This window comes from Tiliqua scincoides, chromosome 5 (assembly GCF_035046505.1).
Source record: "Tiliqua scincoides isolate rTilSci1 chromosome 5, rTilSci1.hap2, whole genome shotgun sequence".
Lineage (NCBI taxonomy): Eukaryota > Metazoa > Chordata > Lepidosauria > Squamata > Scincidae > Tiliqua > Tiliqua scincoides.
Window position 1 is genome coordinate 79655932 of NC_089825.1, and position 118982 is coordinate 79774913.

Below are 118982 nucleotides of genomic sequence, written 5' to 3' on the forward strand. Positions count from 1 at the left end.
GTGACTGCCCCCCAGCTGCAGGATACAGCACATGCCCTGCTGGCACAGCTATGCCAGTGCCGGAAAGTTGGTTAGGAGTGCCCTATATCTCACTTTTTTTTTCTTTTCTTTTTTCTTTTTTTGAATTGCTGAAGACTTTAGAGAACTTCAATTTAACAAACAGGCAGTCCAATCCTAACCGGCCCTGAAGAAGGCAGGCCCGTAGACCTGCCTCATGTCCAGAGTAGGGTTGGGGTCAAAATTAGCTCAGCCCAGGGCAAGGGGAAGTGCTTTCCTTACCTTAGAACATAAGAACAAAAGAACAGCCCCACTGGATCAGGCCATAGGCCCATCTAGTCCAGCTTCCTGTATCTCACAGCGGCCCACCAAATGCCCCAGGGAGCAAACCAGATGACAAGAGACCTCATCCTGGTGCCCTCCCTTGCATCTGGCATTCTGACATAACCCATTTCTAAAATCAGGAGGTTGCGCATACACATCATGGCTTGTACCCCATAATGGATTTTTCCTCCAGAAACTTGTCCAATCCCCTTTTAAAGGCGTCCAGGCTAGACCTTGGGTAAAGCCACAACAATCTCAATGGTGCTACTTGGATCTGCACCACCTCAGGAGGTGGTGCAGATCCAAGCAGCATGGAGCTGCTCCGGGCTACACAGAACAGAGGATAGGATCCAGCTTAAGTGCCAGATCCTAGCCCTGTCCCCGCTCACCTTTCGCCCGTCCTCCTCAAGGCTCTAAAACACCTCCTCCCTGCCCTCCCCACACCCCCAGACCTCTGCACCTGACTTGGACGGCGTGGGCTTACCTTTTCCACCAGCCCAACAGGGCTTGGTGTCTGGAGGCCGGTGCACATTAATGCACCGGCCTCCTTCCTCTATGGGTGGCGCGAAAGTGCCTGATGGTACTTTCATAACACTCATAGGCCAACGCAAGGGACTTGCATCAGCAATAATATTTCAAATTATCTAGTCTACAGTTACGACCACCAGCAGCTCACTAGGAAAACATAGGGAAGGGTATGATGGTTACCACTAGATTCCAAGATGGCAGTCATATCTTCTGAACTGTATGGGGAAAGTGTGGGGGTGTTCTGAATGAACCAAGTAGGGAAGGGAGCAGAATTTTTCTGTGAGAATTCCTCTCATTTCAGAGAGTGGTCTGAAGCCAACTTTCCACTACCACCAACCCTGTACTTCAAGGTTCATAGAGGCTTGAGGGTAAAGCAAGATGGGGTTGGGTGGGAAGCGAGGCAGAATGAGATTTTAAGCATGGATGAACAGAAGTGTAGCTATCTGCTCACACTGTTTGCCAAGAAGCTGTTTCCCATGACATTTTAATCCCAACTGGGAGGGGAGCAGAGAGCACGAGGGCCTTCATCCCTTTTTTCACTGCCACACAGTTCAGAGATGAGATATTTGCCGGCGCCACTGTTCAACAAATCATTTGAGGCTGGGCAGGAAGGGCAAGTCATCCCTTGAGTTCATGTAGGAGAAAAAATATCATCTCCCCAAGCACTGGTGAAGACCTCTGTGTAGCGGTCAGCAACTAGAAGTCCCTGAGCCCTGAAAGCCAGTATCCTTTGCGCTCCCCCCCCCTTGCTGGTGTAGCCAGTTTTGTGACAAAACCGATTGGAGAGTGGTATCTGGTAACCGCATTTGCTGGTGAGTCACTTGAGGAGATGGTGGCTGACCCTGAAGCCTACTAGGCCTCGCACTGTTTCCAATAGGCTGCTCAGTTCTTTCCTCAAGTCCTTGCTGAGCGGGTGTCGTGTGCCACCTTTCCCTCTTTTGGCCTAAGCTGACATTAGATCGCATTAGATCTTGCTCTGACAATTTTATTTTCCCTTCTGTGTTTGAGGCCCAGGTGCGGCCTTATTCATAAAGGCATGTGTGTGCTCTTCTCCAATTTCAAGAGCTTCACAACTTCACAAACCTCTGGCTACTTTTGGTGTGATATCGCAGGTGCTGGGGCCTTTTTCCAAGGTGTTACCTAACAAAGCAGCCACATTCCATACCACTCTCCAAAGAACTTGGCGTGCACCGCTGTTCCTCCCACCCCTCACGCAGTCTACAGGTGTTAACTTTGGGGAGTTTCCCAGGATGCCTCTCTTGAAGTCTGAGGGTTCTTCTGGGTTTGAACAACCAAAATGTGTTGCCAAGCAACAACTCCCTTTTGATGCTTCAGCTGTGGTCCACTCCATATAAGAGAGCTCTCCATCATATGCTTTTGGGGTTTCCCCTTCTCTCACCTTCAGTGAGACCTTCAGTGAGAGAGAGAGATTCAAGGTTCGACCAGAAGTATCAGGGTTTTATGCCCTTTCTCAGTCTCCAGGGATTAAGGATTATTAGCTCTAACATTTAACCAGTTTGGCCGCCCCTGTTATTTGCCTTTTCACCAGGCTCCCCCATCTGACCTATGAGGCACTATCATTTTGCTCCCAGGCTCTAGCCCCTAATTCAGAGTCTCTGGGGACTTGATAACCCCTGTGATACAACTGGACTGCCCTAAGCCATTTTGGCAGCCATATTCTTGGGCCTGCAGAGTACACCTGACTCTTAATAATGCACACAGACACATAAGTTGCCCTTGCTACATTCCCATAACATTTTTCTCTGTCACCTTAGCATATACAAAACAGTTTTATAACTCCAAATGTGACATTTCACAAAGCATAGGCAAGGTTCCCTTTAACTTAACTATTTAAGAAAAAAAAATGTGAAAACATGAAATGACCGGCAATTTGCTGGCCTTGAATGGTGACAGGACCATTGCGTCCTAGACACACATTGCATCCTAGAAGGGTGTAAAAAAAGAATTAGTATCTTCATTTACTTAAAAGATTTCTTTGACTTTGGTGGATAATAACTAGGTGGTAAAGTGGATAACAACAAATCTAGTTTAAAATTGTAAATATGTATATTAAAATACAAATGAAATTAAAAAGTAACCTTGCTTCACATGTGCAAATTATTTATCCTACAAAACTAAAATATGTATTTCCAAAAGACTTTTGGAAATACATATTTCACACCCTCTCTAAAGGCAAGGCTAGAAGTGTAGCTGCAAACCTCAGAGTGGGTATTTCCTAGGGCTACCATTTCCTAGTAGATGTTCTAACTCCCAAGGGCAGTGGTTCCTGGAGCAGAAAAGGACTGCAATTTGTGAACCGGGTCATGTTTCAAGTCTTCAAAATGTTAAGAGCCAGGTTTCAAGAGTTCAAGGCTTTTTATATGCCTTTTCTCAGGAATCCTTACAACAACCCTGTAAGGTAGGCCAGTGTGATGTTCACAGCATTGCATGTTGTGAGGAGTATAAGGTTCTGACTGAGTCAAATAAAGTTCAAATTACATAACAACAAAATCCAAAGAAAGGCTAAAAGAGCATGTGTGTGCAGGTGGGATCAGAGTAGCAGTGGGGCAAAATCCTCAAGCTCCCCTAAGCCTCACCGTGGCTTTACCTCCCACCATGCAATTTACCCCTCCCCCCAAAAAACAGGTTGGTATTACAATTCCAGTTCGACTTTTAAAGTGTACATTATATGGGGTTGTGAAATTATGTGCAGTGTGAAGATAGTGGATAGCATTTTAAAATCTTTTTTATATAACATCAGAATTTGGGGTGATAGTATGATATTAACAGCCCAGTCCTAACCAAACTGCCCATGCTGCGATGAAGCAGGGCCGAAATGGCCAACACTGTACCCAGCATGGAAAACGAGGCTACTGGAGGTCTCCCTGAGCTCAGGGGACATTTGTCCCCTTGCTCCAGAGAAAGCTAGAGCAGGTGCTTCAGGGCTACTTGGGCCTGTGCCAGCAAAATTGCTGGCGCAGGCCCAAGCAGCCCCATGTTGATGGACTGGGCCTGGAAGTGGGGATAGGATCCAGTAAGAGCCTTTGACACCATCCCTGCCCTCCCTCTTGAGCCCAGTTTGCCCAGAGGTGTCACTAGGTTTTGCACTACTCAGTGTGAGAGCTCATTGTCTCACCCCTATGATGGACCTCCTCCTGTACCAGACCATATAGAATAAATTACAATATCATACACACAGCCTTAATGCAGTGGCATTACTAGGGTTGGTGTAACCCCCATGCACTTTATTGATTTATATTAATATATAACAATACCCAACAAATAATAAATATATAATATAATAACACCCAACAAATCAATAACCAACAAAAAACTAGTGGCCAACTTGTTGGGGCTCACACAACTGAAAAAGAGTTCTAGTATTAGCTCTGATACATGGAAATGAGAGCTGCTTTATACTAACCCTGCTGTGTCATACACCCCAGTGGCGCTTAGAACAATCAAGTCTCATTGGTCAGTGTTAGGAAAATCCACTTTTTGTTACATAAGGCAGTTATATTTTCCTTTTCTGATTATTTGTCCATAACTTTTGACAGAGTACAGACATTTAAACACAGTTTGTTTCATTGCACTCTGCATGAAATTATGTATCAAATGATGTAGAACATGATGGTATTATTTAAAAATACAGAGATTTCATAATTCTGACCAGTAGTTGTATCAAGCCCCACCCCCCAAGTTTGTCATCTGGTGCGGTCCGCACCCCCACATCCCCTAGCATTGCCTCTGGGTCCACCCCCACTGCCACCCTCCTCCTGGCCCCTTACACCCCTCCCCTCCCTCCCTGCCCCGTTTCACTTCCATGCCACTCAGCTTCACTTGCATCCTCAGTGCCTGGTGCTTCTCCCACTGGCACAAGGGGCCAATGTGCACTTTGCATAGGCCTTCACACAGACACCTCTTTACAGCTCAGCTGTCACAAAGTGCTTTCTGGCACACTCATGATGGCTGTCACCATGGCAGTGCATACTGGACCAGTGCAGTGACCCTGGAAGATTAGGCCATAGTTGGCATTATTTTCAGGACGAACAAATGAAAATAATTCAAACATAGTAGGTAATTAACTTATGGGGTTCACTGCTGCAAAATAAGGAGATGGCCTCTGATTGCAATCCTATGCAACTTTCCAGTACTGGTGCAGCCATGCCAAGGGGGAGTGTGCTTTATCTTGCGGTGGAGAGGAAGTCACAGAGGCCTCCTCAAGGTAAGGGAATATTTTTTCCCCTTACTTTGGAGCCGCATCGGCGCTAGAAAATTGGATAGAATTAGATGCCTTTTAAATAGGATGAGACAAGTTCACAGAGGATAGGACTTTTAGTGGTGATTAGCCACAATTGGCTCCAGATCTTAATGCTACCCAGGGATTAGTTTTCTATTTTCAGAGACAACCAGAATTGGTACTGGCTTTCCAGATGTTATGTATGCAAGTTATGCAGGATCGAAATCCTGCATAACCGATTGGCCCAGTCTTATGGTTGGCCAATCGGGTAGTGGACCGAAATCCTACCATCCGATTGGCCCTCTAGTTTAGTGTTTCAGCAGCACCAATCATGGGGAATCTGTGTTGAGCTAAGGGGTATAAAGCCAGGGGTGTTTGCCTTGTGTTTTCATTGCCAGGTTCTGTTCTGAAGATGGAATAAACACGTTGAGCTGTTATCTCTTGCCCTTCATTTCTGCACATGGACCTACTATTTAACACCAGATACAGGGCTTTTTCTGTGTGTACATTCTGCTATGTTCCACCCAGTTAGGAGAGATGAGATAATGGCCCAAGTTCCTGTCTTCCCCCACCACAATCATTTTTGTTCCCAAGCATGCATAGAAAGCATGCTTAAAAGTGCAGAATTGCAGACTTGAGTCAGCAAAGATCTCCTCTTTGTTCAAAGCAGCTCTTGCATTGTACCACACTGAAACAATAGTTGAAAAACAACTCTATATTAATCATTTCCTGAAATAGTTTTTCAACCCACCACTGTCCATTCTTCTTCCCAAACTTGACCATTTCTTCCTTAAAAAAAAAAAATTACCTTTTTAATTGCGTGATTACACTTCAGTGTTGTTGAGTAAACATTTTAATCTTGATACAACAATCAGCAGAAAAGTATTCTCGCACTCATTTTAAAAATCCATTTAGAAACAAGCACACTCTGAAAATGGCACTTGATGCCAATACAATGATGAAATACGATGGAGGGATACCTGAGTATGGGATTGAAGAAGGATGGTAATACTGCTCGATTGACCAAAATGTCACTGCAATTGCAAAAACCACACTTCTAACAAACCAGAACGTAAGCAGGAAGGCATCTACACCTAAAGAAATTGAGCTGTTGTTCTATCCTTTCCCAAAAAATAACAGCCCAATCCTATTGAACAGCAACACTGAATGTTCTGCCAGTGATGACTGCCTTATGCAGAGCCATCATGCATGCAGAGGCATAATGACTGCCTTATGCAGAGGTGTAACATTGTGATGTCACAATGTCATGATATCATGTGCATTGTGATGTCACTTCTGGGTTCTCCCTGGAAGAGACAGCGCTTGCTGCAGTGGCTTCACACCCCCGTTCCTTCTCCCATGGAGATTTTGGTGGCACAGTTCCAAGCAGTCCCCTTTGCACCATGGGGGCTTACCCCTGGGTAAGGGAACAAATATTCCTTTACCCAAAGAACACCTTTAGGACTACTCCCCCCCCCCAACATGATGCAGTGCAAGCTATTTTGGCATGTCTGTATCAGCGGGGGTGATGGGATGGTTAAAACAGGGAGGAGATGAGGAATGACAATTTCTTGACATAGATGCCCTGTAAAAAGTGAGCAGACATTGGCAATTCCAGAATGAATTCATTCCAGAATGAATGCATACTCTGGAATCAGCCCATAAGAGCAAAAATGAACTTTGGATTGCAGAGGCAGCATACGCTGAGAATTTGGTGCTGGGGGACAAACACTGAGGTAGGTGTTATATAGTGGGTCCATGCAAATAAAGGAATGCATAGTGATAACAGCCCAAAACGTTTATTCTATCTTCAGAACAGAACCTAGCAAAATACAAGGCAAACCCCAGGCTTTTTATAGCCTTTAACTCCACCCAGACTTCCAGTGATTGGTGCAATTGGAACCTTAACTAGAGGGCCAATCGGATGGTAGGATTTCGATCCATCACCTGATTGGCCAGAACTTACATTAACTAGAGGGCCAATCAGATGGTAGGATTTCGATCCATCACCCAATTGGCTAGAACTTACATTAACTAAAGGGTCAATTGGATGGTAGGATTTCGATCCATCACCCAATTGGCTAGAACTTACATTAACTAAAGGGTCAATTGGATGGTAGGATTTTGATCCATCACCCGATTGGCCAGCCATAAGTCTGGGTCAATCAGTTATGCAGGATTTTGATCCTGCATAACTTACATACGTGACAGTAGTGCTGTCACCTCAGGCCCTGCTTGTGATTTTCCCAAAGGCATCTGGTTGGCCACTGTTGGAAATCAGATGCTAAACCAATGGATCTTTAGCATCTGATCCAACAAGACTCTCCTTAAGTGCTTCTGTCTAATGTCACCTAATGAATCTGTGGTATTGGTGAGATTGGAACTGGAGACTTATCTCGTTCTTAGCAAATGCCATGATGGCAGCTTGAATGGCTAAAGTTCTATATTAAATCATGGCATTTACCATTCCCAGGAAACGGAGGGACATTCCAAGGAGGAACTGATGCCATCAGGCAGCAATTTACTGCCCTTTTGCCCAGACTAGCCCAGTAGGTTATATATGAAACCATTTTCAATCGTTTTTGGCATCCATTCAGCCTCAGTCCCTGACATGCCCTGCTCTGAGTACAGGAGTGAAACAAAATCCAAGGGGGGTCACCTGAAACCAGCAAGTTGCAAATAAAAAAGAAGTAGAAAACTTAACTTTCTCTCCCTCCTCCTCTACACCATGTCATTTCTAAGCCCAGAGGCATCCAACGGCACAGGCGCACAGGTGTGCTGTTTGCCTCCTCCAAGAGGGGATCAAGAAATTGCTGATGGGGAAGTTATGTGTGAGTGAGACACGCAAGTGACATTCTCTCTCTCTCGCTCATGCACATACTCACACTACAAACCCCAGAGCTGCCAGCCTTACTTCTCATGTTTCCTGCTGTTCCGAGTGTGGAGGAGGGTGGGTCAGGTTTAAACATGAGGAATCTTCTGTGACTATTAGCCCCAAGGGGTCCAAGTAGGATTCTTTCAGGACAGACAACAACATGTCCCAAGAAATAATAATGCCTTGTGGTGCTCAACTTTGAACTCTTAGGTGTAACTAAAACCCAAGGGTGTGTCTTTAGGAATGCGCAAGGATGTGATAGCAGAACCTCCTCATTATACAATCAGGCACATACCCAACTCAATTCTAGAGAATCTGGGCTTCATGACATCATTAAAGTCAACATAAAATAAAACAAAGGTAACAAGGCAACATCTGCCCAAAGCCCAAGGATGTTTAGCGGTGGCTAGTGCCAGATAGGGGCATAAGAATGACCTTTTCAGATCAGTCTAAGGCTCTGTCTAGAGTAGACCAATGATTCACCTCAAAGAGTGACCAGACAGAATGTTCTGAAGCAAGTACACAAAAAATATATTGTTCCAGAATTTTCCAAATTTCTACTGTCAGTTAAAACTGGAGGCACACCAGTGGTGTAGCTAAGGCATCAGGCACCTGGGGTCACAAAAATTTTTAACACCCTCATGCCCTATAACATTCCCCCCTCCAAAAATATTTAACATCCCCATTGTCTCCACCCCCTCTGCCTCCAAAATGCATTTCCGGAGGCCTTCAGGAGGTCTCAAGACCTGGGGGACACTGGGTGCTTTCTGAGACCCTGGGCACTACGCCTTGAGGGGGCCCCCTCCTCAGGGTCTCCTCAAGGCACTTCTAGTTTTTGGAGAAAACTGGAAGTACCTTTCAGAGGCCTCTAAGACACCCAGTCAAACCATGATACCCAGGGTAATGTACCCCCCTGCTCCCTAGCTGTGCCACTGAAGCACACTGCTCTTACACCTGAACATGTTTACTTTTATAATAGGACAATGGAAGAATCAACCATCAGACTGGTTGAAACCCAGAGCAGTGACCTCTAAAGGCAGCTTCTTCTGATACATCTGTTGTATCTCTGCACTGGGAGTGCTTGAATGATCACATCATACCCCATGCAGGGATGGGGCAGATAATTCACTATAGCAAAATCAGACTGACTGAAAAGAGGAAGGGCTGGAGTGTGAATCAGACAGAAACCCTCTTCTTTGGATGCCCAGGAACTGTCAGTAAGTTACAATATTTATAGTAACAGTCAGATAGCGAAAGTAAGGTAGTGGGAGCAATAGTTCCACATTGTGAAAGAAAAACCAAATGTACAAGAATAAAGATGGGGAGGGGAATTGTCTTGGAGGCAGCACTTTAAAAAAATTAGAGGTTCACAATAGTTAGCAAACCAAGAATGAAGTTGTCGTCAGTGATGCTGCACAAGCTGCTCATAATGCCATCCCTAGATTGGTACCAATCAGGACAAATGCCTCCAAGATTCACAAGCACCTCCCTTTGGATACTGATCTTCTCTGGAGTTTTCTGTAAGGAGGCAATGCACAGCATTTGGTGGTGGTAAAGCCTCTGGCAGAGTGGGTCTACCCTAGCATTTTTCAACCTGCATATCATCAGTGGTACCACCAGTGCCTGCATACCACCAGTGATACTGGAGATGTTCTCCAGTGGTGTGCATGACTCGAGGGGACACCCACTGCCAGGCAGCAAGACTGCAACACTACACACAGTGGTAGGAGGCACAGATGGGCAGGCAGAGCTCCAGCACATGGTTTTCACACATTTAAAAAAGTCCACTTGCTCACCCTGGGCTTCTGACCATTGTTTATAGTGTTAAATCTGGTCTCCCAACCCAGAAGTAGCAGGCAATGACATCACCACCAGTTACTTCTGGTGGTAATTAACATAATTACACCATGAGAAGTGGTACATTGGGGGACAAAGGTTGAAAAACACTGGTTTACCCTAATGTCACAGAGCTCAGGCAGATGACAGACTGATCCAATGTCGGGGCAGTGCCGGCAGCCCACACACATCCCTGGCAACAGCAGTTGCAAACATGCCATAAGGCACGTTGTTTCATCCAGGTGATGAGCAGTGCCAGTGGAGAGGCCAGCACCAGTCAACACTGAATCTCTGCACCTGTGCGACAAAGACAAGGAACGCTGGGTGATAAGTCACCTGCTGAGTGGAGGGAAGGCTTTTGGGGTGGGGGCAGGAGGAAGGCAGATAGGGGGGAAACGGAGTGGGGAGAGGGCAGGTGGGAGGCCTGGGGTAGGGATGGCAGCAGAGGCTGCCACCGAATCCTATCCCTCCTCACAAACCTCAAAGCACTACACAGGTCTCTTCAGTTCTGTGCCAGCTAAACAGCTGGCACAGCTCCAAGTACACCCATCAGTGCTGCTGGGGCTCTACACACGTTCCCTTTGGGGAACATTGGTTCCCTTACCCCAATGATATTTCCAGAGGCTTCTCTGGCCCTTCAGGATACAGAGGTGGCCATTGCTGTACCACGTGGTGCCAGCAGGGCATAGGACTGAGCTCTGAGTCTGACTGTCACTGTCTGAGATACTCTGATCCTAGAGAAGGGCAGGGCAGGCAAGCAGGAGCCTGAGGAAGGCAGTATGATAAGGGTGGCTGATGAACTCATGAGTAGTCCAGCGAGTAGGAGCAAGTGGACCAGAGGAATTCATGAAGAGGAAGAGAAAACGGGAGAGGCCAGCAGGGACAGGCCTGAGGAGGGAAAGAAAACTGGAGGAAAGATGGGGCAGAAAGGAGACATGCACAGTGCCAGAATCATCAGAGGTCAAGAAAGATAATGTTCACATATTTGTTTGACACAAGTAGACAAATCTTTGACTGCAGGCCTTTAGCTCCTTTCACGGATGCTTTTGATTGAGTTCTGATAGCCATGGAACACGCTTTTCTTCCTTATGCTTCACCCTTATGCCTCTCATAGGAGGAAAGAATGACCTACCTATGCAGTAGCCCAACCCCCTGTGTTTCTGAGCCTATCACGGTCATGCAGCAAGCTCAGAACAGTGCTGGTGCCTGTGCATTAGGAATGATTGAATCGTTCAGGTACGTTAGAATGACCCACTCCTAGCAAAGGCTGGCTGGGAAGGAGAAAGGCTGCAACAGTAAATCATACCGAGATGCAGCAGGAAATATTTGTGGCTGGGTACTAGGGCCTTCAGATATTTCATTAGTTTTCTCTCTTGCGGCACATGAGCAGTTAATGTGCCCCAGCACACAGCTTGGGAAAAATTGCTGTTTGGAGAACAGGAACCCTGTCTTGGAATATTAGAGTTAGACCAACTTCCATTAGAGACTGTGGAGTTTGCTTCTTTGGAGGTTTTCAAAAACAGGTTGGGGAAAGTCTTTGCTGGAAATGTATTAAGTACTATACCACTCAAAGAGGACCTTTCAGTTGACCAAAGGAGCATCTCAGTGTACATCTTGTTCCCAGAGGTGACCCACTCATCTCTGACTACAGGTCCTCCCTCAGCATCCACAGGGGTTCCATTCCCGGATCCCCCACTGATGCCAAAAAGCATGCATAATGAAATCCATGGGCCTACCTCATGTTCTGAGGCATGGGGAGGTTGCATGTGGATGCAACCAGAGGTCACCTCTAGGAAGTCCTCTGTGGGCTCTCCCAATGCGGGTTTGGAACCTTTGTTGGATCAAATCTTCAGGTTCCAAACCCATGGATGAGGGGCCCACTGTATCACCTCTCCTCAACTCCTCCTCTTACCCACCCAAAGCAGCTGCACTGGACAATCATTTTTGTTCTTCAGCGGCACTTTCTTTCTCTCTTCTCCTCCTCTTCCTCCCCCCACTGCCCTTTTGGTTGCTTGTCAGTTTGAATTACAGACCACTGTCATCCTTTCCACTCAGCTTAAAATACTTGTGGTTTCATAATGTGTCAGAAGACTTACATAAGGAGAGAGCTTTGCCCAGACGATAGAGGATGTCAGGGAAGGAATGCATCAGTAGGAATTCCTTGGGGCAGTTCTTTATTAGATTTCTAATGGCCTATCAGAGGGCCAACAAGAATTTCTAAAATCAGGAGTTAGCAACTGCTTTTCAGTAAGAGTAAGAAATATGCTGTGGTGCACAGACAATAAAAACTAGGGCATGTCAGTGGCTATTAGCTGTGATAGTGAAAAGGAACCTTTCTGTCCGGGGCAACATGGTTCTGAATACTGGATGTTGGGACAAAGAAGAAGAGATGCTGCCAACACCATCATTTCCTGTTGGTGGGCTTCTTTAAAGTATCCCGCTGATCAACGATGGAAACAGTATCCTTGGTCCTATCCAGGAATGCCTTTTGTAATGTTTATATTCATCCAGAACAAGCATTGAGACACAACCTTGCTGCCCCAGAACTATTTACACTTCAGGGTCATGAGCTGAATGTGGAAGCACGATACAGGAACAGACGGACTGTGCCAAATATGACAAATTAAGATGGCAACCAAATAGAGATCAACTAATCTGAGGTCTTCAATGGATGAGTTGGACCCAAAAGAGGGCCATGACTTGCTTGACCTCAGGTGGGTTGAGGTGCTGAGGTGCTGTTTGTGCACCGTCTTGTTTTGAAGCTCAGTTTCAGAACAGTAGCTAGGCCGAAGAGTCCCAGAAGTGGCAAATTCCTCAAATGTTGGCTTTGGAGGGGTTGCTTTGGCCAAGACCCCCAATCTTCCAGGGATATCATCCATCTGCAACTCATTTGCCTTTCAGTGCCCTGCTGTGTCACTCCCTTTGCTCTCTGGCCTGGCTTCACCTGGTTCTTTTCCTCCACCTTTCAAAACTGAGCACAATTTGGTTCCACACCACCCTGTGTCCCTCTTCTCCTAAGTTATAATTGGCCTGGAAGACAAGAAGGGGCTGTGCTGCCAAGTGAAAACCCTGATTGGATTCCTATCCTTTTATGATGGGATAAGAAGCAAGAATTCCTCTTGATGCAGCTTCTCCAATCACTTCTGTTTGGTGTCAACCAGCCCTACGATAGTGAGAGAAAAAGCGTTAGCAGAGGCATGCCAAATGTATATTGCAGAAATGAGCATATATAGAAGATCCCCTGCTAACTGGGTAAGGAGGCACTTTTGCAAGTGGCACTCCTCTTATTTCATCCCAGCATGGCATCTTTTCTATTGGCTGTTGCTGATGTCCCTTTTCCATCTCTTTTTAGATGGTGAGCCCTTTTGAGACAGGAGCCATTTAATTATTTGATTTTGTTGGTAAACCACTTTGTGAATTTTTTTTGTGGAAAAGCAGTATATAAATACTATAAGAAGACAACTGGAGGTGATGCATGAGTTCCATGTCCTGTATCAAGCAGCCTGATTTCAAGGCCAAAGCCTTGGGATATGTTCGCCATCATAAGAAATGGGAGCCTGCAGCTCGTACCCACTTGGGAGGCCCAGGCAGGGTGCAGGCTTAGAGGTTTGCACTTCTGCATGACCTCCCTTCTTCAGCGTGGCTGCCCCCTCCTCTTGGCTGCTATGTTGATGGTGGAAGAAGCCGGTGAGGTCAGGCGGTGGAATTTTAGCTGCAGGCGTCTCAGGCGAGATGCTGTTCAGCTCAGCGATCTAAGGTGTGGGGCTGCAGTTAAGCAGGAGAACAGCCACTTGGCAAGGCCAAGGCCTGGCCCATTCTGGAAGCGCTTCAGCATGTTTACTGGAACTGCTCCCCCCCCACTCCAATTCCTTTCTTCTAGTCTCTTGTTTAATCTTTAATGCGTCTCCAACCGCCCCAGGCTTGACCTCCTCTGTGAGGCAGAGTCGTGGTGGAGGCCATAATTACCTTCTCCACCCTCGTCTGTTATGTTGGGTAGTTGGAAATGTACATCTAATGGACGGCACTGACTGCCAACCAGCCAGGCACCCTACTTAGGCCAAAGGCACCAAGGGCTCATGAAATGAAGGGTGTTCTGTGATAAAGCCACAAAGGATCTGTGCATGAAGCATGCTGGCTCTTGTTGAGATTTCATTTCACCATCCTTGTACTCTCCAAGATGGCTTCTCCTAAGCATTTTGACAAGAAGCAGGGCTGGCCCATCCATGAGGCCAATTGAAGTAGACGGCAGGAGATACCCACTTCTGTCCACCCACTTCCCTTCTCTGATCCTCCTCCTCTCACTCTCTGAATAGGAAAAGCAAGAGGAGGAGAAAGCAGAAGTGTAGAAGAGAGGATAGCAATGGGCTGGAATGTTGGAGGAGCAGAAGCCAGCACATCACCAGGTAAGGGGGGGGGGGCAACATTTGGCATGCGTCTCAGGTGCCAGGAGCTCATAGGCCGGCCCTGACAAGGAGACATTATAGAAAGCTATATCCAATCGGCTTAGTATTTGTAACAGACTCCCACCTGCAGTCATTTCTGACTCACATTTACAACTTTTCTTTTCCTGGCAGTACTGTTTTTCCTCCCACTCTTTTCAAAGAAGACCACCAACCTTTCTGGGGCTCTATATATATGCTTTTAACAATGATAGTAAATGGGGCTTACTCTTGAGTAAGTGTAGGTAGGATAGCAGCCTAGGATTGTTAAAAATGTCCCTGCCTGATGATGTCACTTCTGGTCATGACATCACATCCAGTGGGACCTGACAGATTCTCACTCTATAAAGTGGGTCCCGGTACTAAAAGTTTGAGAACCACTGTTCTATAAGGTTTGGCTTTGTATAGTCGAAAAAAGAGCTCCCTTAGGTAGACTATGGCTCACTTCACACATCACATCAAACCATGATTTGCACTGACCAGTTTAAGGCCTAAACCATGGTACAAGCTTCTGCTAAGTAAACCATGGCTACCTTTGTTTTCTGTCAGCACTTTGCCTCTTAAATTCATTAATTCTTATATGGTGCAATAGCCTTGGCAGTGATGGCTGTAACTAAGGTTTGTCAATTCAGACTTCATGTCAGACTGTAGTCAGCACAAACCATCACTGCAAATTCATTTCAAACCATGGTTTCTCCTTCCGATTGCTGTCTGGTCGCAAATTGTGGTTTGTCAATCCAACACTACACCAAAGCATAATTCAGCCTTTTAATCGTGGACTTAGCAATTATTATTATTATTATTATTATTATTATTAACAGTATTTAATATATTGTCTGTGCACACATTCTCTGATCCCTTTGGTACAGTACTTCTGAAATTTCCCTTTGCTGCATGGGGATACTTGCATTTATATGACACTTTAGAATGTTCAAAAGTGCTTCACATTCATCAGTCCTGCTGCAATCCTTATAATAATCTGGAAAAGCAGGGCTTTGAACCAGGGTGTGTGTGTGCCTGTGTGTATGTGATGGTGGCTATTTTTAAATGTATCTCCTGGTGCAGCCAAGTATGAAATAAATGCCAAAAGGAAACCAAAATGATAAATGGATAAATCTTGGTCAATGAATAACGTTTTTCATGCATCAATGCGAAATTCACAATTCATTGGCTAAAGCGGCACCAGCTGGCCAAGCGAGCATGTGTGTGTCACTGGAAGGGCTGGAGTTGGGATTATCCAGTTAGTAAAATGCCCAGGAAAATCAGTGTTAGGGCAGGGGGACAGAGATTTGATGGAAAACTGAACACAGCAGGGCTCATTGGAATTGGAACTGATCTAGAGACCGAGATGGTTGATTTAGGGGCTGAACCATTTGGACTGCAGGTGGGGGGGTTATTTTTGAATAAGAAAAGCCTTCTGTATGCTGAAAACCAGCAGACCAGAGAGAAAGGTTTAGCGTAGTCACCTTTGTCCTGTTGTCCATTGTTTAGTGCATGCATGAACCATATTTCAAGTGGGCAAATGTTGCAAAGGTGATCCTGCTTTCACTGCAATCTGCAGTAGCCCAGTCCAGAATTCTACCAGCTCGCACTGGCATCGCTAGGGAGGTGCGGGCTGCACCAGGTGATGCACGGGGGGGGGGTAACGCGCCCTGGGGAGGATGCGCTAACATCGCAGGGTTAGGAACTACCGCATCATGAAATACACCATTGGATATGGAATGGCTGGTGGAGTGCAGTTCAAAAAACAGAATTGAAATAGCTCTTTTCTTTCAAAAGTTACGGCCAAAAAACTGGAAGGAAAAAATGCATGGAGCCCTATGGAAAGTGAGCTGTATTGCACGTTTACTCATGAGTAGGCGTACTTGCTACAGTCCATTGGAAAGGGCAGGCTGAGAGGAATCCAATGACACCAGAATGGCCCCGATCCAATGAATGCAGCTCCCAAAAACACCGGAGAAGGAGGTTCCTCCCTCCCAGGTGCCTACCTCACAGTCTATGGAGCCCTATGGAAAGCAAAGCAGCTTCACAGTCGCGTTTACTCGCAAGTAGGCAGGCATGCCTTGGCTGGTGGTCAGGCCAGGCAAAGGGGAATGTGAGGACACCAGAAGGGTCCTGATCCAATGGAGCTGCTCCAGAAGGCAGCCTCCCCCCCCCCCCCAAAAAAAGAGGCTTGAATGGTAAGGGGAAAGTTTTCTATTTTGCACTTGTGAAGCCAGGTGGGTCTTTATTCTGATGTGCCTGAAATAGAAGAACTTTAAACTGGGCACTGGGAGGGCTGAAGAGCTCACCGATTCTTTTTGGGGGGTGTTATTGCAGGCAGACTACAGAGTAAGCACCATTGACCACTATGGGACTTACCTCAGAGTAGACATGCATAGGCTTGGGCTCACAGGCTGCAATCCTACCCACATTTTCCTGAGAGTAAGCCCCATTGACCACAATAGGACTTACTTCAGAGTAGATTCACTTGGTGGAACAGGACTGGCTCCCCCTTATTTAATTATTTTATTTTAATTTAATTATTTATAATTTTTTATTTTAATTTGCTTGATAATGTCACTTCTGGCCATGACATCATTTCCAATGGGTCCTGGACAAATTGTCATTTGAAAAAGTGGGTCCCAGTGCTAAAAGTTTGAGAACTGCTGCAATAAGGTGTTAGTAAGTTGACACAGGGTGTGTGTGTGTGTGTGTGTGTGTGTGTGAGAGAGAGAGAGAGAGAGAGAGAGAGAGAGAGAGACTCTACAAGTTTTCAAAATCACTAAAATCAGAATTTGGAGGAATAAGACCATCATGTTATATATCAATCAATGCATACTTTCATGCAGAATGCAATGAAACAAACCACATTGAAATATCTGTGTTATGACAAAAGGTACAGCCAAAAAACCAGTGGGGGCGGGGCAATGGTACATCACAACACCCACCTGGGGCATTGCCCCGCCCACTACATGGGGTGACGCACAGGCCTCCCACACCAGGTGATGCAAACCTCAAACGTCCAGCTCAGGACATCCCAAAGCAGCCCTACTTGACGTGTACAGCAGAATGGTACAGTATTCAAGTGTTAGATGCATCACTGTTTTGAATGTTCCCGTTTAAAAAAAAAGTTAAACTCCCTCTGAGTGGAAAACTAGCATAACAGAAAGACAGTTGGGCTGCCAGCACTTTTCCCTCTTTCATGCTGTTTTTTATATTTGCAAGGAGTTTTGTTTTTAAAATGGGGAAGCATTCAGAGTGTTAACTTCAACCTGTAGTGGTTCCGTTGATTCTTCTACATTAGTCCGTTGCATGTGCTGAATGTGGATCTCATTTTGCAGTAACATTTGAAAGGATGCATGGTCCACACCTTGGATGATCAAGATATCTTTTTCCTCCCTTGCTGTCCAAGGATGTTTTTCAATATGCTTTTTTCTACTACCACCACATTTTTTTTTTTTTGCTGCTAGGCACAAAAAAAAATTGCCTTGCTGGTCCTCCAGCCAGCCTCTCTTCAAACTCCCTGGTGAAACATGACAAATTTGACAAGTTGGTCTCCTGAAGTGTATAGGGGTTCCCTCCCCCCCCCCATTTCTTCACCTCCCTGAAGCAGGATACTTCTTACAAAAAAAGGTGGGGCGAAGACCTGTAAAGACTTTGCCCTATTCTACCTTTGACACTGAAATGAGCAGCTGAATCTAATGGGTGGCCCAGCGATTAGAAAGGTCTTGGTATGGTCAGCTTCAGCCATTAGCGCAAGGTCAAAGGTCTCTACAAACATTTAGCATCCATTAAAATCTAAAAACTTCTGTGTGTGTGTGCGTGCGCATGTTGTGAGTTTGCAATAGCTTCAGGCTACTCACTGACACTAAGACACTTGTTCTGGATGAGCGTATTGCACCATCAGATAGACAGGACTCTGTCTGGCTTTTAGGGGGTCATCAGTAATATACTCAAATCAACAAAACCACCCAGGCCACAGAACAGCAGGAAAACAAATCACTGAGGCAATTGCCCCCCTGGTGCCTGGAACAGCCTTCCAGAAACACCTACATCATACTGCCTCTTTCTGTTCCTTCAAACTCCAACTCAGAACTTACCTTACCTGCAAGGCCTTTCTTTGGGTTCATTCTTTAGCCCGCACCCCAAAGTTATGGGAATTGCTAACAGACCAGAAAAACAAAGCTAAACAGACGAGCCTTGCTTTCTTTAACAGAGCTTCTTCCATATTAGAACCCTTCAGTGCTATGGGGGCACAGTTTTTGTAATTAGCTAGAAGTGGAAATTAAAGCAGAAGTTCCTCACAACACTTAATGTACTGCTGTATAAATCTTCAGTGCCCTCCTTGCTGGCCAATGTTTGTGCACAAGTAAGTTCCATCCAGCAAAGAGTCTTTCAATGGATAATTAAAAGTTTCCTGTGTACAGGTCCTGCCCATTTTTATCCCAGTGTTTCTCAAACTGTGGGTCAGGACCCACTAGGTGGGTTGTGAGCCAATTTCAGGTCCCCATTCATTTCAGTATTTTATTTTTAATATATCAGACTTGATGCTGCAGTGGTATGTGACTGCATATGGGGAAAAGTTACAGATCTATACTTGTAACAGGCACTTATAGATATGCTTTTAATAATGATTGTCAGTGGAACTTACTCCTGGGTAAGTGTGGGTAGGATTGCAGCCTATGATAGTTAAAAAATTTTCCTGCTTGATGATGTCACTTCTGGTCATGACATCACTTCCAGTGGGTCCCGACAGATTCTCATTCTAAAAGGTGGGTCCCGGTGCTAAATGTGTGAGACCCACTGCTCTATCCTATTGATAATTATACCTTGAATACCCTCTCATAATTGCTCCATTTTTAATTTTTGTTTCTGCAGGGGGACGGTGATGCAGCCTTAATTGCTGGTTTCCTTGCATTTATTTTCTTTTCATGTTTGTAGCAAATAAAAACTGTCTACTATTAAAAATACAGAGGAGATAAGTAAATTTTCCTATCCCAGAAATGAAAATGTTAGTGGGACAATTAAGAGACACCGTTTGATACGAATCCACCAATTGTGGTCAATAGGAGACAATATAATGGGCAGGCCTTAAAAACAGAAAACTTTTAAGTGAAGGCACAGGCGCCCTGAAAAGCCTTAGTAGTGTTTTGCCTGTTTCCACAGGACAGTCTGCAACTGAAATTGTTTTATTGCAAGAACCTTGCCATCAGTTTGTAAAAAAACCCAGGATGAAAACATAGCAGACTTTGGACTGCAACAATTTGACAATGCTGATTCTCAGTAAAAAGTGAGTGTCCTCCATGAATTTGACTGATCCCCTTAAAGCTCGGGCCATCACATTTTGTGGCAACAGATCCCACAGATAATTACATATATATTATATTCATATAGTATATTCTTCATATTATATATGAAGAGGTACCTCCTTTTGTCTGTGCTAAATTTGCCCCTGAGTTTCATGGGACGATCCCTGGTTCTAGTATAGAGAGAAATGGAGAAAAACTGATAACAAAGGTTCTCATGACAGGGTCCAGCTGGAAAGTTAGCAAGCCTAGATCCAATTGAAATGAAATCCATGTAACTGTACCCATTTGCAGCTGTACCTTCTTATCATTTCTTATCCTTCTGTTATTCACTATGCCAAATGCCATGTACACTGACAGGACACTAATAAGCTGCAATCATTACAGTGAAGTGCAACTGACAAGGGCAGGTGGCCAGTGTGGTCCAGTGGAGACTTTTGATCCTAGAGGTGGAGTTTTCATCCCTATTTGTTTGTTTTTCACATTTTTATACTGCTCTTCCTCCAAGGAGCTCAGGGCAGTGTGCATGTTTCCCTCTTTTTGTCCTCACAACAACCCTGTGAGGTTGGTGAACCTGAGAGAGACTGGTGACCCAAGGTCTCCCTGGAAGCTTCATGGCTGAGTGAGGATTTGAACCTTGCTCTTCCAAGTCAAAGTCCAACTCAAAATCACTGCACCTTCCTGGCTCTCTTAGAATTTATACATTCAATTGTATACATTGTATATGAATTTATACATTTATACATTCTGATAGGTTGCCTTGGGGATCTAGCCCAAATACAAGAAAAAAAGGAGCAAGCTATCTCAAACCAGCCTATGACTTCTAGCTTTTAAACTTTTTTGAAGAATGCATGCGCTTGTCATTTTATGACTTCATTATTGCATTATTGCAGGGATCTGAAGGCCTTAGGAGTGGACCTCAACAAGTGGGAAACCCTGGCCTCTGAGCGGCCCGCTTGGAGGCAGGCTGTGCAGCATGGCCTTTCCCAGTTTGAAGAGACATTTGGCCAACAGTCTGAGGCTAAGAGGCAAAGAAGTAAGGCCCATAGCCAGGGAGACAGACCAGGGTCAGACTGCACTTGCTCCCAGTGTGGAAGGGATTGTCATTCCCAAATTGGCCTTTTCAGCCACACTAGACAATGTTCCAAAACCACCTTTCAGAGCGCGATACCATAGTCTCTCAAGACGGAATGTTGCCAACAACTATTGCAGTAAGGTTGTCGATAAGGTTTTCAACTTTTTTTTAAGATATGCTGCTCCTGTGCCTTTAAAAACAGGCTGATGGTAGACCTCCATCTTTTGTGTCAATCCATAATTCTTGCTTCACACTTTTTTATTTAAACAAACGCTGAGGCTCCACTTTAAGAGGGAGATCATCTTAGGAAGAGAGGGACTTCTGAAGGTGCATGAATAAAAGCAACATGGGAAGGAGCACTTTTGGTAGGAAAACAACACAGGGGAAAAAGTAAAAAAAGCCTCTCCACCCCTATCCCCAGGCTACCATTTCCACTGGTAGCCTGGTGGATGCAATTTGTAAAACAAAACAAAAAAAAGACTGCCAAAAATAATCTTGAAATGACACTTAATGTGTAGTTCCGCCCTGACATGCAGAAATTAAGTTGGCAAAGCATTTCCCATCATTTTCTCATCTCAAGGCCAGGAAAAGCTTTGCTTGCTCAATTTCTCTGTGTTGGGCGACAGTTACAGCCACTGGAGCAGGGTCAGGGGGGAAAAAGTGACAATCCCAAATATCAGTGAAGAGCTCTCAGAAGTCTCAGCTGGCCCAGAAAATGTCAGCCTGCCTCCTTGTTGGGCTGGGCAACACAGATTGGACAATCCTTTTAGTGGATCTGCTCCTATGTGTGGTAGGGAGCAAGAGTGTGCTTGTCTCATCTGACACCACCAAACATCCACATGTGTGAGTAACCTTCAAATAAGGCAAACACACATAAAATTCAATGCACTGAGGCCCTGAGCATGTTGCAACCATCCCAGATACTGACCAAGCAAGCTCTGCGGATGTAAACTTTTGAGACCATTATGCCATGCATGGGTATGTGGTGGCATCAGATATGGGGCAAGCATACCGATAAGCAGGGAGGGAAGTCACTCTTCCCGCATCCCGCCACCCTATGTAAAGATTGGAGCTAGGTAAGGGAACTGTTTGATCCAGCTCATACTGACTCTTCTTGCTCTAGCTCAACAGTAACCAAACCATCCCAGAATGAAGTCTAATTATACAGGACTCCGAGACACCTGAGAATTTCCTTTGTCTATCTAATTTTATGCTTGTCATTAAACTAGTCATTAGATGGCTGAGCACAAAGGAGGGGAGAAATTTGGGACTTTCTGCCAAGTCTTGTTTAACTTGATCCTTCCACAGTTCCTTCTCATTCTTCGCAGGCTGAGGCCGGGATACGGAGGTGTGAAGGGGTACCTTCTCTTGCATCCTGGCAGAGCTACAGAAAGTTGTTGCACTCTCAAATATGGGAGCCAGGTGCACTGTATTGATATTTTTCCTAAACTGCACGAAGCAGACCATATTTCCAGGGCAGTCAATACTTTTTTTCCCCTTTGAATGTATTTTAAAGCCAGGCAAGTATTCATTCATTACTTTAAAAGTTCAGAGGCTACCTTTCTACTAGAATACTCTTCAAGGCAGCTTACAATCTCAGTAAAACCAGTAATCAAACACATTATTTTATTTCATTTATCTAAAAGATTTCTGTCGCACTGTTCTGCTCAATAATACTTCAATGTGGTTTATATGCAATCCTTTAGAATTTGAAAAAGTACAAAATAGGGCAAATAAAATGATCAGAAGGTTGGTGAATACTTTCAGTTGTTTTTGAGTTTAGACAAAAACAGGGACATAGAGATTGATAAACAGAGAGTGATTGCCACCAAGAATGCCTCTCTTCCATGCCCGTGGCCCTTTAATCTGGCAAATGGAAGATCCCACCCAGAGTCATCTCTTAGCTCACCCTATTTCAAGTCATGTGAGGATTCATAAAGCTAGCTGCACGACTTAGGGTGCAATCCTAACCCACTATCCGGTACCGACAGAAGGGCAATGCAGCTCCAAGATAAGGGAACAAGTATTCCCTAACTTTGAGGAGGCCTCTGTGAGTGCCACCCAACTGCAGGATGCAGCACATGTTCCACTAGCACAGCTATGCCAGTGCTAGAAAGTGGGTTAGGATTTGGGCCTTAGAACCCCAAATCCAGTCCACTGGCCACTTGCGGTTAAGGTTGCCAACTCTGCTGTTCCTGATGATCCCCCCCCCAACATGAGGTTATGTCATTAAGACAGGAGGACCCTGTTAAAATCTCAAGGATTACTTTTAATAGTCACATGGAGATAGGCCAATGCCAGTTCCTGAAGACTACAGGCCAAACCTGCAGGGGTGGCAACCCTATGGATGGCCTGTCAGCTGTTCAGCATCAAACAGCTGACAGGCCTCCCCACCCCATTTTCCAAGGGTTGGCTGTCTTGTGACAACAAGCCCTGCCTTGTGACACAACCAGGTCAGAAATCACAGGTTTGGGGGTGCATCCAACCTGGTAGCCTAGTCAACCAATCGACAATTCCAGTTGGGAGTACCAGTAACTCCCAATTACAGTGCCTTCAACAACAATAATATAAGTGACCCAGAACATACAAAAGCGGAGCAAACGCTACCTAGCAAGGTTCTCCCTTTCCCCATTCATTCAACACAGCTGTATCTGAGTGCAGTTTTAAGTGAAGGAGTTCAGTTTTAAGTCTTTCCAGGGGTACCTCATGTGGCAGACAAAAGCTAAGATAGGTAAGGTGAGAAAACTGTGTGGCACTAGATGGGTTTTTAGTTCCTTTCAACACAGTTTGATCTTCTGAAGAATGGAGGCTGGATTGTACCATCAAAAATCCAAAAGCCTTGAGTGGATCTGGAATCTCACAAGCAGCCTGTCACTTGAAGAATTTTGTTGGAGGGCCTCTAAGACTTGTCTTGTTTTCCTCCCCGCTTCTTCTCCCCCCACCCCACCCCACAGGGCTGCAAGGCATTTTCTGAGCTCTGGCTTGTGTAAGAGTGAATCCGTCAACATCGTTCGGACAGGTAGGCCCCATCGTGGCCCGAAGGGGCACCGACCGAGTGAAGAGCATCGATCCTGCGCTTAACTGAAATTCCTCACTCCTTCACTGTGCCCTCAGGCCCAGCATGCCTTCCCTTTCAAAAACACTATAAAATTATTGGCATTAAGGCATGCTTTTTTCCTAGACATCTTAGGAATAGTTAGCAAGCAGGTATATTTGTGAGTGTCTGAATCACATTCCAGAAGAACAACTATGGACTATAGTTCACTACAATGTGAAGTATGCGCTTCACATTGTACAAACGTCCTACAGGGAACTGAGGTTTCTCTAAGTAATGTTGTTGTATTAAAAGAAGTTGGAGAAACATGTTTTAGTCATAACAGCTAGATGAAACTTCTGCGTTCAGTGCAGTATATCTCTGATTACCGAGGTGTTGGGAGCAAACAAAAGGGAATAGCTGACACCTTGATGCCTTGCTTGTGAACACCTCAGTGACATCTGATGGCCATTTCTAGGGATGCAGTTGTGGATCAGATAGGTCTAGTAAGGCAGTTATTATGAGGTTAACATCTGAGCTTCTCACTCTGTAGAGCAATCTGCATTATTTGGAGAGAACGTCCAGAGGAAAATTATACACACTTCCTCAAAAGCCTGTTGCTCATCATTCAGCTCCCAGAGGCTCTGCTTCATGTGCCCCCATCCAAATGAAATGTAGGAAGTGGATATGAGATAGAGAGCTTCCATGCCGCCAGCAACTTTCATTATGGAATTTGCAGCCCAACCTATCACAACTCCCTGTGCAGGGATGCAGCAGCAACAACACAGTACCTGCTGCATCCCTAGGGGTGTTTCAGCTCCTGAAGGCCTCTTTTTCAGGGTAAGAGAACATTTGTTCCCTTGCCCCAAGATAAGCTCAAGCCCACCCCTGGGTCTATTGACCTGTGCCAATGATATTGTTGGTGCAAGTCTGTGTGGACCCGGGTCAGGGGGTTGCAGCTGGGAAGGGAGTTAGGTTTCATTATGCATTGCTGGCACCAAAACAGCCCCCTTCCAAGTCCCAATCCACCTTCCTCCCCATCGAAAGCACTGCCTCTTTCAACCCACTCTACACCCCAGTTCGCCCACCCCCTGGGTCCCTCCCACTGCCTGTGCCACCTTACTGGTGCTGGCGGGCATCCATTGTCCACTGGTGAGTGAAGCTGGCCATAGTGGCCAGGCCGTGTGCTCCGGCCTGTTGCCTTTTGCGACAGTTGGAAAGTGCCTTACACTGCAGGAACGCTTGTTCTAGCATTGTTGGGCACCAATAGGATTGGGCCTTCACTTCCCAGAACAGCCCACTGAGCAAGCACTCTTCCTCTGTTTAGGAAGCTGGTTAAGACTGTATAACTGAGGAAGGAAGTGAGGGATTTATTTTTTTTTAAGTCTTACTGCAGTTTGTTTAGATTTGCTATATTTTAAAGACTTTTAAAGACAAAGCTATATTTAAAGCTTTGCCTAATATTTTTATTTTTTATATTTTGGAAAGCCACCGAAAGGAAGAAAAATAAAATCTTATTTTCTATATCAGCTTTCTTTCTTTCAGATAGGCATGCTCAGGGTTGTTGTTGTTATTATTATTATTATTAACACTATTTATATACCACTTTTCAATGGAAAGTTCACAAAGCGGTTTACAGAGAAAATCAAACAAACAACTAATGGCTCCCTGTCCCAAAAGGGCTCACAATCTAAAAGGATGCAAAAGAACACCAGCAGACAGCCACTAGAAAAGACAGTGCTGGGTGAGGAGGGCCAGTTACTCTCCCCCTGCTAAATAAATGAAGAGCACCCACTTAAAAAGTGCCTCTTACCCAATTAGCAGGGGTTTGAGAAAGACCTGGCTCATGCAACAGGGAAAGGCACTTTGCTCAGCTTGCGGCCATGTTTGATATCAGGAGTTGAGAACCCTACTGTTGGCCTCATAATAATTGCCTTACTAGACCTTTCTAATCCACAACAATGTCCCTAGAAATGGCCATCAGATGTCACTGGGGTGTTCACAAGCTGTTTAAGTGTGCATACACATATGCACATAGAAGACCTTACCTTTTGGGCAGAGGGAAGGAGGACTGGATTGCATAACTTTTCGGTTCCTCTAGAATTTTTTGATCCGACGTGGCAATTTCTTGTGTTCTCAAATAAATCATACTTTGTTTGATTAAAGGTGATGTGTCAACTGGCAAATGTTTTCCAACCAGCAAAGAACACAGAAAAGGAAACCATGTTTTAGGCATCTTGGGTTGATGAATTTGTGAGAGGGTGATGTGAGAGATTTATGGCAAGATTGGATGGTAGGGTGGCTCACCCTTGCAAAGGACCAGCAGAGAGCCCACCCTCAGCACTGCTGAATGCACAGGTATATCTGCAAATCACTCAGACCAAAGAAATTGTAACCTTTGCCCTCAAAGTTAACAAGAGACCTGCTAATGTGCAATGCTTTTTTCCAGGCAGATGCTGCTGGCAAGGATCCCACACAGGTATGACCGGGGGAAACATCAGACAAGCCTTAAGTGGCTGTCTCCATCTCTTTCTATCCTGTTTACAATACAACAGCTTTTCCTCAAAACAAATCTTCCTTCTTTTTTTTAACCCCCTCCATGCTTCTAGCTGTTGTCAGGACTGGTGATCTGAGCCCATTTTGCCAGTATTATTCTGTCTCCCCAGCATCCCAGCATTTTGTGGGGAGGAGTATCACGGTGTTGTACCTAGGGAGGGGAAGCAAACTTGTTCAGGTTTCAAAAATTAGTTGGCCTCCATCATCAGAACAGGACCTACTCTGAATATTTGGAAAATATGACTGAAGGAATCACAGCTGAGCTGGGTCACTTGATCATCATGCTGTCCAGACTCTTTGCTTTGCCAGCGCTATGCCATGCTGAAGGCTTTTGTGTTTGGAAAGAACATTCATAAAGATTCACAGTCTTGATTTCCATACTCCTGACTGCAACTCTGTAAAGGCAGGTCAGTATAATTATATCCTTAAATGTGGGGGGACGGCATTTGCAGTGAAGAGACAGCAGTTTGCCTAGGGCCACTGGCAGGGCAAGCCTATGCACATCAACCCAGAAGTAAGTCCCACTGAGTTCAATGGGACTTACACCCAGGTAAGTCTGTATAGGATTGTACTGTTAATTTTCTAAAGGCACAACAGAAAAGACCCTCTGCCTGACCTCAGAAGATGGAGTACTTACAGAAGGGCCTCTAACTTTTATCTTAATTGGCAGGCAGGTTCATGTGGGAGAAGGCAGTCCTTGAGATCCTCCAGCCCCAGGCCATTTAAAGCTTTAAAGGTCAAAACCAGAACTTTGAATTGTGTCTGAAAACAAACTGGAGACCAGGAAAGATCTTCTTGTGCTGCAGTAATATGTTCACAGCAGCCAATATCAGTTAACAATCTGGCCACCATGTTCTGCACCAGCTGAAATTGCTGAATACTTTTCAAAGGCAACCTGTGCCGCAACCCGTACAACCCATAACAAGCAGTGATGTCACGAGGGTTTGTGTCACCTGGTGCGGGAGGCCAATGCTTCATCCCCATGAGGGACTTCCTTGCAGTGGGCAGGGCAATGCCCCAGGTGGTAATGTACCATTGCCCTACCCCCACTGCTTTTTGGCTATAACTTTTGATGTAATAGAGATGTTTCAATGCAGTTTATTTCATTGCATTCTGAATGAAATTATGCATCAAATGATATTATTAACAGCATTTATATACCGCTTTTCAACTAAAAGTTCACAAAGCGGTTTACAGAGAAAAATCAGATAACTAAAAGGCTCCCTGTCCCAAAAGGGCTCACAATCTAAAAAGATGCAAATGAATACCAGCAGACAGCCACTAGAACAGACAGTGCTGGGGTGAGATGGGCCAGTTACTCTTCTCCCCCTGCTAAAAAAAGGAGCACCCACTTGAAAAAGTGCCTCTTACCCAATTAGCAGGGGTTATGATATATAACATGATGGTATTATTTGAAAATACCAAGATTTTAAAAATTTTGGCCGGTAGTGGTGTCACCCCTCTGCGGCCTGCACCCCCTAGCAACACCACTGATGATGAAGAATCAAGCCTAGATGTTACTAGAACATGGATAATTGTAGTCAGATATCACCTCTCTCCAAGATGGAACATGACAGGCACACCAACCAAATTTTGTGGATAACATTATGAGTTATCAGTAGAAGTGTTCGTTTCTGGCAAGTAAGATAGGATTACAGCCTAAGTCTTACTGAACACAATGGACTTACTTCTGAATAAATTAAGTTACACCATTTCAAACAATCTAGTTATCAGAGATGTGAGATCTCAAAGCACCCCCTAACAGAAAACCCAAGGGAGTGCAACCCCATCCAGAACAGGTTGAATACTGTTTCCATGGTTGATAAGCCATTATCCAACAGCACCTCCATCCTGCCTTTGCTGAGCTTTAATTTACTAGCCTTCAGCCAGGTCACTGCTGACTTCAAGCACCTGTCTAGGACATCCAAGAATGCACCTGGATTAGACGACAAGGAGAGGGAGGAAGGGAGAGAGAGATCTGGGCACCTGCTTGCAAGATAAAAATGTTTTAGATTGACACCCAGCTCCAAAACGCCAGACAATCACTTCCAGGTCATTCTCTAATAGGGCCGACTCATTTGTGAGGACAACTGAAGCAGTCACATCAGGAAGCAGATTAGTGGGGGACACCCATCTCCATCCACCTGCCTGCCTGCACTGCCCCTCCTTGTTCCACGCCCTGGACAGAGGAGGAAGAGGAAAGGAAGAGAAATGAAGACAGAGAAGAAGAGGAAATGTTGAGGGAAGGAGAGTGCTGAGCTTGAACATTGGAGAGGGGGGGAGAACAGAGGCAGGAACACATTTGCAATGCTGCATCAGGTGCCAGGAGGTCTTTGGCCTGCCTTGTTCTCTGCCCTCTTTCTCTTCCTGCCAAAGGTTGGTGGTAAGGAAAAACAGAACAAACAGAAAAAATACAGACTAGATTCCCATGAGTGGTGTCATCTATTCTGCTATGCATCGTGCCTGACCTTCATCAAGAACAATGAAACGTGAAAAAGTCCTGTTTGAGTTTTGAACATGGCAGGACCTGGGGTTTATACGAATGCAAACACCTTGCAGCCCACCAATATCTTATTTCACAGCACCCACAATTCAGACATTGGGCCAGGACTGCAGGTAAGGCATTGTTGGCTGAGCTGCAAGCCAACCAGCATAGAGGAATGCTATTGCAAGATCAAGAGCAACAATTCTGAGTTCCTTGGGCTGGAGGCAGGATGGGGAGGCAGGGTGGGGAATGGACAAGGAATGCAGAGTTCATTCTATTAGTGGAAAGGTAATTTCCTGTAAATTTGCATGGTTCTCTGTTTGACCTGTGGCTGAATAATTAGCAGACATTTCTCCTTAATCTATTAGCAGCTGAAGTCCTGCCATGTATTTCCTGAAAGACCTTCAGATTACCCAATAAGAAGCTCCCCCCGCCCCACCAATTGCCTATTTGTGAGAAGCTATTTTTGGTTCTCAAAAGGCATCATACACATAATGATGATCATGGTTTTGCATAAAATGGGCATAAAATGATCAAGGTTTTGCATCCAGGCAAATGAAGTCATTGCAAGTGGATGTACCACTTGTACACAGGACCCAAGTGCCTATGAGTAGTCAACCTGAGGCCCCAAGGCCCAGTTACTCTCTTCCCTTTCCCATCTAATATTTCTATTTCTCGTTCCTTTTGCTTGCTTCCTATTTCTTTGGCACAGTCAAAGGGCTTCAACCCTATAAAGTTTCTTAGAATACACTCCCTGTTAGTCTGTCCTCCTGGCACTTTTCTGGAAAGAGAACTCCCTCCCCCTCCAAAAAAAAACCCCTACCTCCGCAATTACATCTGCATATCATGACAATATAAATCCAGCAGTTCTTTGCCTCTTGTGATCTGGGCCAGCCTAAGACATCCTGATGCCTTAGCCAAACACTGCTCCCACCCAAAGACGTGTCAGCGCATAGGTGGATAGAGATAGGCACCCCTAACCAATCTGCTGCCTGAAGTGATCACTTCAGTTGGCCTCATTGGATGGGCCTGCCCTGTCTGTGATTAATGTAGCACTGGGAACTAGGAACCAACTTCAGCACAGCTCTACTGCTGTCCCTGATTTGCTTCAAGTTTCGAAACTGCACTATGCCACGGTGTTCTCTCTATTTCCTTCCATCTCAATCCTTGGCATGCTAGGGGAGATGGAGGAGAAAGTTAAATGCTCCTGGCAAAAAAAGGGACATGCTACACCAGTTTCCCAGACTTCTGATCGCTGAGCGGGCCTGTAGTTAAAATTCTAGAAGTGGGTGGGCAACTATTTTTTCAGGGTGGGCAATTATGTTGGGTATCTATACTGGTATGCAGAATTAAAGAATAAGTATGGAGAAACATCAACAACCTGTAACTTAGCCAAATTTCATGAAGAGAAAATATGGGGGGGGGCGGAGTTTTGAAACACACATACATCATCTGTAAAGCAAGATAATAATTTGCAAAGAATAAATCGGGTGGATCAAATGTTTGGGGAAGGCATGAGCACTACTTTAACTCCAGAGCCCAAGTCAACCAGGGGGGTAGACCTGTGCTCCCAGTTGAACTTTGGCCTCCATGGCTAAGGTTTGCTGGGCAGGTTGACCTGGACTCCCACCCCCACCCCCACCACACCAACCTCCATGCCTAGGTTTGCTGGGTGAGTAGACCTGGGCTCCCACCTGCTGGTGGAGCTGCCTCTTCCATGTTGGTAGACCTGGGCTCCTAGCCATGCTCGGGCTATTTCTCATCCTGGCAGGCGCCCTTCCCCACTGGTATGACAGTTGGGGGGGCATGCACCCCTGGAATAAATGCATTTCAGTATGCAATGTAAAATTTACTGTCTACATAGAAATAACATGACACTTATCCTTTCATTTTGCACATCAGTGTAATACACAGACTAGCATCCCTGCAAAACTTAAATATATCACTGTGATGCAGGTAGTATTTACTTTTATTGAAAGCCTTTCATTTGCCTGTGACACATCCCTCCCCAGTCCTCAGAACTCCTTTTCCCTGCCAATTTTTTTTTTAAATGTGAGGATGGGCCACCCTGTATGCCCATCTTGACCCCCCTCTAGCTATGGCCCTGTAGCTGAAGTGCATTTTTTTTCTGCATTACAGCTGGAGGCATGTTTCACTCTTACTGCAGAACATTTTTACTTTTAGACTGTGCTTCAGTAAGAATTATTTGTCCTCAGTGAAGCTCTCCCTGTTTTGGCATGAATCATTCCCTTGGGCGTGCCTCCTGAGTAGAAGGAGGAAGCCTAGAAATGATTAATGGGACATGATGGGCAACCTTATCTGAGGATGGGTAATTCTACTGCATTTCTGCACTGGGACAGAATGATGGAATCATGCTCAGTACAGAGACCCAATAGAGCAGGGGTGTCCAAACTTTTTGGCAGGAGGGCCACATCATCTCTCTCTATTGGGGGCCAGGAAAAAAAAAAAGAATTAATTTACATTTCAAATTTGAGTAAATTTACACAAATGAATATATCAGAGATGGAACTTATGAATGAGTGATGGTCTTGCAATAGCTCAAGACCTATAAAAGGCCTTGCACAAAGCAAAGCCAGTCTTTCCTTTGCTGCTGCTGCTGCTGCTGCATCACAGATGTGAAACAGCAAGCAGTGGAGGGAACCCTTGTCCCACAGCTCATGTGAGAGGTCGAACAGTTGGCTGTCACGCTGAGAGCAGTTGCATCAGGCCAGTGCAGGCTCCAACAAGTCTCCAGAGTCTACAAGGGCCAGAGGCTCATTGTAGACTCGGGCCTCCTTGAGGGCTGGATTGGGAGTCCTCAAGGGTTGCCCCAGGGTTTGGGCACCCCTGCAATAGAGAGTAGAAGTATCCATCTACCACCACCACCACCCCAGCAGATACTTATTAGAAGTTAGCAGATCATGCGCTAATGACATGGAGCAGCTGCCTCTGTGGACAGGTACTTTGGGCTCACAAGTCGTTTGCTATTAAATGGTATTTTTAATTTAATAATTTTTCACTGCAAACTAGCAAATCTGTCAGGCATAGCAGTGTATCCCAGGCCACAGTTTGGAGATTACTGTTAATGCAATCCTATGCCCATTTACTTGGGAGCAAGCTCCATTGAATGCAGTGGGGCTTACTTCTGAGTAAACCTGCATAGGATTGCACTGTGAAAGATAAGCAAATGCCATTTGGTTCTTTGTGAGAACATAAGTACCTTCACTTTGCTCTCAGGAAGTTTTTGCCTGGATTTCTGGTCTGTTCCTATGACCATTTGGGAGAGCGTGATGTCATCAGCATCACAGTTTATCTATAACATGCCCAACATGCGCTAAGAGTTGTGCAGATAAAAACTGAGTCCTTACACACAGGCTTGCAATTTAAAAATCATGAGACAGAAAGGGACAGGAGGTAGAAGGAGAAGGCAACTTTGCACAAACTGGGAGAGTGTAAAAGATGCAAAGAGCCAAAGAGTAAGAATTAACTAAGGAAACAAAGAAGTCAATAGCACATCAAGAGAATAAAGAGAGAGAGAGAGAGAGAGAGAGAGAGAGTTTAATCATTTCTTAGAGTGGGAAGAGGTCAACCAAATGTTTAAAAGGAAAGAGTTCCTTACCTAAGGAACCATGAGAGAGAAAGCAGAGAAAACAATTAGTATACGAGAGTGTTTGTTGTGTTGCATCTGGCCTCCTAATCCAGAAGTAACTGGCAATGACATCATCCCACTTACTTTCGGTGGTACTTCCAGCAGGTGGACCACACAAAGTGGTATGGTGGGGGACAAACATTGAAAAACTGATCCAGAGGAGGGAGCGAACTTGTGCAGGGATTTCCAATTCAAGGAATAAATCTGCAACGAACACTTAAAATAATGATGACTATGATAATTAATAATAATAATAGGTCCTGCTATCTCACATCCACCTATATCAGTGCTTCTCAACATTTGTCCTCCACCATACCACTTCACTTGGTCCACCTGTTTAAAGTACCACTGGAAGTAATTGGTGATGACATCATTACCAGTTTTTTCTGGGTTGGGAGGCCAGATGTGACTCAACAAACAGTAAGAGACTCAGGGTGGATGGGAGGGCTTTCTTGAGCACGGAAAAGCATGTTTTGGAGCCTCCTACCACTGTTTGTTGTGTTGTGTTCCTGGTCTAGCTGGCAGGTGTCCTGCAAGTACCTCCAGACACCACCTTAAGAACCTCTGGTGATAACCATACCACTGGTTGAGAAACATGAAATCTAAATCTTTGGAACCCACGATACTGCAGATTCCACTCCTGAAGCCCAATCCTGGGCATGTCTACTTAGAAGTAAGTTCTGTTGAACTCAGTGGGGCTTACTCTCAGGAAAGCATGCACAGGATTGCAGCCTCAGTCTAATTAAAGAAGACTAGGGAGGAATGCTAGGGTTACCAAATAAAAAAGAGGACAGAGTGGTTATACCCTTAAGCATTGTATAGAAGAGGGAATTTGGGCAGGTGCAGCTTTTAAAACCTTCCATAAGAGTCCGGGTGGATCAAGCCAAAGGCCTATCTAGTCCAGCTTCCTGTATCACAGTGGCCCACCAGGTGCCTCAGGGAGCTCACAGGACAAGCAGAGACCTGCATCCTGATGCCACTCTTTTGCACCTGGCCTTCTGAGGTAGGCTACTTCTAAAGCCAGGAGCTTGCACATACCCACCAGGGCTTGTAACCTGTGATTGACTTTTCCTCCAGTGTCCCCTTTTAAAGGCACCCAGGCCAGGTGCCGGTGCCACATCCTGTGGCAGTGAGTTCCACAGACTAACCACACCCACTAATTTCATGCTGAGCTGCACCTGCCCCATTTACAGTGGTTGGAGACAGAGGCACTCTGTCCCCCTCATCCTGGGAATGCCTATTGATGATCCAGGCTTGGGGAAGAAATGACTTTTAAAAGAGTCATCACCTTCATATGTCTGTTTTTTTTTGGGGGGGGGGGTGAGGGATGCAGTACCCTGCCCAGAAAGCAGCTGATAAAGAACCAATGAGCCCTAATGGCTGCTGCTGCTGCACTCAGACAGCACAGCCCACCATCAGACCCCCTTTTGGGAACCTTCATGCTCAGGCATTGGAATAGACAGCCCCGGCTGAGGAAGGGTGACGTCACAAGGGGGCCTTCGGCAAGCAGGGAACCGGAAGCGCACTGGCCGGAGAGGGTGACGTGTTAGAGAGCGAGCGCTCCGGGAGTCCAGTCCGGGCCGGCGCCATGGAGGCGCTCTACCACCAGACCAACAAGTGGGTGTGTGGGGAGGCAGGAGAGTGTGGGCGTGGGGGTGCGGTGTTGGGACGGGGCTGGGCACCTGGGCACCACCTCCCCCCCCCCAGGTTGGGGAGCTTGGATGGGCAGGGGATGGAGGGAGCCCGGGGGGGGGAGGCAGAGGGGTTGCCATGGTAACGGAGAAGAGGGTGGCCATGGCAACGGGGGAGCCCCGAGGGTGGCAATGGCAACGGGGAAGAGGATGGGACCAGCCACACAGAGCCTTCATTGTCAGTACTGGAGCATCTGCACACAGTGGTGCTTTACATACAGCTGGGAGCTGGGAGAGTGGAGTGGCTGAGGCAGGGAATTCCCTATTTAGGCTCTCCTGTGACCCCACTGGGGGTGATTCCAGACACCATTCTTTGCTCTGTTTTGTTTCCAGCCCCCCCCGCCTCTCAAACCCCCCCCCATCTAACATATGGGGGAAATAAGAATACTCACCATAGACATAAGGATCACAAGATAATTCATGGGCAGGGTAACCAGGTGTCCTAACTGCAAAAGAGGACAAAGCACCCAAAGTGCAGGACATGAAAGAAAAAGGTAGGGCTTGACAATGTGAAAGCATTCAAAATACAAGCACTCAAGTATTGATTTCAAGTGCTTAACTTAAACTCCATTATCATTTATGAAGTTTAAAACTGTATTACATATAATCCAGCAATCTGTCATATATTTATTCAGGTGAGAAGACCACGGTGGTGTCAAAGAATTAGAATCCATGTCATTAAAAAAGTCCACTGTTTCATTCTGATTTCTCAGAACATCAGGGAAAATGTTGGGCTTTTTTTTTTTTTTAACAAAATGGATTCTGATTCTGTGAAACAACTATGGTCTTCTCACCTGACTAAATATATGTCGAATTATTGCTGGCCATGAAAACCCAAGAACATACATGTATTACATATAATTTATTATTTACAAGAAGGCTCTATGCTGCCTGCTCGCAGGGAAAAGGAGGACATTTAAGTTCTTTTCCAGGACACAAGGCTTAAAAAAGAGGACATGTCCTGTAAAAAGGACATCTGCTAACCCTGTTCACATGAAGCACCTCAAGCACTCGAAAGCCCTCTACAGATGCTGCATGTTTGTTATGTGAAAGCAAAAACTGGAGAATCAGAGGTTTCTATGGGTGTCCCATAGAAATAACACTTGTAAAATCCCATTTGGAAAATTGGGGTTTATGGTCAGCTTGGGTAAATCACCTTGAGTCTATGAGAAAGGCAGTATATAAATACTGTAATAAAATAATCTTGTCATTATCACAGCATCCCTGCCAAGTAGGTTAGTACCATCAACCATGTAGTTCAGATAGGGGGGTGAGGCTGACTGAGCGGGAGAGCTTCTTATTGAAGACCACTTAGTGAGTTTGTGGTAGAAGTGAGATTGAGTTGGAATAAAATGTTCCCTGTTTTCTTTCCATGCTTTACTGAAAGTCTTTAATTTGTCCAAGTGTTTGTTTAAAGCAGTGATTTTCAACCAGTGTGCCATGGCACATTGATGTGCTGCAGAAGGGTGTGCTGTAGAAGTTTGGGGCAGAATCACTTATTAGTAGGAACATTGGGGGATGTTAGCTCATCACCAGCAATGTAGAGTGCATTGTTAGTTGTCAAAAACCTGATTGTGTGCCTTGACAATTTATATATTTAATTTACAAATTTATACCCCACTTTCTCTCCCTGCCTGGTACTCAAAGCAGCTTATTTTAGCACCTTGTCAGTGTACCATGAAGTGACAAAGGATGAAAATTGCTGGTTTAAAAGAAAACTTTTGTTTTTGGTTAGTCCAGTCCTGAGCTGCCTGGTGACTAGGCCACGGCAGTGCTGAAAATGGCTGCTGCTGCATCCTGTACGCTTAGTGGGCAACGCTGGCAGCTCCTCAGGAGAAGGGGACTTTTACCCCCTTCCCCTGGGTAAGGCAAGTAGCCCCACAATGGTACTACTCAATTCTACAGCGACCCAAGGGTTGGCATAGAGTTAAGGACCTCTGTGTCAGGCTGTCAGCCCGACACAGAGGCTCAGGATACTGTGGACAAATGTCCACTCCTCCCTCGCTCCTTCCCCAGGCGTGCCTCCTCCCTGCCCACCCACCTCCCCCTGCCCTGCAATGCCTCCTCTCCCCACACCCCTACCTACCTCTCCACTGCTGTGGTCCATGTTGAGCGGCAGAGCACTGATGCTCCACCGGCATCAACCCACTGGCACTGAGGGATGTAAATGTACCTTACGGTAGGTTTACAACAGTGTGCATCAGAGCCAAACCACACTGCAGAGGATTGGGTCCTGAATCTTCCACTCTTTTAGAATTTCTGAAGGGGTAATTTTGTTCTAATTGGTAACAGTAGAAACAACAAAGAGTTAACAAATCATTTGATATAAATATTTCAGAATGAACTTTTATGGACTATCCACTGTAGTCCACCAAAAATTTAGTCTTTAAGGTGCCATGTGACTTTTTAAAAGTTGTTTAACAGTGTGAATGAAAGTCCCTGCATTGGAGAAGTTGCTGTTGGCATTGGCATTGTATACTGAATTCTGACCAAGTACTGGCTCATAAGCCTCAGCTACTTGTGGTCAGGAATTTTGGGAAGTAGTACTTTTTCAGGCAATCAGAAAGCTTTACCCCAGGGGTGCTCAAACTTTCCACTTTAGGGATGCTGGACCTTTAACAAGTGTATAGAAGAGAGAATTTCAGCAGGTGCAGCTTGTCATCTGTGGGATGACAAGTTGCACCTGCTGAAATTCTCTCTTCTATACACTTGTTAAAGGTCCAACATCCCTAAAGTGGAAAGTTTGAGCACCCCTGCTTTACCCCTTGCAAGCCTGTAGAAATCATAGCTCTAGTTGCAACAACTAAAAACTATAGCTCACGATGCTACTGAGCATGCTCAAGGATGATGAAGGCAGTGTAGGAACAGCAATTGAATCCATGTGTCCTTTCCTCCTTCTTGAGCCCTTGCTGATTCAGAGCCCAATCCTATCCAACTTTCCAGCATTGGTGCAGCCACAATGCAACCTGGAGGTAAGGAAACAAAGGTTCCCTTACCTTGAGGAGGCCTCTGTGACTGCCTCCCCACCAGAGGATGCAGCGCTTGCTCCATTGGCATGGCTGCACCAGCCCTGGAAAATTGGATAGGATTGGGCCTTCAGTCTTTTAGCCATTACACTACACTAGCAAAGAAGGATTTTGTTATTTTTTGGTTCCTACTCTGACAGGAGGAAGAGGTTCTGTAGAATCCTCAGGGTGTTAGTTTACATTTTAGCTTAAAGCATTAGATAGAAATAGATAATCATCCTGTAAGTTAATGAGATGTGAAATGATACCGTTTATGAGGACCAAACAGGTATTACATAGTAGTGTGCAAACTTTTAGATTCATCAAAACTGTTTTTCAAGTTAAATGTTAAACAAAAGTAGGGGGGAGAGAAAAAAGTTTATATTGCTCGGGACAACGGAAATCCGAGTTAGTAGCAGCTATAGAATGGAATGAGGGTGTGCAGTGCAATCCCATGCATGTTTTCTTGGTAAGTAAGTTCCACTGGGTTCAAAGGGCTTTATCCCACAATACTCAGATTGCAGCCTTAATGCAGGTGAGCTGTGTCTAGTGCAGAAAGTCTTAAGTTATAGCAAAACATGCTGGGACAAAAAAGCAAAAACTGCTCTCTTCTTTCATTCTTCCCCCCCCCCCCAATAATTGTTCACTGTTATGTGTTTTTATTATTTGTTTGCCTTGTTTATAATATTTGTACACTATGTTTCAGTTCTAACTCCTCTAAAAAGGAGTTAGAACTGCACCCCAGCACTGAGTTAGAACTCACCCCAGCACTGTCTGTTCTAGTGGCTGTCTGCTGGTATTCCTTGGCATCTTTTTAGATTGTGAGCCCTTTTGGGACAGGGAGCCATTTAGTTATTTGATTTTTCTCTGTAAACCGCTTTGTGAACGTTCAGTTGAAAAGCGGTATATAAATACTGTTAATTAATTAATTAAAAACTTCACAAATTAAAAAAAATTAAAATCCAAATCTTAAAACAGTACAAGAAAAAATCAAGTAATAAATAAAATGGCCTCAGGTATGACCACTTTCTGAGCAGATGAGTGAGAAGCATGTGAGAGCAAGGAGGACAAGTGTGAGCTAAGAAAAATGTCTGGTGTGCCACTGAAACAAGCTAAATAATCAAAGGTTTCTGTTCATTCAGAGCATCTTCAGGAATGTAGATCAGTCTGCCATGTGCCTGCATTGGTGGTTTGAATCTTTCATTTAGTCACACCCAATGGAGCAGCCTTATTGGTCCTCAGGCTCATTCTGATTCCTCTTCTTGTGTAGCTGCCTTGGTCTGGTTTCCTTCCAGTCAGGAAGGAATGGGGCTGACAGAAGCACAGGGGCTGGATTGGCCTATCTGGGAAAGGATTGAAGCCACCCTCACCTCTGTATGCCATTGTGGTACTTGCCACTCCTGAAACTGTGCAAGAGGCTGTGTCTGTCACCAATAGCTTGTTCATCCTTGTAACTGCTCTGACTTGGTCTGTATCAGCAAGCCCTAAGGGCAAGCTGCATTTTGGTCTTCCAAATCTGTATCTTAAATCTGACTCCAGACTTTGCTCTCTTATCTCCTGGGAAATGATGACTCTCTGTAAACCTGTATATGAATAAACCTGTATATGAGATGTGTCATCTGTGGGTTACAGTCATGGCTGTTTTCTGGAATTGATGACAATGCAATGAAAATAAATTGCTTTGTCGACTTTAGAAACTGAGCATTGAAAGTCAGTCTAAAAACTGCATCATGCTGCTCTTCCATTTTGCTTCTTATCTTTGATTCACTTTTTGGCCTTGCGTGTTCAGGCCTAATTGTGCAGTAACCAAAACTAGAAACTTGTATTGAGGGCCAAGTGCAGCCTACTTTTGTCTTATGCTGCTTAACTTTTAAAGGTTAAAACCACACTACCTGCTAATTTGGTGAAATGGCAGGTTTGTGCCCTTGTGGTGTATTTTTGATGTCCTAAGCATGTCAGTTTTCTGATTGTTTCATCACATCTCTAAATCTCAGTTCATCATGGCCTTGCTTAACCAACTTTCAGAAGCCTTGAAAGGACATGTTAGCTCCAGATTTGGAGACATGTCAAAACAGTTGGTGTGCTTGTTTTCCCACAAGGTCAGCTTGAGTTGATTTCACCACACTGAAAGTGAGCTAGGTATGGTTGTGTGAATCAGAGATGAATTTAGGGCCATCTGATTCAACTCTCTTTCCTGAGGCAGGACCAGCAAATCTCCACACGTTCTGCTTGATTTTACTCTAGGGTGGCAAAGACTGACTACTCAAGTGTTGCAGAAAAGTACCTATAGAACAGGTTGCAGCAGAACAAGGGTATCTTGTTGCCTTGTGTGTTTTCTGAGGCATCTAATGGGCTGCTGTGGAATAGAGGAAGCTGGACTAGACAGGCATTTGTCCTGATCCAGAGGGGCTCTTCTATTCTTGACAAATGACTTCCATCACTACTGAGTTGGTGCCATAAATGTCATGGTGTGTTTATGCATCTTCTAGTTCAAACTATAACAAAACTCAGATTCTTTTCCCTTCAGTTTCTTTGTCTCATGCTTTTTGCATTTTGGCAACTACTTTTTATTGCCCTTTGCTTTTAGTTACGTTCTCAGTACGTACAAGTTGGTTCTGCCCCATGCATCCGTTTCCAGGAGGTGCCGTGGGGCAGAGCATTCTTTCCCAGTCTGAGCACCCACGTCCTGTTACCTTTTCTGTGCCCCTGGCCCAATATCCTTGGTTTGTTTCCAAAACAGGTTTTTGAGCTGGCAGGGCTGAACCATTTTCACTGTTTGTTTTGGAGGGGATCCCTAGGAGAAGTGCCAGATAATTACTTTGGGATATCTTGCTTGCTTTTACTCCCAATCAACTAGAAAAGGCACAGGTGCAGCTGTGAATTGGAATATGACTGTGCATTCATCATAATTGGTAGTGTACTATTTGTTTACTAGACCCCCTGTCTTGTCATACCTCTGTCAGCTGTTTCTGACATTGGAAAGAATAAAAAAAGCAAATCTTTTTTTACTCGCCACAGGTGACCTGGCAGATAACTGTATGCAGTTTTGCCTTAACCATGTCCCGTCCCCCCCAACATTATTGTAAGTTATACTTTTGAAGATAATATCCGAAGGTCGCCAGTTCGAGGCCACCAGCACTGTGCGACCTTGAAGCAGCTGACAAGCTGAGCCGAGCTATTCCATCTGCTCTGAGCGTGGGAGGATGGAGGCCAGAATGTGCGACCAGATCAAGAAAGAAACATCTGAATGTTGTGGTTTCTTGAAAGATAGAAACCTTCTTTCAAATTGTAAAAATCCCTACGGGGATTTATATTGCCTGCCTATGTAAACTGCCTTGAATAAAGTCTAAGGAGAAATCTGAGGACCAAGAAAGGCGGTATTATTTTTGTCATCTGAGTTTATTCTAATTTCCCCTCCTCACCTCTATTGAATACTCCCCTTTCCCACACAGTATATGCAATGCCTCCTCATGTTACCTGCCCCCAACCTTGACCTTCCTTTACTCTTCTTTTATCTGTTCCTCTGCTACTGTCTGTAAAGCACCAGAAGTTTCTGGTGCTTTCAGAATTGGGTCTAGGTGTCTTGCTTCCATGGCAGAAGGAGGAGTTGCTGGCTAGTTGTTTCTGGGCATGATTCAAGGTGCTGGTGATTATCTTTAAAGCCCCCAATAGCCTGGGATTAAGATACTTGAAGGACTGCCTTCTCCCACATGAGTCTGTGTGCCTTGTAAGATCCTTTAGAGGAGGCTTCATGTGGGTTCCACCATCTTCAGAGGGTCAGCTGGTCAGCCTCCCCAGTGTGGAACTTCCTCCCAGGTGAAGTACAGTTGGCATCTTTATTAATTTTGGGAGGAAGATCTGGTTTTGACAGGCTTTTATCAGCCTGTTTTAGTCTCATTCCATGCACTAGATCTCTCTCTCTCTCTCTCTCTCTCTCTCTCTGTCTGTCTCTGTGCATTGTTCGTTGCTTGGTTTATTGTACTTTGATTTTTGTTCATTATTGTGATTGGTAGCAACCCTGAGTCAACTGAGATGTGGAATATACATTTTTAAAATAAATTATACTAGTCTCTACTGAATTGTTTGTAAGAACTACATTATTTACTGCTACCTGTATTATTCCTGCCTTCAATTCAAAACACTTCCTGTGGTGTTCTGACTACAGATTCTCTTTTGCTCTGCTAGTCTGCAATTCAAAACAGTCGCTTGTGTGTCTTATTGAAAAGTCCTCTTTTCCTGTTGGAGTGGCTGCTGATTGACTGGCATTCTCCTATTTCCTGCTTTTCTTCTTTTCAACAGGCAAGTCCATGAGGTCCAATCATACATGGGCCGCCTGGAGACTTCAGACAAGCAGTCCGTCCACTGTGAGTAACTGACGCAAAAGGATAACCTAACTGCTAGCTTGGTCTAGTGTCACGGGTTGGGTTTCCTATAAGCAGTTTGCCTTCTGACGTGTGCTTTAGGTTTTGTTTGCTGTACTGAGTGAGATTGTCTTGGCATTTGAAATGCTGGGAATCAGGGGAATTTATTAAATTTGGAGGCATTATATTTTTTGTGTCCCATTGTGCACTACCAGCAAGTGAAAGAGGCCATTTTCGAGGATGCTTCCCCAGCATGTGAGAACAGGGCAAGGAAAGGGAAGTGGCATTCATGCTGACTGGCAAAGACACCAGCAGTGACATCAGACTAGAGATGCTACTACCCATAGACTGACTCTTGGGTCCTGCAAATACAACCATACTCCACCTTGCAGAAAGGCTGCTTGAACCGCTCTGTTCAGTTAGTGTAGGTGTGGCCCTAGTTGTTAACATGCCGAGCCCCAGGTACTTTCTCCACTAAGCCCTTCTGCAGCTTCCACCCTGTCATATGACATGAGCATAGCATGTTTGCCAAAGTGGGCTGAGGGTTGGGAAAACAGTGCGATGTCTGTCAAAATGTCAAGTGACTTTCTACCCTGATGCTACCTGCCCTTGTTTCTTCCCCTCCTGCAGTGGTGGAAAATGAAATTCAGGCGCGGATAGACAGGATCTTCAGCAACCTGGAACGGCTTGAAATCTTTTGCAACAAGGAACCTCCCAGCAAGCGGCAGAACGCTAAACTGTGAGTTCTCCTCCTCCTTGCCCTCTCAAAAGTTACTGCTTTCAGATTTAAGTATAATGCACTGGACGGCTCCCAAGAGGGATATTGAGTAAACAGGGCTTAATTACAACTTTTCATTTATATATTGTTCGTATATATCTGCATGGCGTCTGTCCCACTAACTTCCAACAAACTTGTGGAAGCTTCCAATAAAACACTAAGGAAACTAACGGATTAACAATAAATATAAGCAAGTCTAAGGAAGTTAGAATGCTAAACTAAATGGCTGTCTTTCAACCCTTGTGGAATTACTGCAGGCCAGGGCTGATGTGGATCTGTATGTTTGGTTTAATAAGGTTGAGGCCTTGCTTTGTCCCGCATGTCAAGAGACAGGGAAACACAAACCGAAGTCTTGAAGGAACCTATTTAGGAAAAAAAGTATCACTGAATTGAACTTTTCTTGCAAGCTCAATGTTTAGAAGCAGCAGGTTATCATGGAGAGAAGCCAAAGCTCACTGGTAGAAAATGTTATGCCTTCAGAAAGCCTGAGGTTTTCCCCCTGGCATTGCCCATCAGAAAGCTTCTGGTATGTAGAAAAGATTGGGAAGGACACTGCCTGAGATCTTGGAGAGCTGCTGTCAGTCAGAGCAGACAGTAAGGGACTGACAATGTACTGATTCTCTGACTTGCTATAAGGCAACTTCTAATGTACATATGTGCCTAAGTGCGGTTGTGAAGCCACCAGCACCATCTTTTGGAGCTCACCTCAACCTAGCTCTGCTTATAGTCAGGTCTAATGCTTCATTGGACAGTATTTCTTTTCTATTACAATATTTTATTCTGATAACCTGACTGGCTTCTCTACCTGCATTGCATTATGAGCTTATCAGCCTTTCTGTGGTTTCTAATTTCAGCCGTGTTGACCAGCTGAAATACGACATCCAGCACCTGCAGACGGCTCTGAGGAACTTCCAGCATAGACGCTATGCACGGGATCAGCAAGAGAGACAGCGGGAGGAGCTTCTGGCCCGAACATTCACCACTAATGTAAGTCTTGTCCCAAAGTCAGCAGATTCTTGCTGAAAATGTGTCTGCTTGCCACATTTGCCCATCATTATTGGTTTTCCCCATGGTGAACTTCCAAGTGCCATAACACGCAGTTTCACACACACAAAATCTTGAGTGTCAAGATTTAAAAGCACTTAGTGGAATCCTGGTGTTCAACTTGAAGACATTCAACTTGCCAGAAGACTGTTTATTTGCCATTACCAATGTTCTCCTTTAATATACAAGTGTAGGGGAGTCTTCTGGGTGCACATGGGTGCACTTCTCTCAGTGCACATGGAGTGACAGCTAGGCCTCTACAGGCTCACTGGCACATGTGATATGAACATTGTTCCTGGCATGCATGGGGGTTCTCTAGCAGGCAGAGTGAGGTAAAAAAGGCTTTGTGAGGACAGGAAGTTGGAACATCAGTGCTGTCATGTTGATTTATATGGGCTCATGCTGACACCCTTGTCCTTTCTGGGCTCAGAGTTATCAAGGCAAGGTAACCAAGATGCTTCCATTCCCTTCCTCATCCCCTTTGCAGGACTCTGACACAACCATCCCGATTGATGAAACATTACAGTATAACGAATCCCTTCAAAACGCGCACCGTGGCATGGATGATCTTATTGGCAGCGGAACCAGCATCCTACAGGGCCTGAGGGATCAGAGAGTGACATTAAAGGTGGGCATAGGACCAGGGCTTTAGCTCTATTTTTCTTTAATGTAAATGACTAGGTATTCCCCAACATCTGAAACCTGACACATTTCTCAAATTCAAAACCATAGCATTCCAATGAAGGCTGTCTTCTGCTCTTCCACTGTACTGTAGTCCCAAATTTATCTCCACCCTTCCTTAGATGGCAAAACTGAAGATTTATCCCTTGGAACCTGCTGCCACTGCACTCAAGTTTAGCAGGGGAATCTGAATTTCAGAGCTTAATTCAGTCTTTTGGGGTTTGGCGGTTTTGATGTACACATCTGCAGATTTTAATTTTAGTTTTACATATAAGCTCTGGAAAGGGAGCCCTCCTGCTTTTGGAGTGTCATTAAGGTTGCAGCACTGACAAAGAATCTAAAGGTTGCTGTCCTGTCCTACCCCAAACATGTCCTGAAACAGGATCCTCCATGCCAGTGGTTTTCAAAGCATGAGATTGACATCATTTGCATGTGTGAGGTGTTCTTCAGCCCCACTTTTTCATTTGTTTGCCAGTCCTTCAACTCTGCTATCCTTTACCCTCATTCCTTCAGCCCATTACCTCCCTTAACTACCCTTCCCTTGGACCCTTCTTTTTTTTTTGATGCTGTTTCTGGTCTTCTTCCTTCAGTCACCTTTTGTTTCTTACTCCCTGTGTTAGGGTCCTCTTCCCAACCGCTCAGCCTTCGTATCTCCCCTGTCGTTGTGCACCCCTCTTCCAATATTCTCCCAAAAACACTCTGCCTCTCATGTTCCAAGGCCATGTGAGGTGTTGTTTTCCCTCCCTCCCAGCCAACCTCCCTTTCACTTGTCCCACAGCAGCCATTCTGATTTTCAACATTTAGTAACTGATCCTTCTGCAGTTAGAAAACTGATGTACATTTTTTGGCATCACTGCTGGTGGGCTATGGTCACAGCTAGTTGTATGGCGGCTGCAAAGGAAGCAAGTTGGGCTTTGATCTTTCTGATTTGTTGTGTGGGTGTCACCACTTATGGTGCTTATCAAATCTGAAAATGTATTATTTGATTTCAGATGTTTCCCCCTCCATTTATGGAAGAGTACCTGTGGGGGAAATTGTTGTCCTTGTGAAAATGTCATAATGGAATGCAAAATCCACTTGATTTCATGGCATGGAGCAGGGATCTCCAAACTTTTCACTATGAGGGCCACATCATGTATTTTACACTTTTTTGTGGGCCAAAAAAATCAGTTTTTAGAAATGAATGATTGAAATTTAAAAGAATGGATAAGTTTTACTTGGATCTTTTTTGTAATCAGCATGATATGATTCAAGACAAAAGAAAATTTGTGACAATTACAAAGAAGCAATGCCGTGTTTAAACAGAATGATATGTAATGAGCATAAATGCTAAACATTAGCAAATGCTCTGACAAAAAAACAGGTTGCTGTGAGATGGATAAAATCTTGTGGACAGCTGGATGCGGCCTCTGAGCTGTAGTTTGGAGACTATGTCATGGAGGATCTGTCTGAAACGTACAATAATAGTTTCCAACCCTTTTCCCTACATGATGGTTTTTCCAGTTCCCATCTGGGTATTTGCATTCCAAGATGTAGTTTCACATCCATTTTGCTGCAGAGGTCTTCTGTGAAGGCAGTTTTTGTTTCCTTTCTGCAGAGCTTGGATCTCTCGGCTGACTTTAATCCTTGCTTTGCAGAGGTTAAAAACTATGAGCAATCAGTAGCCACTGACATAAATACCACTTCTGAACCCAAGGCCTGTTTTTGTTCCAACCTCACCCCTTTTCTCTGGTGGTGTTGACAGACAGGGAAGTGGGTTGGGTTGGCCGGTTGGGTGTGGGTCCTGAGAATGGGGCAATCTCTGCTATTCTGCAGAGCTGGAGAAAATTGCCTCCCTGCTCCCTCTTGGCCCCGTTCAAAATGCAGCTGTTTTCTTAGGTCAAAATGCCAGTTGCAGCAGCCTCTGTTGCTTAAAGCACTGCAGTCAGAACAGGATGTGCCCTTGCAGAGCTGGCTTTTACATTGTGGGTGGGATTGTCCTCCTGGAAACGAATTAGAGGCTTCTAGCATCTACCACTGTAGTGCTAGCCAGAAAGGGAAAAATAAAACAAACCATCAATGGCTAAGCAAATGTTGTTAGAGTATTTGTAGAAGAAAGAAGCAGAAGTTTGCTTTCAGTATTTCAGTGCAACAGTTCTTGCATGTTTGTGTACCTGTACTTCAGTAAACAGCCTGTAGTCCTTCTCAGACCAGTCAGGCCTCTCCAACTGACCTGTGTACCTTTGTCCTTTTGATCACTGTTGCCCCCACAACTTCTCTAGGCTGCTTCTTCTGGTGGCCACAAGCACCGGAGTCCTTGCTGCCAGTACTTCATGGGACACCGTTTCAGGTCCAGGCAGACCCATTAGGAAAAGGAAGTGTCCAAGGTTACGTGACTTTGCAGCATACTTCTGGCTTCCTAAGGAAGGACCTCAGTGGAATGAAAATGCTCCCCCAAAACCTCACAATGAAAAGTGTCAATATATAGGGAATTTGGACCCCATCAATTAAAAAAAAGTACAGTCACCCCTCATCTTAGGCACAGTTGACTTACGTGAATTCAACTTCATGTGGTTGGCAGACAAAAACAAACAAAAAAAACAGAAAAATGGCAGTTTAAATCGTACATGTGATTCTACCCACCATTCCACTTACTAAATACATGCCTGAAAATGAGCATGAGATCAAAGAAGTTGGTGTTCCCTCATTCCTCAGTGCCTGTTGTAATTTGTAAAGAGGTAGTACATATTTTTCCAAATGTCAGATTTTCAAGGCAATTTTGAATATATGCAATTTTAGCTTCTTTGTTACTTACTGAAGCTGATTTGGATTGGTAGAGGGCTCATTCTGCCTATTGGGACGTAAAAAATCTTAATGTGAGAATGGATGTATGGTGGTCGTGAGGTAGCTTGTCCTTTCTTGACAAATGCTGTGCCTCCATAGCATTAGTCTTCAACAGGTGGACCATGGTCCACACTTATGTTACCAGCTGACCTGAATGGCTTGTGAGACCACCGGTAAAGTTATCAATGTAAATGCATTTTTAGGAAAGCTATCTACAGTATCATATGTGTATGGATAATTTGGGCATCCCCAAAGACAGCAATTTTCCACTTTTCTCATCTCATCATGGCACACTGAGAGGGCCCTAAAATTGTCAAGGCACACCATCAGTTTTTTGACAATTGATAAGGCATAGAGATAGAAAGAAAAGGAAGAAGATGGATAGAGGATTGTTAGACACAAGGAATCTCTGCGTGAGAGGGAGAAAATTGGGAATGTGCAAGGTAAAATGAACCCTGTATTTCAGGTGATGTTTAAAAGTGAGTCTTGGCCCTGGAAAGTTTAAAGACTACTGCTGTGTGGGAAACATAAAATCAAGATTGATTACTTTCAGTTCAGTTTCATTATGGTTACCAACCAGCATAAAAATAATACATTTATAGTATACAACTGAACATACATACGACCCATCACAGCATCCAGACATAGGCTCTTGACAACATAAAATACTAACAATTAATAGATCTAAGTCTAGATAAGACTAAGTTTGGTCTAGTTATTGTGGATTGAATGGAGTACTGTAACTGAGGAAGGTGCTTCTGAAAGTCTTCTAGTCCGTATTGAATTAAAAACTTATTCAGAATATAAATACTCCTCTATGAGCAAGCTGGAAGGCCACAATCCACTCTCTTCCTCCTGATGCTAACTGCAGCGGCTAAAAATTTGGCCACCCTCCGCGTTACCTCTGGATTTGCATCTGATAGAAGAGAATGACTATAATCTTGACCTGGGCATTTGGTGAGCTCTTCTAACAGTAGGGAGATAAGGAATAACCGTATATCCTTATAAAAAAACACAATCCAGCAAAACATGACTGGTGGTTTCTGGTTGGTCTGCTCCTCTGCTATTATGTTGTCTTGATTTAACCAATCCTTGGACTTCTGCAAATGCTTCGCATACAATTTGCTGATAATATTGAGTAAACTTATAGGCCTAAAATTGGAGGGGTCATTTTTCTTCCCCTTTTTGAAAATAAGGACAATAATTACCATCCCCCAGTCTGTTGGTATGTGACTGGTTTTATCATTATAAGAAAATAGCGAAGCCAGTACTGGTGCCCACCAATCTAGATTGTTTTTAATTAACTCTGGGGGAATAAGGTATACTCCGGGAGCCTTTCCATCCTTCAACTGAGCAACCAAACTATGTATCTCTGATAGGGCAACTGGAGGCCAAGGAGCAGTCTCCTCCAGATCACTTGGAGTCTCACTAGGGACAAAGTCTGGGTCATTATATAATTCATGGAAGTGCTTCTCCCAGATATAGACTGTATATAGCAATTGGATAAAGTTGGCCCATAATTAGGTGCGTTCTTTATCAATCTCCAAAACTGACCCGAATCCTTGGCTCTGGCGGCCTGTATCAATTGTGCCCACTCATTTTTCACAGCCACTTTCTTCCTATTATATAGGAAGTTATATTCCTCCTTCTGTAGATGACATAAATTTGTAAACTTCTCAATTGTTGGCTAGGGAATTTTAGGGTCAAAGCCACTGGGAAATGGTCACTATCAAACTTAGGTATTACCTCCAGCTCATCTAAAACAGGAAACAAGTTAGAAGAGATAATGAAATAATCAATTTGACTCATTTTAGGCCCTACAAAATAGGTATAGTCAGCTGGATGGTCTTTTCCAAAGGCCCCGTTCAAGATATGCAAATTGAGTCTTAAAGTAAGTTATTTCAGAAGGAGACCCGCATTATTTCACTTTTGATTCTTGGAACAGCGTTTGTATAGTGGACAAGGTCCTTCAGGCGAGGGATTGAGTACTTTCCTTTTAGACACTGGGCATTCCAGCTGCTCTTCCATTAACATTGTTGCTTGTTTCTGTCGCCCTCAGGGCACCCACAAGAAGATCTTGGATGTTGCCAATATGCTGGGCTTGTCCAACACCGTCATGCGTCTCATTGAGAAACGTGCCTTCCAGGATAAATACTTCATGATTGGAGGCATGCTTGTGACATGTGTGCTGATGTTTCTCGTGGTACAGTATCTGACGTGAGTGTCCGGAGAACTTTGTAGTGGACCATGGCAAACTGACTTTCTCCATAGACTTCCGACTGAACTGTGAACCTCTTGCCTTCTGGATTGGTCATATTCTGTGTGTGGCTGATTTAATGCTCCAGTGTGGAGGCAAATGTGAGCTGCAACACATGGTGCTGAAGAGTGCATATTAAGCCATGTGACACTTGGATTTAATATATTTCAATCACGTCTTGATTATGATGCCCATGTGACACTTAGGTTTAGTGGACCACTTGGGACCTGTTGACTGTGTGATGTTCACATAGTTGCACACATCCATGTGGCCTTGTAACCCATGTGTAATCATTGGAAATGTGGATCTCATAAAAGACTGTGGGTGTTTTTAAGAGCCAAGTTACATATATGAATGCCAGGGTGAAGTGGGAGAAAGAAACGGCTGTGTTTACAGTTCTGTTGGCTTTACTGTACAATAGGGGTGGGAAGGGCAAGGAAATTGTATGGCTGAGGCAGACAACTGTTCAAAGTAAATAGATGTCCCCATATCCGATGTGCTGAAGAGAGATTCATTCGTAGTAGGTGGATTCTGTGCCTCCTTTTTTTGTATGATAAGGAGATCATCAAGGCTGGATTAACTAAAGTGGAGTAGCACATTTTCAAACAGGTAATAGTGAAGCATTTAATCAGACATCGATGTGACAGATGTTAATAGTCACAACCCAGATCACAGAAACTAATTCTGAACATTTTATCAAGTGGCAGAAGGCTTAGGAGAGAAGTTGATGCAGGTGCTGTGTGTGCGAGAGAGGTGGGTAGCCTGTCTTGAGAGGTACTGCATTTGCAAAAATCCTTGTGAAATGCCTTTATAGAAAGCGTTCATTTCAGTCAGGGGAATTGGTGTATCTAGTGGTTATCACAAATTTTGACATTGAACACAGTAGTGAGATACCTGAGAATTCCAACTTCCATGTGTCAGAAATCGGTTTCTAGTTCTCATGGATACAAAGTGATGCATAAAATGGCAGAGACTGGATTTAATTACACTAGAATGTGCTGTCTGGGTGTGAGTAGCTTCTGGCTTCACAACTATGGCTGCAGTCCTGTGCACACTTTACTTGGAAGTAAATTCTACCGAATTAAATTCTACCAAAAAAGTGGGATCCTTCTGAGTAAACTTCCAATTCTGTTGTAATTTCTGCTTCTGAATGGATCCTTTCTTGCCTATATCTCATGCATCTTCTTTGTCCTTCTTTCCTCTTGCACAGCCTGGTAACAATGCTTTACCTTTAGGTACCTACAAGCAGACAGATACACCTCCACACTGTAAGTATTTGCCATAAATTCTGCAGAAACCTTGAAGAGCTTATGCAGATTTCCTCAGGTTTCTGGAAATCCCCATGAATAGCTGGCAAATTCTGTTCTATTTGCAGATTTAAGGGTTTCCTGGTTGTGAAATGGGCTGCAGAATCTAGCTTAATTGTTATTGTATTATCAAGACCGCAGTATGGAGCCTTTTCCACCTCTTTTGCGTGCATTTGCACGAAGCGGCAGCTTTCTGTCTTGTGCTGAAATACACACCACAGCGCCACGTACATGTTGCTATCTGGGCCTGTTCTTTTATAATTCCTTATTTGTTTGATTCTTGCTCCATTCGGACTGATATGAGTGGTGTTTCGGTTGGTTTAAGCAGATTAAAAACACTTCCAAAATAGCAAAGGTAAACATTTGGCTTAGTACTTGTGGTTTCACTCTGCTGTGCGTTCTTGCTTGGTTTTTCCTCTAGTATTTTTCAGCAAATTCTAGTCTCCCCTGAGACCAGCTGCCTTTTCTTATAAACAAATTATTTATTGCATCTCACACACACACAAATAGAAAACAGGAAAATAGATTTGACAGCTCACTGAAAACATGGCCCATTCAGGTATTTAAATTTCCATCACTGGTTGGAAAAAAGAACCATAATAACCCCAGCAGTGAAACAAACACAGCAATGTAGAGTGAGTGTGCCTGCCTCCCTGGATCTCGCACACCTGATTCAGAATGTGCTCCCCCATTATCAAATTGACCACCAAGCATATGCTCATTTTAGGTTGTTGAAATCAGTATTTTGACCCAGCAGATGTTCCTGATAGGCCAGAAATCAATGGAGATAAACTCCCCTCTTTTACAATCATCTTCTAGCAAATTCTTAAGCGTAGTATGCAGGGGATTTTCAAGCACAGACCATTGCTAACCAGAATTATAAACACAGGCTATGCAGTATTAAGATTATTGCTTTTGTTTGCTTTATGCTCGTATGTCTTTACTTTTGGAATTAGGATGTGTCTCTGACTTGGGATCTGTCCCAAGAGCTTTGAGTCAGGAGTTTTAGGAGTTGATGTGTTCAGTATGTCCATGCAGCTGTGTAACAGAACCCTCCTGTGCAAAGCAGTTTTTCGGGGAGTCTTGTGGAAGTTTCAGCCCCCCCACCCCAATTTTTACTGAATCCACATTGACTTGTACTTGCTTTTGCTACATCTTTCACTGTGACTTCCAACTGCTTCTTTTTTTTGTCTCATCTGCCATAAATCTCAACCTTAATCCAGCTGTGTAAAATCTGCAGCATTTGAGGATTTGTGTTCTGTTTTCTCCACATCCACCTATGCAGAGCTTGAGCATTTTCCTTTTCTCTTTTCAGCAGTTTCATTGTTTCATTAAAAATATTGTCCTCATGACCAGGAGCAAGTTGGTAGCATCTCATCAGTTCTTGATTTGCCTGCTTCACTCCATTCAATAATCATGAATTCTGCTTCTGACTCACTCTGAAGTCAAAGTAATTCCTACTGTCTCTCTCATCTCTAATCTAGAAAGACATTTTTGGCAGGAGTCAAATTTGAATCTTCTTCACTTGGCTTTCTTGGTTGACTATTAACCCATTTTTGCCTGGTGTACACATTTGGTCCCTGTTGTGTATATGCAACATTGGGCAGAAATGGCTTAAACCCATTTCTGATCAGCCCACAGGTGTACACATTTGATCCCTGTTGTGCATATGCAACGTTGGGCAGATGGCTTAACAATGCTGGATCTTTGACCATGCACTGTTGTCATGCTCTCCAAACCTGAATTTTTTTTCTTCCTTTTTTATTTATTTATAATTATATCCACCTTTCCTCATGCAGACAGCTAACATAAAATACAATAATACAGCTTTCCATGAAATAGACAGTCAAGGAGCAGCAGGCTATATATATATATAAGTGATTTGCTAGATGCGCCTATATGTCTATTTTTGTGTGGCAGCACTGGTTAACATAGAATTCCAAGAATGTGAGTTCTTAGAACATGTTGTTAAATGTTTAGTTATTTAGGTTACAAAGGAGTAAACACTATGAGGACAGATGGGTAGTGTATATCAGAAGGTCAGTGAATTTGGGAGTCTGAACTCAGATGTTCAGTTTGGCTTAACAGTATTTTGCCAAATCATAAACAGTATTTTGCCAGGCTGTGACTAAACACTTGAAGCACAACGTTCCACGCAAATCTTTCCTACCTGCCCCTATTTCATATACAAGGTTAAAAGTGGCTTCCGGGATGCCATGGAATATTCCTGAGCATATAAGCTTGAGGGTGCAAGGACAAAATTGGAGCCACTTGGCAATCATTTTCATTATCAAAATCCTGCCATGTTTCTAGCCATTGAGGTTGCAACAAGAGAAACTGGACTTCTGATTCTTACCTAAAACGATGCATATGGTGTTGAAAAGGGGTCCAGAAATCACCTGAGTTCAACACCATAACCCACCCCACTTAACCTATCAAATTATTATTGTTATTGTTATTATTATTATTATTAAACTTTATTTATATGCCGCCCTTCTCCCCAAAGGGACCCAGGGCGGCTCACAACATATTAAAAACAGAATAAAAACATAATATAACCACAAATAAAAACATATTAAAAACACATTAACATATACCCATAAAAACCATAGTCAGATAAAAAGTCAGATAAAAAGAGCAAAACGTAGCAAATCAGAGGAATCAGGCCTGTAAAAATACTAAAAAGATACAGAAAAGATGTTTAAAAAGGCCATGCACTCAGAAGGCTTCTTTAAACAAAAATGTCTTCAGGCCTCGCCAAAAAGTCTCAAGAGAGGGAGCCATTCTCAAGTCAAGGGGAAGGGAATTCCATAATGTTGGTGCCACTACTGAGAAGGCCCTATTTCTTGCCACGGCCCTACGTACCTCCTTAGGCGGCGGCACTTGTAAAAAGGCCTTCTCTGATGACCTAAGAGGACGAGCCGGATTGTACGGAAGTAGGCGATCTCTGAGATACCCTGGCCCAGAGCAGTATAGGGCTTTAAAGGTCAAAATCAGCACCTTGAATTGGGCCCGGAAACGAATGGGCAGCCAATGCAGCCCCTGGAGAAGCGGGCTGACAAACCGCCTAGCTCCAGTGACCACACGGGCCGCCGCATTCTGCACTAATTGCAGTTTCCGAACCGTCTTCAGGGGCAGCCCCACATAAAGCACGTTACAATAATCTAACCTCGATGTCACCATGGCATGGATCACCGTGGCCAGGTCTGCCCGATCCAAGTATGGCCGCAGCTGGCGCACCAGCCGAAGCTGAGCGAAGGCCCCCCTAGCCACAGCTGCCACCTGGGAATCCAGGAGCAGCTGCGAATCCAGGTGGACCCCCAAGCTGCGGACCTGCTCCTTCAGAGGGAGTGCAACCCCATTCAGAGCAAGCCGATAGTCCAGTACCTGCATCGAGGATTTCCGAACCAGGAGAGCCTCTGTCTTATCCGGATTTAATTTCAGCTTATTAGCCCCCAAATTGAGAATATGGTAAGCAGCAGGCCAAGTGCAGGGATGCCACAGAAAATGTGCTTGCAAAACAAATTGCTGCAGGTGACTCAAGTAAGTGAGCCACCTGCAGGCAATTGCTACAATCCACCAATGCCCAGTTAGCCTGTGTGTGTCCTGGAGGGTAGTTCATGGCTAGCCATAAAAATGGTTGCCAGCCACTTAGCTGCCACAAGGGACATTTTAGTGGAATGGAACCACAAGCCTCTGAACATACTGTCTGTGGCAGCAACTAAGGATGCCCAAGAGGAAAGGGGATGATGACATGATCTCTCACTCCACTGGACGGTAACAGAGGCACCAGTTTGGAAAAGATCTTAATACATGTATCCAGTAGTGACTTGAACCCATTAAATTTAATTCCATTAAAATAGAGAGGCAGCTCAGGAATTTCTGGAGCCCATAATGCTTTCTGCAGCCAACAAAATCAATGAGTAATGAGGGAATGCCAAATAGTTAATTATTTCCCTGTTTGGCTCCTTGCTGCTGACGCCATGGAACCACAATTTATCAGATGTAGTTTTAGGTTCGGTAGATGTGAAGCACAGAAGAAGGATACCCCTCTATTTAATGCTATTTAAACACTTGTGTTGAAGATAACCTGGAGAAGTTTTTATCTTGCTTCCTCTTCCAGTGGTTTATTCCTTGCTCCTGCAAGAGGGTGTTGAGCTTTCTGAAGTCATTTGTATAGGCAAGGGCTTCCCTCTAGTGGTTGGTTGATGCATCTTCCATTTCAAATGTCCTGTAGTTCTGCCATCCTGACTTCCAAAGGAATGGATGTACATTATATGCTAGAGTTCCTACTCTTTGTCGCAGACTAACTTACACTTTGTCTCAGACTAACTTACACTTGCCTCAGGCACCTTGAGTGCAGTAGGTAAGTTGCTAGAGGGACTAGTAATTTATACCAGAGGCTTTCCCTGGTGACCAGCAGGGAAAATAGCAGCAGTGATCATATTACCACTGTAAGATATATGAGAGAGATGTCTTTTAAAAAGCTGCTGGCAACATAGGGAGGTAGAGAGACTGTCTAAGTTGGCTCCATGTCATTTCTTTGTCATGGGATGGAGGGAAGCATTTGCACACATGTTCATGTGCACATAGCCATCTGCTTTCCTGTAGAGCTGCTTTGCCAGTAGGCAGGTACAAAAGGGGTTTCCTTTGCCGCCACCCCCCCCCCCCCGAAGTAGGATGTGGAACAACATACGGTTTGCTGGCTACTAGATGCGGGGGTTTGTACTTGAACCCAGTCAAAGCCTGTAGATTCCCATGTGTGTTAATCTAAAATTGCCTGTCTTGACCACACTGCCGATATAGATCATAAGACTAGAAATGTTCTGAAGAGTGATGTTGGTAATGGAAGAATTCTCCTTTGACATGGTAGAAGAGGCCAGAGGCCTTTTTAGGCTGGGGTTGATGAACAATAATTTCCAAGCAAATTCATGGGTGAAGCTGAGGCTTGAGCCAGCCACTTCAGACTTGTGGCCCATGCTGACAAATCACAGTGCTACAGCTGCCCTTAGTCTGTGCAGTCTTCTGGAAGTGCATAGAGGTCTCCAGCATGGGAGGGGGGTTTGGATAGATGACCCCAAGAGACTCTGTCTTTTATGACTTGGGAAGGTTTGGGGGATGGGGGGGAGAATTGGCAGGAGATCACTAACTCTAAAGTAGCTGCACCTGTGAGTGTAATTAATCCACCCAGCCTTCTCCATATGGGGTGGTTATCTCAGAACTGGAACACCCTGGGCCTGATAACATCAAAGATATCCTCCCCACCCCCGCAGCAGATTAAAGGAAGTCATCCCAGATTTTCACCTGAGAAGAATTTGCCTTGAGACAGGTGGGTTAAATAATTCCAAGCCAGGTGTGTGTCTCACACTTCGGATATGTAAGGGGGGGGGCAATCTTGTCACCATGTGGAAAAGATGGGGTTGTACGCACAGAGCCTTTTTCATAAAAGGAATGGAACAGGTTCTGAGGACGTGTGAGAATGGGTGCTTCTGCTTGCCTCAGACAGAGGTGCTGGGGCTCCTGCTTGAAAGACACACCCTATTATCCTGATGTCCTGTTTACTGATTATAGATTTGCCAGGGTTAGCTGTAGTTGCTCAGAGGTGCCAAAAGGCACTTTAGGCCTGCTTGGAAGCATCTTTTATTGGCTTGCATGCTCCAGAATTCAGCCAAATTCATGAATTTGTCAGGGTGGACTGCTGGCATTTCCCAATATTTAGTGTTGGCCCTATGAATAATAGATGTCAGTGGGTGAATACTGTACAGTGACCTGTACAGGGTGTCCTGTACAGTGACCAGCTGCTTAAACTATGTAGGATTGTATCCAAAGACAATCATGAATACGTCCCAATGAAATTAAAGGGGCTTAAGTCCCTGGTGACTAATGCTCTTTGCCTGTAGCACTCATGGTTAACCTTTGCTGACCACAGGCAAGCTGCTACAGTTAAGCCCTCTGACAAGAACATAGGAAGCTGCCATAGACCATTGGTCCATCTAGGTCAGTATTGTGGACATTGATTGGCAACACCAGGGTTTCAGACAACAATTTTCCTCTGCTCTCCCAGGAGATGCCAGGGATTGAACCTGGGACCTTCTGCATGCAAAGCAGGTATTTGTCCACTGAGTTGTGGCCGTTCTTCACCACCACTGATACAGGTTTTTTGGGAAATGATGAATCAGAAAATTCCCTAATTGGTGATCTGATTTGATTTATATACTTGGCAAACAAAATTGAAAATACCTTATATTAACTTTATGTGCTGTAAAAATTTCTCAGAAGTTTTCCTACTAGCTCCCCATATTAAAAAAAAAAATGAATAAAGCAGGATTTAACTGTTAAATTCAACGTTCGTTGGGCATTATTTTCATTGAATCACTTGTAAAAGCTTTTAAAGACTTTTACTGTCATCAGTTCCTCTTTTTTAACAGTTTTCACTCCCTCCCACTGCCGGCACTGGGGCATCCCCACTGCTGTCTGTAGAAACCATGATTTGTTTAGTTCCAGTCCAGACTGATGCCACTTTCGTTCAGAACTGCCTTGACCCTGTTCTCTTTTGTTCAAGTAGTCCATGGGTAAGCGTTACTTATTGTACCTCATCCTCTTCACTGGTGCTTGAGATGGATTCTCCAGCAGCAAGAGGCTTTGATAAATAGGACCATATTTAGTGCGAGTTTGTTGGTTAGTCTATTCCTCTTTTTTATGTCTTGATGGAGCTGAAACTTGCTCACACACACAGTACACACTTCTGTGTAATTCATAGGGATAGTCACCTGAAAATTGCCATTTTGAAAATTACCCATTTTGCCTGATACTGTAGTGGCATCCAGATATAATGTGATTTTGTTTCATCAAATTAGTATTGTTTAAAATGGAAATTTTTCTGTGTGTGGGGAAAAATACAGCAGTGAAAATTTTTTTTAGAAGTTTTCTGCCCCACAGAGCACTGCTTACTTAGACCATCCCTATGGCATCAGCCAACTTGCTAAATCATTTCTTCTTGCCCCTGTGCGTCAAGCCCAGAAATAATCTGGCATATGATTAGGTTATAGTTGCAGGTGGACTTGTCTGGAATTCCCAGTTGAAATGGCAAGGGGGGCTCAACTCTTCTGGAAGTGTGTGATTACCTGTGTAAAAATTAAATCCCCCAAGCAGCCTCACAGAACTTCTACATGGTACATGCAGATTTATATCTCTTTATTTGTCAATAAAATAACTGGAAGTGCAGCCATTAGGAATGGGTGAGGCTCCTGCTGCCACTCTTGCTGAGAAATGTGACTGTGCCATCTATTCGGATTTAGACTGATGCACATTTTTGTTTGCGGTATTTTGTGCTTGGGTATCTGTGCCCAACACTTCAGATGTGAAGCAGTCTTGAGAGATGTGATTTCACAAAAAGATGACTTGATCAAGGCTTTGATAAAAAGCATTGCTCCTTTCACTTTTCAAAACAGGTAATGAGCATGTAGTTGCCTAACTGAATAGAACCCAGTGTTCTACCAGACCAGCATTCATTCTCCTTGACTGAATGGATTCCCCCCAGAAGTTCACAAGTGGATCCGTTTAGCTATTTACTTCTTGTTTTGTCCTCGCAATCTGATTGGAGGTATATTGCCACTGAACATGGAAGTTCAATTTACTGTAGCTGTCATGGCTTTATCCACTGATAGGCCTCCTCTCTCATTCATTTGATAAACTGCATTCTGGGACTGGGCTAGCTTGATTTTTCTTGTTGTCCTAAAGAGCCCAAAAGAGGGCAGTAATGAACTAGTCAGAGAGGAGCAGGCTGCACAGCAGTGTTTGCTGTAGGCATTATATCATTAGTGCAGCTAATAGCTCTCCTGTGGCTTTGTCTGGCTCCTTGAGGAAGCCTCCATACAGGGATCCCTTGCTGTTGTCTCTTGGAGTTTGACCATAGCCCAGCGGGAATAGATACCTTGAGAATGGAGAAGAGCCTGGGGGAGTGAACGAGCACATACACTGCCACAGAGCTATGCATCTTCTGTCCATGTCAAGAGATTTGCTACAGAGCACTGAATGTAGCAATGAAGGTGAATTCCTCTAGTTTACAAAGCTCTCCTATTGCCTCTGCACTCTCCAGTGGCCACATGAGATAGATATGTGGGTAAAAGGGCCACTTTTATTAACAGTAATGTATAGAGAGGGAAAGCTTGAGACCAGCAGCAGTTAAGCTAGGACAGAGGAAAGTGCAGGGGCTGCTTGCTGATGGGCCATCAGACAGTAGTCTGACCCCAGGCGGCTGTTCTCACTCTGATTACCAGCTGCACCCTCTTGCCAGGGAAAGGCAAACTTATCACATTCAACTCCATAAGGGGCATCGGCAGCCGAACCATGTAAACCTGCCCAAAGCCAGTGAACATTTGAGATGGGCCAGGGACTACTCCGCCACCCCCTTGCACCAGGGACCAACTGAGGAGTGGGAAATGGGTTATAGCTTTTGCTAACATCAGGGTGCACACCAAGAGTCAACTTCAAGCCTTTGTGTCCACACTAACCTGCAAAACGAAGTGATCAGGTAAGTAAAGTGAAAAAACCAGCTCTACTACTGTCTGAGGTAGGTGAAAACTGCCCTCCAATGACCAATGAGGTGGACAGAAGAATTCCTGCCCAGACTGCAGCAATGGAAGGGTAGGTGGGGATCAGCAAGCAGCATGCAGCTCAGTCACCTGTAGAATGGCCATAAGCCCAGGTCCCGCTTCCGCCTCCCATGGCCACCAATGAAATCACAGGTTTGCAACCCTCATGTTACAGAGAGGCCAGCCAAAATCAAACCTCACTTGAGAGGAGCAAGGTTTGGGATTCTCTTTCTGAGCCATTCAGCTGAACTCGGAACATTAGCCACGTGCAGTCATACAATGGAGTTGCATCCAACACAAGGATTAGATTCTAAAAGTGTGTAAGGTGAAAACCTTGTGTAGACACTAGCGAAGTGACTCTCAGTTTGATGGGCTGCTTCAGGGAGGCTGAACTGCAGTGGTGGGGGAAGGCTTAGATCTCATAACACAGTCTATTGCCCCAGCTTGGGATCTCTGAAACACTTTAGCTGCTTTTGATGGCGTTGGCTTGACTGGTAGCAGCGGCACCCCTTAAAGATCCTTCCCAGTCCATGCCTTTTTTCTTATTTATGTTTCACATTTTTATACCCCCTTCCTCCAAGGAGCTCAATGTGCTGTACGTGGTCCCTTCCCTCCTTTTGTCCTCTCAATAACCCTGTGAGATAGGTGAGGCTGAGAGAGACTGACCCAAGGTAACTCAGGGAGCTTCGTGACTAAGCGGGGATTTGAACCTGGATCTTCCAGGTCTAGGTCCAATTCCCAAATCCCTACACCATCCTGGCTGTCTAAGATCTTGGCGGCAGCAGTGGCCAATAAACAGGGCAAGCCTGGGCTGCTTCCTGTCAACTCTCTTACACCTTATAGTGCTACTATTAAGCCTAGTTCTGTTGATGACCTTGAGTTAGGTAGGGTGAGGCAGTCAACAGACTCACTGCTTCCTCTAAGTACAGTATTTCTTTCTGGTTTCCATGGTTGATTTGCTTGATTGTGGTGCGAATGAGCTTTCTGTACAAGTGCAGAGAACCACAATGGAAATGAAGTGTGACCCCTTCAGACAAACCAGTGTGTTTATATGCAACCAAAGGTTTGCCTACCATTGTCAGTTGTGTATGTGCAAAGCGGAAATTGGCAACTAGATTTTCTGGAGATCCAATTTTGGATAAAATGCAAGGAAGAAGTCCTAGCTCATTGGGAGAGTGCCTGCTTTGTACGTAGTAAGTCAGAATTTCTACCTCCTAGCATGCAAGGTGCAAGACCTATGAAGGGCCTTGATTTGACCCCTTTGGAGACTGCCAGTTTGAGTACTAGGTGTAGTGGATGCTAATGCCTTGACTTGGTATAAGGCTGCTGCTTATATTTTCTGCCCCACCCCCAGCTTAGGAGCTGTGAGGAAGATGGTTGGCAAAAAAGCTTCATTGGAAGGGCGCCAAGTGACTAATGGCCAAGAAGTGATCAGTTGAATTTTACTGGCAGACCAGCAGTTGCCTAAACACTAATGTAAAGAATTTGAACGAGAAAGAAATGGCCAATAAAACAATGCTTTGCTTATTATTACTCTGAATGGGTGGATGGTCGCTAACAAACCCTTTTGTCTTGCAAAGACGCCAAGGCAGCTGCTAGTTGGCTCGGATGCAAGTCCCAGACTGAAGGAAGAGCCTGCATCTGACTCAGTCTGCATCAGTTTGAGTCAAACTGTAATTAGCAACGACCAAGGTGGGCTTGAAGCAGTGCCCTCCTCCCACTCACCACCGCCACACTCTTCTAGAACAGAGTGGGTTGAAATATTGGTGAGAGTGAGATGGAAGGTGTCTCATTTCAGCACCTGGACAGCTCCCAGTTTCTTTCTGAGTCCAACAGCTTGGCCACTTAATGAAACATTTGGTTGAAACGTTTGAGATGAAACGTTTTGGTTGATTGGAAATCTCTCCTTTTATGGAACTAGCTGGAATTTTGTCCTATCTTAATGGGAAAAGCTCTTCAGGAATGGATCAAAATTATCTTTCAGTTTTCTGCACCTTCTAAATCGTTTCTGATGTGTTGCATCTGACTTAGACCAGTGTGACTTTCAGACACTATTCTGGGGTTCTGCAGAAACTTATCATGGTTTTCTCACTGAGAATGACGGTAATGATGGACGTGTTTCCGAAGAGGCAACTTACTCAGCATTACTGAATATGAATCTTTCTCTGTATTGCATAACTTCAGGGGGAGAACTGGGCATCTTCAGGAGTACACCCTCGGTTCCCACAGTGTTGCCATAAGGAGACTGCAGAGGCCCAGGGTTCCATATGAACTGGATCTGTGCCTTAGATTACCCTTCCCAGAATCCTCTGCAACACATAAGGACAAGTATGACACTTAAATGTTTGAAATCCTTAGGATCAACTAGTTAAAAAACCTGCAGAAAGCACATAACCATTTATAGATTTATTCTACAGTTTACTTTTACCCTCCCTTCCCTGTTTTCTGTCCTGTTGACAGCATACAACCTTTCTTGTACTTTCTCCATGAAGTCCCCCTTCCCAGCCAAACCCATCCATTTCTCTTGCAGCAAGAATGATGATGCTGTGTCTGACCCTTCTCAGGATTAAGAATATTTGAAGGTTGTGTGACATCACAGCAGCTCAGAAAGTTGTTAAATGGCATTCGTACAGGAAACCTCTGGGTCCCTAGGCTGTAAGTTTAAAAAGGTAATGGCTGAAGCCCAGAGATATGGGGGATGAGCTTAAAAAATTCAGGATTTGGATTGCTAAGGCTGTTCTTCAGCTTCCCTCCCTTCTTCCCAACTTGTACAGGGCACATACATGTAGATATTTTGCCTGGTTTTATGGAAAGCTAACTTGAGTGATAGATTGCAGATTTTTTTTTTAGCAGGAGAATTGCAATCCGCCCCTTCCTAAAGCCCAATCAATGTCAGCACAGTGTCTCAGAGACGGGGATGTCTCATTAGGTGGCTTTTACAGGCCCAGGGTGCCCCACCCCGATGGTAAAGTACGTGTGCAGGTTTTGCTAATTATGCTTGCTGCACCCAGAGCTCTTTGGAGGCTGATGCGTTGGAGGCTGACCTAACTCTTAAACAATATATTCACAGACGGGTGAGCAGAGCTGCCTGCCTTTTGATTAGTACTGTGTGGCAAGAAAGAGGTTTGAAAGGTGATGTGGAAATGCACAAATCCTAGGCAAGCACGCAGCTTCTTCCTTGTTAGGAAGGAAAGACTTAGAGGCTATATAGTTCATTTATTTATTAAGTTTAGAAACCCACTTCCATTCCAGAAATGGAGCTATAGTACTTAGTTTGTGAAACGAGATGTGGGATGTAAGCTGAAGTTTTGCCCAGTGACTCAGGAGGACTTTTTCCTAACCCCGGAGAGAGGGATGCTAGTTGTGACTCCTCTTGGGGAAGGGAAATGCACTTTGCTCTCATTCAAGGCACAGTGTTCTTTTTTTAACTGATATACTCCAGGGAAGAGTATTTAATGCTGAGAACAACCTGGAGAGAAAAAACCCCAGCTGCTCCTATTAAAAGTTAGCAGCAATATATGAAGAAACCGAAACCAACAGAATGGTTAAAATATAATACTTACTAAACAAATTAAAATTATGTATCTAACTGCAGCCATTAAAAGCAGCCTAATCTAGAAGTCTTTTCAGCAATGTGAAATCTGCAAGGGCTCCAAGTTTTCTAAAGGCTGACAGATAGAGCTTTAGTGGCCTGCCCAGTTATTTGCCCTTTTCCTTGCCCAGGAACATGTGAATAAACTGTTCAAACAGGAGAAAGTAGGCAAACTTTGCCTTTTAAAGGCATCCAGGCCAGATGCCTTCACCACATCCTGTGGCAAGGAATGGCACCACCATTCCTGTGGTGAAGGCATCTGCCCTGGATGCCTTTAAAGGGATTGGACAAGTTTCTGGAGGAAAAATCCATTATGGGTTACAAGCCATGATGTGTATGTGCAACCTCCTGATTGTAGAAATGGTCTATGTCAGAATGCCAGATGCAAGGGAGGGCACCAGGATGCAGGTCTCTTGTTATCTGGTGTGCTCCCTGGGGCATTTGGTGGGCTGCTGTGAGATACAGGAAGCTGGACTAGATGGGCCTATGGCCTGATCCAGTGGGGCTGTTCTTATGTTTTTGTTAGCTACTTGTATCTGCTTAGTGTGGAATGTTGTAATAGATAACGGTACCAGGCTACTCCATCGGAGTAAGCACTGAGATGGTATGGAATGTGCTTCTTTGGCTTATGTTATGACTTCTCTGCTGTATAATGATATACTGCTCTATAATGATAACATGTGTAATCCACCTGAATGCTGAAACTTTGTAACTTTCCATGCCTTGAGGGCAAGACCACACCTATGCAGCAAATTGTAACCAATCAAATGGACATTGCTCAAAGCAATATGCCCTTAAGGTATAAAAGAGCACATCCAGAGTGCTCGGGCACCCATTTGCTTTGAGACATGGGTCCTGTGGGTGCCCATCGCATGCGATTGAATAAACAAGCCTGCAAACTTCACTCCTGATTTCAAGTGTTATTGAGTTGCACCCTTTCACCTTGCAACAGAAGGAGTACAGATCACCATGTTGAAGGAGATCCCACTTAGAATCCTAAGGAAAAGATTGTGGCTTTTTGGTGGATCCACTAAAGCAGAAAAAAAAGGGGGTGGTTATGTATGTTAAAGATAATTTAAAACCGAAATTAGTGTTTTCAGATTTAAAAGGTAGGTGGTTGGCTGTGGAAGTTACAATATCGAGAGTAAAAACTCTACTTTTGGGTCTGTATGCTCCAAATCAAGAGAGAGGGGGCTTTCTTTAGGCAATTACTGGATGTACTTTTAAATTACTCATATGCAAGTTACTGTTTGATGGGAGACTAGAATGCAGTGATGTCTCCACAAAGGGATAAAAAATCTGAAAAAGAGATAAAAAATACTCAAGGGAAATAGTTAAAAACATCATTTGATTTGGTAGAGACTTTAGGGTTGGTGGACATTTGGCAACAGATGAATGGCAATGCAAAGGAATTCTCTTAATATTTAGAGACGGATCGTTTTCAAGAATTGATACATTTTGGGTGACAAAGGATCAAGCAGTTAAAACCCCTAAAAGAAATTTTTACAGCAAAAAACGGCAAAAACTTTTTCAGATCAACTATGGCGATTAAGGAGAAAGCTACAACATACAGATGGAGATTGAATGAGTTATTGTTGCTAAAGGAGGCTACAATAAAAGAAACTAAGCAGAAATTTCTTTTGCTTTTTACCTTTATTGGCATATGAGACATACAAACAAACAAACAAACAAAGTAGCAATAAATAGTACAAAAGGTTACATGAGCATTACACCCATTTTAAAAGGTCGAAGAATAAAATTTTTATAGTTGACATGGCATCATCATGAGTTAGTATTATCTATGTTAATAGCTCTTACAACACTGGACTTGCATTAGTTTATACCGATTAAATGGAGGGAGAGCTCTGTGGCACTGTATTACCAGTTTTATAAAGGATGCTAATTGGGTAATAAGTGATTAATCAACTCCATTCAGCAAATGTAGAATGAATTCATCAGGATGTCCTGGAAATTTTGAGAGAATCGGGTCTAAGTGGAGTAAACAAATATCCTTATATAGATTGCAATACAATAATGTGTGGGTCAGGCACTCTACTGTCTTGCTGTTACATGGGTAAAGTCAAGCTTCGTACGGGACTACACTGAATCTTCCAATTAAGACATTAGAGGGGAGCGTGTTACACCTCGCTAGGGTGAGGGCACATCGCTCCTGTGGATTCTTAAGGAAAGAAAGATAGCTAGCCATTCTCAGCACAGTTGGTAGTATACCAATGTGTAAAGAACAGGTTTGTCGTGCTTCATCGTGTAATATTTGTTGCTCAATATCTACCAGTCTTCCTTTGAGGAGCTTAAATGCCTGGGATGGTTGAAGAGCTCCCAAGGAGTCTAGAGCAGTGGTTCTCACACATTTAGCACTGGGACACACTTTTTAGAATGAGAATCTGTCAGGACTCACTGGAAGTGACATCATCAAACCGGATAATTTTTAACAATCCTAGGCTGTAATCCTACCCACACTTACCCAGGAGTAAGTCACATTGACTATTATTGTTAAAAGAATATAAGTAGTAGCTTGTTAAAAGTACAGGTCTGTAACATTTCCACAAATGTAGTCAAATACCGTGGTAACATCAAGTCTAATATATTAAAAATAAAATATTGAAATGAATTTTTACCATTAAAAATCCAAGAAAAATGTTTCCACCTTTTGCTGACTACTACTAGTTTAGATTTATCATAATTAGTAGACAGCTTATTGCAGGAGCAGTAATTGATGCAGGCTTTTATTAGACATTTCAGTCCTACTTTGGTATGGGAGAGTAATACCATATCATCAGCAAAAAGTAAAATCGGTATGGAAAGGGTACCTAGTCGAGTGCTATGACTGTCTATATTTTTCAGGAATGGGGCAAGATCATTTATGAACAAATTAAATAAGATTGGAGCAAGGGTGCATCCCTGCTTCACACCTTTATTTGTAATAATTTGTCCCGATAGTTTGCCATGCTGGGTTAATCTAATCCTGCAAGAGGTGTTGAGGTAGAGACGTCATATCAGAAAAAGCAGTCTATTGTCAAGGCTGGCGTTTGCTAGTTTTGCCCATAGTAGATCTCTGTCAATAGTATCAAATGCAGCTTTCAAATCTAGGAAAGCAGCATAAAGGCGGGATTTAGCTTGTTTTACCTGCTTGGTTGTTAAGTGACATAGTAACTGACAATGGTTCAAAGTAGATTTACCAGCTATAAAACCTGCCTGTTCTGGGCCAAGAATATTTTGGCCCTTTATCCAGAGAAGTAGACGATGGAGTAGGTGGTTAGTGTAAATTTTACCCACCACTAATAAAGTAATTGGTCTAGCTGCCAGGGAACGTTTTATCTCCTTTTTTTTGTAAATAGGGACAATTATGGATTGGGTCCAGGAGGTTGGCAATATACCAGTATTATTAATTATTGTAAATAAATGAACCAAGAGTGGTGCCCAGCAATCCATGTTCATTTTAAATGGATCAGGTGGAAGTTTCTCAGGGCCAGCAGCCTTACCAGCTTTCAATTTACGAAGGAGTTGCTTTACATCCTGGGTTGTGACTGGCAGCCACTCAGGGGTATTTACAGGTTGCTCTAAGGTGCTAGCTGAAGGGGGCTTGCTATCATAATAGAAAATGGCACAAAAATACTGTTCCCAGTTTAAAGAGGGAATTGGAGGAATAAAAAAGGTCTGTTGTTAAAAGGAGCCCTGAGATAATTTTCCAAAAACCAGCAGTGTTATTGGTTTTAATGGTATTATCTAACAATTCCCAGCGAGCCTTAATGAGCTGTTCCTGATCCTGTCCAGACAATTTATGTTTCAAAGTATAATATACTGATGGCAATTTTGGACTTTTAGATTCTCTAAAATTACTATAAGTTCTGCAAAGCTCTTGTTTTAGCTCAGTACAAGTTCTGCTGGGCCCCTTCTCACTAGTTGTGCCTTGTCTGTAAAGAGTAGAGGTTTTAGGTCTCTCAAGTATTGACAAAATATTTGTAATTATTGATTCATAGCTATCAATCACCCAGATGGGATCCTTAGGTGAGTTTTCTGTATATGAATTGATAAGATGACCTTCTCTGAGAGCATTAGTGAAAAGATTATTAGATAAAGGGTCCCATCTGATCTTTGTGGCTGTCTCCGTTGAAACAACAGATGAGATATTGTGAGAGGGATGAAAGGTGGTCTGCGGCAGATACTTTTGTTGCAATGCTAGTATGCAATGAAGAGCTAAGTGGTCACTCATGAGTGTTGTTCCCACCCAAAAGTGAGTTATCCATGGTATGTAGAGAGCTGAAAACAAAAGATAGTCAATTACACTAGACCCCCTTAAAGAGATAAAAGTAAATTCCCCTCCATTATCAAAATCATTCAGCCCATTAAGCCAAGTTAGACCCCTGCTGACACAAAGTCTGGCTAGCAATAGACTATCTTTGAAGTTTTTTGGCCACAAAAAATAGCCTGGCAAGGAAGCTTCCTCGCAGAGGTCCCGTGCTTGTCTATAGACCTCTAGCCTAGACCCCACTCTTGCATTTAGATCTCCCACTATAAGGTGTTAGCTAGAGGGAATTTGGAGTTCACATATCTAAGGTCTGTATGAGATATTTCCATTGGGATTCTGTCATCTCTTGATTTTGTGATGGTGGTATATAGACATTTGTTATTAGTAAATCTCCTTTCTCTGTCTTTACTCTCATAACTTGTAGTTTATAGTGGTTGTCTGCCATAAATATTAAATCAAACGGAAGGCAGATAAAACCAAATCAAATGTCACCAGAGTGACAAGCCCTCCTGATGGACGACCAATAGCTTTTGATCTCATAGCTGGTAAAAATAATGGTATTGAACCCATCTATATCAATACTGGATGAAGACCAAGTTTCTTGTAACAGTATGACATTGTGTTCACTAATAAGGTTTATAAATTCTGGATCACAAATTTTCTTGGCCAACCCTGCAATGTTCCATGATAGTACTTTAAGAGAGTATGCTGGACCTAAGGGGGCTGGGCTTATTAAATGTCAGGCTGACTGAGAAGTGGAGCCCACATCTAGAGCAGTTTGATTTTGTGGGTCTGACTGATGGTTAGCAGTTGTTGCCTGATCTGCTGATGCCGACTGAGGCTTTTCTGGACACGGTGTTACTAGATCAGGTGAACTAGGTTTATGGATTTCTGCTATCAGTGTAATTACATCGGATACTAGTGGGGAAGTGTTGGCAATATCAAATTGAGTATTTTTTTTTTTGTGTTATCTGTTGCCAATGAAATTTATCATTATCCAAGGTGTTCACAGTGTTTTTTTATTTGTTCTCCTATAGAAGGAGATTTGATAGCTTCTTTTACATCCTGGATAAACAACCCATCTAGTGTATCTGGTTGTGATAAAGGGTCATACTCTGTTAGGTTAATTGAATGCAATTTAATTGATGCCAAGGTCTCCGGAGTGTTTTTATTATTGACTAGGGCAGTGGTTCTCAATTTGAGTGGTTCTCAAACTGGTGGGTCTCAAACTGGGACCCACCAGTTCGTGTAAAGGTTCCCCCGTCACTTTAAGGGGCTGGGGAAGGGGACAGGCAGGGAAGCGATCCCCAGGATTGCATCTGTTTGGGGAGGCAAGGGGGCTGCTTGTGACTTACTTGTGTTTGTGCTACTGAAGGCAGGGCTGCAGCAGGCTGCAGGAGGTGCGGGGAGCCCTGCACAGCCCTGCACAGCCCTGCACAGCGCTCCCTGAGGCTTGGAACTTTCACTGAAAGCGGGCGCTAAGCACTTCTGTTTTGTAGAATTAGGATGAAATAGTTAAAGATGCAATGGTGCACAGGGCAAAAATTTTTGGATATAATATATCGATGGACAACTGGAAACAAATTTGGAATATAAATATTAAGATAACTAAAGCACTGTCTTTTAAAGAGAATTTATATAAAATGTATTCTGAGTCATCAGATAAGTGTTGGAAATGTTAAAGGAACCTTTTATCATATGTGGTGGACATGTGAAAAAGCAAAGAAATACTGGAAAATGATACATAAACTGTTGCAGGAGATATTGCATTGTGTATTACCATTCAAACCAGAAATATTCCTCCTAAATGTGACATCAGAAATTAAAGACCAATATAGAAAATACCTTATTGTACATACATTCTTACAGCAAAATATTCAGCGAAATACAGCGAAATACATTCTTACAGAGAAATATTCCTCCTAAATATGACATCAGAAATTAGAGACCAATATAGAAAATACCTTATTGTACATACATTCTTACAGCGGCAAGAATACTGTTTGTGCAAAATTGGAAATCTACGAACGTGCCAACTAGAGAAAATTTAATAGACAAAATTTATGAAATAGCAAAAATGGAAGTTTTAACAGAAGGAATGAAAGAGAGATTTAGGTAGAGTAAGAAAATATTGGAAGCCTTTTTATGATTGGATAGATAGTTTTAGTTAAACAATATTGAGTGTTTAGATAAATTTAAATTTTTATAATGGCAAATATAGCTTTTGTACTGAAGATTATTGTGTTTTTTTCAGTCGTTTGATTGCTTTTCTTTTCTTTTTTAAAATAATGCTTGTTGTAATCTAGGGCCATATCCTCATGTGTAACCTGTGTAGTACCTGCCCAAAGTTAACCCATAAATTTAAATAAATAAATAAAATAATTTTTTAAAAAAATATTGGTTACGAATTCATGCACATATACAGTTGATCTTAAAAACAAATGTACAGTTGAAGCCAGAAGTATTTTTATTTGGTATGACAGATGAATATCTGGAAAGAAAAAGTGAAGTTTTATTTTTATACATGATAAGCGCTGCCAGAATACTCAATGCTCAATATTGGAAGACTATAAATATACCCTCGATGGAAGAATGGTGGACAAAACTTATGAACTTTGCAGAGATGGACAAACTCACAACTTTACTTAAAGAGAACTCAGCAAAAAACTTCTTGAAAAATTGGAAACCAATTATTGACTTTTTGAAACAGAGAGAAAATAATAATTTAATGTATTATGGATTTGAAGACTAGTTTTAAAGTATTAGATAATAATATAGACTAACATTTGTTAATGTTTAGACTTTATATATACACAGGGCGTTTTTCTAATGGAATGCCGGAACGGTGTTCCGGCACCTCTTTTTATGCAGTCTCCCACAGGTAGACTGCTGCTGCCCAAGGAGGCTCCATTCTGGCCTTGGTAGCCAGGTGCTTCCCCTCAGCAGGACGCGGTGCGCCCGCCCTGGTCTGAGGCAGCCCACGAGCCGCCACCCTTCTCACCATCGCGCCGCGGCTCCTTTACGGCCCTGAGGCGAGACCCAGGCATGGAGGCCACCATGGTCCTCTCCGGGAGCGTTTAGCAACCGACACGCGCTGCCAATTGGCTCCCTGGTTGCCATGGGCGGGGCTCCCAGCCTGGTCCCGGCTGCCCGACCACAGAGGTAGGAAGGGGGCTAAACTCACCCCTCTGCTCTGGTCATGGCCTGATCAAGAGCTTTCATGGTGACATTCGGGCTAGGTCGAGACTGGTCCTGGCTGGCAGGTGGCAAAAGCCTGGAGAAGGTTGTTGTCCTTGGCACTGCTCCTGCTCGTCCCCGTGGCTGCTGGCTCATTTATTGATACACACACACACACATATGTATGTATGTCATATATATGTATACGCACATACATACACACACATATACACACATACATATGTAATATACATATTTACATATATGTAAATATATGTAAATTTTTGCATATGTAAATATTTATGTATGTAATTATGTATTTACATATGTCAATATAAAAGACAATGATATAGAATGATAGGCACGACTTACCCTTATAGAAGACATGCTGATTCTCCCTCAGCAAGGCGTTTGTCTATGTGTTTTGAGATTCTATCTTTGATGAGGCATTGCACCATCTTACCTGGAATAGACATTAGGCTGACCTAATGCCTAATAGTTTCCAAGGTCCCCTCTCCTTCCCTTTTTAAATATTGGTGTGACATTTGCTATCCTTCAATCCTCTGGCACAGTGGCCGTTTAAGGGACAAGATGCATATTTTAGTCAAGAGATCAGCAACTTCATTCTTCAATTCCTTAATAACCCTTGGGTTGATGCCATCTGGGCCTGGTGACTTATTGATCATTAATTTGTCAGTTAGGTCTGAAAGTTTCCTCTCGTGTTGTGAGCGAAGAGTCCATGACTTGCTGCAGTACAGAAGTGTACTCAGAATGCAAGCTCTGTAGACCTGGATCTTGGTATGTTCTGTCAGCTTCTTGTTGGACCAGACTCTCCTTGTGAGTCTGGAAAACGTGGTAGCTGCTTTACCGATGCGTTTGTTTAGCTCAGTATCGAGAGAAAGAGTGTCGGAGATCGTTGAGCCGAAACTGAACGCTTTCCACATGCACTGCCTCCGGTGTATTCTCGGCATCACCTGGCAGGACAAAGTTCCTAACAACACAGTCCTGGAACGTGCTGGAATCCCTAGCATGTGTGCACTGCTGAAACAGAGACGCCTGCGTTGGCTCAGTCATGTCGTGAGAATGGATGATGGCTGGATCCCAAAGGATCTCCTCTATGGAGAACTCGTGCAAGGAAAGCGCCCTACAGGTAGACCACAGCTGCGATACAAGGACATCTGCAAGAGGGATCTGAAGGCCTTAGGGATGGACCTCAACAAGTCGGAAACTCTGGCCTCTGAGCGGCCTGCTTGGAGGCAGGCTGTGCAGCATTGCCTTTCCCAGTTTGAAGAGACACTTTGCCAACAGTCTGAGGCAAAGAGGCAAAGAAGGAAGGCCCATAGCCAGGGAGACAGACCAGGGACAGACTGCACTTGCTCCCGGTGTGGAAGGGATTGTCACTCCCGAATCAGCCTTTTTAGCCACACTAGACGCTGTGCCAGAACCACCTTTCAGAGCGCGATACCATAGTCTTTCGAGACTGAAGGTTGCCAATACAGGTCTGAAACCTCTTTTAATCTCTATCCGAATTAATTCCTTGGTCAGGAAGTGCCATTCAAGCATGGTAATTTAACCCACAGAGATTCTATGGTGGAGTCAGACCTGCCTTCAATCTCTACTTTGCTGGATTCCACCCCTTCTTTAACATAAAAAGCCACCCCACCTCCAACATGCCCCTCCCTGTCTCTCCTGTAGAGTTAATAGCCGGGGATTGCAGTATCCCGGAGATATCTCCGGACTAAATCAGATGGAAAGTTCTTCAACCTCTCCAAACTGAGAGCAAAGTCCAAAGTCCAGCTGAAATGTCTGCGTGACTGCCTCTTTGCCAACGATGCAGCTGTCACTACCCACTCTGCCAAAGATCTCCAGCAGCTCATGGATCGTTTTAGCAAGGCCTGCCAAGATTTTGGACTGACAATCAGCCTGAAGAAAACACAGGTCATGGTTCAGGATGTGGACTCACCTCCCTGCATTACAATCTCTGTGCATGAACTGGAGGTTGTCCATGACTTTGTGTACCTTGGCTCAACGATCTCAGACACTCTTTCTCTCGATACCGAGCTAAACAAACACATCGGTAAAGCAGCTACCACGTTTTCCAGACTCACAAAGAGAGTCTGGTCCAACAAGAAGCTGACAGAACATACCAAGATCCAGGTCTACAGAGCTTGTGTCCTGAGTACACTTCTGTACTGCAGCGAGTCATGGACTCTTCGCTCACAACAGGAGAGGAAACTGAACGCTTTCCACATGCGCTGCCTCCGACGCATTCTCGGCATCACCTGGCAGGACAAAGTTCCAAACAACACAGTCCTGGAACGAGCTGGAATCCCTAGTGTGTATGCACTGCTAAAACAGACGCCTGCATTGGCTCGGTCATGTCGTGAGAATGGATGATGGCTGGATCCCAAAGGATCTCCTCTATGGAGAACTCGTGCAACTAAAGTGCCCTACAGGTAGACCACAGCTGCGATACAAGGACATCTGCAAGAGGGATCTGAAGGCCTTAGGAGTGGACCTCAACAAGTGGGAAACCCTGACCTCTGAGCGGCCCGCTTGGAGGCAGGCTGTGCAGCATGGCCTTTCCCAGTTTGAAGAGACCCTTGGCCAACAGTCTGAGGCAACGAAGGAAGGCCCATAGCCAGGGAGACAGACCAGGGACAGACTGCACTTGCTCCCGTGCGGAAGGGATTGTCACTCCCGAATTGGCCTTTTCAGCCACACTAGACGCGGTTCCAGAACCACTATTCAGAGCGCGATACCATAGTCTTTCGAGACTGAAGGCTGCCAACAGCAGTATCCCACTTGATTTTCCACTTTCCATCAGGTTTCCATTACACCCACTGTATTGAAATTTTCTGTAGTCACAAAACATTCCAGTTCTCCCATCTTCCCTCAGAGACTTTGGGTATTTGCATAAAAGCATTTGTACATGGAATCCCCCAGGATGGGCTGCTTATGAGCTCCTTTATCCCTGCAACCTCTCATAGTGCCGAACTGTCTATCGCATCCCCTCATGCTTCCATTCCCAATTTCTCCTACTCTGTCTTTACTTTTTTGTTCTCTAACCTCCCCATCCTCATTCCATAGGGATGAGGAGTCCCTAACTAGATGGCCCTTGGCTCCTGTTGGTTTTCTCCCAGGGATCAGTTTAAAAGCTGCTCTGCCACCTTCTTAATGTTATGTGCCAGCAGTCTGGCTCCATTCTGGTTCAAGTGAAGCCCATCCTTCTTGTACAGGCCCCGCTTGCCCCAAAACGTTCCCCAGTGCCTAAATCCTTCCTCCCTACACCACTGTCTCATCCATGTATTGAGACCCCTGATCTCCGCCTGCCTAGCTGGCCCTGCGCATGGAATAGGTAGCACTTCCAAGAACACTACCTTTGGGGTCCTGGCTTTCAGCTTCCTACCTAATAGCCTGAATTTGGCCTCCAGAACCTCCAGGCTACACTTCCCCATGTCATTGGTGCCAGCATGCACCACAACCACTACCTCTACCACCACACTATCTACCAGCCTGTCCAGACAAGAAGTGATGCCTGCAACTTTTGCACCAGGCAGTCAAGTCACCATGCCTGGCCTCTGCTGTGGCCTCCCCAAACTCCTCCTATTTGAATGGGTGCCCCACAGTCCTCACAGCTCGGGTTCGGGGAGTCTGGGGAGGCCACAGCTGAGGCCAGGTATGGTGACTTGACTGCCTGGTGCGAAGGTTGCAGACATCACTTCTGCAGAACTCTCACAAGAGTGGGAAAGCTCTACAGGGCCTGCCTTTATTTCGCTGCTGCAGCTGCAAGACCCGTCATGTTGGGTCAGTAAGGGATCCGGCAGGTCCCCAGCAGGCCTAGTGCCCGTTGTAGACAGGGGGCTCCCTAAGGGCTGGACTGGGGGTACCCATGGGCCGCAAATGGCCTGTGGGTCGGGGTTTGGGGAGCCATGCTGTATATGATAAGTTCAGCTAGAATACTTAAAGCACAATATTAGAAAACCATGGATATACCATCAATAGAAGAATGGTGGACAAAAGTGATAGACTTTTAGAAATGGATAAACTTACAACTTAAAGAGAAATCAACAAAGACCTTTATGAGTAGTTGGAAACCAATAATTGACTTTTGCAAGAAAGAAAGAGTTATGATTTAATGAGTTCTGGGCTTGAAGATAAGTCATAAGATTTTAGAGATATAGCTTTTATAAGGGTGGAAATTTAGATCATTAATATAATTCTGGTGGTGTGTGGATTAACTTGCCACCAGCGTTTGCCCTGCCCCCACAGGAGGCACAGCAGGGGCTATCCCCCAGCCAGTTGGCTGGGGGCTAATTGGGAGCAGGGCCACATCGGCATTGCACACTGAGCCCACTCAGTTGGAAACAAGCAGCATCTGAGATGGAGCTCTTAATTGCTGCTTCCCTAATGAGGCCACATGCTGTGGCCTGGCGAGGCTGGCCAACACACAGCTGGAGTTTCCCAGCCTAACCTTGCATTGGGTGGCTGCAGGAAAGGCAGCAAGCAGCCGTGCTTTCACTTGAAGCGCCTGGAGGCGCATAAGCAGGCGTGATGAGGGACAGCAGCGCCTCATGAGGCAGACCTGTCAGCCAGCACAGCACAGGGTGCTCACTGCCATTGCTCCTAGCCTTCAGGGCCCTGGATAAATCTCCGCCCCTCAAACCCCCCTCCCCATCTCTTCCTGGCGGCTTCTGAGGAGGGACAGAGGGAGGGAACCCTGGAGAGGGTGGTGGCTGGTGGTAACGTGTGCAGCAAAGTGGTTTGGCTTTGCATTTCCACAGCTACTTATGGAATAAAGGGCCCCCACCTCCCCCACCTGTGGTTGGTTGCCAGATAAGCCTAATCCCCCCCTCTACCCACACAGTCTTTTCCCCCCTTTTTTCCTTGGTGGTAGATATAAAGGGGGGGGGGAATGTACAGAAGGGAGCATTGTCAGCATTTGGAGGTCACTCAGTGAGACTGGCATTGTTGGTCCAAAGGATTTTTCCCTCCCTCAGGCTTCTGATTGGAGAGCCAGGATGGTTTGGTGGTCCAGGCTCAGGCCCGGAGGGTCAGGTTCAGACCCCTGCTCATCCATGGGGTTTTGTGGTGGCCTCGGACCAGACACACACACTCTCTCTCTCTCTCTTTCTCTCTCACTGCATCACCTGCCTCACAGAGTTGTATGCGACTGTCAAGGTCTGTGCTGCATCCGGCACAAAAGGAATTTTTTCAGCCTGGATAATGATAAAGCACTGAGGTTATTTGGTAAACCTACATGGGAGGAAATTGTAAACACTGCCTGTATCATGTGACTAAGACAAGAAGAAAAGTGCTGAGTCACCATGAATGTGCACCTGTGGAGTCAGCTGAAGCAATACTGTGGAATATTAGTTACAAGACAGTGAGGTCACCTGCTCTGTGATTGGCAGGCTCCAATATATAAACAGACACTGGAAGCTATGTGGCGTGGGTTGTTCGTGGTTGGTGGCTGGGAGAGGTGCTGTTGAAGTCATTGCTGGTGTGTGCTATCGTGCTGTTTCTACTCTGCTGCGTATTATTATTATTATTATTTTTGCTGTGTTATTATTATTATTTTTGCTGTGTTCCTGATAAGCCTTTTGTTTTGCTGAAACTGTCTTCAGTACAAGTCTACTTGCTGAAAGGAACATGCAGCTGTGTGTTTCTTCTTGGGACTGCTTGCTTCAAACGCACTCCTACACTGCTTTGCTAGTGGTGAGAGGGCAAACCGGCATATCCCTAGCATTCCTGACAGCGACTGAGGGGAGGAGCTATGGATGCTGCCTTGACTTTGTAGGAAGGGTGGTATTTCCCTTGTTAACAATGCCTAAGAAAAGTTGAATCTGGTGGCAGTGGTGTACCTAGGCCATCTGTCACCCAGGCCATCTGTCCCAACAGTTTCTCATTCAAAAAAAGTGGGTCCCGGTGCTAAAAGTGTGAGAACCTCCCCCCATTCAGGAATAATATAGGGTTCTAAACCAGTTTTTAGGAAGTGGTCACAACTTTTGGCTTTTACTCATATAACTGTGTGCTTCCTTCCTCTTTCCCAAATGTTCTGCACGTTCCTACAACTTGCTCTTTGTGCCCTTAAAAATGCAGTCAAGTTGCAAGTTTCGATGGGACCCAACCCTACAATTACTGACTATGGCAGATGGAGATTGAACACAGACCTCAGTCTCCCAGTTTTGACACCATACTAGGTAAATAGCAGAATAAATTGCCACACTCACTAGCTCTTTTAAATTATAAGGGAGCAGAAAAGAGGCTTTTGTCAACCAGAGATGCGCTTTTTAAAAATATAAACCATATCCATATGCAATCAGAAAAGTGCCCATTGCAACCTTAAATAAGCATGCCCAATGAAGGTAATATTTTTATTCTCAAATTAGCTAAACTTTTAAAAACAACAACAGCACAACTAATGGGGGACACAATCACCATGGAAATGAGTGCCAGGTAAAACAAGTAGTAAATTGTGCCCCTGGGTTTCACCTCTTCTGCCTTAGGTGCCATGATAGCACATTATCTTTTACTCAGAGTAGATGCAAAATGGCTGTCTCAACACACAGGATTTACCAGTTTGCCTTCTGTATTGAATCTGAAACAAGGAAAAAAAACAACAACACAGCAACCCTTCAAACAGACACAGCACGGTCTTGCTGTGAGAACTACCCAAGTGGGAACAACCCACAAAATTAGTTGCAAAGCAGAACTGCAGTTTCCATTCAGCAAATTTAGAACTTGTCTGGCCAGGTGATTCCTAGAACGAGATCTCCAAAACCTCTGAATCAAGGCCATCAGTCCTTCCAGCAACATCACAGCTGGGATGGTGGAGATGGAAGATGGCTGTCATCCCTTTGTGAAGCATTTCAATCTGTTCTTAAAGTAATGTAAAGCCAGTTTAAACCTGATCAGTTCCTGTGAATTGAGCCGGAATGAACCATATGTTTTCTCAACAGCAGCTAGGTGAAGGTCAGTTGCAGAGTCTGTTGGCTGGTGTCCTATAGAAACATCACTGCAGGAGCCAACTCGTAAGACCCCCAGTGCATCGATAAAAAATTCTGAAGAGAACATTGGGCAAAGGGAGGTGAAGGAGAAATAAGTCGGTTATGCAACATTCAATGTTGAACTCTTTTGCCACAGGATCCATCAATTCCCACAGCTTCCCTTCCCCCGTTCCTCCCCCCCAGCTCTGCCCCTGCCACTGACTTACCTGTTCGGAACAGGTAATGGTCTCTTGCAGTAGCGCTCGCAAAATGGTCACTGAATGAATGCAAAATGGCTGCCGCTCACTGTCGGCAGCCATTCTGCAACAGCAGAAGTGTGTGAATGCTGAGCATTTTTTATTCCTGCAGCCCAGTTAGGATTGTGCTGCCCAGGAAAAAAAATTAAAAAACTAAAAAATTAAAAAACTAACCTTAGAATCAATGCTGCAAATCAAGAGGACATTTGCCCATTTCTCCCCCTCCTTCACCCAACACTTTTTTGTTCTGGCTACCTTGGCATCTCTCACAATGATGCTGCTGCCGTTTTGGTATGAGGCTCAGGCCTTAAACGCTACTTCATCTCTGTTCTTGTAAGCAGCTTGATCCTCAGGACATTGCATCTTGAACATTGCAAGACACTGCAAGACAAGATGAACATTGCATCTTGTCTTTTGCCTGAGAAGTGTTGCTTGGAGAGTTCTCACATCAGGATTCAGGTTCATGAAATCACAAACTTGAGGAATTTCAAGGAGGCTTATGCAACCATGAGTCCTAGCAATAAAGCTTCAGAAACTGAAAGCTGTGGTGCTTGGGATTTATCAAGAACACTGTAGACCATACATACACAGAGGGGCTCATATGAGTTACCTCTGGGGCAGCATTGGCCACTGCAGATTCCCCTCGTCTGTGCTGGTGGGAGGAGCCACTGCCTGCTGTTGTCACCAGTAAGTGGGGTTTGCTGGGCAAATGTAGGGCTTTGATTCAGGATTTCCAGCAACTTAGTGTTGGTGTTGCTACCATACTTACAACACACACAAAAACTCCTAGAGGTAGGCACATAGATATGAGACATTACCTGAATGAGCCACTCTGTGCAACTTAGGGTCAAAACCAACACGCCTGCTCTCCTCTGTGCGAGCGAGGAAGAAGTTAACCACAACACTGGTAACCACGCAGTTTGGAAAGCCTTCCAAGCGGTGATAGGAGCCAGATCTCAGGTGTAGGCAACCACTGTCTTCTCCTTCTTCATAGTGCATCTTAAAATGGAAGGTATTCCCATTCACACTGCCTCCAACCTATAAACCAACATACGGGCTCTCAGTCATGCTGCACCAGCCATGGGGAGGCTGTGGGCCAGCTCTGTGGTAGCTGAAGGCATCAAATAGGCATTCAGGACACCAGGAATGGTTGTAGTCAATATTTTTTATGTTGTATTCTGAGAAGTCTGTTGCAATCAGTGAGTAGGAACATGTCACTAAGGGGAAGCAGCATTTGGCACACTCCCCAGCCACGGGGGAGGCCTCAGGCCAGCTCTGTGGTAGCCAAAGACAGCGTTGGCACCAAGTTAGTGAGGGTTCTGGAGCAAAGCCCCATGGTGCTCTCACCTGCCCCTTGATGGTGCATTGGGCACTATCTGTGAAACTGAGGAGTCAGACAAGCTAGCCAATGCCCCACCTGGCTGACCTCCAACTCTACTCATGGTGTGAGGCAAGCTTCCCCTACAACATGCAATTCCTTCCATCTCCACCAACCACATGGAAGGACAAGATAGGAAGTACAAAGGGCCCCATGTTCATCATCCCAAGAGCCAGGAAGTGGTTTGGGAGTTGGACTTCAACCTTGAAGGGCCAGATTCAAATCCCTATTAAACCAAGAAGCTTCCTGGGTGACCTTGGGCCAGGTATGATCTCACAGCCTCACCTACTTCAGAGAGTTGTTGTGAGGACAAAAGGGAATAACTATGTACACCACCCTGAGCTCCTTGGAGAAAGGGTGAAAAATAATAAAAAGTGAAGAATAAAATAAAAAATAGAAAACTAGGACATTCTCATTCCCAAGAATTTCACCACTGCTGACATATTTTGAACCTTTTTTTCCACCAAAAGCTATTAAAAGAAGGAATGGGAGAAGATGCTGAAATTCTTAGGCTGCTGAATTCTACATCCAGTAACAAATTTCATTCTTGCACAACACTGTTACATTCCTGAGAGTAATACCCAGGCCATGACAATGGAATAGTGTACTGTTACCCTCCTCCTGGGAAACAGTCCCACAATTGAGGTAGTTTTGATCATGTTAAGCAGGCATTAAAGAGACAGGCTCTCAGCCAGAAGCGCTGTCTCTTTATTCTGTATTGACTCACGAAACCAATCACTGTCAGACATCAGTCTCCTTGTAGATGAGCATTCAGACCCATGAAAGTTAAAGGGCGATTTCTTCCAGGGATACAATATAAGTTAAGACATGAGTCAAAATAAGACAGTAGCACAGGACATAGCGAAAATCGGGGGACAAGGAAGATAATTGCCTACCAAATCCAAGTCGCTGTTCTCCAAAACATCCACCAGTTTCTCAATTTTGGTGTTTTGAGTGAACAGAAAGTCGTCATCCACCCAGAGGTAGTATTTGGTCGTGACCTGAGAGATGGCCAGATTTCTTCCAGCAAACCAGCCCTGCAAAACAAGCCAGGATAGGACAGAAGGAGACACAGAAGATGTTCTCAGTTATGAACGTGCAGTAAGGATTCCTTTCCGTAAAAGTGACCTCACTTCCCATGGAAATCAGAAAGCCATTCCACCTCACAACCAGACACTGCACTGGAGCCCAGGCAAGTGTGTGTAAACTTTGGCAAAACATTCCAAAGCGAGGCTTCAGAAGGAGAAGAGATGGAGCTGGCTTGGACATGGCCTGGTAGCCCCAACATCACAATTAATGGGCCTGCTTGTTTTCTGACTTTTGTAACATCATCAGTAAGTAGCAGCTCCCTAGCTAAATTGAGTCATCCAAAAGAAATACCATACACATGCCTCAAGCAATGCTTCTTGCATTGCTCTGGTGGTGCAAGAGTCCCTGCTGTGCTGCTCCTTCTTGTTTTCCATAGGGGTTATCGCAAGAAGCTCCGTAGTACATGGGGAAAGTTCATGCTTGGTTCCTCCCCAAGGCTCCATTCTTACATCACTCTGTCAGTGTGGCAACACTGGTACTACTTCCAGTGGCATACCCAGGGGCTGTGGTGTCTTGGGCAGAAACATGATTTCATGCAACATCAGGAGATCACTTCCAAGTTCTCACAGCCTCTTCCTGAGTCATGGGCAGCTGGAACGCGAGTGCACTCACAGCAGCAGTTGCCACTGTGAGTGCCCATGAGACATTTGCTTCCTGACTCGGGAAACAACTGGAGTGTGAATGCACTCTCAGCAGTGGCTGATGCCCCCCCCCCTTCAAGTGGCACCCAGGACATGTGCTCTATTCTCGATATGCTATCAATTGCTCCTTTCTTTAGCACTTCAGTCTTCAGATCAGAGGTCTTCAACAGGTAGGTCGGGACACAGAAATGGATAACAACACAAACAAGTGGATTGTAGCAATGCTGCTGCCACCATTTTGTTTTGAGGCTCTCTTTGAACAGTGACCAGAGCTGGGGAGTACTACATGAGTTCAATCCCTCAAGAAACATTGAATTTGGTAGGGCTGCTTTGGCCAAGCTCTCCAGTCTTCAGTGGACCTCCTTCATCTCCCATTCACAGGACTGCGCTCACTTGCCGTGACATGCTGGCCACCTTGTCCTTTTGCCTCCTCTCCTCCTTCAACCTTTCAAAACTCAGTGCATGCTGTTGTCATGCCACTATCTGCCCTCCTTTCCTCCTTCCATTGGCTTGGTAGGAAAGAAGAGGCAGGATGACACAGCAACAGGGCTGCCATAGATATAGAAAACTGGATATATACCCACTCACTTGTCCACCCCCTCACCCGCTGGGCTCTTGCAGATAGGCACCACGTTGCAGGCTGTGCTGCAGTTTGGAGTTTTAGGTGGATCCTAGCTCTAGGCTACTGCCGTAGATAATGCAGAAGGTATTAATGATCCTACAACAGGATCAACCGAGGTTAGTTGGCTTCCATGCTATCAGAGTCATACGAACAACCAGATGAATTGCTGCAAAATCTCTCTACTCCTTGTCTTCTCTCCCATGACCATGAAACCTTTCCCTCCAGACCATCAGAGGAAGAGATGAAGACAACTCCTGGAACAGAGAGGCATTTTCCCACCTATCATTCTCCTTTAATATGCCTCTCTCCCTTCCAAGATCTCGGGCTATTTCAGGTGGTACATCAGAAACACTGAACTACCCAAGAAGAGGAACGTGGAAGAAATGAGCAGGAAGGAGGGTTGTGAAATATGCTGGAAGAAAAAAAAGGAGTGCCAGAACCCTTGGGTCCCTGTGATTCAGAGACCAGTGTACCCATATGGGCAGTAAGTGGTTCCCAAACTTTATCGACCCGCGGCTCCTTTGACTTACTGGCTGTTGCCTGCTGCTTCCCATTACATGTATGATACTTTGGGAGGGAGGTGGGCTAAGCCTGGTATCCCTTCTTTTTTCTTTCTGAAAATACCTTAGATACTCACCTATAGGGCAAAGAATTTGTTCCAACAGATCGCTGGTGAATCAACCCTTCGCCTTATCTGCGAAGTCACTCAGGGTCCGGGCTGTTTCACGTGACGCGCCACCTGCCCCCCCCCCCACTGCACGCTTGGCAAGCACGAGACTCCACAGCTCAAGCCAGGAGCCTGACAGAGCTGTTCAACTCACCTGCCACTTCCTCCTCCTTGCTGCCCCCAGGCATTGCAGTCCCGCCCCCTCAGGCTCCTGGAGCCTGGTCTCCTCAGCTCTGACTTCCTCCCCCCCCCCACTAGACTTTGCAAGAACATGAAAGGGGAGCAAGGGAGCAGGAACCTAGAGCGCAGGCCCGCGTGTGTCTGCTCGGAAGTAAGTCCCATTATCGTCAATGGGGCTTACTATCAGAAAAGTGTGGATAGGATGGCAGCCTTTGAGCCCAAACCTGTGCATGTCTACTCAGAAGTAAGTCCCATTCTTGTCAATGGAGCTTACTCCCAGGAAAGGATTGTAGCTTGAAGATGGGGGGGGGGAGAGACGGGAGGGCTGCTTCTTCATGCAGAGTCTGCAGCTCTGCATCTGCTTCTTCAGAGGGAGAGGGAGGAGGAGAGCCCCCCACACAGCCTCCTTCCCTCCCGCCCACCCCCACTCCTGCACTGCCTGCTTCTCCCTGCCCTTCAGCCCCAGCTTCTCTCTCTTCCCTCCACCCGCCTTCACTCTGTTGAACTGTTTTCTCCCCCTTCTCGCCAGCTGTGCCTCCCTTCTCTTTTCCCTTCCCCACTGTACCACTTTCTCTCTTTACAAGCCACTCCATCAGGGAAACTGACCAGGAAACTGATTAGAGCAGCAGACAGTCAGAGTTTCCATTCATACATTATCAACAACAACAACAGTATTTATATACCGCTTTTCAACAAAACCTTCACAAAGCGGTTTACAGAGAAAATCAAATATCTAATGGCTCCCTGTCCCAAAAGGGCTCACAATCTAAAAAGATGCAACACCAGCAGACAGCCACTAGAAAAGACACTGCTGGGGTGAAGTGGGCCAGTTACTCTCCCCCTGCTAAATAAAAGACTTCTTATCACCCCACTTCTTTAAGAGTGAAACCCCCCTGACAGTCTTGATCCTGCTGTAAATCAAGCTGAAGAAACAGTCCTCATACCAGGTGAGGGTGGGCTTGTTCCAGCTTCAGCATGCACCTCCCTGAAAGTGGAAACGCTCCCTCAAATGTCTCAGAAGTTGCAATTTAGTGCACCATTGCTTAAGAATAACACCCAGGGAAAGCAATGGGTCTGCTCCTGAGTAAATAGGGTAGCAACTATGTGCAGCTTCACTTGGTCACAGCCATTCACTGTTGCTTGTCTCTGCTGTGAATTGAATTACACACTCCCAGTTATGTGTTACAAGTTGCATATTCTATGAAGAGCTTCTGGCTTAACACACCAGACATCTTAATGGTGGTTTTGATTCATGCTTCTCCTGCATCGGTTCCCAACCTGTTTCACTTGCATATCCCTTGGCAGCCCATTCACATAAACTGTACCCTTCATATTAGCAAAATGTTTGTAATTAACAAGCCCTCATTTCCTCTCTATGAAAACCCATGTCTTCATCACAGTATTTTCTCTCTTTATCTATTTGAAGACTCTGCCTTTGCACTGTTTTGCACCAGAAGTGTTCTGAGAAATTCTGGGTGATAGATCACTTTTTTATGTTTCAGCTTTTTTCCTGTGCTGGTTTTCAATCACTGGTTCATACATGAATTGATCACCAAAAATTAGCTATTGGAGGGGCTTTCACAGTCAACTAGCTACCTCCCTTCCTGCCTTGCTGGCCCTGGAAGGCTTTCTGGAGCACTGCCATTATTTTCTGTCATTATTCCATTCTCTTTCAAGTACCCCTAAAAGTCTTATCAAGTGTCCCTGGGGGTACATGAACCCCAGGTTGGGAACCACTGTTCTTTGTTGTGTACAGTGCAGTTACTCTCTGATAGTGTTTGCAAAAAGATGGTGAAGACCAGAATTTAAAAGTTAATGAATAAAAATGTATCTTATGATCTTTTACTATGTTTTTAATAAATTAGAGACTGTCAGTTCTTAGGTAACAATTACTGGTAGGTTATTTTTCAGAATCTGGCCTCAGGTAAAATCAGACAAAACTATAGTGAGACACCTCCTCTAAGTTTATGACCCCGACTTATCCAAGGGTCATAGAAAATTCTTGCCTCAGAACCTGCCCGCAACTTATCTGTGAGATTGGCTAGTGTCTGCAGTGATTGGGATGAAGGGAGTTAGGTGTGTTTGCTTGCTTGCACTAGAATGTCACCCAAGGCAGCAAGAGTCAGGCACTGAGCACCAAACAGGCCACAGAACTTTCCTCCTGCACATGTCTGGTTGACAAAGTCATCAAACTGCTTCTGCTAGAGAGACAGAAATGCATGCCAGGGTTTTGCTGCAAAGAGAGGAGGGGGAGGCGTGTATGCAAAAAGCACACGCAAGTGCTAACCTGCTCTTGTCTGCTTCTAATCAGAGCCTCCCTTGCCCCACTAATCAGTTGCACTCACATTATAGGGCAAGCTGAAAAAGCAGCTCCAATCTTGGTATATCTGGTTGAACACCCAGTTCTCCTGGTACTCATGGCCTCAGCTTGATGGTACTGTGAGGCAGTCAAATGCATGCAAGAAGCACCTTGCCTAGCCATTTGATCCTTTGCTGACCATCCCACTCCCTCCCAACCTCTCTCTCTTAGTTTCTTCAAAAAGGGAAGAAAGTTTGAGAACCACTGTCACATGGGTGATGAAGTTGCAGCTACAGCTCAGTGACAGAGTCTCTGCTGTGCATACAGAAGGTCCTAGTCCAAATCGTGGCATCTCCAGGTAGGGCAGTGAAAGACACCTGTCTGAAACCCTGGAGATCTGCTGCCAGTCAGAGAAGGCAATCGTGACCTAGATGAACCACAGGCTTGACTCTAAAAAAGGCAGCTTCTAAGTACCCCTGTTCTGAGCAGCTCCAGCCCTAGCTGATTTTAAGAGAATTTCCAGTTATCTCTATAGTTAACTATAGTTGGGAGGTGGACTGGAGGCTTGTAAGTGTACAGAACAATATTACCTGTCCAGCTTCCCTCTGCCATGTAGCTATCATACAGCTGTAAATCTTACCAGGAAATCCCACTCACCACCAGTGTGCAGAACGGAAGCAGCAGCAGCAAACCCCTCTACATGTGGGTACCTTTCCAAAAGGCATAATGTATTGCTCAACGTTTGCCTCTTCAATCTTCTCCGGATGCTCGCTGTCGTCTGCCACAATTAGCTTGAGATCTGAGTAGTACTTCCTTAAGCTCTTGATGAGGACCCGCAGCTTGTGGTAGCGCAAGAAAGTCTTTGTTGTGACGGTCACCAGGCTAGCAATGTTGTTATCTGAAACATGAAAAGGGAGGAATAAAGTGGAAGCTTACACAAACAGTCACATGGGGAGGCGACCTCTACACACTGCACTCTGAGTGTCACTCTCTCTTGAATCCCACATGGGTAGAAATATTTCTGACCACAGCTTAAGTTAGGCATCTTCCTAAGAGGTCATGTTCTTCCAGGGTTGTTCTTTTCACTGTGGGTGCTTGCATATGTGTAACTGGCAAGTGCTGAGTGGTTCTCATAACCTATCATACAGCTAGTGGCTGTTTGGGGAAACTCTATAGTATGGAGCAGTGTTTCTCAAACTGTGGGTTGGGACCCACTAGGTGGGTCATGAGCCAATTTCAGGTGGGTCCCTATTCATTTCAATATTTTCTTTTTAATATAGTAGATTTGATGCTACAATGGTATGAGTCTGCTTTTGGAGAAATGTTACAGACCTGTACTTTTAACAAGTTACTATGTATATTCTTTTAACAATGATAGTAAATGGGACTTACTCCTGGGTAAGTGTGGGTAGGATTGTTAAAAATGTTCCTGTTTTATGATGTCACTTCCGGTCATGATATCACTTCTGGTGGGTCCAGACAGATTCTCATTCTAAAAGGTGGGTCCCGGTGCTAAATGTGTGAGAACCACTGGTATGGAGCTAATGTGGTACCTGGAGTGCCACGCCTGCAGGGGTGGCCGCACCTTCCTTGCCCCCCCCCACCACCTTCCCCTCCCTGCCCCGGAGCCTTTAGAGAGTTGGAGGATGCTGCATGCAGCCTCCCCAGCCCTCAAAAGGCTATAAAATGTCATTTCCAGTTTTCCGGCAAATACTGGAAGTGCACTTTAAAGGCCCTCCAGAGGCCTCAGAAGGCCCCCAGTGGGGGAGGGGAATCAACTTGATGGGGGGTGGCAATCTGCAGTCCTGGCACTGGGCAGCACAGTGGCTAGGATTGCCACTGGTGTGTAAAATGTGAAAAGTAAAATAGATCTGCTTTCTTGACTTCTTTTGCCTGAGGAGAGGTAATAGCAAGTCATATTGGCACTAGAGCCAGGACCAAAAGCTCACCTGGTCCCGGGTCAAACAGCTTAGGAATTGCTGGCTGTTGGATGGTCACAGGAAATCTAACAAGATGAGTTCTTGTTGAAAAGTTTACTGAAAAGCAACAGAGAGGGTTAGTTCTCAATTGCATGGCTGCTCCTCCTAGTTTCAATGATCCTTGGAGAAGAAATCCATCTCCTTTTACCCATCCCTCCTCACAGGAACATGCAAGCTCTGCCATATGAATGCTGGAACACCCACCCAGCCTCCAACCTTACATTTTCAGAGTCTCTTGCTAGGTAATACACCCTTTCCCAAGACTGCTCTTACCACAATTACGAAGACTGTAAACTTGAGTGAATCTGCCTCTTGAATTAGGGGCAGCTTTGCTGCCCCTGCTAGTACGCACCAGTGATAAGCAGTGAAGTGAATGGCTGGGGAGGCACTTGCCATGGCACTGCAAGGCATTCTGGCAGGCTACCCAGAATAAGCATCAGTGTTCGCACAACCACAGGGGAAGCTGAGTGCTTGCTGTTACAACTCTTGTCTTTCCGTGTAACAAAATCCTATACAGGGCTGGCCCATGCCTGTTATTACACAAGAAGTGACTACAGCTGCAGCAGCAAGCGCTCAGCCTCCCCCATAATAATAATAACAATAATAACAATAACAACAACAACAACAACAACAACAACAACAACAACAACAGGTATTTATATACCGCCTTTCTTGGTCTTTATTCAAGACTTTATTCAAGGCGGTTTACATAGGCAGGCTTTATTAAATCCCTATTAAATAGGGATTTTTACAATTTGAAAGAAGGTTCTTTCTTTCAAGAACCACTACATTCAGGTGTTTCATTCCAATCTGGCTTCACATTCTGGCCTCCATCCTCCCACACTCAGAGCAGATGGAATCGCTCGGCTTCAGCTTGTCAGCTGCTCCAAGGTCGCACGGCGCTGGTGGCCTCGAACTGGCGACCTTGTGGATGTTATCTTCAGGCAGAGGAAGGCTCTACCCTCTAGACCAGACCTCCTGCCCATGATTGCGCTTGTGCTCCACCTAGTTTCTGAGTGGTTGCACGATCACAGGGGAGGCTTAGGTATGACAGGGGAGGCTCTACCTCCCCTGCTTGCATGTCCCTGGTATGCACTCCCTCAAATAAATACATAAGATTCCACCACCCACTATCACCACCATCTACTCCTCTGGCACTCCCTCCTGGTTGCTTACAACAGCAGCAGGGTGAGCAAGGTGTGGTGATCCAGAGCCCACGTTCCCCTTTACCTTCAGCTATTGTCTTCTTCTGTGCCATCCTGTTTGAAATAAGCAGTGCAGTCACTGCATGCTCTGCAGTTCCTGTTTATTTCAAACAGGACAGGGCAGAGGTCCAACAAGCCAGAGATGGCCAATTAAAGGCCAAAACTCCCCACAAGTTAGAGGACTAGTCTAGCAGTAGCCGTCCCACTCACCCACATCAACTGCACCTAGTAGATATTTGGTGTTGGTGTACGTGACATGTTTCAAGATGTGATTTAGCAGCTCCATGCTGGAAGTAGAAATGATCAGCTTCTTTTCCCCTTGCCCGTGCACCACGTCTTCAGAAACGTCTGCAAGGGTGTTGAGAACACCAAGCGATGCTTTAAGAATCACCTAGAGGTTTTGTGGAAAGGAAAATGCTTTAGGAACAAAACAATTTCTTCCCATCCATGTAAATCAGTTTGCATGTGAACAGCTGTTAAGAAGCAAGTACAAGGCTAGCCTGCTAATGAGCCCCCTTAACCCAGAGGCAGCTACTGCTCCCACTGGCTGCTCCCACATTTATGTGTCAGCAGTAAAAGTCACTATAAACACTCCCCGCTCCCTCCCTTACAGTTTCCCACTTTGCCTTTTGAAATGACATGGGGTGGGAACAGAGGCTGGAATGAAAGAGTGGAGGTGGGCACTCTTTAGCCAACCACATCTCCACCCCTCTCTGCAGGGCCTGCCACTGTCTGCTCAAAAAGCAAAGTGTGAGGCTAGGGCCAAGGAGGGTTGAAGAAGCTCTGCAGTGGAGGCAGTGAGGACAGTGGTTGCTGTTGAAGCAGCAATGGAGACAGCAAAAAAGTGAACAAACAGGAGAGGAACCCACCATGTTTGGGTCAGGGCTGAATAACCATCAGTTATGACAGCCGATTCAAGGTCACTTTTTTGCCTTTGCTTCCCCAGTTTAGCTATCACAGACTAGTAACAAGTTACAGTATTTATATGGCTCTTGGGAGTGCAAAGTGCTTCATGTGGATTTTCCCAATGTAATCCTTACAACATTGTAAGGCAATGTTTCTCAAACTGTGGGTCAGGACCCACTAGGTGGGTTGCGTGCCAATTTCAGGTGGGTCCCCATTCATTTTAATATTTCATTTATATATAATATATATATATTAATTACACTTGATGCTACTATGGTATGTGACTGCGTTTGGGCTGTACTTTGAACAGGCTACTGTGTATATGCTTTTAACAATGAAAGTGAATGGGACTTACGCCTCGGTAAGTATGGGTAAGATTGCAGCCTAGGATTGTTAAAAATTTTCCTGCCTGATGATGTCACTTTCAGTCATGACATCAGTTTCGGTGGGTCCTGAAAGATTCTCATTCTAAAAAGTGGGTCCTGGTGCTAAATGCGCGAAAACCACTGCTGTAAGGCAAGTATCATCACCCCCCCCCCCCACACACACACATTGCAACAAACTGAGAGGGAGTGACTTGCTTAAAGTCTCCTATTGAGTCATGCCAGAAGAGAGATTAAAACTGTGGAGATCTCTGTTTGCCATCAATTTGTCCACCACTGTTACCTTTAAACACAGGGGTGTGTTTTTAGTTTAATTAGATATAACTACATACGCATTGCATGTGGCATCCCAAGTTTAGTGTTTGCAGTTGAATAAAGAATAGGGATGTTAGATTCTGAAATTTTAATGTCCAGAAAGTGAGAGTTGCAGGTAATGTCTCTTAGATCAGAATTTCAGACATGTGGGGGGTGGGGTGGGGTGTTGCACTGAAGCTGTAGTCCTATATACACTTTCCTGGGAGTAAGCTCCATTGAACGCAACATGTGTAGGATTGTGCTATGATCATTCTTTCTGAGTGCCCTTGAAATATCAACTGGAACTTAAGATACAATCTTCCTGACATATTCAAGCAACAGGGTGGTATCATACCTGCAAACACTTCCTAAAAGTTTATTGTTACCTGGTGTTTTCTTGCTCCATTTGTTCCATAGAAACCAAGCCCTTCAAGACCAAAAAGAGAAAGACAGCATTCATGCAGAGAAGAGTATTAAATGGCATAGCACAATCCTGTGATTAAGGCCACAGTCTTAACCAACTTTGCAACACTGACATAAGGACAATGCAACTCCAAGGTTTGCCTTACCAAGGCTTGCCTTGGAACAAACTTTGCCTTACCTTGAGGAGGCCTCCGTGACTGCCCCCCAACTGCAGGATGCAGCACACACCACACTGGCACAGCTATGCCAGGGCTGGAAAGTTGGTTAGGAGTGTACCTTAAACATATTTTTCTATTTAAAAAAAAATGAAGAAGGCCAATAAGCCCATTTTTCAATGCAAGAAAACTTCCAATTGATGTCTGAAACCTGTTTTTCTTTGTTTTAGAGAGCTGGCTGCAGTACTCTCCAAGGAAGGGATTCACAGACCCCATAGACTATAACCAACCCCAAAGGTGCCATCAAACTCATCTGTGTGGGTCATATTAAAACAAATGACAATGAGCAGCCATTGAAATGCATTTGTTCCTTTCGAATGACCATTGGAATGTATTAAAAGTCAGAGCAATCCATTGCTATCACATTGGCTTTTAGGGATTGTCCCCAAATGACAAAGCAAAAATTTTTGCTTTCCAAATGCCCATAGAAATACAATGGGAAAGGCTGGCTTCCTATGCTCCACATTTGTTTTTCCCCCCACCTAGGAAGGCAAGAGGGGAGGTGGGCAGGGATAAAAGGATGGTGGGAGGGGAAAGAGTAATTTCCATCAGGCATTCCCTGATCTGACTCACTCGCATTCTCCAGCAAGAGATGGCTAAAGATACTTCGGTGCCCAAGGCAGAAAATCCAAATGGCCCCAGATACTGTGAAAATGTAACAAACTAAATAATCCTTCTGCCCTTTAAGGGGACTACAAGAAGGTGGAGAGAACAGGGAGACTGAAATGGGAGAGCATCGGGTTCATCCCTGCTCAGTCACTTGGCTCACTAAGTAACCTTGGACTAGTATCTAGCCACCTAACTACACAGGGTTGATAAAAGAGAATAGATGCAATATATTTCGCTCTAAAATCTTTAGAGGAAGAGTATGATAACTCAATAGGAACATTGAGAATTTGTGTAGTGCTTTCTGAGATCAATTATTCACTTATAAAATGGAGTTCAGGAAATCGGGACAGACTGGGAAACATCCCCTCTGATCTGGAAGTCTTGAGGGCTGGTTATGAGAAAAATGCACTCTGCACATGCTTATATACACTATTGGTTCATGTATGCCAAAAGATGAGTGCTGGTATTGCAAACAAGTTCTGGGTCAGAGGTCAGTGGCAACCTACTTCAGAGAAAGGATCTTGATGCTCTGGAAAAAGGACAGCCATTTTCTCTGAGTTTGAAAAACAAATGAATCATTAAAAGGAGTGTGCAATTTAATTGGGATTAAAGGCCCAATGCTATCCAACTTTCCAGCTCTGTTGTAGTCAGAATGCAGCCCCGTGGTAAGAGAACGCATGTTCCCGAACCTTGAAGAGGCCCCAGTGACTGCCCCTCCACTGCAGGATGCAGTGCACACCTACTGGCATAACTGCATCAGCTCAGGAAAACAGGATAGGATTGGGCCCTAAGGGTTGTAAAAAAAGTACCTAGACACCACCTTTTAGGCTCTCTTTGAACTGCTACTGGCCCACTCATCATTCCCTCTCTTGCCTCAGTGGTAAAGTTCGTAGGCTCTGCAGCCAGCAAGGGAGCCTGGAATTGGACATCAAATCCAGAGACATGGAATGGTGAAGAAACATTGATAAATGAAGAACTGGCAACTGAGCCAAAGTCTGCCTAAGTTGCCACAGAAAAGCAAAAGCAAGCAACAAGTTTAGCGGTCAAGTTACAATTTCTGTCTTAACAGAGCCAAAGAACTCCCCTGTTCACTCAGTGACCCTAATAAAAAAAAAAAAAAATTCTGGCAGTGGCTCAGCTATTGGTGCAGACATACCTGGAATTACAATTGTGTGTAAAGGCATCACCTCAGCTCCTTGAATGGGGTAGCTTAAAGGAGTGTTTGGCTGCGCAACTAGGACTTCTTTAGCTGCAAAGGGATACCTAGATTCAAGCAGAAAGACAAAAGCAGTATGGTAAATTTGCCGTCTTCAAAAAGGTGCGCACATAATACAGGTGGAGCCTATTTATGCACGTGAGTTCCATTCCGTGACCCGACGCGTTTAAGAAAAAACGCGTTGTGCTAAATTGTATAGAGTTACATGAATACACTGCAGCCTGACACTTGGGGATGGAAGGAAACTAAGGCAGCTGTTCTGAATCGTCTCCCTCTCCGCTCCGCACTCAGCTCAGGGGGGCTGCAGGGGCTTGGGTGCACTTGCCCAAGCCTCCTGCAGCCTCCCAGCGGTGCAGGGAGCCACGCTCAACCTTCAGCAGGGCTCCCCAGGTCAGGAAAAGTGAAAGCGGAGCGATCACACCCCGCTCTGCAAAACCGGAAGCGGAGCGCGATCACTGTGCTTTCCCTTCTGACTTTTGTGGAGGCAGAGCAGATCGCTCCACTCTCCCTTTCCCTGACCTGGGGCACCCTGCAGGCACTCACGCAGGGCACCCCACACACAGGGATGGCTGCTGCAGGGACTGGTGAGTGCATCACAGTCCCTGCAGCTCCCTGAGTGACGCGATCCTGGGGATCGCATCGCTGCCTTCTCCCTGCCCCTACTACCTCCCCCCCGCCCCCGCAAAGACTTACCATGGGTTTCAAACTCCCGGAAAGTTTGGAAACCGCAGACCCAGTCCTATGCCTGCCTACTCAGAAGTAAGTCCCATTCTAGTTAATGGGGCTTACTCCCAGGAAATTGTGGATCGGATTGTAGCCAAAATCTCATGCTTTGCTTGCTGGGAAGACTTGCTTGCTGGGCTGTTTTGTTTGTGTAGACTGGAGCACTCTGAAGGGGGGGAGAATTCAGCAAACACTCCCCCCAGAGGGTTTTTTTAAAGCAATCCCCTCTGTTGCTACCACACCTGCCCCTGTGTGTGTGTGAGTGAGTGAGAGAGCGCTCCACCTTGCTGCAACTGTTCTGGCTTCAGAGGTTTTCTGCCCCCCTCCCCTTCTTCAGCTTCAGGGGCTCCAGGAGTCTTACTGTTCCTTACTGTGCAAGGGGAACCTCTTCCAGGGCTCCAGGGCTATTTCCCTGCCTGTTTGATGCAGAGCCTTTTTGCAGTGTTTTGGGCTGCCTTGAAATGGAGTGCAGGGCAAAGGAGGCAAAGGTTTGTGCGACTTTCAATTCCCCTTACCCCATTCTCATTGAGACAAATCAGAAGATTAAATATCCATGGATAAATATGTTGCACTGTAAACAATTTTTTAAAAACCAAAGCATTTTAAGCAATGCTTCCTTTCAATCACATTTAAAGCAGTCAACATGCACATTTAAACTTGGCTTCTTTTCAGAGTCATTTTGAGATCAGAACAGCATCCTATCTTTATTAGAGTCTAGCTAAAATGTTGAAGAGAGGATGTTGGCAATGGGCATGGTGGCAGCTCCACTGACAACTGACAGTTCAGAAGTTGTTCATATTTCAGTTTCCCTTGTAATCCAGTGCAAAAATCTCCAATCGCATTATCTGAGACTTACCCACCTACACTGGCGTACCTGGGGGGGGTAGACAGGGCAAATGCCCCAAGCGCCAACCCTCCAGGGGCACCTCTTGGAGCTTTGCTCCCCGCCCCCCCGGAGCACCCAGGAGTGCTGCAGAGAGGCAGCTTGCTACCTCTCTGTCAGCGCCTTGGTGTTGACTGGGTCAACTGCCTCTCCTCCTCCTTTATAGGAGGACAGGAGACAAGCACCCTAGAGAGGCACTGACGCTCTAGGGGACCCATCTCATATCCTCCTATAAAGGAGGAGGGGAGGGGGGCTGCCCAGTCGGCGCTGAGACGCTGCCTGGGTGGCAGCTTCCCGCCTACAAGCTGCGCAGAGGTCTGCACTGCAGTGGTCTGGGGCAGCTGGAAGCAGGTGTGGTGTGGAAGACTCCTTGGGGGCCTTGGCTGCCTCCTCCATTCCCCCTTGTTTTCAAAGGCAGCTGTGCAGAAGTAATTGTGGTGACGATGACGTCACCACAATTACTTCCGGGTCAGGTGCGGGGGGGCCGAGAAGGGGGGGTGAAACGGGGTCTGGGGCAGAATACTGGGGGTTGCCCCGAGCGCGGGGACCCCCAGGAATGCCTCCGCCCACCTATTCCTTTTCATAAAAAACAGACCCATCCTTTATACTTTGCTTTGTTCATATACAAACATGTGGACTTTGAACAAGCTCAGTCATGTTTAGTTTGTCCTGTAGCAGTCGGGACACTTGCTTCCCTGCTTCCTCCTCAGGCACTGGAGAATAAGCAGGAAAGTTCTAGCAGCATCTTCCTTTTTCAATCCAAGCAGTGGGAAGAACAGAGGCTGGCACATCGCCATTTTAGGATCAGGTATATAAACAAACTTCATTTTCCTGCACCAGTAGGTTTTTCCTCACTTTTTAGTGCTTTGTTGCAGCATGATCACTCTCTTCAAATGCAAACCCTTCATTGCAATGAACACACCCAACCATTCCAGCACTATGAATGGTGGCTACTGTATAATTACTGCTTTATTGATGGACTTAAACTTTCAACCTCTTCTCAATGCCCAGAACCTCTTCTCAATGCCAGAATTGAGCTCTGGAATATGAGAAGGAACAAAAAGGAGTGAACATTTTCAGAGTAACTTTCAGGCAGATATCAGCCCCAGCAGTTTTGCTTTAAGAAAAATCAGCTGGATGGCGGGGGAGAAGGAGTCTGGTAGCAAGCTTGGGCCTCTGAGGAAGCTGTACCCAAGCACATAACAAAAAGTCATAGCTAGAATAGGTCTTTACAATCCAGTTGTGTCTGCTCTGACTGGCAGAAGCTTTTCGTATAATGCGAGTTGCATTTCAGTTTTGAGTTTGGAATTTTGATTAATTGCTTGAACTTAAATTGCCAATTTTAATTTATTTAGTTGACTCATGCTAAGAGAGTTACATAAGAACTCTTTCCAATTTTTTGCATGAGTCTCCTTTTTGAAAGCCAAAATGAAACACTTTACGCAGCACTATAAACTTTAACATCTTTTTTACACCCAAGTGTGGACATCTGCTTTGGGGGGAGGGAGGAATTGCAAGGGGTTCTAGATTTTGAAGTGTTGTTTTTTAAAGGTAATTTGGAATGACATGTTGGCAACATGATGTCGCTAGACCTCATGGATGTGACTTGCTCCTTCTGCTTCCTTATACTGTCTGTGAAACCTCTGACAATAAAGTTTTATTTTCCTCTGTGAAATGTCAAAGGTTTTGAATTTCAGTTTCTGTTCATCAGCACACTCTCCACTCCCAACTTATTTGATTTAAGCCATAACTAGAGCAGAGCCAGCCAAGCCATGAGGCTTATAGAAGGTACTTTGAGCGCAAACTCAAAAGCTGGCTGTTCTATTTCAATGGTTGTGTTGATCCAACTAATCTGTCAGTGGTTTCCAAATGTTTCATAGCCACAGTTTTCAACAGGGATCCTAGCACAGAGGGAGACTAGATTTCAGTTCCACCTCCCTATTGGTGCCAGATTTTGTTCTGCACTCCTGTCACCCAAAGCCCAAATTCATTCCTTGATCAGTATCTGCTCTGGTATGAAATTATTTATTTTGAAGATTCCTTCTTGAATACTTCTTGAATTTGAATACTCCTCCTTTCTTCTTCCTGAAAAGGGCAAAGCAACTTAGGGCGCAGTCCTAAGTACCCCTTCCACCTGCCAAAGAGTATTGCAGAAGTGCTGTAAAGTGCTCCACTCTTTGGGGAGATAGGCCTCCCCACGTCGATGCGGGCCCTGGGGATGGGTGAGTTTGCATCAGCTGAGCTCAGCCGGCGCAGGAGTCTGGGGGGGCATGGGGAGGGTGGTGTTTTAGGTCTGGGGGAGGGTTGGCTGCGGGAGTTTCTGGGATGGGTGGACAGCAGGAGGCGGAGCCAGGATCCAGCACTTATGCTGGATCCTAGCCTTGTTCCCAAGCGGCCTGGGGCATTCCCAGGCTGCTCAGATTTGCGCCACTGGTGTCGGTGTTGCCGATCCAAGTAGCCCCACTGGGGCTGCTGTGGCTCTCCCCAGAGTAAGGAAAAAAGTTTCCTCTTGCCTCTGGTCAAGTCTCAGACAACCGGAATCTTGCATTGGATACAGCACAGGCCCACTGGCCTGCCTGTTCCAGTGCAAGTTAGAATTGCGCTGTTACAGGCTTAAGCTACAATGTAAAACAATCATCAAAAAGCAGAAGGAAGCAAAAACAAAAAAACAAAAAAAACCCCAAAACAGCCATACAACAACAGAGAGAGAATGAAGCAAAAGTTTGTCCAATCAAATAAAAGCACCCATTTGCACCCTCTCCAAAATACCAGTGTTAAAACAGTACAATCCCTGTGATCAGATCCAGAGATTATCAAACACTATCCCAGCGCAAGGATCTTTTCCAAGAAGGACTTGGTCACTGCTTCAGACTGAGCATCAAGAAACAAGTACTAATATTATGAAAACTTGTATTTTGATTACAAAAGATAGAGTTAGTTCTGTTAGATTGCCCAATGATTTTATTGTCAATTGAACCTTCTCCAAATCAGACTTATGCAAGCATACCAGGCCTACTGCAGCTCAATTTCTAAAGGCTAGAGTTTATGCACATGCTGCCTTGTATTTTGGGGCAGCCTGACACAGCAGTGAAGGAACTGTTCTCAATATCAGTGGGAAAACATTACAGAAACCAAGTGCTGAAGCATGTCTGTCCTGGGTAGCCACCAATTGTACTGCCACTGGAGGTGGAGCTAAATTATATTCATGATGTTAACAACCCCTAACCAGTGAAAATTAGGATTGGGCTGACCATTTGATAACTTTCTGTTGAAAGGCAATATACATACTTTTCACAACCACGTAAATCAAAACAACAGAAAAAAAGAGGAGGATATGTCAACTAATAGCAAAGAGCAGAACCTTACATGTAAGAGGTGACCTGCCCTCCAATTATCGCAAACTGGGAATAATCTATGAGGAATGGATTTAGTCATGGACCAGGAAGCTACTGAAGATCCAATACTGGACTAGATGCACGAATCCAGCAAGACACATGAGAGCCATTCCAGTGGTGTTGCCTAATTTTATGAAATACAGCCCTACTCCCTGGGAAAAGTTACCTTCTCCGAAAAGCAACAAATGCCTTCTCACGTCTTTCTGTGATGGAAGCAAGTTTATTCTTCTCGATGTAGTCATCCAGCTGATAGACTTGCAGCTTGTGAACTCCAGCACAGTCACAGCTATTCTTTGGTGCTAACCTAATGAGAAGGGAACAGACCATTCAGCATAATGAGAGGGGAAAGACCCCTATCTTTGCAAACTAAAAGAAATGTTTCACGATATTGAAATGCCAGCATTTAGAAAAGGAGACTGGGAAAAACAAAATAGATCTGTTGGATCTGATGAAATGAAAAATATAATTAAGGCGCAGTGCTCCTGCACTGGAACAGGCAAGCCAAGAGGCTTGCACTGTATCCAGCGCAGGATAGGGGCCATAAGTGGCTCAGCCAGAGGCAAGGGGAAACATTTCCCCTTACCTCTGGATAAGGACTGCTGGCCCCTCTGGGTCTTCTCAGACTTGCGCCGCCTCTTGAGATGGCACAAGTCAGAGGAGAGCGAAGCGGCATGAAGCCGCTCTGTTCTCCCAGGAACGGGGGTTGGGATCCAGCATGGCCAAGTATTGCCCTGCAGGCAGGCTCCTATGCTGTTCCCCACACTGGAGGAGAGCACGAGCCCTATAGTTGTCTGGCTGCTTGAGCAGGGCAAGAAACCCCATTTTCTGCCCCAACAAGGATGACAGTCAGGGGAGCTCAGGCAGGATATCCTTTTCCTCACAACTTGTTCAAAAGTAAAAGAAGGGGCCAAAACCCCAGAAAAAAACCAGTTTTGAAGGTCAGGTAAGCTGACCAAGAAAAAACCCAACCTGCTGTGCCTAGAGGCAAGGTAAGGGGGAATTGAGGGAGTCCCTCCCCTCAGGAAGAATTGGTAACCTGACCTGCCTACCTGAGAGGAAGAAGCTTCCCAGATGTTAAGGACTGACCCTGCCATGGAGATTCCACAGAGAAGTTTCCCCTTGACTGCCTGCTCCAGTACAAGTTAGGATTGGGTCCTGAATCTACCTCCTGCATGGAGCAATATTGACTTCTTTGACTAAGCTCTCAATCAGGGGTGCTCACACTTTTTTGGCTCGAGAGCTACTTTGAAACCCAGCAAGGCCCGGAGATCTACCAGAGTTTTTTTTACAATGTTCGCGCCATCATAACATATAACATTTATGTGTACAATGTATGTTGGTGTACCTTGAGCCCCACTGAGTATAACAGGACTTACTCCTGAGTAGACATGCCTAGGATTAGGCTGTGAGGCTGCAATCCTAGCCACACTTACCTGGGAGTAAGCCCCATTGAGTACAATGGGCCTTACTCCTGGCGTTTCCTCCCAGAGGCACCTGAAGGGGGGGTCGGCACTCCGCGATCTACTCATTTTGCCTCGCGATCTACCGGTAGATTGCAATCCACCTATTGAGCACCCCTGCTCTAAATGTTAATATTAGCTTTATGTTTCAGTCATGTTTATATTTTTATTTATCAATTTATAGTTCTTGGCTATAAAACCAAATACCTTAGTAAGTACAATATATTTATGTGCTTTTACGTCTGCATATTTCTAGATGAATTTTTTTAAAAAGCAACTAAAAAGCAACTTTGGTTCCCAGATAAGTTCTCTTCATCTGAAAAAGAGAACGAAAGGGTTTTTTTAAAAAATAGTTAAGCAAAAATAACCATGCATCACCCTTTACAAAAGGCACTTTCTCTTCCTCTGCCAATGGAGGATTTCAGGTCACAACAATCAAGTATCCAAAACAAATAGGTGTTTTGAATTCTTGTCCCCTTTAGGTTCCATTATCCCCTCTCATACTTTTACAGATAGTATTACCCTATGTAAAGGTCACTCTGGTTTCCACAAGGACAAAACTTACATATCCAGCTTTCTATTTGCAAACACAAGTGAAGTGGTTCTAAGCATGGCTGCTCCCCCGACCTCTATTATGTAGAAAAATGCCCAAGATGGCATTTGGCAAACATGGGTAGGACAAGGATAATATGTATTAATTTTTCACTCAGATTTCTTTCTCATGTACTCGAGTGCTGGGTAGCCAATGTTTGTAAGAGACCAACCGTGAAAATCTACACTTATCTATTGTAAAGGAAATCCCACTGAGTCAGAGTTATCCATAGAAGGGGTGTGAGCCTGGGGCAACTCAACCTGTGCAGGGCCCTCCTACTAATACCACATATTACCCCAAACTCAATGATATGCTAGTGTTTGCTCCTCCCAGTTCCTGGATTAGAAAGGGAAGAGGAAATGTGTCTTCCTTTTTCAATCTAGGGAGAACCAAGAGGAGCAGTGGTGAGAAAATGGGCAGGCAGAGGCTGGCACCGACTGCTCTAGGTAGACAAAACATCATGAACCTCAGCTTCTAATAGCAAACGTTCACAGTTCAAATACATAGCTGCCTAGTAAACCTCCTTAGCCATTGCTGACTCTACAGGGTTCTGTCTCTTTTGGCGGAGAGCATATGACTTCTCTGAAATGTTTGCACTGGCGGACCTGGGCATGAGGCAGACGGGGCAAAAGCCCCAGGCATTGAGGCCAGGCAACCTGGAGAGGGGCGCTGAAGCTGCGATCCTCCCCCCACGTGTGTCACTTTAAAGAAACATCGTTGCGTCAGTAGCTCCTTCGAGGCTTTTTTCAGAGCCTTGATGTGTGGGGAGGGCGGGCTGGCTTTCTTCCGCCCCCCAGCACCCCGCAGCCACTGCCCGCCTGTCCTGTCGCTCCGTCACCGCCCTCCTTTTGCAGCCTCACCCCCTCAGCCATTGAGAGATCTTGCTAGGTGGTCCGCAAAGGTCTCTGGAGAAAAAGTAGCAGAGCCTTTGCAGACCACCTTTCCTGTGAGCTACTCCCCACTCAGCGCCAGGAGAGGCTTCTTCTCCAAAGGAGAGGCGCAGCTGGGGGTGAGCAGTGGAGGCGGAAGCAAGTCTCTGCGCCTCCCTCCCTTCTTCCTACACATGCCGGTGGAGGGGCAGGCGACCAAGCTTGCTGGCAATGAGCAGCAATGTGTGTGTTTACTCAGAAGTAAGCTCCATCATAGTCGATGAGGCTTACTCCCAGGAAGGTGTGGCTGGGATTGCAGCCTTAGAGCCCACTCCTGTGCGTGTCTACTCAGAAGTAAGCCCGATTATAGTCAATGAGGCTTACTCCCAGGAAAGTGTGGCTGGGATTTCAGCCTTAGAGCCCACTTCTGTGCATGGGGCTTTTAAAAAATATATATTTTCTTGTTTGAGAAAATGAGCAGTGGCAAGGTCTTGTAGCCACCCCCTTCCCTGCCAGTATTTCTTTACCCAGCATGTAATTCGTCTGTGGAACTTTTTGCCACAGGAGGTAGTGACGGCAGCTTGCCTAGATGGGGCAAGAGGGGATTAGACAAATTTCTAGAGGAAAAGTTGATTACTGGTTACAATTCATAGTAGGTATGTGCAAGCTCTTGGTTTTAGAGGCGGACTGCCTGTGATTGCCAGATGCAGGGCACCAGGATACAGGTTGTGCTGTTGTCTTGTGTGCTCTCTGAAGCATTTGGTGGACCACTGTGAGATACAGGAAGCTGGACTAGATGGGCCTTTGGCCTGATCCAGATCTTGGGGCTCTTCTTATGTTCTCATTAATAAAAGCTACTAAACATTAATCTGCTGAAAGGCAGGGAATTGGGTGTCTATTATTACACTGTTATTCTGTACTACTGTTAATAATAATATTGATTGATTGGATTTGTAATCCGCCTTTCTCCCAGGATGGCACCCAAGGCAGCTAACAACATTTAAAAGTCATAAAATACATTAAAACAACAGCAATAAAATGCATAAATATATATGCAGTAAAAAATGAAGACCTGAACTTAATGAGTACTGCTGCTGATGCTTTATTCTAATGCTCTAACTCCAATGCTCCTTATTGTTGTTTCACATAAACAAATCATGCATTTGCTTGCTATAGTGTTGTGTTCAGTTCAGCACTATTGTGCTATCCTGGCCTTCACTGTTATTTAGTTTACAACTTAGGGCCGAATCCTATCCACTTTTCCAGTGCTGGTGCAGCACTGGAACCAACCCAGTGCCAATGGGTTGTGCACTGCATCCTGTGGTGGGGAGGCAGTTACAAAGGCCTCATCAAGATATGGAAACATTTGTTCGCTTACCTTGGTGCTGCATTATTTTTGCACCAGGGCTGGAACCACTCACACAAGTCTCTTTTGCTTTCAGTGAACTCACATGCACATGTCTGTTTTGCTGGCAGTGTCTCACTAACACTGCAAATCTGGTCTTGTGGTTTTATGCCACAAATATCTATGTTGCTCTCTGTGTGTTCAGCAGGGTTCTTCCCTATGCTCTCAAGCAGTCCAGTGCTGCAAATCGAGCCTTCTGTGCGACATTAATATGCTGCTGTGCTGCTTGTTCAATGTGGTGCTGTCTATCTTAGGCAGCTGTGTGTTCAGCAGCTTTTTAAAATCACATAGTTTTGCAAATAATAAATTTAATTAATTAATTAATTAATTAAATTGGAGGAGCACCAAAATTTTAGTTTGCCCCAGGTGACAGATGGCCTAGGTACGCCACTGAATGTTTGAATAAGTAGGGAAGCTTATAGAATGATAGGCAGGCGAGCAGCTTGAATGCTGGAGAGACAATGCCAGCATGTTAACAGGAAGGTTCCTGTTCTGTCTGTGCCCCTCTAGCATTCAGGCTGCCTGCCTGCCTGCCTGTTGTTCCACAAACTTGCCTGCTTATAGTGTTCTGTAAAAAGAAGAGACATGCTTGCCTGGTACCACCAGTAAGAAGAAAAACAAAAGTATGGGGCATGGTGGGCATGGAGAACTGCAGATTAACTGAACCCATGAATACAGGGGGTGCCTATATTAAATTTACAACCTAAAGTGTTACCGTAAACCTTGAATCAAGTCCTAATTTCTGTAACAGAATGTACTGGCTCAATCACTGAGATATCAGGCAGCAGTTTTTTCTTTTTGTTATTTTTACTCCTTCCCCAGTACAAATTTCACGCTCAAGCCCTGATCTTGGTATCTTATATCCACTGGGTCCCTTTGGGGAGGAAGGTGGGATAAAAATGCAGTAAGTAAGTAAGTAAGTAAGTAAGTAAGTAAGTAAGTAAGTAAATTGCCCCTATTCCAAGCGGAAAATAAAGTGAGAAATATGGGACATCTTTGTCTCATTCATCTTTAAAGAGAAAAGCTATGCTTCTAGAACTTACCAAACTCCATCAAACATGAACAAAGACCTATACTTTTCTTCTGGAAGAAGCTTCAAGGGAGTTGGAACTTTCCATTTGCTTTTAGGTTTGATTTTCAAGACATCCAGAAAGTAAATGTAGGACACAGTGATCATGCCCAAGAAAATAAAACAGAAGTATTTCCAGCTGCAGGAAGACAGGATGAAGGATCCAATTAGCATTTATTTAAATGATTTGTAAGGACCACCAAAGCTGCTTACAATATCATTAGACAATATGAAATTAACGCAACAGAGACCACAGTCAAAAACAATATCAATGTTCAACATGGGCACTGTTGAGACTAGTCAGGCCTCTGAGGGAAAGGAATTCCACAACCTGGGGCAGCCATTGAGAAGGCCCTGTCCCATCAACTTTGCTTTTCATATGAAGTCATGCTTCTCTTCCCATCAGATGTGGTGGGAAGAGGAGCATGGCTTCATATAAAGATTCAAGAGAAAATAAACCTTCAAGTACGTATATAGTACTGGTCCCAAGCCATACAGACCTTTAAAGATAATGACTAGTACCTTGAATTGGACCTGAAAACATACTGGTAGCCAAAGCAATTTGTAGAGTACCAGTGTAATATGCTCTGAGTTGCAGATACCCGGTAGCACCCTAGCAACTGTTTCCTTTGCCAGTTGCAGTTCTGTATAGCCGTTAACAGCAACCACAAGCAGAATGCGTTGCAGTGGTCCAAATGAGATGTGACTAAACCATGGATTAGGACAGCCAGATCAGCTTTCTTCAAGACAGGCTATGGTTGATGCACCAACTGAAGTTGGACAAAAGGTACCCTTGGTCACAGCACCTACCAACACCCCCAAGGGCACAGTTGAGTCCTGGAGCACCCCCTGACTGCAAACCTAATCTTTCAAGGGGTATACAGAAAGAGTGTACAGAACAAGTTGTAAATTCACTCCATAATCCACTTTCCTACTGACAAACAGCATCTGTGTTTCAATTTGTTTATCCCCATCCAGTCCCTTATAGCTGTTGGGCACCAGTTCACATTATGTCAGTCCACAGCTTCCTGATACCAGATGAAAAGGGGAGGTAGAGTTGGGTGTCATCAGCATATTGGCAACACCGCACTCCAGACAACTCCTGCATCTTCCTATAAATGTTAATCACCATGGGCGGGGAGACAAGATACAGTCAACCGTGCAGGACCCCATATATCATGGTGGCCAAACTTGCTTAAGTGACATGTACAATAAACTTCATATTTTTGAAAATGGCAAGAGAAATGTTTGAGAGCTGCAATATTTAAGCAGCATTGAAATTCTTCAATATATTTATTCACTTTAAACTTACATTTTAATCCAGTGGACTCTCAGTTTATACCTGGTAAATAATTATAACGCTTGAATTTTTTAAAATTCAATTTTAAATTTTTAAATTAAATTTTTTAAATTTTAAAATCTACCTTTATTTTTTTTTTAACATTTAAAATTTTTTTTTTAATTTACCAAAATTTAAAATTATGATGCAAAAAGGAGCTCATCCAACATATTTCCAAGAGCCACACATTATTTGTGTAATGGAAGATCAGGAGATCACCAGGCAGTAGATGTGGTGTTGACAGCAATTCACATGTTTGATAGCTGGTTGACAGCTCTGGGAAAGGCAGGGCTAGCTCCACAGCTGTAAGGCCAATGGAGACTTTGATGGACACCTGAGCTTCATTTGACTTTGATGGACTCCTGAGCTTCATTTGACTTTGATGAACTAAAGAGGAAGCTTGCAATTGAGCTTCATTTTGGATAACAGAACATACAAGGATAAAAGGAAGCTCTAGAGGGACACACTTACACACAGACAGAGGTAGGGACTGCTGAGACTCTGCTGCTGGACACACACAGAGGAGGGACTTTGTTGGAGGACATGGAGACAAAGGAAAGGATTGCCAGAACTCTGCCACACACACAGAGGAGGGACTCTACTGAGTTAGACCCATCCAAGGAGTTGGATACGGAGATGCTGTGGGATTGAACTGTGCTTTGAAGCTGCTGTGGACTTGGACTAGGTGCTTCAGACCTTTACCCATGAAGTTGAGTTTTGGGGGGGAAGGGAAAGCCTCTGGAATTGCAGGGAGTGTGTATGAAGCAATAAATTCTGTCAATTGCTTAACTGATAAGGAGTTCTGTGTTCATTCCTTTGCATACTGCAACTGCTGTTCTTGGAGTAGGGTGTTAATTAGCCAAAAAGTGGGCATTGGGAGATGGGACATATGTCAAAAAGTTGCATGTGGCTTATGAGCTGTGGTATGGCCACTCCACCATATACCAATGGTCAAGCAGCAAAACACTCCTTCCTGGGACCTCCCTGACAAATAGGAGGAGAGCCACCATAGATCAGTGCCTCCCCAGCCCATCCCAATCAGGTGATAATATCCGATAGGCAAGTCACAAAATGCTGATTTTCTTGTAAAGAGAAAAGGAAAGCCAGAATAATTCCCCTACATCCACAAACAGTTTTCATTAATCAAACCATGGCATGGCACTTTCTAGAAATGCGCAAGAAGGAAAATATTGTTCCATTATTAAATCTTCATTCATTCACTCATTAAACAAAAACACATGATTTTAACCATTCATATTTCTCATTCCCATTTGTTTAACTTAGCCGTCACTTTCGATGAGCAATTCCACTGTTCTGTGCCACCTGCAACTTCCATGTTTGCTGCATTTTGAGAATGCAATGGAGTCTTTGATCCCTCTTCAGTTGGGCTGATGGTAAGAGGCATCAGGCTGCACAACCTCCAGGAATGCAAAACTTGGTTTATCAGAGCAATTGCATTCTTAACTCTAGTTCACCAGCCTAAGAGAAGCTTTGCCTTGCTTTTACCTGCAGGGGTGGAATTCTATGACCAGAATACCCTGTGTGACAATGTCTGAATCATGCAAACTTCAAGCCTGGGGGTGGGGAAATATCTAAAATATCGTTTAAGGCTCATCTTCTGAAAGCGTGGAAGTGCACAAGTAAACACAAATCTATCCCTGCATCTGTCACTATATATTAGGGATTCAATTACCAAATGCTAAAACTTGCCACAGGGCCAGCTTTAAACCAATTGGACCTCATGCCAAAGGTTGTTGCTGTTACAAACACCCTCCGTTTCCTAATACTTGTAGATCTGCAGTTCACACAATTCAGCTGGCTGCTGGTCACATAAGAATCGCTTCCAAAAGCTGTGACACCTGATTTCACCGGACTTGCAAGTTAATATACAGAACAAACTTTCATTGTAAAGCATTGGCTGGACTTCTGATTGGCAAAATGCAAATTGCAAAGCCTTGGATACATTCTGAATGGGCAAACAGCCTATCACGTGAAGCTTCGTCCTGCCTACGTATCCCCCTACTCAATTCCTGCCCAGCATGTTTGGCTAAATATGGCACTTTAAATATGTGAAATTTTTCTAGCTGCAAAGGTCCCATGTCTCCCTCCCTGCATTGGCTAATAGCACGCTGGCAAAAGTCTCTTTTCTCTTCTAACCACCTGTCTGTTGCGGTTAAGTTAGCAGTTTCCTGTTTTCTTTTTCAACTGCAAAGGTTCTACAGAACAACTTCTTGCGGTCAAAGCTTGTGTCTGCAATACCACTTCCTCTTTTACACAGACACAAAGAGGCATTCAAGGGGCATCTTCTAAAATATCTTGTTGACCCAAGCAGCTAAGTATAGGGCCTACTTTGGCCCAAGCAGCCTGCTTATGCTCACAGCTAGGCCCAAACGGGGCCTAAATACACTCTAAATTCTGGGGGTTCCCTCACACCTCCTCCCTAGCTTCAGTCACCTTCTACAATTAACTCTTGCTGTCCAAACACATCTATTCACTAATATAGTGGTGGCCACCCGTTTTATGGCATATGCCACCTTTAGGCCTTTTATATCTTGGGTGTGCCACTCAAGCCATCCTTTTTCCTAATTGGCCTATATTGGCCTCTTCCACCTTTTTCCACTCAGAAGAAAATGTATAAAGTTTCACACAAAAATTCAAATTTTATTCTCACTTACTTGGATAAAATGGACCCTGAAGGCCGGGCTGACCTACAACACCCTGGTGTCAAAAGCCACATTTTCAAATGCTACCCTACTTCCCTGGTAATGTGTCAGCTTCTGCTCTAGCCCACCATTCCCCTTGGTTCCTCTCTTCCTTTTCCACACAAGAGAGTGAAATGAGGAGGAGCAGCAGAAGGAAGCAGGCAACACGCTGCCAATGAGCTCACTGTTGAGGAAAGTGAACTGTGTATGACTTTGTAACAAGCCCTTGGGAATTGGAGGACCAGGAAGGCGGAGTTAACACTCAGTGCAGTAGCAGGGAACCTGGGAGGACTCCTGGGCAAACTGCTAAATAGATGTGTTTTCCAGAGGACCTCAATAATGAGGAACTCTTCGTTGCCAAGAAGAAGGAACAAAGGCTGAGAGCGTGAACTGGGACTATCTCTAGAAACGGCACTTTCAGAGATATCCCGATTTTGCCCTATGCTGGATCACATCGCATCCCGGTCGTCATGTTGGAGAGATTCGGATAGCTGGTGACTCCCCCCCCCCCACGGCTCACTAGATACAACATGAGAGCGAACAAAGGTTTTAAACCGTGAGTAATCAGTTCATTAAAAGGCTGTGAAAGAATTGCAATCAAGAGGTTGGAAGGAGGGAAAGATAACTTTAAGACTATTTATGTTGGCTGGCAGCCACCCAGAGGGGAAAGCAGCGAACTTGAATGTAAAGAAGCCCCTCCTGGAGTATTTTTTCTTTTTGTACGAGCATATAGCATTAAAATATACATAGCATATAGCATAATCGTAATAGCATTAAAATTTCAGCTGATCAGAAGAATTTATTGGAAAATACAATTACTATAAATGAAATAACAGCAGTGATTAAAAGGCAAAAACTCCAAAAAATGCCAGGACCTGATGTATTTCCAGCCGAATAGTATAAGAAATTTGAAGAAGTATTGTTGCCATTCAAAAAAGTGATTGATGACATATGGGAGACTGGAGAAATACCAAACTCATGGAAGGAAGGAACAATTACTTTGATACACAAATTAGACATGGATGAAAAAGAAATTAAAAATTATAGACCCAATTCGCTTTTAAACACAGACTATAAAATTTTCGCTTCAATTTTAGCTACAAGATTAAAAAATATATTAAACCAAATAATTAAAGAAGATCAAACTGGATTTTTAACCAAAAAGACAATTGAAAAACAATGTGAGAACTATAATAAATATATTGGAATTTTTTTGAAGCGCATCCAGATAAGAAATTAGCCCTAGTGCTTTTAGACACCCAGAAAGCTTTTGACAATTTACATTTGGACTTTATGATTGTCTTCCAGAATTACATTTTGGTCCAAAATGTACTAAGATGATACAAGGAATATATTCGGATCAAAAAGCAAAGATAAGAGTAAATGGAGACTTGACGAGAGAGATTAACATTCAACAAGGAATAAGACAAGGTTGTCCACTTTCACCATTGTTGTTTATTTTGACAGTAGAAATGTTGAATAATGTAATAAGAGAGGATGACAGGATGAAACTTCTCAAAATTAAAAGTGAAGAATACAAATTACAAGCGTTTGCGGATGATTTGGTATTTATCTTGGAAGATCCACTCAATCATAGAATTTTTGATAGAAGACTTAAAAGAATATGGGGAAGTGGCAGGCCTAAAAATAAATTACCAGAAGACCAAAATGATGCTTAAAAATATAAAAGACAATGATATAGAATGATTAAAAGAATTTGGACTACAAATAACAAACAAAGTAAAATATCTAGGAATTATACCGTATTTTTTGCTCCATAAGACACACTTTTCCCCCCCAAAAAAGTGGGGGGGGGGAAGTGTGTGCGACTTATGGAGCGAATACTGCAAAAAAGAGTGCACGTTGGGGACCTTAATGAAGGGGGGATCTTCATGCCAGTTTATGATCCCATTCACCCTAATAAAGGGAGGGATCTTCATGCCAATTTATGATCCCATTCATCCTAATAAAGGGAGGGATCTTCATGCCAGTTTATGATCCTATTCACCCTAATAAAGGGAGGGATCTTCATGCCAGTTTATGATCCCATTCACCCTAAGAAGGGAGGGATCTTCATGCCAGTTTATGCTCACATTCAAAAAATGTCATTCAAAAAATGTGGCATTAGCAATGCCTTAGATCAGGGGTGCTCACACTTTTTTGGCTCGAGAGCTACTTTGAAACCCAGCAAGGCCCGGAGATCTACCAGAGTTTTTTTTACAATGTTCGCGCCATCATAACATATAACATTTATGTGTACAATGTATGTTGGTGTACCTTGAGCCCCACTGAGTATAACAGGACTTACTCCTGAGTAGACATGCCTAGGATTAGGCTGTGAGGCTGTAATCCTAGCCACACTTACCTGGGAGTAAGCTCCATTGAGTACAATGGGCCTTACTCCCGGTGTTTCCTCCCAGAGGCACCTGAAGGGGGGGTCAGCACTCCGCGATCTACTCATTTTGCCTCGTGATCTACCGGTAGATCACGATCCACCTATTGAGCACCCCTGCCTTAGATGGAAGTGAAGACGGTATCTTATATGAAGACAGCAAAGAAAGTGATGTCAGTGATTGTGAGCAAATGAGCTTCATAAATTCTGACTCTAGCGATGATGAGTTCTTGGGGTTTCCAGAAAACTAGAGTACTCAAACCTTTAAGTCTCTCCATTTGTTAATGACAGTGATAATGGTTCTTAATGCCACTGTTGACTGCTGTTCACTTTACATGGTTCAAATGTTATTCTGTTATAGTTTATTAAATATTTTATTACACCATTTGGTTCAGAATATTTTTTTTCCTGTTTTCCTCCTCTAATAAATAGGTGCATCTTATGGTCAGATGCGTCTTATGGAGCAAAAAATACAGCAATTACCAAAAAGACAAGTACATTAATGGAAGACAATTATATTAAATTAATGAAAGAAATAAAAAAAGATTTGGAGAAATATAATAAATTGCAACTATCCCTAATGGGAAGAATAGCTCTATTGAAAATGAAAATATTGCCAAAATTAATGTTTTTATTCCAGACTATTCCAATTATTTTGAAGAGAACTTTTTTTGAAGAAATGAATAAAACTACTGCAAAATTCGTCTGGCAAGGTAAAAAACCGAGAATAAGACTGAAATTACTTCAAGAGGATAAAAAAAGAGCAGGATTCAGATTACCAGACTGGGAATTATATTATCAAGCAGCAGCCTTAAACTGGATAAAAGATTGGGGACTCATAACAAATTCCAAAATTTTAACAGTAGAAGCACATGATCTACAAATAGGCTGGCACACATTCCTGTTTTATGATAAAGTCAAACAGCATGGATATTTTAGACAACACATTTTAAGAAGATCTTTAATTTGGATATGGGAACAGATAAAATACAAGATATACTCTAAATTACCCAGGTGGATAAAACAGCTTGAAATAGCAACTAACCCGAACTGGATTAAAAAAAGACCAAAATAAATCATACAGCGATCTGCTGAATATTAAAGGAGAGATCCTGAGTAAGCCTGAGTTAGAAGAGAAAGGAATAAAACTGGACTGGTGGTACGAAATGCAAATAAGAACAAGATTACGAGAAGACCAAAAAATAGGTTTTTATGAAGAAGATATAAGTTTTGATAAAATATTTTTGATTGATGAGGGGAAGTATATAAAAAAAATGTACAATTTTCTCCTTGAGATAAGAATGGAGGAGGAGACAGTTAAAGATGCAATGGTGCGGTGGGCAAAAAATTTTGGATATAATATATCGATGGATGACTGGAAGCAAATTTGGAATATAAATATTAAGATAACTAAAGCAGTGTCTATTAAAGAGAATTTATATAAAATGTTTTATAGATGGTATCTAACTCCAGAGAAATTAGCAAAAATGTTGCAAAATTAGCAAAAATGTACCAGCCCTAAGTATAACCCATTTTCCTTACCTGTATCTGTAATAAATAAATAAAACATTTTAAAAAAGGTAATTGGAGGACCAAATGGAAAACTGCTGCATTGGAGAGACAGAAGGAGGATTGGGAGGGGCTGAGACAGGACAAAAAGCTGCAGTACCACAGGAGAAAAGGTAGAGGGCTGCCATGTGCAGAGCCACTGAGGCTATAAAAGGGGCTGGACCAGCACAGAGAGCCCAGAGACCACCAGGGAAGAGCTGCCGAGAGGAGCTTCAAGATCGAGCTGCAGGACGAGAGACCATCAGGGAACAGCTGCAGTGAGGAGCCTTGGAGAGCGAGCTCTACAGAGGAAGAGCGACCTCCAGGGAAGAGGCACTGCGAGGAGTGAGCTGGGAGAGACCAAGCTACGGAAAGGAGCTGTGAAGAGAGCTGCAGGAAGGAGCCCCTGGAAGAGCCTCTGAGAACCAGGGTACAACCATCCAGCCTTTGCCTCAAGTCCTGCTGCCTCAAGCCTGCCTGCCTCAGGTCCTCAGGGAATTTGGGACAAGGTCATTTTGATTTGTTTGGTTCAGGTTCCATTCATCCTAATAAAAAGCCTTACAACTTAACTTGGTGTGGGTGGTCTCTTTCGATCCTGCATAACACTGGCAATAGTAATCTGAATCTTTGCTGCAGTGAAGGGAGTGATCCAAACCACAAATCAGTCAGGACCAGCTCCTTGAAGCTACAACGAAGTACACAATTTATAGTACCCTTTTCTCGTCACAAGTCCCTCCCCCGTTTATCACTGGCTGACTACTAGGGGTTTACATTATTGTCCAACCACCTTCAACATATTAGTCTTTGATATGTTCCCCCAACCTATACATATCTCCCATGTTCATGCAAAACAGTGTATTAATTATTCAAGGAGTGTCAGTTACCATTAATTTCTTTATAACGCATGCACCTTAAAGCTTGAACTTTCACTGTTTTCTTCTACGCTGTTTACTTTAGGTTTAATTGCAAGGCATCTGAAGCATCTAGCTTTATCTAGTCTTACCCTTCTACTCCCTATCCCTTGTCTACAACTTCATCACCTCTCAGTATTCTGTTTATATAAAAACTATTTGCAGTGCCAACTACAAGTTTAATAGCTTTGGTCAGCCTAGGTGATTTTCTAACTCATGGTTATAGGTTCTGCTTCAAATCATAAGCTATAAACTCTATATAAGTTCTATAAATTCTATAAATTCTGTATTCTGGACTGTATCTCTCTCAGATGGCATAGGGATTGTATTGACCCCTGGGATAAGCATATGGTTATACATTGTGTGCCCCCCTCCCCCGAGGTCCTGATTTTGGCCTAGCATTTTCACCTTGTTCCTTCTATCTTTTTTCCACTTTTTCTGTTTTAATACCAATTTGAGTACAGGCCAGTGTGTCCCCTGACTTCCTTTGGTATGCAGGTGCCAACTTTTGCTTAGGTTAGTTACACTATCTCCAGTCAGTCCTTGCTGAAAATACATTGAACCCTCTAATTTAACAGACTTGAAAAATAAAGGTTGTTGTCTGCCTCATTAAGAACTAGCTGTATATGCTTTGCTCATGCATGCGTGCATTGTCATAAATACATTCTAATTTAATAGATTTGCCATTAATGGTTACATCTTCCCTTCATGAGTCAGTTAACCTATTTTTGCCCAGCCCACATTTGGTCCCTGTTGCATATATGCAACATTAGGCAGAAATGGCTTAAATTGAAGATTCATTGTATTTGATTGCTTCCTTGAGCCTAAAGAGTGACTCCTCCCCTTTCTAGTTTTTTGAAAGCAACTCCAGAAGAACTCATTTCGAATAGCAGAAGTGACCAGTACAATCCTGGCCCTTATGCTGCTTGGGGCCAGGACTTCAGAATGCCACCCCACCAGTTGCACCCCTCCAGGAGCCACGTGCGGCCTTCCCGGTCCTCCAGGTGCCTCCTTAGGCCTCCGGAAGACCTTTAACGTCACTTCTGGTTTTTGCCAAAAACCAGAAGTGGATGTTAAAGGTCCTCTGGAAGCCTTGGAGGGCCGTGGAAGTATTGTGTGGCCTTCCTGGTCCTATGGAGGGAGGAGGGAGGTAACAGCAAGGGAGGCAGGGCAAGGGCTAGGGCAGTGCTGGGGGGCCCAAATGTGGTGGTGGCACCACTGCCACAGGTGTGGTGCCTGGAGCATTTGGCCTCCTAGGTACACCACTGGAAGTGACTGTTCTTTTGGATGTTTTAGTCTTGCCATTCAAGAGATGACACCCACCCCTCTTCCCCAGGAAGAGAGATATCTTTTTAACAAGTTGCAAGTACCGTATTTTTCGCTCCATAAGACGCACTTTTTCCCCCCAAAAAAGTGGGGGGGAAAGTGTGTGCGTCTTATGGAGCGAATACTGGGGGCAAGGTCCGCTACGGGGGCAAGGTCCTCATTTGCACAGGCGCCACAGGGGGAGGGCAGGTGGAGAACAAAGGGGGCAAGGTCCGCATCGGGGGCAAGGTCCTCAATTGCGCAGGTGCCACAGGGAGAGGGCAGGCTTACTTTAAAAGTAAGTTTTCCTCCTCTAAAAATTAGGTGCGTCTTATGGTCAGGTGTATCTTATGAAGCGAAAAATACGGTAGTAACCAAGAGCACTTGGCTGGGCATGTTCCCTTTTTTTCCTTATTATATTCTTAATTATTGTTTAACCAGCAAACCTGGAAGTGGGCACTAATGTAATTATGTCAATGCTTTACTCCACTCTACGTGATTTGAGTACTTTCTGTTTGCACATCTTACAATCACTAGGTAAGTGATAAGCAAGAAGATCAGCAGCCTCTTGAGTGACTAAAACTTTTCATTATCTGCTTTGGGTGAGTAACTATGGGTGAGTTTTAAACTATGTTGTTCTCTCCTTTATTCCATTGGTTCTATTCCTTCTGGTCTGTACCCCCTTTTCTTTCGCATAGAGCACCTTTGACTATTGCAACAACACACACCCCTCTAAGAAAAGGCTCCCCCTCCCCACTTCCCTGGCTAGATATCAGTAACTTTTTCTTGTGGTTCTAAACCTCTTTTTCTTGGATTGTTTTATTAGCCATCTGTAAGAGGCCATCTATTATATTGAATCATACCATAGGAAGGTCATGGTTTATTTTATGCAGTAGTGGTGGTGGTTTATGAATTCATTAGACTTTTCTCACTGCTATGGTCAATCATTGTATAAATATACTGCTACGACTCTGATGTCTCATGTTTTCTGAAATTTCTAAGGCTAGTTAGCTCTTTTCAGTAAGAACATAAGAACAGCCCTGCTGGATCAGGCCATAGGCCCATCTAGTCCAACTTCCTGTATCTCACAGTGGCCCACCAGATGCCTCTGGGATCACACAAGAGACTTGCATCCTGGTGCCCTCCCTTGCATCTGGCATTCTGACATAGCCCATTTCAAAAATCTTTCATGTTCGGGGGGAAGGGAGGGGATCGCTTGGAGAAAGAATGACTGATGGATTGTCAGCTGGCTGCTCTCTCTCTAACTATTGTAAAGGACTGTTTTCCTTTCATTTAAAGGGCCTGATTTAATTTAAATCAGGAGGTTGTACATACACATCATGGCTTGTAACCCATGATGGACTTTTCCTCCAGAAATTTGTCCAATCCCCTTTTAAAGGCATTGAGCTGTCACTTTCATTGAGCTCTCCACCATCACCCCAAGATGCCTCTCCTGTCACAGAGAGCTCAGAATCCATTAGCCCAGTGTTTCTCAAACTGTTGGTTGGGGCCCACTAGGTGGGTCGCGAGCCAATTTCAGGTGGGTCCCCATTCATTTCAATATTTTATTTTTAATATATTAGACTTGATGTTGCCATGGTATGGGACTGCATTTGGGGAAATGTTATAGCTTTTAACAATGATAGTCAATAGAACTTACTCCTGGGTAAGTGTGGGTAGGATTACAGCCTAGGATTGTTAATACGTAATTAGCCACTTGATGATGTCACTTCTGGTCATGACATCACTTCTGGTGGGGCCTAACAGATTCTCATTCTCAAAAGTGGGTCCCGGTGCTAAAAGCGTGAGAACCACTGCATTAGCCTATATGTGAAGTTTTGATTTTTTGCCCCAATGTGCATGACTTTACACTTACTTACATTGAAATGCATCTGCCATTTTGCTGCCCATTCTGCCAGTTTGGAGAGATCCTTCTGGAGCTCCTCACAATCGGTTCTGGTCTTCACCACTTAGAGAAGTTTGGTGCCATCTGCAAACTTGGCCACCTTGCTGCTTAAACCTGCCTCCAGGTCATTTATGAACAGGTTGAGAAGTACAGGTCCCAGGACAGATCCTTGGGGCACACTGCTTTTCACCTCTCTCCATTGTGAAAATTGCCCATTGACACCCACTCTCTGCTTCCTCAACCAGTTCCTAATCCATGAGAGGAACTGCCCTCTAATTCCCTGACTATGGAATTTTCTCAGCAGCCTTTGGTGAAGGACCATGTCAAACACCTTCTGAAAGTCCAGATATATAATGTCCATGGGTTCTCCCACATTCACATGCCTGTTGACCTTTCAAAGAATTCTAAAAGGTTCATGAAGCAGGACTTACTCTTACAGAAGCCATGATATTCTCCCTCAGCAAGGCTTGTTCGTCTATGTGTTTTTCTATCTTTGATGAAGCATTCCACCATCTTACCTGGAATAGACATTAGGCTGACTGGCCTATAGTTTCCTGGGTCCCCTCTCTTTCCCTTTTTAAAAATCGGTGTGACGTGTGCTATCCTCCAATCCTCTGGCACCATGGCCGTTTTAAGGGACAAGTTGCATATTTTAGTCAAGAGATCAGCAACGTCATTCTTCAATTCCTTAATAACTCTTCGGTGGATGCCATCAGGGTCTGGTGACTTATTGATCTTTAATTTTTCAATTAGGTCTAAAATATTTTCTCTCTATTCGACTTAATTTCTTGGTCAGGAGGGGCGGTTCGGGCAGCGGTATCTGCCTGACATCTTCTGCCGTGAAGACAAATGCAAAGAAATCATTTAATTTCTCTGCCATCTCTAAGAACATAAGAACAGCCCCACTGGATCAGGCCATAGGCCCATCTAGTCCAGCTTCCTGTATCTCACAGTGGCCCACCAAATGCCCCAGGGAGCACACCAGATAACAAGAAACCTGCATCCTGGTGTCCTCTCTTGCATCTGGCATTCTGACATAACCCATTTCTAAAATCAGGAGGTTGCGCATACACATCATGGCTTGTACCCCGTAATGGATTTTTCCTCCAGAAACTTGTCCAATCCCCTTTTAAAGGTGTCCAGGCCAGTCGCCATCACCACATCTTGTGGCAAAGAGTTCCACAGACCAACCACACACTGAGTAAAGAAATATTTTCTTTTGTCTGTTCTAACTCTCCCAACACTCTATTTTAGTGGATGTCCCCTGGTTCTGGTGTTCTGTGAGAGTGTAAAGAGCATCTCCCTATCCACTCTGTCCATCCCCTGCATAATTTTGTATTTCTCAATCATGTCCCCCCTCAGGCGCCTCTTTTCTAGGCTGAAGAGGCCCAAACGCCATAGCCTTTCCTCATAAGGAAGGTGCCCCAGCCCTGTAATCATCTTAGTCACTCTCTTTGCACCTTTTCCATTTCCACTATGTCTTTTTTGAGATGCGGCGACCAGAAATGGACACAATGCTCCAGGTGTGGCCTTACCATCGATTTGTACAACGGCATTATAATATTAGCTGTTTTGTTCTCAATACCTTTCCTAATGATCCCAAGCATAGAATTGACCTTCTTCACTGCTGCCGCACATTGGGTCGACACTTTCATCGACCTGTCCACCACCACCCCAAGATCTCTCTCCTGATCTGTCACAGACAGCTCAGAACCCATCAGCCTATATCTAAAGTTTTGATTTTTTGCCCCAATGTGCATGACTTTACACTTACTGACATTGAAGCGCATCTGCCAATTTTGTTGCCCATTCTGCCAGTCTGGAGAGATCCTTCTGGAGCTCTTCACAATCACTTCTGGTCTTCACCACTCGGAAAAGTTTGGTGTCGTCTGCAGACTTTGCAACCTTACTGCTCAACCCTTTCCCCAGGTCATTTAGTCTCTAAGTCTCCTTTTATCTCCCCTTTCCCTTCCTCACCATTGAGAGGGCCAACCACTTCTCTGGCGGGTTTCCTGCTTCTAACATATCTGAAGAAGTTTTTATTTTTCCCCTTAATGTTACTGGCCGTGTGTTCCTCATAGTCTCTCTTGGTCTCCTGTATCACCTTCTTACATTTCTTTTGCCACAGTTTATGTTCCTTTATATTCTCCTCATAGGGCAAGACTTCCATTTATGGAAGGAAGATTCCTTGCCCTTTACAGCCTCTCTAACTTGGCTCATTAGCCATGCGGGTACCCTCCTGGACTTAGTTGAGCCCTTCTTCCTTTGCGGTATACACTTCTGCTGGGCTTCTATTACTGTTGTTTTAAGCAGCCTCCAGGCACTCTGGAGAGATTGGACTCTTTTTACCTTCTCTTTCAACCTCCTTCTAACTAGCCTTCTCATTTGGGGAAGTTCGCTCATTGGAAGTCAAGAGTTTTTGTGAGAGATTTGCCCGGTATTCTTCCCCCGACGTGCATGTTGAAACGGATCGCAGCATAATCACTGTTCCCCAATGGCTCCATAACATTGACATCTCTAACCAGGTCCTGAGTACCACACAATATTAAATCCAGAGTCACCTGTCCTCTGGTGGGCTCCATGACTAGCTGCTCTAAGGCACAGTCATTTAGCATGTCAAGGAATCCAGTCTCATTTTCGTGACCAGAACTCAAATTGACCCAATCGATATGAGGATAATTGAAGCCCCCCATGATTACAACATGGGGTGGGAAGGAGAGGGGAACTGGAGGCAATGGAGATGCTCTGACCTATTCTCTTTATTTTTTAACCCAGGGTGTGGGAGGAGGAGTGAAATTATTGAGTATACCACATGGTAAGGGGAGGGCAGTATTTGCTGCACTACCTTGGCCAACCTTGTGCGCAAGAGGTCCTGGAAAGGTGAATATAAATGTTTCAAAATAAAAAAGGCACCTGATACCAGATATTTCCCCCCTTCCAGGCCCACCTGAGGTTTGAATATTCCTTAACCATTTAACCATTTGTCCAGCAAAAGGGATGTAGAGAGTCTGTAGTTGTGCTTAAAGTGAAACAATCCCTTTTTGCTCCATTTCTTGTTTTTCCATTTTTGGCACATTTTTTTCCCTCTCTTCCAAAGGTGAGAATATAATTTCAGAAGTAGGCTGTAGCAGATGGAGCAGACAGAAGGAGAAACTTATTTATGTGCAGACACATATATTTATACCGCTCGAGCCAACAACCAACACCAAATAAGATCCAACTTGGTACCACAATAACTCCGGCAACTGTATCTATGGTAACGCATGAACACATATAATGACAGCAAGTCACAGTTAATGAAAACCTTGGGGATGCTGGCTGTTTAATTGTCGTCCTTTTTTTTTTTTTTTTAGGGCGCTTTAAAAAATCATCGGTATTTAAAGAAATGTGCTAAAGAAGCTATAATTGTATCTGCCAGAGTCAAAATCCCTACATGAACCTCCAAGTTAAAGAGGAGAAATTGTAAGTGTATGTGGGTGGGAGGGAAGGAGTGAGGGAGGGAGAGCTTCATCAGGGGAAAAAATTATTAGGGGGGGGGGGGGAAGACAACTTCCCAAAACACTAAACTGGCTTTGTAACAGCAGCACAGTTCCATGCTGGGTAAAATTGGTCCACAATGGACCAGTTTGATCATGCATGAAACTTTTTTCTTTTATCTGTGTATAGAGCAAGAGCCCCAACCTAACACTGATTGACAAAGCAGCCTTACTCATGTTTACCCAGAAGTAAGCCCCACTGTGTTCAGTGCAACTTACTTCCAGGAAGAGTGCAGCCTTAAGCCCATTGTGTGTGTGTGTGTGTGTGTGTGTGTGTGTGTGTGTGTGTGTGTGTTAGAGGGTACTAATTATGTAGATACAAAAAGAAAGATTTGTGAGTAGATTATGTTGGGGCACTTTTACTGAGTGTGCTTTTCAGACATGTGTAACAAGTGCACATGGGAAATATCTATTACGTGTGCACAATCAGAATGCATTTGCCAATGGCACAACTCTGTGGAGTGGCATACAAGAAAGTAGGAGACAAAGTTAAAAGTGTAACACTATCCCCCACAATCTTTATGAGGACAAAGCAATAATGGGGAAGGGAAATCAATAAGGAATTATCATCATACAGTGCTATCCTATTGCATGTTAACTCAAAATAGTTTACTCTACCATTGAGTTTAAAGTAACTTGCTCCTAGGCGTGTGTTTGTAGGATTGCACCATTAGTCTTGCGGTGGGGGGGGGGGCAGTGTGGAGATCACCTCAAAGTAAGGGAGCACTTGTTCCCTTACCTAAGGGTTGCATCAGTGCTGGAATGTTGGATAGGATTGGGCCCTAACAGTCCTGTAGCACACTCAAGGCTAACAGATTGACTATGGTAGCAGCTTTCATGGACCAGAGCCCACATCATCAGTTGCGTGAAGTGTTATCCTCATTTGGCAGACACAGTCTTGAGTATAAAAGAAAACTAATGTAAACACTGAGGCCAAAAGACTGCAAAATGCAAGCGATGCAGTCAGTCTGAGGCAACTTCATAGAAAGCTCGAATGTGACCAGACAAAACTGCAACAGTCACTGGTGATGACACCATCTTCCGAAAGCCAAAATAGGCTCATACTTCTATGAGGACCAACTACATGAGCTTTTTCTGATCTTTTCTCAAAGTTGAGGCCTTCTGAAGCTGCTATTAGCCATGGAGGGGGAACCCACAAGCACAATTTCCCCTCCATGGCTAATAGCAGCTGGTGGAGGAGAGTTTTTTTTTAGGAGGGGGGGGAATCAGTGCTGAGGCAAAGTGTTAAATCTCTGTTTCTCTCATGCCATGGTCTTGAAGCAAATTAGACTCCCACACAACTGTTGTTTGAAAAGAGAAAAAGACCCTGAGAGTTTACTTCAAACCATAGAATTCTCAGGTAATATTGAATTTGGTTGTCAAATCCTTCCCTCAAAGGACAAGTGTCTGTGCTTACTGAGGCTGACCTAGGAGGCAGGCTGTCACATTTTCCATTCTGACCAGACCTCCAGGTTGGATGACACACACAGCCTTCCTCTTTCAAATGTAACTTGGAGTCTGCCTGGTATCATCAGAGACAGATAGCCTTGACCAAAGCGTAGCTCATGCCTGGTCATTGATCCAGTTCATCAGCAGACTTGGGTGTAGGAAATGTGAATGTCTCTTAATTCCAAACCAGCTTATCAGAGCTTGATGGGACTAGGGTGCCCCAAAAAAGACAGCTGCCCAGCT

General features: G+C 44.4%; 1 protein-coding gene across 2 annotated transcripts; it reads left to right on the plus strand.

Moving 5' to 3' along the window:
* The first annotated feature begins 33850 nt into the window (after window positions 1-33850).
* Window positions 33851-89687, plus strand: GOSR2 (golgi SNAP receptor complex member 2). 2 transcript variants are annotated; one of them, XM_066626820.1, is made up of 7 exons: window positions 33851-33943; window positions 41322-41386; window positions 42014-42122; window positions 43016-43148; window positions 43693-43833; window positions 48769-48926; window positions 89601-89687. In XM_066626820.1, the coding sequence occupies exons 1-7, from the start codon at window positions 33915-33917 to the stop codon at window positions 89653-89655; spliced, it is 690 nt and encodes a 229-aa protein (XP_066482917.1). In that variant the 5' UTR covers window positions 33851-33914; the 3' UTR covers window positions 89656-89687. The 2 variants fall into 2 exon arrangements, with proteins under 2 accessions (XP_066482917.1, XP_066482918.1); XM_066626821.1 differs by lacking the exons at window positions 43693-43833; window positions 89601-89687 and having other exon boundaries at window positions 48769-56613.
* The last annotated feature ends 29295 nt before the right edge of the window (window positions 89688-118982 follow it).

Coding starts and splice junctions, on each gene's coding strand:
- GOSR2 (XM_066626820.1), top strand. CDS start 33,915: ATGGAGGCGCTCTACCACCAGACCAACAA. Junction 42,123..43,015: donor AAGCGGCAGAACGCTAAACT/GTGAGTTCTCCT, acceptor TTCTAATTTCAG/CCGTGTTGACCAGCTGAAAT. Junction 48,927..89,600: donor CTCGTGGTACAGTATCTGAC/GTGAGTGTCCGG, acceptor TCTTTGTTTTAG/AGAGCTGGCTGCAGTACTCT.